The 144,179-nt window shown below is 41.0% G+C and overlaps 3 protein-coding genes across 3 annotated transcripts; 1 reads left to right on the top strand and 2 right to left on the bottom strand.

The window, feature by feature from the left end:
• Positions 1 to 5,206: 5,206 nt before the first annotated feature.
• Positions 5,207 to 8,315, bottom strand: mchr2b (melanin concentrating hormone receptor 2b). Its single transcript, XM_075480584.1, has 2 exons — positions 7,843 to 8,315; positions 5,207 to 5,846 (listed from the first exon to the last, which is right to left on the bottom strand). Exons 1-2 carry the CDS (start codon positions 8,244 to 8,246, stop codon positions 5,207 to 5,209), a joined length of 1,044 nt encoding a protein of 347 aa, XP_075336699.1. The 5' UTR covers positions 8,247 to 8,315.
• Positions 8,316 to 54,506: 46,191 nt separating this feature from the next.
• Positions 54,507 to 126,876, top strand: ctnna1 (catenin (cadherin-associated protein), alpha 1). The gene is made up of 18 exons (XM_075481076.1): positions 54,507 to 54,700; positions 58,157 to 58,274; positions 58,617 to 58,812; positions 64,485 to 64,651; positions 65,977 to 66,096; positions 67,243 to 67,512; positions 74,429 to 74,632; positions 98,605 to 98,685; positions 98,924 to 99,076; positions 103,319 to 103,411; positions 103,855 to 104,011; positions 104,744 to 104,944; positions 106,958 to 107,109; positions 110,211 to 110,321; positions 111,615 to 111,796; positions 115,609 to 115,714; positions 123,866 to 124,000; positions 125,033 to 126,876. Exons 2-18 carry the CDS (start codon positions 58,170 to 58,172, stop codon positions 125,318 to 125,320), a joined length of 2,721 nt encoding a protein of 906 aa, XP_075337191.1. The 5' UTR covers positions 54,507 to 54,700; positions 58,157 to 58,169; the 3' UTR covers positions 125,321 to 126,876.
• On the bottom strand, positions 88,779 to 94,668 carry lrrtm2 (leucine rich repeat transmembrane neuronal 2). Its single transcript, XM_075481075.1, has 2 exons — positions 93,991 to 94,668; positions 88,779 to 93,357 (listed from the first exon to the last, which is right to left on the bottom strand). The coding sequence occupies exons 1-2, from the start codon at positions 93,992 to 93,994 to the stop codon at positions 91,712 to 91,714; spliced, it is 1,650 nt and encodes a 549-aa protein (XP_075337190.1). The 5' UTR covers positions 93,995 to 94,668; the 3' UTR covers positions 88,779 to 91,711.
• Positions 126,877 to 144,179: the final 17,303 nt, after the last annotated feature.

The raw sequence follows: 144,179 nt of genomic DNA, 5'->3' as shown, positions 1-144,179 counted from the left end.
GAAATTTGAAGAAACTGGACAGGTTGAGAACAAAAGAAAAAAAGGCGGGCCTAAAAAAACAATATATCTACAGCAGATAAATAAAATCTGAAAATGATGTTGATAAGAAATGGAATATCCAGTAAAGACCTGACACGGGACCTGAGAGATGCAGTGGGACCATCAGCTTGTCGATCTGCTGATCACTGAAGCCTCATCAGAAATGGTCTCCATGGAAGGGCGGCTGTCAGAAGCCATTCTTAAGGAAGGGAAACAGGGAGAAAAGGCTGAGGTATGCCAAATGACACAAGAAGAGGACTGAAAATCAGTGGCAAGAGGTCTGATGGAGGGATGAATCCTCCCGTGAGCCCGGACAAAAAAAAAGGCAGCCAACACCTAAAGAAGAGCTTTGGAAGGTCCTTTAAGAAGCCTAGAGAACTATTCCTGAAGACAAGTAGAAGCTTGTCCAAGAGGGTTCAGGCTGTGTTGAAGAACAAGAGAACTCATCTCTAATATTGACTTACAAATTTGTCAGAATTGTACCAATTCTCTTTTTCTTTCGTTTGTTTTTCATTTACGTGTGCACGTTTCAACACCTATCTCCTTTTTCCTGGCAATATTCAAAGGCGACTTTTTCACAGTACTGTTTACATTCAAGGGAAATTCCTAAAATGATACACATACTATAAAGGTCAGTTCACTAGTCACGGTTACTTGGGCACTCTGAAAAGGACATTGCGGTCGTACAAAAAACACCCTCATGTGAAAGCATTAGAGTGGCTTATATAGGTTTCCAGAGATGTAATGTTGGCACAAACTTATAAATCCTATACAGAGAGAGAGTCAGGGAACATTTATGAATATAAAAAGACAGGAACTTTAAAGACTTTTATCTATTAGACTTTTATTCTTTTATCGGTGACTGCAGTTGTTCCTCGGTCTTAAGCAGGTAGATTTTATTGTGGTCACAATAACGAGGGTCCCCGGTTAATTCTATAGTTGGGGTTTTAATTAAAACATTTTCTCTTCCTTTTGAAGTTTGTTCGGTGCAGGAACCTAACCAAACATGATAAAGCTTACCATTTTTTGTCATTCACAGCTCTAATAAGGCTCAGAGAATTGTCTTTGCTGATTGTGGCGACAGTTTCTTTTTAATTATTCTTCATATATAAACAGTGAAAGGGTGTATTTTAAGCCAAACTATTAACTTTTATGACACTGACCAAGCGGCTTTGTTGCCTAAACCTGTCCACACAGTGAGTGAGGGTGAAAACAAATGGTCTCACACAGGATTCACATGGGATTTGAATGTCCATCAAAAAGACACCATTGGTTAAACAATGGATGATGGGAGATTCATGAACTCGCATGTTAACTAGTTTAGAAAACTAGAAAAGAAGACAAAATGACTAAATCAAAAGTCGAGAGCAGGTCAAATTACCATAGCAACTTGAGCACCCTAACGAATTCAGAAAATATCCATAAGTGATGAGAGGTAACAAACAAATCTGAATGTGATTACATTTTTGAAAAGTAATTTTGACAGAACATATGGTCCTGGGCTCCTGTTGCCAGGTTCGCCCAACTGGTAATTCAACCTTGATCAAAGCAGGCAGCACAGAAATGAACTGTGCATGTCAGTGCGATGCACCTCTGCGTGAACATGAAGAAAGGTGATCTACATCACTATCAGTGGTGTCAAAAGTACACACATTTGTTACTTAAGTAGAAGTACTGCAGTTTAAAAACACTCTGGTAAAAGTTGAAGTATCAACTTGACCTCTTTACTCAAGTAAAAGTGAAAAAGTATGTGCTCCAAAACCTACTTAAAGTATAAAAGTATAAAGTAACCTTTAAATTAAAAAAAATAAAACTTTTTTTTTTTTAAAACCCACACAAAAAGGTAGATGCCACTATATGAATTGCAAGCTTAATTTGAAAACTGATTAGTTCTACATGTGGGTCTTGGGTGTGCAGAGTTTGCATTGCATTTTCCACGAGTCATTTTTGCACCCGACTATTTCGAAAAATTCTTTGAGATAGGGCCAAGGATGAGGAAGGTCTTGTTGGTCTCCATCTGCATCTCCCGATACGCTCTTGCCTGTGTCCGACCTTTCAGACATTTCACCATCTTTTTCTGAATCCGACATTGTGGCGTGGCACACACTTCGCGCAGCTTCGCGTTTGCAGTTTGTAGAACACCTGCCTGCTTCTGACGAATGACGATTTCCTTGTGTCTCAGCACAAATTTGACGAATAGCCTAACCGATGAGTGTTTGCGTTATATGATTCATCCAATTACACTCGTTCTCACTAGGTGTGGATGGCGCCACTGATCTGAATTGGATGGCGCACATGACGTGAAATACATAAACATTAAACTGAAGCCAAGAGTTAAAAAAATAAAATAAACTGAAGCCAAGAGTAACGAGGCTGTTTGTTTTGAAAATGTAAGGAATAGAAAGTACAGATACTTGTGTGAAAATGTAATGAGTAGAAGTCAGAAGTAGGCAGAAAAATAAGTAATGGAGTAAAGTACAGATACCTAAAAAGTGTACTTAAGTATAGCAACGAAGTATTTGTACTTCGTTACTTGACACCTCTGATCACTATACAACACTTAGTGCCACTGTAGACATTGTGACGCTTTATAGGACAGTACACAAACATCTGATCGATGACAGAGAGACGACTTAGGGAGGAAACAAGAACGGGAAGCTGATTAATTTACTGCAAAACAAGTGTTTTTGTTTTTAAATGTATTTCCTATATTTTTGTAACTTTATATAACATATAATTCTATGTAGTTAAATCCATTTTATATCATTTTTTGTATCTTCTTTTGCATACTTATTTGTTCTTTACTGATTGTGGCATATTGGGCCTTTCCCCCTACAATAATTATCTGCAATAATTGCACAACAGACCCCTCTCTGTTCTTTAGTAATTCAGCTGACCCTGACCCTGACCCTGTTTCCATCATGGGAGAAGAAGTGGAGGTGGTTGAAGAATATAAATACCTTGGTGTTCATGTGGACAACAGACTGGACTGGAGACGCAACAGTGAAGCCATCTACAAGAAAGGACAGAGCAGACTGTACTTCTTGAGGAGGCTAAGGTCCTTCAAGGTTTGCAACATGATGTTGCAGATCTTCTACAAGTCTGTTGTTGAGAGCGTCATTTCCTCTGGCGTCATCTGTTGGGGCAGCAGCATCAGAACCAGGGACCTAAAAAGACTCAACAACCTGATAAGGAAGGCTGGTTCTGTTCTGGGGACGACTGTGGAACCTCTGGAGACAATAATGCAAAGAAGGATTTTGCATAAAATCAAGAGAATTATGGACAACCCTGAACATCCTCTCCATGAGACTGTTATCGGAAAACAGAGTCTCTTCAGTCAAAGGCTTCTTTAGTTTGGATGCAAAACGGACCACTACAGGAAATCTTTCCTGCCCACAGCCATCAGCATCTATAATAACTCCTTGATTTAATTGAGCTACATCAACATTTAATTTCCCTCTGGGATAAATAAAGTATTTTTGAATTGAATTTGAATTGAATTTGAGCTCCCACATAGTTCTCATTGCAGAGTTATTCCGATACTGACGATTCATTAATTATCAGGTCATTACTGATTCATCCCTCCTTGCCTGTTTCTACATTTCCTTTCATTCAAATGATAGTGCATATTTAATTGTCCGGTGCATTTTCTCTTACATTTTATTATGCAAATGACAAGACACTGATAAGAACGCATTACCCGTGCTTCACGCAGTCTCTTTTTCGTCTCGGCAATATCAGAATTTGTCTTCACAAAAATACACATTAGAGCAAAAAAATCTGAGGGAGATATCAAATACATGCTACAAAGAACGATGGAGTAACACCGGAAATCAAGAAAACAATCATCTGTTGCATCAATACACAATATTCATTATGTAGATATCTATATGGATCTGACATCTGCCATGCGTGTATGTCCGTTTATGTGCGTTTTCATGCCTCTCGAGATGCGTTGCTCCATTTGTAGATACAGCAGCTCGTGAGGCTGGGATAAATGAACAACAATGGAATCATGTTGTAACAAAACCAAAACAGCTCCCAATCTGAGTGAGTGCCGCTTGTCCAGGTTTCGATTAGACTCTGTGTGAAAAAGCTGTCCCTGAGGGTTTTATGCCGTACTGTCCAATGACTCCAGTTAGAAACACACAGAAGTCATAGATAAACAGTAAATCTTTTAAAATGCAACATTTTTAACAAATATGTTCCAAAAAACAGTGAGAATCTGTTCACTTAGTACTTACGGGCACATTCCAGTCAAAAGCAAACGCTACAGATACAGTACTTTGTACAAAAGTCTGCAGTTTGTCATTATAGTTGCAACTGCTTTTAAATGTGGTAAGGTTTAAAAGTTGTAACTAATGCTTTATAAATGGTTATTATGCTTTACTTGTACTTTATACACAATAGAAAGATCACTTGTGGTCAAAGAGAGGAAAACTTTGTCTCACTGGTTTGGCAGACAGGCCGGTCAAAGACGATTTGACCATTACAGTCACAAACTTTAAAACTAATATTTTTGAAAACTACATACTTGTTTGCTGATTTAAAAAGAGAAAAAAAGCTATAAACCATAACACGTAGGTTAAACACATTTACAGCTGCTTTTAAAAAGAACAAACAAACAAAAAAAAACAGAACAGCTCCCAACTTATCTACTTCACATCAGTGAAATAACCATTATTCAGGCCAGTGGTTACAAATCCTAAGCCCTTGTAATAAGTTCTTCATTAGATTTCTGATGATCGTCTCGCTGCAGATCACATCTGTTCAGACAGGCGACGCCACGATGTGCACTGGTAAAACAACCCATTAAACGAATAAGACATCTACACAGTGGAATTAATTCCATCATGCACTGAGCGTGCAAATGTTTGTCCATAACATATCTGCACGTCAGCATTGTCACTGACCAGCATGACACTGGATGTAGCCCATGGTTTATAAAGGTTGATTAAAGGACCACACCTTCAACAAAGGTGGATTTTGATGATCCTGTTTCAGGCTCTTTCTCTGTGTGTGTGTGTGTGTGTAGCATAAGTTTCTGACTCACTTAGATGAATAAAGCTGGAGAACCTGACTTCACAGGCGTCCACTCGAGCAACCTCGATTTGAGGAAAGCAGCAGAATATTTACGTGAGCACTGTACATATGAAAAGATATCTGATCAGATGACGGTAATACGACAGCTGGGGTCATTTGCTGTGCTGGAGCCGTCAGTTTTGACCACCGTGACCTTTGATGAGTGCTGGGAGCTGTGCAGAGCGTTGCGGCGGCAAAGGCGCTCGCGGTAATTCTGGGCGAAGATGAGCAACATGAGTGGGTTGATGCAGCTGTGGGAGTAGCTGAGGCAGATGCTGATGTTGTAGACGTAGACAAAGGCAATCGTTGGTGTGTTGTTGCTCAGGTTGACCACCTGAATGACGTGGTAGGGCGACCAGCAAACCAGGAACAAAGCGATGACCATTAGGACCATCTTGGTGGCTCTCTTAGCCCACACCGACTGCTTTCGTTTGACCCGACGGATGGAGCTGAACACGTGATAGAGGGTGAGTGTGTAGAAGGTGCTGATGATGATGAGAGGGATGATGAAGCCAATGATAGACTGGTAGAGAGTGTACCAGTACATGTCCTCAGGCCCGTCCAAGTACATCATGCACACCTCTAAATGCTGCCTGCGAGCAACCTTGGCATACATCATAACGGGTATGGTGAGGAGGAAGCTGCCAAGCCACACCAGCATGTTGATGATGATGGTCCACTGCACTGTTCTCTTCTCCGAGCTGGGATGCACAATGGCTATGTACCTAAGAGGAAAAATAGATATTTTTACAGCTTGACAGCAGTCTGTAACAGAAATGACAAAAGCAGCTTTCTCCAAAAGCGTGTTAAAAAACATTAGTTTTACTTAAGAGGCCATTTTATCCCAGACAAGCTCAGGGAATCAAATCAGGACAGGGGGGTGGTGATGAAACCAGATATGGTATTAGCTTCTCAGAAAAAACTGATGAAGGAGAAATTTTAATCATTCAGACAGAGTGCGTGAGCACATTTGCATTCAGTTTCCATTTGGTTTCAGCGTGAGGAGCCAGAACACGTTCACTTTGCCATTACTTTCACCCCAAGTGACATTTAAGCGGAGCGAATTACATATTTCCTGTTGCCGTTTACATTTTCGTGTTATTGAGTCTGCTGAGATTTTTCATGCCAAAACTACCCCCCCCAAGACAGTCTGCTAATTTTGAATGATCTTAACGATAACATTCTGCTCACTTACAACAGTAGCTTTAGTGAGGTCACTTTAACTCTAATGACTGAATCAGAAAGTGCAGATCCAGCCTCTGAAGAGCTGATGTGTAGCCTCAGATCAGCCAAATAAAATATTGGTAATAACAAAAAAAAACCTCAGTAAGACACATATTTTATGACCCTCACACACGACTGAATGTATAATTGTCCATCTTTGTTTATTCCTCTATAACCATTATTTTTTTATACAGTGGAAGAATGAGAATGTGGGGGGCGGACAAGATCTTCCTGTGGTGTGATGAAAAGCAGCATTATAGCATCTTCAGTATTTTTTTATCCAGTTATTTTTTTCTGAGCACTTATTAGACATATCAAACAACCCACAGCATATGGATGCATTGAAGATTCCCTTCAGCTGATGTTTTGACACAGAATCATGTTAATGTCCACAAAACTACCATGAAATGACATTATACTGCAGCTACCCTGAGATTAGGTCGTGGATGAAAAAATAAGATTTCTTTTGTTGAGTACAGCAGTTTCTTTGTCCGCGGGATCAGCTGAAAACAGAGAGAAAACACTAAAACATCAGATTAGGATTGACCTACGAACCGATCGGGAACATATATACATCTTTGGGCAGATGTGCATTTTTGAAAGGAAGAACTTAATAGAATTTAAACAGGAAATTCACTTAAACGAAGTGACTTAATTCCGGGCTCCTCAACTCAAACAAACAACTGCAAGGAAATGCAATTTTGACTTTATAGGACTCGTGGCTTACATCGAAAAGTCTAATGACAATAGCTTAATCCAATTTAGATGGTAAATGCCATTTTAACCCAGCCATGTGAGAGGTGTTACACTCTTTCACTCCCTAAAACACTTATTGTGCTCTTTTGAATTAAGGGGACACATACTTTTTGTTTGTTGTTGGTCATGATTATACTTCTCTCCTTTGAATACGAGACTACAGGCTGTTCTCAAAGTGATGGAGTCTACAACATTGTACCTTTTAAAGCTGCTCTAATGACCCTATAGAAATGTACTATAGATGGCATTATAGCTTTGAGGGAAGCTGTTGCCCCAGATGTTCTCCTCAAATGGAAATGCTTATCAGTTCAAATTGCTGCAAGGACTCATTTAATAGTCCTTAATGTGTGCAGATCATTAACATAATAACACGCACATAATTTATGCTAGGAACATTGCGTCCTCATGGGATGTTACATAGATGATTACACCACACAGTGTCATTTATATAATATATATATATATATTTATTTTTTATTTTTATTGACTCCTTTAAAAGAATGGCGCCATTACAAACATCCAGTGAAGATTTATGTTTGCAAACTATAACTTTAAAAAGCCAGCATTTAAAAGAAAAAAAAAATCCATTAAGAAGCTTTATCAACAAGAGAAAATAAGAAGTTCACCATATTTATTAGGTTGTTGTTCATGTTATTACCGTCATGCAGATGTTTTTTTGTTTGTTTGTTTGTTTGTTTTACATTTTTTTCAAAAACTGACAGCAAATCCGTCAACACTTACCGATCAATGCACAGCACCGTCACAATCCCCACCGTGGTGAACTGGTTGCTGACATCCACCACCACAACCGCCTTACACATAAAGTTTCCGAACACCCACTGCCTGTCTCTGACCAGCTGGTGAATGTTGAAGGGCATCACCAGCAAGAACAGCATGTCGGCTATCGCCAGGTTCAGCACGTAGATGTCCGAGACCATTTTCTTCTTGCATGCCGCCACCGCGTAGATCACCAGTCCATTGGCTATAACTCCAACGCAACACAAGATTCCGTAAATTGAGGGGAATATATGCATGAAAGTGGTGATGTCGATGGGACTGTAAGGTGGAGGGGTTGAGATCTGACATAGCCCCTCGGTAAAGTTGTACGTTTGGTTGTCTTTGCAAAATATTCCCGTGTCATTCATCTTTGGACGCTCTTGAAAGTCGCCCCGATTTGGTTGGGATCAGGGCGCGCGCCGATGCGCTCTCTAGCCGGCGTCTGGTCTTCAAACTAGGGGGGAAAAAACTTGTTCTTTCCCTAACAGTGCATATCCACAGGTCCTACTTGGACCAGGCGTGAGTTTTTCAGACACAGAGTATATATATGTATATATATATATATATACGGAAAGCAAATAAACAAAAAAAGGCTGTCTACATAAGCAATAAAGCCGCACGGACCATGATAATCTCAGCAAACTATTTACAGTGCGCATCTGCTGTGGCTCTACCAGACACTCGGCACACACTATTCCCTCCCTTCAAAGATCATTCGTTGAGTTGCGTAACAGGGTAAGCAAATGAGAAGAAGGCTCTTTGACCTGTCATCAAGTCTTGGCTTCAAATGCGCGGATTAAGGAGGACGGTAAACAAACATTTGGACATCCATCCTGAGTAAACTCTCAGTTTAAGTGAACTAAAAATGAATTTCTTGATCCTCGAAGCGAAGTTCATTCAGTTTTATGGAGAAAAAAGGATGACAAAGGCTTTCTTGTTGACTAACTGTTAGATTCATTAGGGCTAAAATGACTTCTCTCAGATTACTGACTTTGAATTGCCCTGTGTACACTTTGAATTGCCCTGTGTATGAATTGTGCTCTATAAATAAAATAGCCTTGCCTTGCCTTGCCTTGCCTTACTGTACATCCAGCCACTGAGCAGATGAATTGGACACTGATCAAAGGGACCCTGAGCTTTTGGCCCTTTTGTTTCAGTTCATTTTGGAAGAAAATATTTGTTGTAACCTACAACACTCTAGGATTTTAGGACTCTATTAAGTGTCCTTCCAGCTTTGATCAAATAAACTACATCTGCTGTGATACCAAAGCTCATTATAAATCATCTTTTTAAACAGCCCTCTCAGATTTATAATTTATCATCTCGAGCTGCCACCCTTCATTTCTCCAGGGATTGCAAGAATTTTAATGGGCGTCCTCAGGAATGACAAAAAAAAACATGCAGACAAAGAAAACCAGTGCCCTTCACTGGAAGTCACTTGCTCCCTGAGACGATCAAATAACTAATTTGCGTCTTGTATTTAGAGGTTCAGAGTGGCATAATAGTGTCCACAGCTTTGGGAAACACTTTCTTAAAACCTTCTGCGGAAGATGAATTCATATTTCTCTGGCTTCTTCTCGTAGTGTATTGTGTCAAATTCTTTCATAACTTTAAGATTTACTTCATATCTTTTAGTCACAATCATGTTTCCCTAATGATGGATTCTACACACTTTTATGATCCATATTTTCTTTGGTCTACCTCTATGAAAATGTAAAACCTTAGGCTGATTTATCATCAGATCAAAAATCATGGTCATCTCACTGGAGTGGCTGATTGAGTGCAGATACTGATGCTATTGAGGCAAATTTATTTATGTAGCATAATTCGACAACTAGCTGAATCAAAGTGCTTTACATACAGCGTAAAAAAAATTCTATTTACAGTTTAAAAATTAAAGTAAAACATTAATCAGTCAATCAAGTGAAGCTGTAAACAGGGAAGTCTCCAGGTTTGATTTAAAAGAGGCAAAAGAAAAGTTATCTGGGAGTTTGTTCCACGTATTGTATGTGGTCCATAAAAAGTGGAAGCAGCGTCTCCGTATTTAGTTCTAACTCTCTGAGGTTCATAAAGCACCTGAGATGTTCTTTGAGTCCTAAACCATTGAAAGCTTTATAAGCCATTAGCAGCATCTTGAAATCAACTCTTTGAAGGACAAGAAGCCAGTGTTGAAACGTCACGTCTGGAGGAATATGATCCTCTTTTCTGTTCTTAGTGACTAAAGCAGCAGTGTTCTGAATCACTCTGACACATTTCTCCTCTGAACTTTCAAATTTCCAGGCGATAGTGGACTGACGTCAGAACTGACTGAAAATGACGCTCGAAGTTCAGGTCCCAGTCCATGTTGACACACCCAGGTTTCTGGCCTGGTTTGTGGTTTTTAACATTTCGGACTGTTAAGTTCAGATTTTTAACTGTTCCTCCTTGCCTCCAAAGACCATAGTCTGTTTTTTTAACGAAATTCTGGATCATCCGGTTTGACTATTTGTCGTTAATTTCAGAACATGTGGAAAAACACCTGATAGGAGAGACTTATTGGCAACGTTTAGCAACTGGAAACATTTTTTTTATAAAAAGATTGTAGGTAAAAATGTCCAGAAAGCAAGTTAAAGGTCTCATGTGCTTTGATTTGTTTTCAAGGTGGAGTAGAGAAATAATGGTAAAGGATATTAATACATAACTCCACTATGAAGGAACTTGTCGGGTTGCAAAAACATGAATGTTGCACTCCACGGACAGCAGATTCAACCTTCGCTTGTGAACATTAAGCCTTTGCTGTCAGATTCCCACACAGTAAAGACTTGCATGCTTCAAAAAATGTGTCGGAATTATTGAGTCGGAGAGGAAAGTCAGTATGAACCCAAGTGCTCCTTTTCTGCAAAAGCTGAAGGTACTGAAGCAAACTAAGAATAATGATTCATCAACAGTTCTTCTTCTTGTTACAGATGCTCTTTGGACCCGTTATCAATGAATTCACTGTCTTCTTTTTGAAGACATACATAATTAATTTAAAAAACGATTGCACAAAAAGTAATAAATGTCATGCGCTAGTCTGCAGTAGGAAGACACAAAAAAACTGAAGAAAATGTTGGTTCTGTTGGCATCATTATAAACTGCTGTGGGCTGAAGTTACTGTAAGAACTTGTGGCTGCTGTAATTCTGCAAAACTGAGCTGAGCTCGTTTCGCTTCGACAACAGCTGCCTCTGTGTCATTGATGCGAAACAGGGTTCTTTGGGTCTCACCTCCCTGTCTTAATGTGAAGAAGTGCACAACTGGAAAGCATCCAGCATCAGTGCTCAATAAAACTCAAAACATGGCTCTAAAGGAGAAATGGGATGACCCCAAAGACAGATCTTGATAGAAGAATTGTTCAAATTAAAGATGTCTTTGTGAAAGGTTTCAAAGAAACAAAATTAAAAAAAAACCTTCAGAGCAGATCGTTGCTGCCATTTACAACAAAATATTAGCAATAGTGCCAATAACTGTTACAGGTCAGTACTATGCAAAGTCCTCCAATCGAAATGACCACACAGGTTGTTTGTTCACACCCTTAAATGGGACTCATAAAGGTGTCCTGTAAAGTACCGCCCGTGTGAGTGACAGGTGGGGAATCCCATCTATAATCGGAGCAGAGTGTGTTCCTTCAACAAGCCACACGTTTCTCATAAGGAGGCAGGAAGGAGTGTTGGGTGGTGCTCTTTCAATCATTCACATGTACAAGACTTGAGTTTAAAACCAACAGATGACAACTGTTTCTCCACTTCTATGTTAGAGGTCGATATGACACAGATATGGCATTTTGGATTGGATGGACCAACAATCCGCAGCTTGTATTTTGGAGGGGGACAGTGTCATTAATTTGGAATGCCAGTTAAAAAATGTCGCCAATGTTGCACTGTTCCAGTTTCCAAAGAGATTAGTGTTGTGTTCACTTTAATATTTAGGATTCTGAGTTATCCCTATAATGAGACATGCGAAGACATCTCTAATGAGAACAACCAAAACATCGTCTCTCCATAATCCAGTCGATAGGAACTCTTAAACTCACGGTCATCCAGTGTTGGACTAATGCTTCTTAGGTTTTTTTCTTTTCAGTATTTTCTGCTCTGCTTAAGAAACTCCTCCATCTCAGTTAGAGCTCCCCCGACAGGACGTGATATTTCAAACTTATCTTTACTTGAATCTAGTCTTGACTTTAAGGTGCAATTTTTAGAAAACTTTCGATTCGTTCTCAGGCTTTCATAACTGGGGGCAACTCTTAATATTAGGAATAACTATGGCTATGCCCCTGGAAAGCACCTACAGTACTGTATGTTAGTTCTCATTAATGAGATAATGCTCACACATCACTGGCCTGAGGTGGATCATAAAAGCTGGAACAGATCAGATTAAGGTCACGATATGGTTGTATAATGAAAAAAAAGCAGACATAACACAACACAGTTGCATCAGTGAGCCCTTAAAGTGATCAGCCTGTGGAGACACGAAACTATCCTCACAACTAATCGGGTCAATTTTTACTGTTATAATTCAACTCCATGCAGTCCAAGTACTATGAAGTATCTTTAGGGTTACAAGCCATGGGACAAAGGGACTTAAATGTCTAAAGCCTGATTCTTACTCGGCGCAACAGCGCAACTGTTCTGGCTCGAGAACCATTAATGACGTCATCGAAAGGGCCAGCCCCTTCACAGTTCCTTCAGCTCATAAGCGCAGTTTGCGCCGAGTATGCGTCACATTTGCAGTTCTCTCCAGACCAGCGGGCGTCACTGTTGAGGAAACAAGCTGCAGAACCGGATGAAGAAAGCATACACAATGCCACCTGTGGTGTCACGTCAGCAGAGGCTGGCACATCTGATGCGGATGCGGAATGAATTTACTCTGGGTGTAGAACTGTATATGTATCTCAGAGCTAAGCGGCTGCGGCAAAAACAGAAGAGAAGGTGGAATGTTCGTCCTTTGCAACAAGACGAACTTTGTCAAACGTTGTCCCAGTGTAACTTCATAGACGTGTCGTACAGATGTTTGTAGAGGCGCATCCTCTCAGTCACTAGCTAGTAAGAGCGAGGTTGCGCCGAGTAAGAATCAGCCTTTACTAACTGGTCGCAAATGGCGCAAACGGTCACGTGACCCAAAATTCCGCCGCGCCCCCCGTCGCAAGCTAGAAAATCTTCGCGCGTCGCAAGGTCGCGCACACAACTTTTTTTCTGACTTCGCGCGCGCTCAACCGGAAACAGCTGACCAAGAAAAAGAAAAAATGAACACTGCAGAGACCGCGGTGACCGAGAGGGTGCGCCTCTACAAACATCTGTACGACACGTCTATGAAGTTACACTGGGACAACGTTTGACAAAGTTCGTCTTGTTGCAAAGGACGAACATTCCACCTTCTCTTCTGTTTTTGCCGCAGCCGCTTAGCTCTGAGATACATATACAGTTCTACACCCAGAGTAAATTCATTCCGCATCCGCATCAGATGTGCCAGCCTCTGCTGACGTGACACCACAGGTGGCATTGTGTATGCTTTCTTCGTATGCTTTTCAGCTTGTTTCCTCAACAGTGACGCCCGCTGGTCTGGAGAGAACTGCAAATGTGACGCATACTCGGCGCAAACTGCGCTTATGAGCTGAAGGAACTGTGAAGGGGCTGGCGCTTTCGATGACGTCATTAATGGTTCTCGAGCCAGAACAGTTGCGCGTTTGCGCCGAGTAAGAATCAGGCTTAAATCTTGCTTAGGTGAGTTACAGCTTTCACACAGCAGTTGATATGAACTGCCTCAACAATCATTGGATACTCTTCAGCTGTGCAGAGATGGTGTTGGAAACAATGTTATGCTGGGGTAGTAGTGGGAGCAGCGGTGTTCTTGTGGTCAGTAGTAGTTGTTCATTGTTCTGAGAATTGTCCGAAAAAGGCAAGTTAATTAAGAAGCTGCCATCAATGGTCAGGTGTCATCCTACAGAAAGATTATCACCGAAAACATTGGGAGAAAAAGATAGATGGTAAGTTGGGCTGATGGGGAAAAAATGGAAGTGGTCTCACATTTTTGACCGGTGGTGTATATCTGTATCTTTTGTTTATTAGACTTATCACTGCCTGATACTTAATGGACAAAGGATTCAAACAAATACATGTGTTCTTAAGCACACCTGATGTTTTCTTCCTTCACTGCGCAGATTTGTAGTGGAGGCCAAAAGGCTTCGCTTATCATTTACCTCATCTCTCATCTCTTTTTTCATCAGTCTAGACTGGAGCTCATGACAGCGAAGGGGATAATTGCCTGCATTAAATCCTATTTTACGGGAGCATCAAGGAGCCAGCACTGATTTCAAGTATGATCATCTTTCTGTCCTTTGAGAGACAGAACCAGGTTAAGAGGCAAAGGTGGTTTTGCTCGTGGGATTTGGTTTTTAGTTCCTTGTGTCTGAAAAGTCGATGTGAAAAAGAAGCGAAGAATACACACATCAAAGGATCACGTGAATTGTGCCTTGTACGTTATCAGCATGATTCCATACAATTTGATATACAAAATATATGAATAAAGTAACCCAGAAACCAGTTAGTACGAGTACACTGATTTGGTTTACAACCATATTTTGCTTGAAACATCTAACAAACTTACTGATGTGTCACAACAAGTCCTCCTCTATTACATCAATAGACTCTGACGTGAGAACATCCAGCACTTTATGGCTATGAGTACACTATGGACCGGAAACTGAAAAGAACGAATGCTTGCCATTGAGAGGTAAAACCTAACAAAATTCTTATACAATGTTTCTCAGAACATTTTTAATTCAATATGCTGGTATGTCCAATGTTTATAATTAAATTGCAAAGATGTGCAGTGACACAGACAAGTAGCTGCAGTTTCTGTATAAAACATAGGAGAGGGTCATTCAAAAAGACTTTCCAATTGATAAACTTCCAATTGAATTTTCTGCTGATCCCTGCTACCTGACAAGTTGGAATCTATTGTGGGAGTACAGGGATCTGTGGGTATAATTTCTTTGTGCCACTCATTCAACTGAGTGAGAGTAAAAGTGTCTGCTGTTGTCACAGCTGCAATCCAGTGGGACAGCACCAAGCAAGAAAAGCTAAACAGTAGCCTGCCCTGTCTGCTTCACAGCTAATCGCATCACATGCCTTATATTCATATGACTTTTATTTATTTTTTTGGTGTGTGTGTGTGTGTCGACAAGATGTACATCTCAATAAAACTATGGGCCTTTGATAAAGTTGTTTTTAATTTATCTTTTAATGAAGAGCGACAAGAATTGAGATGAAACAGAACCCCACACAGTGGAAGACGTGATAAGGTCAGCATGACAGAGCAAATGTTAGCCGCAAACAAAAATAATTTCATCGCACTTAAGTAGCGAGTGTTGCTTTACACTGGCTGTAAGTGGGAATGTAAAGTGTATAAAAGCAGCACTTCAGCTTTGTCTCATTTTGTCTGCAAGGATATGCGACTATGTAAAAGCTCCTCCTCAGTGTTGCAGCCATGGCTCTGGTTCCTTCCCCAGTCCTCTACATGTCATACTGTTTGTAGGCAAGACTGGTTCCCAATATGCTAATCAATATGCGATTTTTACAAAACAAAACACTGTGTATACAGTACATAATAAGAAACTCTGTATGTGTGTCTGTTTGTGATTTGGATGATGAAAACTTGTCAGGAAGCTGTAAATGCACTTCCTGTAATGTGAAATTGCTTGACTCAGTTTTGACTCAAAGATATTTGGTCTATGAGTGGAGCACAAGACACATGTACAAGCACTCGAAAGCGAAATGGAAAAGCCAAAGAAAAATGGAGACACTAAATTAAATTAGTGATACCCTTTCGTTAACAGCTTTTATGTCTTCTTTGTCAAGAAGAAAACTCACCCGTGGGCAAGTTTGGATTCGCTTTTCAAAAATTCATGCCGACCCCACTTGCTGCAGTGTTTGTGATGTGAAATGGAAAAGCTGGCGAAAGAAACATATCGAGTGCAAAGAAATACTAGGTCAAACAAAACATATTTTTTAGGGTGTGCAGACAGTTGTATTTCACTTAAAATTCAGTTTAAAGTGGTGTTCTAGTGGTGTAAACCCAGTACTGCTGTACTGCTTGGGTGGGGGATGGGAGAGTGGAGCCCACACTCCATGACAGGGCCCGACCAAAAGCATGTCACAGATATTTGTTTAGAACCAACACCCCCCCCTCCCTGCAGGCCACCAGATAGAGTGCAGATTGAACTTAAGTCACCTCAGCATTGGCTTCATTTTTTTTACACCAGTGGACGTGTCCCTTGTTATGGAAGCGCTAGGCGTAAAGTTGTGAGGGATTTTATTTTCTGTGGTGTGTAAAAGGCTCTTAAGAAATAAACTGTGTGTAAACTGAGCAAAGTGCTGTAGTTCCAAAAGCTCTAAAGTGATATCTTTATGTCATAGAGAGTATTGTACAAAGAGGTACCATTAGAGAGTGTTTCTAGTTTCAAGGTTCCTGTACTGCTGTACTCCTTTAAATATGTATTAGGCAGGAGATCGCTGTCTGAGCTGCATTTTTTTTGTTGCAGAAATGATGCTGAGGTGTTGCCTGTGTAGTGTCTACACAACACATTCTTTTTACAGCTTGGGAATGGCTGTTGATGTTCATGATGAATGTCTTCAGGTCGATATTGTTTCTCGATACTGAAATATTGACGATAGAATAGAAACCAATTTACAGGCAAGCTGAAAAGAGTCCAAAGCAGCAAAAGTTGTAAGCATGCACTTTGACTCCAGGCAAATTTTGTGGATAACCCGCTGTACATGAGTTCATCCTGTCATGATGCAGACTTTGTATTCAGGAGCTGGCAGAGTCATCTCTGCACAGTAAGACTTATTCATCCATTTGCTTTATGTCCTACAGCCTCCACAGATATTCTGGGGTCTTAAGGGCTGCAGTTCCTCTGTAAAAATAACTGAAAACTATGTGCGCTGGAATACCAAAGCCTTGAAACCATTTTTTGTATGCGTATGTATGTGATCCACAGCTTTTCTTTTTTCTTTTTTTGGCTTTTGCCTTTTGTTGCCCTGAAAGCACGCATTGGAAGAACCACACTTTTTTCTAATCTGTGTCGGTGCAGAAATCAGTTTTTCGCATCTTGTATGGTTGTTTTTTTTTCTTCAATGCATTTTCCAAATGTTTCGGGTTTTTGTGCTGTTTTTTGATAAAAATGTTTCTGCTTTCATCCCTTCATTGTGGTTCTTCACCCGCTCCCACACACCCTCTGAAATGTCTGCCTCACTGAAGGATGTGATGAACACAAAGGTAGAGGTCATACCATCCTCCAGCCTTCCATGTTGGTACGTAATTGTACCGCTGTCTCATTTGTGAATACCGAGAGCGTTTGGCTCTTCGTGTGTACGGTACGCTGCGCGCCCCAAGGGAGCTTGTTCAGACTTGATGGAAAATTCCCAACAATCTCACACACGCCTAAGAATAGGTCTAAATAAAAATAATTTGTATTCCCCAGCCCAATACCAGGCATACATGCAGAGATACATCATGGCCTTGATGTTTTTTCTCTTCTGTCATGATCACTTTCACCCTTTTTGCCCTCTTTCACATTCTGATTTCTGATGTACTCTGATTACACTGGGAAAAAATGCCCCTCCAAAAATAAGTTAAAAAAACAACAAATACAAGACGTTTTTGCTAGAAATAAGCAATAAAATCTGCCAATGGAACTCGTGAAAAGTGGCTTGTCAAGATTTCTTGAAATAAGATGTGATATTTAGAACTTTTGAGATAAAAAAGTGATCTTGAAATTAGTTTAAAAACCTCTTCAAATGTAAAAAAAAAGCTTGTTTCATATGACATGTGACTCAAAACAATTTGTTTTCAAGACTTATTCACTTAACAAGATATTCCAGATGTATTGTCTTCAAACAAGTCCCTATATCTGGCTGAAATAGCACTTGTTAGGCAGTTGTGTCTCATATTAAGTGTAATGAAATAGTTTGACTAGAAATGAGACAAATATACTTGGTAAGACTTTGATTTTTTCCAGTGTAAACAGTCAATCCCATTGGACTCACGCTTAACAAGCCAGTTCTGAAAATAATAAATAGGTCAACGGGATCCAAAATTTGTAACTTTATAATCAGACTGTTGTGCGACTGAAGCTCACCACAAATGTGTTTGAATGAAAGACAAATACACCACACACAGGTGTTTTTTCTGACTTCATTCAGACTGTAGCGTTCATCTTGCCATTTTGTGTTCAAATAGCTGCTGCATAGCACGGGCCTTGTGGAGGATCTTTGGACAATCATAATACTGCAAATCCTTCAGGGGACCTATTCAAGCTTCACATATGCGGTGAAACCATTTTTATTTTTTATAAAATGACCACACATTTATTTTGACACTACTTCGGAATCCCTTCGCCAGAGTCTCAAGAATAAACAGTCAAGCCAACATTATATAATCCAAACAGCTCTCGGCAAAACGTAGATGTAGGACCCTTTTATCTGCTGGTCCCAAAAAAATGAAATGGCATTTTAATGAAAAATTATGGAGAATGTAGACATAGTGGCAAAGGTGCAAATGCAAAAGGTGGGAAGCTTTTTCTTAAAATATTTCTTCAATATTTTGATTAATATTACTTTTAATTTAATTTGTGCCCCCTGCACGTTTTTGCCCCCCTTCAGCTTGTAAGCACTTCTTTTTAGAGCTCTGAGTTTATGTTTTTTTTTCTCCTTTTTCTCCACTTTTTCCTTCATAAGGCTTCTGATTCTGTGGGATATTTTCTTCTCTGTGCGCTGCTCATTTAAGTTCTATCCACAGGTACTGTGAGGGCCATGGCAAATCCTTCAGCTTGCACTTCTTGTAGCAGTCCATTGTGACCGCCGGGGTGTGAAATCATCATCTTGTCATAGAAGCCGTGGAATTTTTATCCCGGACCTTTCCTTACGGGTTCAGTTCACTGCTTCACTAAGGGAGACGTTTTCTTTTCAGAAAACTCTGCACCCTTTTTTTTCCTCCAACCATTCGTTAATTGAACTCCAAAAGTTCTTTTTCGTTTTCTTTTTATTTCATTACTCCAACTTTGTACACGTTAAACTTGTTGAAATGTCCACGAACAAACTATTTCATAAAAATGTATTCCTTCAGGTGTCACTTCACGGCAGCACAGTGTGCCACCAATCAAGAGTCCTCTGAAGAAAATCATCCTATTGTAGAACCCCGGAAAGTAAATAAATTCTGCCTGTGGAATATTTGCACCTGTAATCATGTTAAAATAATAGCAATTTTTTTTTTTTTTTTTTTTCAGTGCCAAATCTGGGCATAAACCTTCTTTCCACAACACTTTGCCACTACATATGCTACGTATCATTTGCTTATATGTCACAATACATAATGTCAGTTATCATGACTTACAACTGATCTTTTTCTTGATTAACGAAGTACAATTCAATTCATTTTAAGTCGATTCAACTCCTGGGTGACACTGTTCGACTGGCAGCAAACAGCCTGCATATATCACTATTTATGCCTTTGGGAATCTTTGTGTCAACGTCTCACTTACAGGTGAAATATGATTTTGGAGAAATACCTTCATATTAACCAGTATCGTCTCTTTTTCTCTTTTTTTTCGTCTCCCAGTTTTGTTTTTAGCGTGTTAATGCCATGACTGTATTTTTGCCAGTTGAAAAGTGGGTGAGAAAAAGGTCTTATGCTGTGCTATGTCACATTCCACAAGCTTCAATGCAAAAATATTTTTTTTTCTACTCACATTATGTTTCAAATTTTATTAGACTCCTTTTTGAACAGCTCATGGCCCTAAACATGATGTGCATATTGCCGCTGTATGGAAGGGAACATTCATAATAGCATGAATGATTCCATTTGCAGATTCTTAATCTGTGGACAAATAGTGATTATTAAGATGTGAAAGAGAAACAAACTCATATTGTGGCTTTTTGTGGAGCTGTGGCAGCTCCTTTGGTACAAAGGAGTGTGTGGAAGTGGAATCCGAGCCTGAAGAGGTGGGACTGAAACATTCAACAAGTTCCCCAACGCAGATTTCATTCAGGTTCGATTACATCTGCCAGCATTTCACTCTAAGACTCCCGCAGGAAGCTTCCTCAGAGCCTTTGGACATTATAATGAAAGCTAGGCTACCCTGGGGCAGATAGGAAATATAATTGAGGGGAAGCAAGTTCACTGAGTTGTTTTGCCATCAGAAAAACTGCCCAGCTCACCGGAGACACTGGTTCCTCCTCACCCAAATCTACAGAGCTATAAAGCTCCTCTTCAGCTGGGTTAATCCACTAGAACACAGTTGAGCTCAGTGTGAAAAGTGCCGGTGAGCTGACTTCAAAAGCTTATTAGGTTCATGTGCTGAGCTCCATTAAAGATAGCTTTTAAGTTGCCTTTAAAAGATGGTCATTACATTCCGCCATTGTGTGCGCCAAACTATTTACATGCAAACCAATGCTTGCCGAGGCCCCATCAAAGAAGTCATCCATGTCTGCGATGACTTTATTAGAATTACACATAAACGAAGGAATTACTTCGTCTGACATTTCAGATTGAGTTTGCATTTTTAAGAAAATTCCAGCTTTTTCTGACTCGCCGTGCATTTAAACGTGGCCTGGTTTCAAACTGAAAAATATCAGGGATCATGTGAGCTGTAAGGTTTACACTATTATAAAAAAAAAAAAAAATCAGATAAGGGTCATACGGGAAAAATAAAAATCCAAATTGGGTCACTTTTGACAGGAATGTGAAAATTGCCACAGATGTCCAGACAGTATATCAATCAACCGTCTTCTGCTCTGGGGGCATAATTTGATTTAATATCTTAGACATCTGCCTAAAATGGCTCATGACTGCTGATTATTGGAACAATGGGCCTCATGCAAGAAACGTTCGTACGCACAGATTTGTTCTTAAATCGTCCGTACGAGTGATTTAAGAGAATTTGCGCATTCACCAATCTTTTCGTATTTTACGTTTTCTTTCAGGTACGAACAGAATTTACGAGTGATCCAGAGCTGTCGTAAGAGTTTCGTAAAATAGTCCGCTGTTATTCAAATCACTTTTGCTTGACTAATGGATTGTATATTTAATTACTTTGAAGAAAACATAAATAAATATATACATTATACCCAACAATGATGCTGACATTATTCTGTTTTACTTAAAATATGCACTAATCGAAGGTTAATTTGAATCTGTATATAACGGGAAGCGTAACCAGCGGCTGACTTGAGCGTGTGGAGACAGACGAATGGCTGAGATCGCGATTTAGATTGCCAAGGACTGTGCTGCTGCAAATATGCAGCTTAATTCCACGACTCCAGAGAGAAACACGCCGATCAAACCCAATTCCACCACACGTACAGGTCCTCACCACCCTTGGATTTTTGGCCACTGGAACCTTTCAGAAGGAGATTGGAGACAGATCGGGGGTGTCCCAGTCCTCTGTGAGGCGTGCGCTCCCCTTGGTCATCAAAGCTCTCATCAGTTTATCACCCATGGTACATCAAATTCCCATAAACCGCTGTCCAACAAGTACAAATTAAGAGGGACTTTCATGCCGTGGCTGGACTGCCAATCATAATTGGAGCACGAGACACAAATAGGCATCAAAACACCCGTGCGCACTGCTGAAGGCCAGGTGGGTGTGACTCGATACAGTGGGGGGCAAAATAGCCCAGATAAGGCATGCCAGATTTGCGCAATATTGCCATGAACGAGGGTCTCCCACTACCTGAACAGACCAGAAGGTGTTGTGCCAGAAGACCCTCATGGACCACCCCATCAAAGAGCCATCATGATGAGGCAACAACTGATTTCACGGCTTTATGCAGTCATCGATCGCCTGGCTATGGTGAGACGTTTTTATTAAGCCATTTTCATATCAAACCATTTATTTTTTTATTTCGGTGACATGGTATTAACAGCACTCGTAATTGCTTCCCATTTCTTCACTTTAGCAGGTCCCGTAATTCCACTGCTGACACTGCTAAAAATTACAGATTTTCCTTTTCGGATCTCTGAAAGCAGAACTTTAATCTCAGAGCCCGTATTCTCATGACTCAACACTTCCTGGCACAGCAGCGAGGAAGCACAGCCTTATATGGTTTCATTTAGGGCGTGCAGTATGCAAATCTACTATCCTCGTGCACGTGAACTTAAGATACGCACAGGTGTGATTCATCATTTACGCAGGTCGTTTCCACACTTTTTCCGAAGTTAAGAGCGTTTGTTGAATCTGACGTGGCGTGTTCGTACGAGACCTTCTTACGAAAAAAGTGAGAGAAATTTAGAATAAAAATACGAAAATGTTCTTGCATGAGGCCCATTGTTTGACAAACCTTTGACATTTGTATCAGCTGTCCTCTCTCACAATGACTGTGACTGCCCTATATGCCTAAGAAGCTAGTTTTGGTGTGAGACCTCTGGTTCAAATTGATCTGAGGGCTCAAATCTCCTGGACCACTAAAACCTTTACCTGGAGTTCCTTACATTTTTTTTCCTCCTGTTAAGACGAGAACAAATCTTCCCCTCCAACCTCAAGTTTTTGGAGATTGTTTAACCTTCTCCTCTCATAACTTTTGAAGATGATTGATTTCTTGCATGCCTTTGTTTGCATTCTTATCATCCTGATGGCGCACAGATCCGACAGCAGTCTGATGCAATCCTTGTTTGATATGTAATGCCATCCAAAACACGGCTTTAGGCAGATGAAAGCACAGGTTTTTCTGTGAGGCCTGTCTAATCATAGGCTTGATTATGAAAGATGGCAGCCAGTAGCAGGCTGCCAATTACCTTCAATTTTTTGGGGAAAACATGACCATAACAAAACATGGCATGAAGTCTTTTAACAATAGGAGGTTATAAGATGAAGGCACTGCAAAGGAAAAACAATCCACCTTCAACTGACACTGTGAGTCGAGCTAAGAAGAAACAGTAGTTTATTTGAAGAGAAAAAAGGAAAGCAGTGACAATTTCTATATGGAGTTTAGAGGTTTAAATATGGCTATGAATAACTTAATAATTAAATGTCTTTTAGGTGATGAAAATATGCAGAATTTTCAGTTTTTTTTCTTTTTTTCTCCACAGTAAATCGCATGAGCTTAGGCACATTTGCACTCTGCCTCAGAAATCACACCGAGTTGCATTTTGCAGCAGAAATAATCCCAGCTTTCCATTATGTGTGTGCAATGAATCCACCCCACACACACACAAACACACACACACTGAACCTGAGCTGTTTTCGACTCTTTATCTGTGACATATAAGATGATTTATGCTCTTTCTTTGATTTGTTTGGAGAACGTCATCAGAGAGCTTTATCAGATGAATGCTTGCTATTGATCGAAGCGACAAATGGTGATGGGAAAACAAAGCTCTGCAACTCTTTCTGCAGCTATTTCTGTACTAACCCTGAATCTCACTCTTGGAGCATGAGAAGTGTGTTCAGTGCTTTCTTTTGACGCCTTGTGTTGTGTGCTTAAAGCTCAGTAAGTCATTGTTCCATATTGTATTTAAGACTGCTGATGGGATCATTTCTAACCTTCAAGAGGCACAGAAAACAAAAGAAGCCTAAATTACTATAAAGTACAACAAAGCAGTAGAAACTGGCATCAAATTGTATCGTGTCTTTTATCAAATATGTATAGAAAAGTTTGGACAACCCTATGCATTCAAAATGAGTAGCTTGGCATCCAAAAGTGCTTATTATTCTTCTTATCTCGTTTTTTTTTTTTTTTTTTGGATGCCTTTCTTTAAACCCTGATGTGACACGTTGCTCATCAGCTTCCACCTCCCTGGATCCACTCTGCCTTTAAAGCTTTTGAAGATCAAAAGAACTCGAGTGCATGCAATTCTTAGTCATTTTTTTACATCAATTTTTCATTTGGACCTTTGTTTTAAATTGGTAAAAGGAAAGTTTACAATTTTTCCTGGTAGAACAGTAGTCCATCATTGCTGTGCCATGGCACAGTTTCCTAATCTAATTACTAATAAATATTTATATATAAAACTCCTAACTGATTGACTTTGAATGATCAAGCAGTATCAATAGCACATCATAAGGACATTTTAGAGCAAACTTGAATCACAAAGGCACTAAGGCAGTACCCCAGTACTACTGGACACTCATTTGTGTTTTCTTTCTTTGTACTTTGGATTAAAAATAGGGCTGGGCGAGTTAACTCGTTATTATCGCGTCTGATAAATATTTTATCGCACATTAACGCGTTTTTTTAAAAACTATTTTTTGGGGCTTTTGTGCCTTTAATGGATAGGAAAGTTCAGAGAGACAGGAAGCAGAGAGAGGGGGAACGACACATAACACAGGGCTGTCCGATGTGGGACTCGAACTCTTGTATAGCCTCTGTACATGGGACGCCTGCTCAACCCACTACGCCACGGACCACCCGTGTTTTATAATTTATTTTATTATTGTAAAAGTCTGTTGCTCACATGCTTTTATTTTGTACAAGTCTGTTGCTGTCTGCTGCGGAACCAGAAAAGAAAGTAATTGGCGGATCCACCAAACATGGAGAAGGGTACGGAACTTTTACTCGGCCATTTTCATTTTAAAGTTCTCTGTAAACACTGCCAAGTTGAATTGTCTTATCTCCGTAGCAGTTCCAATCTAAAATATCACTTAAAGGCAAAACACACAATTGATACCAGTAAGTCATTCAAGGAAACAGACAGTGGAGCGAGGCTTCTACATAAAAACTACATAAAAATGCTGATGTTAAAAGTGCGTTTGCACAACAAATGTTATGGCACTTTCATTCATATGGCAGCACATTTAAAATAAAACTAAATGCTAAAAGCTATACAATACTTTTGAATTAATTTTTGGATTTTGCGTACAAATGCGATTAATCGTGATTTATCAGGGAAATCATGTGATTAATTAGATTAAAAATTGCAATCGTTGCCCAGACCTAATCAAAAACAAACCTGAAATGAGGCAAAAGACTGGGGCGCTGTGTATATTGATAAAAATTGAGGTCAGTGGAATGGAAGCAGGTTCAGTGAACAAATGATACAAGGTTAGAGCTTTTGACGTTTCAAACAGTTTATTTTCTGTTGATGTGATCTCCTTTGGGATTGGTCAAGTGGCCTTCAGTCCTAGAATCTGAAAGCACTGCTCACCAATAAGAGTCAGTTGTGCTGCTTCTTCCAAGCTAATGTAAGAATGATCGAAGGGACAGAATAAACCTGAAAAAGTTCTGTTCCGGTCCATCTGTGCCACTGTTCTGCCAGATTACGTCTCAAATTCATTAGTCTCACAGATTTGTGTGACAGTGTTCCAAAACTTAATCTATCACTTGGTGTCCTTGACAAATATCCTTTTCTTCTCTTGCACGAGGACACTTAAAATAACTACATTAAGGACAACAGTCTCATTGTATTTCCCAAAACTAAAGAAAATAGACAGAAGGGTTTAATACTGGATTTACGTACATGGCTGCCAATCATCCAACCTTTTACGTTTTCCTTAATTTGAAACGTAATTTATGTTTTGTTGGCAGTTATTGTGTATTCATCCACTTTCAGCTCCTTCTTGGTTGGGTACTAGCATTAAAAGCTACCTGCCTAGGGTTAGGACAGCATGTTGGATTGCATTAAAACAGACAGTCACATGATGTACCACAAATAAATCTCCTTTTTCAGCTTTGATAGCCAACATGTCCCACTTTCTGTGCAAAACAACAAGAAATGTGATTAGTACTCGTGCGAAACTACATACCAACGTAGATGATTTGAGATTTGTGACGGATGTTTAGAAAGAAATGCAGTTTTCATTTATGGCAGTAGTGCAAGTTCTTACCAGGTTGGATTCATGTGCAATACAATCCACAAAATTGCAAAATGTCATTTTTTCTTCTTTGTTTCTTTTTGCAAAACATTGTAGTGAACATGATTCAAACTGTACTGTCAACTCGAAGATAGACCAGTTATTTGGCCATCTTTTAAGTAGATGGAGCCCAAGTACAAAGCTTAAAAGGATGATTGTTGTCACATGCGGGTTTGTGGGGTTTCGTCATGTTCACACGTAAGGTAGATTGTTTTATTTTTTTTCCCCATAAACTTCAGTTACCTGATTCAGTTACTGCTTTGGATTTTGTGGTATTCTCTTGTGCAGTCAACACTAGTGTCTTTGTTTTGTCTTGGTGTTGTGTTTTGGCTCAGTTCTGGAATAATATTGGAGCATTATTCTCTGCGTATTCTCATTTAGTTTTCTGTTGGAAGAATTTGTATTCTGTTTGTGTACTGTTTAGCTTCTAGCTTTCATTTCTGTTCCCTAGCTTAGTGTCATTCTGTCTTTAATTTTGTACCCGCGCTCGTGTTCATGTTTCTCTTCACTTTGTATTGCTTGAGTGTTCTGTTTAGTGTCTCGATGCTTTTAGTCTTTGGTTGTTTTCCCTGTTTTCCGCCATTGTCTCCAGATGCCGTCAGTTGTCTTGATCTGGTCCCTATTCACACCTGTTTTCTGTTAATCACTCACCTGCTGTCATTCTACTCGTCAACCCTCTTAGTATATATAGCTCTCCGGTTCTCTTTGTGTTTGCTAGTTTGTTGTTGTCTCTACCCCATGGGTTTCAAATTCTTGTGTAAGCTTTTTTTTTTGTTTGTTTGGAGTTTTTTTTTTGTGTGTTTTTTATTAGTTTTTGCATTCTCTATCCTATGGCAACCTTGCTTTGATTAATAAAGACTTCTTTGGTTCATTGTTAGTTTGTGCCTGGCCTGTCTGCATTTGGGTTCACCATAATCTCCTCTACCATGCATTCAACTGAGAAGTGCTGTGCATATATATCTGCACACTGAATGGAAACACTTAATTAAGATCTATTGCTGCCAGTTTCCTTCAGAAGTCACATAATTGCTTCACTTAAGTCCATGTGTCTGCAGTGTCACATAATCGCACTACATAAACAGTTATAGTAGAAGGCATTAGTGGCTGCAACACCACTGAGGAAGCAGGGCAATAACCAAGATGCTGTCGGCACAGGTCAAACACAAAGCGCCGGAGAAGAAAGATAAGAGCTGAGTTATTGAAAATATAAACTCTGAATATCCTTCAGAGATCCATTAAAGCCATCATTAAAAAAGTTGAGAGAATATGACACCACAACAAAGCACCGCAGCTTTGGCAGACCACCAAAACTCACAGACTACGAAGGAAAGGCATTCATCAAAGTTGTCGCAAAGAGGCCAACGGTAACCCTGAAGGAGCTGCAAAGCTCTACAGCAGTGGCCAGAGAGAGAGGCCAGTTTGGAGATAGGCCAATAGGAATTTGGGAGACTCCTCAAACAAGTTGAAGTGACCCTGACCAGATGAGACTAAAGTTGAACTTCTTGTGCCCCCATGACTTTAAATTTTAGGTATTCATACAGTGTTGTTTTAGTACTTTTGTTTCCACTGCTGACAAATTATAAGATCTACCTGACTGACTGACAGTGCATTGATCTTTGGCTTTGCTTCAAAACCAGGGAAAAAAAGGCCAGCAGATAACAGCAAATCAAATGTATTGAGCTGTAAAGCAATCATACCAGAGGGCTCGTCTCATTGTACAGTTAATACTGTCAGTACATCTGAACAACGTGCAACAGATATAGACGTGACAGAACCTCTTTATCTGCTCAAAACTGATAACCTTAGCACAGATGTTATTTGAGCCAGCTGGAGACTGACTGAAGCATCCTTCTGTAACCCTCATGAACAAAGGTTTTTTTAAGTCCATCTGAACTGAAACTGAAATACTGAAGTATCTCATTATTTATTTATTGGAATGCAGATGACACTCATTTCTTTATCTCTGTTTCATTGCCTCTGAAGCTAAACACAATGCAAAACCTCCACTGTGAATTAGAATACATTTTATTTGAATTAAACCATGGCCACTGCTACCCAGTGTTTGCCCACAGGGAGTTTTTTTGGGTTCTGCCTATGTGTAGTGCTATTAGATTCCACTTTGTTGTGAACTGGGGCAATATAAATAAAACTGAATTATACATTTTCATTTTTAGTTTGGACCTGATTTAATACTGCACAGTTACTCAAGTGTAAGAGGCCCCTTTCCCTAAGATATTGCATATTATGTCAAAAAAACGCATTGATTGGTTCTAACATGGCAAACAAAACAACCCTTCTTCCAGCCTTAATACTGGAAAAGAATTCACCATGTTTTTAACAACTGGTTCCTTCTCCTCAGCAAATCATCTAAAATCAATTTTGCTTTTACTGACATAGCACCAAATCACAACAAATGCCCTCTTAAGCTACCCGGGCTCCGCCCTCGCAGTGACACAACACCTTCGGCTCTGCTACAAATCTCGAAGAGATTTGAAAGTCTATGTTAATCAGGCTACTCTTAAGGCACTTTACAGGTACAGTCCAATTCAAACCAATTATTAACTCAAATTAATTTAAATGAAAATGAGTCTAATTCATAAAATGCAGATTCAAACAATTTACCTCGTTAAGAGAAACCAACAGATTGCACTGAATATTATCTTCCGTTCAATCCGTCGTCCTTAGCATGCATGAGGCGACAGTGGAGAGAAAAACGCCCTTTTAACAGGAAGAGCATATAGGTACTAATCATTTATCCTTTATCCATTGGGTTGGACTCATTTTAAGAGCAGGTACAGGAACAGGTTGTTTTATGATCACGTAACACTGATTATACAGCACTTGCTCCTGTTGTTCCCCAGCATTGGAAAAGCTTTCAATAGTTTTGCTGTCATGCCGCCATTCCGACACCCCATCATTCCAACGTGGGCCTCAAATTGTTGGAATGGCGACACTTAATTTTCTATCAAACGTCCTGTCATTCCGACACTTTTTTCCTCCTATTGTCGGAATGGCGGTATGTTTTATTCTTATAAACATCCCACCATTAGCCTATTTTTTTTTCCAGATGAACTCTACAACCTTGCAAACAAATTATTATCAAAATCTCCAGAAATGTCAAATATCAAAATACAGGTATTAATGTAAATCGGGCGAGTCTGAAACATGTTAGATTAAGCAGAAATACAGTGTCAGTGACCTGTCACAGCAGCCAGCTGGAGCGGAGCTCTCCACAGAGCCTCTTTTGCACGCTGCCATCATGCAACATTAATAATTGCAACTACAGACATCAATGACAGCTCACCTGTGTCGGACGTCCCGCTGCTGCAAATAAAACCAATTTCATATATTAGGCTACCCAAAACTTTAAAAAAATGTTTTTATTACTTTATTAGTTTTAAATCAATAAGTGAACAGCGTTTGTCTATGTTTGTCGCTCCCTTTTATGTAACAAACAATTTGAATATCATTAATTTGCTTTTGGAGTGCGTTTTGAAAATCACCATGGACTCGTGACATTGTCAGGATCTGACGGTATCTGAGTAACAGCTGTTACACTCACACACCAGATTTATAGTGAAATAGTAACAACACAGCCCTTATGGATGGATCCTGAGTGCCATCATCTTTTATTTTTATCTTTTAATCTTCCAAAATAAGCTCACATCCACCTGATCGTCCCCTCTGACTGTTGATTTGACCCTTAAATCATCATTCAGTATCAATTTAATATCATTCAAACATCACAAGCATTGAAAAATAACAGGCAGAGAGAGAGAGGGGGAGAGGCTTTAATTACGCTTTTAAAGACTGTATCACATCTGTACATATGTCTTAAGATATGTAAAATGCATGAACAGAAAGAAGGGACTGTTATCTGTTGAGTAACGCACATTTCCTTATATGGAAAGCCTTGTCGGAATGGTGGAACGTTTGCATGGAGACAGAATCAACCAGTCAGGTGTGTAACAGATAGAGGTGAAACGTTCTATGATCCAGCTCTCACATACTGTAGTCTGTACATTTATTAAAGAATTGAAAGATGTTTCCTTTAAAAAAATTTTTCCTTTTGATGGTCCTTTTATTTTTGCACTTTAGTATTTATTGAGCATATCGTTAGATAAGTAACTGATGGCATTGCTTAACTACAGTTCACAAATCTTTGCAGAGAGAGAAATTGAAGTAGAAATAAAGAGTCTAAAATAGAACAGAACAATCCAGGTCATACATGTATTCATTATCAAGTCCAGTTGCTTAAAGTTTCTTAATCCATGAGTTTAATTTCCACCGTGGCATTTTCCACCAATTTCTTCATGACAACATATTCTCTCAATCTGAGCAAGTGGGTCATTTTTCCCACAACATAGAAATCTCCTATCTTTGCCTCATCATCCCCAAATCCTCCTCAGCATGAACGTTGTACCAGTTTGTTTAGTCTCTATTTTAGGTGTTAAAAGTAGGTTCATTTTTTTCTAGGCATATTGAATTTGTTGTTGTATATTAGGATTCACACATGCTAAACCACTCATCTATTGTAGTTTGCATGTCCGTTTCCTTTCTATTTGTTTTTTTCCGTTTTATATGGTTTAAATGTACATAGTGGAGAAAGGCCTGCGGTCTCGTATTCAGGTGGGGAATGGAGACTGCTTTTAGCCTCTTTCTGCTGGCACCTGAATAACATCATTAGGTACTACATTTCTGTTTTTTGTATTTGGTATTTCCTTGAAGGAAATAACCCCTTATCTGGACATATCTAACGAAGCCCTCTTTGTGAAATTCGTATTTTCTTTTCGTGTCCTGAAAACGCATATTTCCTTTTTTCTGGTAATGCACACATCGCAGTGATCCGTTTTCTTTCCCAGAATCATATGTGTTGATTGGTCAGCCTTCCATCATCAAAAGTACACCAACTCGGCAATTTCCCTTTCTTTTCTAACTTTAATTTCCTCAAACCAAATACCGAGTGTGTGGGAGTTTATTTTGTCGGCTGAGTTTTGTGGTGCCTTAGACGGCTTGATGTTGCCAACAGGGAATTGGATTGGAATGAAGGCCACCTTAATTTGAACTCAAAACATCTTTCACAAACACCCAAGTTGTTTTCATCCCTAAAGCATACCGAACCTTAACCTCTGAGTTGCCACATCGTAAATTAGTTGCAACAGTTATTTGTAGGAAAGAGGTCAAGATGTCCCTCTAAACTAATGTCATCTTACGTCCTCTTGTGCCCTCTTCTGCTCCCGACAGCTGGTTGAACCATTATCACTTGAATCTATGCAGCTTAAATGACTGATTTCTATGTTTTTCTTGGAAGGGAAGTCTGTATTTACAGATTCTTTTTTACAGCTTTACAAATCTGAGTACACAAATAAGAGTTTGAGAAATAGGCTCATTACTCTCCTCAAGTAAAAGCAGATAGATTGTGCTGCTCCTGTCACCACATAAGCTGTGGCACAAAATGTCCCGAATCACAAAGAACTAGAAGAATATGATAAAAGCACCAGTGACACTTCCACTGCTTCTCTCATCCTCTTACGTAAGCAAGTCAAATACAAAAGAGAAGAAATAAGTCGGTTAAAAAAACAAGTCTATTGCTTGTTGTACAAACATAATGTTCCAAAAGTCTTTGCAAATACGTTCACTGTCGCAGTCATTTAAAGGTCAAAGTGAATATTTAAAATCTGTTCTAAATAAGACAAAGCTGTTTACAGAATCATAAAGATGCGCCGTTTTGTTTGGAACAACAATATCAGTTTGTGTCAAAGTTGGCAAAATCCCATACTCCAAATGCTTCTTTAGTTATGGCACAGTCATATAGTGCATTTCAAACACTCGCATTACTTAGAAGTCACATTCATCTATTCTAACACACACGCTCTTAAAACAATGTTATTCTATACTTAGAGCGTATTTCTCTATTACATACACACACACAGCAAGGAGCATATTGGGGCACAGTCGGGGCTTCGGTGTCTTCTATAAGAGACATTCTGATGCCAGCTGGGGATCAAAGTAATAATAATAATAATAATAATAATAAACTTTATTTATAATGCACTTTTAATCAGGGATCTCAGAATGCTAAAAGGTAAAAGCAAATAATGAAATACATAGATCATAGTCATGTCAACAGTCAAGGGCCTTTTTGAATAAAATGTTTTTTAGGCCAGCTTTGAAAGAGTCCAGCCTCTGTGCAGCCCTCAGCTGGATAGGGAGACTGTTTCATAGGCGAGGTGCCGGCTCGGTCTCCCATGGTGGAGAGCTTGGTGCTGGGAGCTCGGAGGAGGAGGCTGCCTGCAGATCTGAGGGTGCGGGTGGAGGATTGTGAAATGATGAGTTCGTAAATAAGGAGGTGTGTGTTTATTGAGGCATTTGTGGGTGAGCGGCAGAATTTTATAGTTGATCCGGAATGCGACAGGGAGCCAGTGCAGTGAGTAGAGGATGGGGGTTATGTGCTCATATTTTCGGACTCTCATCAGGACCCTGGCAGCGCTGTTTTGAATGTATTGCTGGTTCTGGAGGTACTTGCCAGGAATCCCGATGAAGAGTCTGTTGCAGCAGTCCAGTCTTGAGGAGATAAAGGCATGGACAAGCTTCTCAGCATCTGGCAAGGTTAAAGTGGGGCGAAAGAAGGCAGTCCTAGAAACCTGTTTTATATGTGCGTGAAATGATTGATTCTGGTCAAAAATAACTCCAAGGTTCCTCACTGTAGTAGTAGAAGCCAAGGAAATGCCATCTATAGTAACTATATAGCTAGACAATTTCTCTCTCAAGCGCTCAGGTCAAAAGGCAATGACTTCAGTTTTGTCTGAATTTAGAAGCAGACCGTTCTGAGTCATCCAAGTCTTGATGTCTTTAAGACTTGTCTGTAGTCTGACCAACCTATTGGTTTCATTTGGCTTCATAGATAGGTACAGCTGAGTATCATCAGCATAGCAATAGAAATGTATGCCATGCTGTCTTATAATTACTAATGGAAGCATATATAGAGTGAAAAGAATCGGTCCAAGCACAGAACCCTGTGGAACTCCATAACTTACTCCGGTGTGCGAGGAAGATTCTTCATTTACAAGAACAAACTGGAATCTATCAGATAAATATGACTTAAACCAGCCTAATGCAGTTCCTTTAATCCCAATATCATGTTCAAGTCTCTGTAATAGAATGTAATCTGACTGATTACCTACCTTTTCAGAGGGGCAACATTGTCCATTGTTGTACGCATTGAAACTAGTGCTCTCAACAAGAGAGTCAAATTTTACTGGAGTAAAATGTAATACTAAATTGTAATATAAAATGTAGTATCTGTAATATTTACACAGCAGTGAAGAAAAGGATGATGGAATTAACTCTTTAAATCTGGTTACAGTATTCTCTGATAGACACCTTCTATATGTAAGTTTCTTCTCCGAAGCTTTGTAGTCAAGTAAGGATAACTCAAAAGTTATCAAAAAATGGTCAGACAAGACAGGGTTATGAGGGAACACTGTTAACTGTTCACTCTCAATGCCATAAGTCAGCACAAGATCGAGGGTGTGATGAGTAGGTCTGTGAACACTTTGAGAAAATCCAAGGGAATCTAATGTAGAATTAAACTTAATATTTAGGCCGTCACATCTACATGAATATTAAAGTCACCCACTACAATGATTTTATCTGTACTCAGCACTAACTGGGATAAAAACTGAAAATTCAGACAGAATCTCAGGTCAGGTGGACGATACACGACAACAAATTGAAGAGGTTTTTGTGATTTCCACTTTGGGTGGGAAAAACTGAGAGTCAAAAGAGCTAAAACTACTCTTGTGTCTTGATATTAACAACAGATCATTTACTACCCCAACAATGAATCTTTATCATGGAGACATTAAAAAAAAAAAAACCTTCATGTCAATATTTTATAAAAAATAATATCTTTCAGTTTCTATGTACCTGCAAAAATATGAACATTTACAGATATTTTGAGAGAAATAATCTGCAGCTATAAATTACAGCTAGTTTAAAATAGACCACATCATTTATTTATTTTTTTAAAGTAAATGATTATATCAAACCAGCTTTGTCAGAACATTTCTGTCAGTGGACTCCCAAAGACCTTCCAATGTCACACGTAGACAGATTGCCATTCAAAAGTTTACAAGACTATGTTTTTGCAGCTAGAATCAAAGAGGGAAACAACATTATGAGCTGAGTTTCTAATGACATAATTATCTTCTTTGTCAGGCATTGAGATTTTTTACCTTTCAGCCATCACAGGTTTTTTTTTACAGGATGCCTCCACATGCTTTATTCTTAGAGGTGCTTCTTCTAATTGTGAGAAGAAAGAATGTGAGCGCACATCAGTCAGCATCCCTGACATAAACCAAAATCCAACAGCTTATTTTCCCCTCCAGATGGTGAAAAACAATCAGTGTGGCGTATTGATCCTGCTGGGCCCTGTGGGCTTTTTGAATTAGCGCTCACAGTCTCCACAATGAGCGCTCTCACCTCTCTGTTGCATCTGAAGAGTCGCACACTGTTTGTGGGGTTTCAGCATTATCAGCATGCGGCACACATTCCTGCAGGTCTGCAAATAACACTGTGCCACACACCCTCCACCCACTCACTCCACCTCTTTGTTGATCTATACTTTATTGCTATATTTATGAGTAATAGACAAGATTTAATGCAGTCGTTCCGATCAGCCTGGGGTTGTGCAGAATTTTTCCCCACGGGCTGTAAAGTTTAGTGAATAATTTGAGTAGGTGCCGATGCAGAGCTGGTGGTCAAGTGGGTTTATTTGACTTGCTTTAAAAAATAATGTGCCGAAGTAACACGCAACAAACTTGTCAGGCATGATGTAATTCAAGATGAGTCAATGACCTTGAGGTGAATTTATATAAGCAGAAACTATAGCCTCAGTGCAAAAAAACTTAAAGTTACCCTGGAATTCACTCGGTCCTCTTGTAAAGCACTGCTCTAATAGAGAAGAAGAAATCGATAATGGATTTCTTTTACACCACGAATAGTTGCATTTGATCAGCCACATTAAAAAGTAACACAATTCTTTTCTTTTCTGCCGTTCATGCTTTAGAAATAAATTCAAGTTTTGCCATGGAATTAATTAATTCTTTTTGCCAGTGTTCTGCTCTTTGCTAAAAAAATAAGAGTTGGCAACCTGCAGATGTGTCCGTGTCCTCTACGTGTCATCATCTGAGTTTATACATTGGAAAAAAAAAAACATTTTTGAAATTAGATTTGATTCAGATGAAAAATGTGCCAGCTAAATAACACGAATAGGAATGTGGAGAACATCTAGTTTACAAGTATAAAGTAGCTGCTTGCCTGAAGACCTGACAGCTTCTTCTTGGGTGCTGGCTCTGCAGTAGATGTGCTTTGGCACTGACTCAGTCACTCAATATGCATGTATTTCCACCTACTGGTGGAGAAACATCACTGCACACCATCATCCTCCTTTTCTTTTTCAGCCCCTGATACAAATCTAAATTACTGCGGCAAGATGGAGACTCGGGGAGATAGTGGGCAAGCATGTAAAATTTGAGCATATTTATGTAATGAATTGCAGTTAGTGGAGCGTATCACAGACTGCCTCCAGGGTTTATAGAGGTTATAAAAACAGGCTGTTTCAGGCCTGAGTTGATTTGTGTCTCTGTTCTCAGGTGTTTCTGCATGTAATTCGTCCAGGACATCTACTTTTGATCTGCACTGCAAATTTCCTCTCAAACAGGATGACGCAGCATGCCAGCCATTCTTGCGGTGCCTTTTGAATTAAGCCTGTCACCTGCTTTGATGTTAAGCTGTTGGGAATAAAGCAGGTGGTGCCTCCCCCTCTTGTGGTTTGATGTAATATTACATTGGTTTGCAGTTATAAAGATCTAATGACTGTGCCCCAACCGTACTGAACCTAAAAAAGAGCTGAAGCTGTCGGTCAGAATCTGCATTTCATGAGAAAAACACAAGTCCACGAACAGCATTGATGTTTCACCCCCGGCAAATGATCATAGACACTCTCCTCAGTGAGGGTAGTGTAGAGTTATGTGACTGACTGTGATCATGAGGACAAGGAAAGTAAAAGAAATCAATGTCAGGATGAAAGTGGCTGCCTTATTTCCTTTGGAGTGTAGTGTATTGCTGATTGAGCGTTCAAATCCATTCAGAACCAAGATTGCCTCTCGTCTTTATAGGCATTCCCAGCTTGGATTGACTCTCGGGCTCGTGATTCTGGTAAAAATAGCTTTATTCTCTACAGGATAGATCTCATTTAGCAGGCCTGTGTCTCCATAGTGGCAGATGATAGGGGAAAGTGTATTCACATAAGATGAGCAGAGAGATGATACATTCAGTAAACTGCAAGTTGTGCCATCGCTGTAGCAGAAAACAGCACAGGAGCAAACATGCAGCTTTGCATTTGTGTGCTTGTCAACAGTTTTCTCTCAGTTTACATGCTGTTGAGTATGAGTTTTCTTTCCACGGTGGAGACGAGTGTTCTGAGCAGCAAATGTTTCCCCATGCATTCAGAATTTTCTTCTTTAATCTCCTCCAGGGAAGCTCTGGGGCTTGGCTGCAAAGCATGGGTGCCTGCGTGAGTTATGGCATGCCAGCTCTGGAGAATGGGTGAAAGAAAAGATTTTACCCAGGAACACACTAATAAAGGAAACTTATGATATTGCTGTGCAGAGCAAGACTCTCCCCAGATGTTCACCTGATTTTAAAAGGCTGTAATGTAGTACAGATAGTGTCACGCACAGGGAAGGATAAGTCCCAGGGGTTAGCAGTAAAAAAAAATTTTCTGTAATGAATATACGTGCAAGAATGCCTGGGTTCATATTTTCCTACAGGCACTGAATCATTGCATTCACATAATAGTGCTCTCTACCTCCTGGTCTGTGTTTGTGTGCATGCGGGGTGCTGGTGCCCCAGTGGGTGGAAGTTATGTTAAATTGGATTTATCAGGCAATGCAGCATTTGTAATGATGAAAACTTTTAGTGGGAATTCCAAGCCTGACAATTTGCAGGCTCCATACAGAGTCGTTAGTTTTCTGCTGCTTTTTAATAAAAAATTCTCCCCACCTATTTTGGTTCAAGGAGTGTCGATAAAAGGTTAACCCTTCACCGCTGATACTGTCTGCTGAATTGGCCAATACACTGGGTGGGCTGCGAGGATTAGAGTCATCCAAAGGTTGTTTAGCGCGCTGAGAATATGACCAGGCATCTAGCTATCTGTCGTCTTTGCCCCGGGAGACAGATTCTCCATAATCATTTCGTGTTTGTTCCATCCAGTTTCCATTTGGACACTGATTGACTCAGTGCCTCCCCTTCCACCATGATCAACAAATAATTTACCTCGCTGTTATCAAGAGGCAGATAATGGAAAAGAAAATAAATCCCAATCTAAGTTTTGTTAGACCAGAACATTACAATCAAGTGCTGTAGCTGTTTGTCAGGAAATAAGAAGAAAATACTCTGTATGTATCACTTATGTGGTAATTACTTTTGTGGTTTCTTACCAGTGTTCTATTTCTTTCAGTCTAAATGGCTTTGGGTATGCATGGCAAGTCATTTATTTACAAGAACCCAGCACATTACTGTAATTAGCGTGACTGATGCAAACTGTTATGTCCTCTGTTATTTACAGAATGATCACAGCTCATCACCTATGCAGTTATAACTTCCAGGGAGAGAACTGTATACAATCGATCAGCGTAAATGGACCACAGCAAGGACATTTAATGAGTTTGCACAAAAGCCTGATGTTGGATGATGATGGATGATTTAACAAGAATCTAAATATTTTTGTATGAGATCGTAATTGTGGCTGTTTGTGTCCTGCATTTTTTACTCTACTCAACTTTGTTTGCATGGCACTTTTCAAACAATGCAGCTAAAAGTGCTCCACAGAGCCAAAGCAAGCATGGATGTAAAAAGATGGCAAACAATTAAAGGCATAAAAGAATGTGATCTAAAATAGCTGTAAGATAGTTTGATAAATAGCAGTCAATGTAAAAAAAAGTCGAAAGAAAAGGGTTGAAAGTATATGAAAGAGAGCAACTGGTGCAAAACAGATCAAGGAAATGAAATACAAGCTTTTTCAAAGCGGCAAGTCTTAAAAGCAGAAAAGGTGTCTGCATTCTGTATCCAGACCTGCAGCTGGTTCCACAAATTATGAGTCTTATAGCTGAAAACCCTTAGACTGAAGATTCCAGACCTTGAACCCCTGGGAACCACAAGTAGGCCTGCCGTCTGAGAGAAAAGAGCTCTGGTGGAACAGAGGTGAACAATGAGCTCTTTCAAATAAGACGATGCTTGGCCTTTCAGGGTTTATAATGTGATAAAGATTTTAAAATCTATTCTGAATTTCACAGGGAAACTACTTAAAGGGATAGTTCGCCTCTTTTGACATGCTAGCAATATCGTTTATGAACATTGACTTACCCCCCTACTGTGTCCTGTGAGCCTCGTTTTGGTGTTGACGAAGGTAGTCCGGCTAGTTGGTTGGGGCCACAAAAATAAAGCGTTTTGCTTCTCAAAACAATATGTGTCAAAATGCATCACAAAATCGTTGTCCAGGAAAAAGTCAGACCTCACAATTGCTTGGCGCTAATTTCTCTCCCGGGCGGCAGCACGCAGTGATACGAAGGGAGAGAAAATTTTTGTGCCCCCAGCCAACTAGCCGGACTATCTTCGTCAACACCAAAACGAGGCTGGAAGACGGCTCACAGGACGCAGCGGGGGGTAAGTCAATGTTCATTGCACGATATTGCTAGTATGGGATGTCATACAGCTTCATGTCAAAAGAGGCGAACTATCCCTTTAAGAGGGTTGTTTTGGAACCCAGCTAAAATGGCACTGTTATAATCCGACCAAAATGTGATGAATACACAGGCCAGTTTTCCAGTGTTTGATTGTGACAGCATGCTCTTGATTTCAGCAATATTTCTCATATGAAAGAGGGTCGTTCTAGTAGTTTCTTCAAAATGTAATTGAAAGATGGATACTGGTCAAAAATTACACCAAGATTCACCAAGAGAAGTTGGGTGTCGTCAGCATAAAAGGGGAGATGTAAGTCATATTTCCTAATGATATTGCCCAAAGTAACCATGTGTGGGGAAAACAGAGTAAGTCTCCATCTGGAACCCTGTTGAACATCATAATCAACTCTGGTATGTGTTGAGGATACCTCATGTACAGTATATGTACAAAATGAAATCTATCAGACAAGTATGGCTTAAAGAAGCCTAGAGCAGAACCCTTGATCCTGATGATATGTTCAAGTCTTTTCAATGAGACTTGGCAAGAAGCTTGATTTAAAAAAAAAAAAAAAAAAGTATAAAAGTGTCTCACTGAAACATGCGAGTAAAGTACCAGTAGCAGAGACGCTGGGATTTCACTGTTCTTATAGTGCGCATACTGTCACTTGCAGGTTGAGTTTAGGTAGTATCTTCACTTAGTTGGAGTCGGACAACAAAACTTCTTGGGTTAGGTCATAAAATGATCATGTTTAGGTCTAAAATACACCCTCATGTGCATCAATTTTGCAGTTCAACTGCAGTTGCTCTCACAACCACTAAGGGCTGCTTATTCCTGGAAAATGATTGAAATTCTTATTGCCCTGCATGAAACACCCCCCTATGAGCACATTTTGGATAGGATGACAGTCTCTCTATTTTTCTGCTACAATCTAAAAGATTATCTAAATACACGAGCAAAAACACGTTACACACACCATCCGTTGAAATCACTAACTTCTTTAACCCACTCGCACCTCTGGCTGTAATATTTGAATCCTGGTCCCCTGCTATACAACATTTATGTCCACTCTGACTTGAACAAATTTGCATTTCAGCGCAGTACAGAGAGGAGAGTCAGAATCTATTTAAAAGACGTTACTTTGGCTCCTCATACTCATTATTCATTGATTTGATGCAGTCATGTTATCAGTGTCAGAAAGTCAGTCGGTAATATGCAGAAATCTTATCTGAACTGACAAAATATGGCTTAAATTTAAAGAATGAAATACAATGCAAATCTTACTTCTCAAATGTATCTTTTAGAATATCAGAATATATATATGAAAATATTCCAGGGCTTATCTAAAGCCTAAATGGTTCTTTGCCCAGTTTACACAATCATTACAATAAGAATTATTAATCATTATTGTTTCCATTTAGAAAACAGGCCCTGTTAAAAGCTCCACACAATAATTAATTCATGGCAAGTTCGTGGACAACCAAGCAGAGAAAGAGGGTGCATTAAGCCCGATGCCTCACTCTCATTTGCTCTATCAGATATGTATAACCCAAATTTTAATCAACAGAAACTCACCAAACTGGAGAGCAGAAAAGGGAAAATCAATTCCAATCTGCAGGAACGTGACCTAATGCTAACTACGGGGCACTGAGGCTCTTGGGCTAACTGTGTCTGTCCTGACTCTGACCACATTACAGAGGAATTAAACAACAGTTTCTGCGCGGCTTTAAAGTCAGTCTCAACAAAAGACTCCATCCAGTGAGAGGGAGTATCATTAGAGTAAGGTCTGCTACCCGGTGGCTTTGATTGAGAGCAATCACCATTCATAGCAGAGAATGGCTTTAAACTGTCTCTGATTAATATAACATGTCATGAGATGAGCTGCATGTTCTAATCACTTATCAGCATGGATTGAACATGACGGGTCTGTGGACTGTGATATAAACACTGAGATTTTGTATAAAAAGAACTAGGACATATACTGAAACTTGTCTGAGACCCTCTTTTCGACAGATGCTAACGCTAGCGAACATCTGGCTATGAGAAAATCGGGAATGTCAATTTGTCTATGTGTATCTGTATGTATCATAAAAATTCAACTGTCTCTCCAGAGAATCAAGCGGAGCGCAAAGGACTAAATTTTTACACCCAGTGCTACATTAGACACGAAGCTGTCATGCATGTAGGTCTTACCGCTCAGTCCTCAGTTAACAGTTACACCATTAACGCTGTCTTCTTTTATAACCTGAAATTGGCTTCATTACTATATATGAATGTTAATATATGTGACTGTGGTGTGTTTCCATCGTGTGAAAGAACTTGACCTTATTGTGCATGCCAGTAGAAAAGGTGCTCTTTAAATAAAGTTTAGGCTAAAGTCCCTTATTGAGGGACATGTCATTGAACTCCACAAGAAAAAGGTGTTCTTTGTTTAAAGATGTGTGGCTTTACCCTCCGTTTTTTTTTCGAAAATACAATCAAATCTCATATCTATCGTTTGTTGTTTGGTTTGGAATTTAATTCAATTATCAGTGTCTTCACTGACCAACTTACCTGGAGTTGAAAATGTTATCTATCTATTCTTTCAGACTGAAAACACAAAAAAAATGGAAAATTCATGTTTATGAACACCAATATAGAGGTCATATTGTGTGTAAATGTCACAATGTTCTGTTAAACTGGACCAAAAAAGAAAGAAAAAACTGAATGAAAAACATTTCTCAGGAACTCAGGAAACATGACGAATAGTCACAACACTGAGTCAGTCCTTGTGTGATGCCGTTGCCTTAATTTGTGAGGTGTATGAGAACCATGTGATCAATAAGAGGCTCGAATCACCTGATGGTCAACTTGGCCTTGCCAAAAACTCTGATCAAGTGAACAAATTATAATAATGATGACGATTACAATCTGCTGGGACCCAGATTATTGTTGTTTGCTACGTTGGTGAGAATATAAAAGTTGCACAACCAGCAGTGAACTCTCATTTATATTCAACAACCCATTCAACTGTTAAAGAAGAGATGAATTTACTTTCAGTCTTGGAGCATTTCTGATATTTTGTTGAGTGCGAAAGCTGAGAAAGCGTGGGAGGTCACTGTTAGTGAGATAATTGAATGACCTGAGAATCTCTTGACAGTCAAATATTATGAAATCATCTATCTATGTAAAGCTATAGTTGCAGAGGACTGCAGAGTATTTCTTATCAAGAAAAAAAAAAGAAGATGACTCACACCATTAGCTCATACACACACACTTATATTACAAGTGTTGTCACTGGAGCGGGCAATATTGTTTAAACACTAATCGATTGAATGTTGTTTGTATAATCAATCTTCATGTCATATGGAATATTATATGATATGTGACATGTGTGATGTGTGATGTGATAATAGAAAAATGGTATGTGAGTTAGCAACCAGCAAATTAAACGATGGAGACTTTCATGCCTCAGTGCCGTCAGTTATTTTAAGCGCCACGTGCTGGCTTTTGCCTGATAGAGGGCAAAAAGTCACAGTAAGTAACTGGGAGTTGATACATAACCTTACTTTTCATAGCAGACACACACACACCGCTCTCCTATGTCCTCCTCGTGCTGTCAAAAGATCCCTGACCAGTCAGGGCATGGACAAACAACATCTGAGCGTGTCCTTGAGTATCTGAAAGCTGTAAATTGTGGAGTGGGGTCTTTTTGGATCGGGCTTGCTTCCCCACAGATTCCATCAGATTGGTATCTGAAGAAATTTGGATGTTGGGTCACAGCTTAGTAAATGATTTTATATAATTTTTTATACAACCCAAACAAATCATTTGAAACGACTGCCTCATGATGTATATTGTTTTATAGGAATTTCCGCTATGTTTCTGTTTATTTGACAAGTTATGATTTTAAGTGTTTGCTTCTTTACAACCAATGAACGAATCATGTAATAAACCTAAACTCCATGCATGTATGTTATACATGCGTTTTTCCGTTTAGTCGATAGAATATGCGCCTTTTTGGCTTTTCTTTCCCTTTTTTTTTCATCAGTAGTTGGTGTCAAAGTGATATCCAAGTGAAAACCAGGTTGCAGGTTTCCCATCAGGGAGAAAAAAAAATTTCACCAGCAGGAAATTTCAAGAGAAATACCAACACTCACAGAATGGTATTTTAAGCTGGATATTTGTATAATTCCAGTCGAGTTTATTATTTTTCAGCGAACAGAAGGAACTTCTACATCATACCTTCCACAAATGGAGGTAGCTGTAGCTCAGGATGTGGAGTGATTGTTCTGCAGTCAGAGTTGTTTGTTTGATGCCCAACTTCCCCAGTTTACATGTTCTATATTGCTTTCAAATGTGCTCAACATTTCTAAGCCTTTTTGTTTAAAAGCATCTGCTAAACTAATGTAACCCCTTTTGATAAGTCCATGTGCATTTCAGCTTTGCAATGTGTCTTTCAAGGTTCAACTGGAAGTCCTGCGTAACTTTGTTTATTTCAAATGTTCTATTTTGTTTCCAGCTTTTCGAGCCGCTTCCTCTGAAAAAGTACGAGTCCCTCTTTGTTAATGAGCTATCATAAACACAGAGGCTGGCCACAATGTGGTTTTATTCCCTAAAGAATAATAACACTCTCTTCTGAGAGTCCTACCCTCAGTTTCAACCCCTTAGCCTAATGTGTGTTGTAAAAATTTTAGTGAAATGTTAAGTACCCTGAGAGCTCTTATATGATCATATATATGATTATCTAACACTTACAGGCTTCTTGATGTAACAAGCATCTTTTCTCAGTCTACAACGGTGGCAGTAGCCATGAGCACCGACAGGGCTTTTGATCAGAGAGAATGAGGGCTTGTCTTTTTATTCTCTTTCTACATTTGGCTTTGAACCTATCTTTATTTCCCTGGTTAAATTATCATGTGAGGGCCCCTAGCATTTATTTAAACTAGTGAGGTGCAGTCTTGTTATCTTCCTCTGTACAAATGACACAGCAATGTCTCCTGTCCCTAATGTGGTGGTGCAACAGTCAGGGTGCATTCATTTATTTTCTTTAATCAGCACCCACACCCAAACTGTCACGAGAGCTTACGGACCAAACCTGCAAAAATATTCATTTATTCATCATCAGTAACCGTAGTTGTGACAGCTCTAATTACACAATGTCATCCTATCCGGCTCAATTCATTTCATTTTCCACAACATCATTCCACAACAAAAGTAATCTTTTTTTCATTTTCATTTCACTTTCCAGAGAAATTAAACAAGTGTAATTAAAGTCCAGCTGAATGCAGTCCAAATCAGTATCATATCTTCAATGCCCGTTTGTCAAAGATGCCCAGCGTGGCTTTGACTCTTCAGTTCAATTCTTGCTCCTTAACATGCACGGGGTGGTGGGCAGCACTGGAAAGGAAAAACTCCCTTTTGACAGGAAGAGACCTACAGCCCGACTAGACTCAGGGAGGACTGCCATCTGCCTCGGCCGGCTGTGGGGTGAGAGGACAGAACAGAGGCACAAAAAAACCACACGAGCACTTGGCCAGGGATACCTGCTGTGAAAGAAAAACACTATAATGAAATAAAAAGAAACACTGATGAATTGCTGTGTGCGAGACGAGACTTGGAGTAATGACAATGGTCTTGATCAGGTTTTAAATTTGTTTCACCAGCAACACAACGACTTCATGACGTGGACTCGATGGACTCATACGTGTAAATTGAGCATTTTGTGTCCGCGGCCATTATTGCTGTGGCTGGTGCATTAAGGCATCTGCAGAGGCCTAACATGGCAACATTTCACACGTGCCTCTTACTTTGCAAGGCAGCTGGATTCTCAGAAGATTTTCGACATTACCATCTGCTCAGGCGAGAAGCCATCCATTTGGGGCCACTTGTCTTATACTGAGAGCAATGGGTGTGACAACGGTCATTGTTGGTGGCTCTTATTCACTGACAGACTCCATTTGGAGTACTTTGTTGATCTGATTAGTTGAGGTTTGCTTGTGACAATTATAGGTGTTCCTCCAATCACCTGCCAAGTATATTTCTAAACCGCCTGCCCCTTTCCAGATGGCTCTGTGTAACAAACCATCTTGCACTTCACCGTTGTGATATCTATTATCTCTGACTGTGATTTTAGGTTTTGTCTAGCTTGTTAACCCCCAAAACAGTCCATGCTCTGCTTTATGGTAAAAAAAAAAAAAAAAAGACATACTTTGTAATAGGATCGTTGATGACTTTGATGCCATCTCCTAGTCTGAGTAAACCTTATGCTGTTTAATGCAACATGATACAAGGCAGCATTTGAAGAATTTCAGTTTCAAGCTTCACAATCAATAATCTATTGGCTGTAATTAGTTTTACATGGCAGGGGAGGGAGACCTAGACATCTGCTGTAATACATTTTTTATAAGGGAGCCTTACCCCCTGTGAAACATTTACAACAATAAGTGAAATGAGGTTGAGAAATCATGAAAAAATTAGAGTAAATTGCGGTCTCATTTGGGAGGAAAGCTTTTGAACATACATTACATGCAGTGGGAGACCTGATGCTGCAGATTTCATGCATTCTTCTGTGTTTTCAAAAGGGCCTCCTATTAACTAGGCCTATTATTCATCTTAATGAATAATAGGCCTCCTTACAAGATTCTTTACAAACACAGCTGGGTCATTCTTGGCATTACACTTGTTAGTCTCATCTCTCTTCATGCTTCATGCTTAACGGCCTCATTATACTTAAGAGATGGCACTGTTTTTGGATAAGCTTCACTGTATATGTCACAGGCATCTTGCATTTTTTTTTTTCAGGCTTGTCTTCCTGTCACTAGATAACCTTGGTGTGTTAAATGGAGCAGCTATAGTTATTTTTCCAGAACAAACTGCACTGTGACAGTGTCTTTCATTATCTCACTTGTCTTTGTCTGTCTTCAAAGACATGTCATTGCAATAATCAAGAGTGGTTTAACCCTGGGATTAGGCTTCACCGCTGCGTACTTTATCAGAATGTTTATATGCAGTTGATATGAGTGTGTGTCAGCTCTGTGTAAAGTGAGACCTTTTTCTTCTTTTCTGGACAAAATTTTTTTTCAGTTTGGATGTCTGCACTCGTTAAAGCATAAAGATTTTTCAGTCCGGTTGACAAAATGAATCAAACCTCTTAACAAGACAAGTAATTACAGGTTAGTCAAATAAATTGCAGAAATTGTTGGAACGGCCCGATCTCGTGTCAGAATGTGTGTGTACCTATGTTGGTTTACGATGCAGCATTGTTTGACAATAAAGGTCCAAAACTGGTAACATTATGACACTTTCAGAAGCTTGTCTTTTAAAATGTTTCCATGCCTACCGTCAGTCTGCATATAGCTAGTGAAACCACTCACCCACTCAATTCATTATTCGTACTGCAATTCTTTTGTGTTCTCGACCTTTACAGCTCCGGATTAACTTGCACGATCGCGCTGGAACATTATGGGTTAAGAAACCATCGATAAAAGCTGCACACGATGACGATTTGTATGCGCTTGTGTTCGAGGTATACTCTACAGATTTGTGAGAGAGTACATACAGTTATCTGCAAAACATCCACCTGGCTCATCATTATTCCACAAATTTTGAAAGAGAGAATTTCTACAGAGTGCATCTAGATAACAGGAGCATCTTGGCCAACTTTCCTTGAACAAAAACCTCAGCATGATAGCTCCACACAAACCAAACAAAGCAGGATATTTGGACTGTTTTTGAGACTCTGTAGCTGTGAGCAGTGAAGCTCAAAATCCAGATAATCCAGAGCAGCAAGTTACAAATATTAGGCATTAAGGAGAGGCCTATAACCTGCATCGGTGGCTTATATGTCTGTACCTTTTTCAGGTGATGGTTAAAGTCCTAAGTCTCCAACTTTTGCAGCTTAAAGAGGCAGTTGATGATTTTCACTCATATTTTGACGTATTAGAGAGTTGTTTCTGGACCCTCTTTGACTCCATAACTGATATCCTAATGGCTAAAAAGTCGAATAAGAGAGGACAAATGTCCATTTATGTATGTTGAAAACGCTGATCTGCTGCTTAAAGTCAATTAAATGGTTTCTGAGACATCTGTTGATTCATGTTGTGCTACAACAGAGGCTCTCTCCTCACGTGAAAAAATATTATGACAATTTCCGTGATAGACACCTGGGATTGCCTGTTATTGGCAGCATTTATGTGTCAGAATAGAAATCCATAAACTTCTCTTGACAGTGCATAAAAGTGGACACTTTCTTGTGATTGATTGGACGTGCACCTGACAGATCCCCACTGATTGTTTACCGAGTTGGACCCTTGCAACCACTGGGTGTTTATTGCTGTCTGGCCCAGCAGTATTTCAGCATTGTATCTCACTCCTCAGGGGCTTCAGCAAGCAGATTCACAGCAGCCACACACCTCCAAGAGAGCAGCATTTGAACTGCAGAGCTACGGCGGTGCAGCATGCGGCCCCTGTTTTTACCTGAGCCGCCACTTTCTCAAACTTGTGTTTCACTCGCAGGTATGTTGCACTTACAGAGAGAGAGTGAGGACTGCCACTCTGGATGATTTATGGGTAATTATCCATTCTCAGTTTGATGATCACCGTGCTCAGTGAACTCCCTTCAGGCTCGTAAGTACTCTTGGAGGAATAAAAACTGCCGTTTACTATCTATGTCAGTACATTCAGTGCATAATCACCTCAGCCGCATTTGGGGTTTGTGTATTTTTTATTTTGTACAGGATTTATGCATATCAGTGGCTCAGCTCTTCATCGGTGTTGTAGTCATTATTTAAAAACACTCGAAGGGAGGAAGGTGCTACTAAAAACTTTTCACTCCCTTTCAGTCGATATCTATTGAAATCACAGTTAAGAGGGAGTGACTGGCAACAACTCGGGATGGAAAACACAAATAAACAACGATGCAGGTGACATCCACCCACCAGGGCTCCTCACTTCGAAAAGAATCAATGCCAGACCCGCGGAGTAACGCGTTTAGTCACTGCATTTTCTGCGACGTGTGAGAATTTCTCGCTTCCATTTGAACCGTGCTTTGTAATGTAGCAAAAAACAAGGCTCGGCCGAGTAAACAAGAAGAGCAACATTTCTCCCCTCTTTTTATTACTCAAATACATCCTTGTTAATCTGTGGGGGCAGTTGCATTTGGAATTGGAGGAAATTTGATATTGCAGTACAATGTGTAATACTCTCTCTGAGCTGGCCAGTGGAAAAAAATGAAGATTTTAGGGATATCAATTCTGCTTTGCTTGAGCTGGAAACAAGAGTAAAATAACTGCATTCTAACTTGACATCATTTGACATATTATGAGCTGTGTGGAAAGTGGTAGGAAGTGCTGAGTGAATTTCAAGGCTTCTGTCACTACACTGAGCAAAGAGTGACTCAAGCTGGGAGCACAGCAGTTGGCTTGATAGATTTTTATTAAATATGGTGTGAATGGGTGGGCTGGTTTTCTCACACGTGCGCATCTGATCAGTTCCTTTTGATCTCATGGACCCAGCGAGGTTCTAATGATGTCACGTCCCTCTGCGTCATTAATATTAAAAGTTCCTTTTCCCCGTGTCTATCACATGCTGGATTCAATTTCCAATGTACTAGACCCTGGTTTCTTATGTATCTCCGGAAAGACACCAGTGTTGAAATAATAGCATAAGCGTGATAGAATAGAATATGAATGATCCTTTTTCAAAAACACTGACTTACTGCTTGACTTGATATTTCTTGTGGAAGTAACATGATGCGTCCCTTCAGCTTTTTTGGCTCACAAAAAAAAGTCATCTTCTTTTACTTTATCTGTGGTGCTATTTTCATTACTGTGATTAAACCTTTCAAACCTCTTACTCTCTGTTTAGGCAAATCTATCTTTGCGTTCAATATTTTTTCACCTCCATGTCAGATTCCCCTAAAAATGCAAGCGGCAATATGACGTAACGAAACAAACTCTGAAAAAAAAAACCTCAAAAATGTTATTTATTTTTCTGCACTTCACATCCATTCACTGTGTTTGCCCGACCTTTCAAAGTCACATATTAAATCTTGAAAAGTAGGTTTCCAGAAGATTTCATTAAAGGTTTTTTTTTTTTTTCTCCCATTATCCTTGCATCATTCACTTCAGCTCTGGTAATGTTGTGACCATATACGCTATGCTTAAATAAATCACTGTCTGCACCGCACAGTGATTTCATCAACTTTCCATTATTTTTTCATTATCCTTTCATAATTTATTTCAGCACCAAGAACGCCGTGATCATACACGTGTTTCTGCTTACGTAAATCTACGTCTGCGTATACATATACATGTATTTATTGTATTTTGAAGCTCACAGATACGTTTGGTTCGAACACATTGGAGATTCTCTGAGACTGTGACTCATTATAGCTTTGAAATGCATTATGTTTCATTATGTGGCTGCCTCCACAGTCTTTACCTTCCTTTTAGCCTGAATCCCACTTCGAGAGCTGGAAATTAGGGCAGCGCATCCCAAGACACTTTTGGAATAAAACAAGGTTTATGGAATAGTACAGCGTATTGTAAATGACAAGTGTGGTTTTTGGGTTTTTTTTTGTGGTTGGCTGGTATCACTATTGTAAAAATGATAATGAACACATTATTTTCTCCTAATCTGTGGAACATATGTGGAAGTAAAGGCGATATAAGTAAAAAAAGACTGAGAGGATAGATGTAAAGCTTAAGATTGGTATTTGTAGACCGACATGGTAAGCAGACCATTTGATTCAACTTCTGACAAATCTATCAAAGTACCAAAGGTTTCCTAATCGTCCAGCAACAGGTAAAAGCCTCATTCTCTTCAATGACTGACGACAGGTTCCACACAGACAGAGTACTTCACCAGAACAGAAGGCAACAGTCTGATATTGTGGCCTAAACCAGCAGGTGGAGCTCAAAAGACTGCCAACAATGGTTGGGAATCAACTGAGTCATGCAACTGTGACCTTTTCAATGCTCCAATCAGACTGCAAGCCTCCCATTCGATATCATGTCATCACCATCCCAACACCTAACTGTAAACATGTCTGATAAGTCCTCCCGAGGGAGTTTTTGTTCAACAACAGCGAAAACCTTTATTTCCTTCCACCGCAGCAGGGAAGTCGCAGTAAATGGCTGCTGTCAAGGATTACCATTATTGTTACTAGGCTTTTGTTGACTTTTCTCATTCCCCCTTGAGAATTTCTGTGGATGAGTGACACCTGCACGACTCAACGCACTCACTCCTAATCACATGGGTCAAAATTCTGACTGAAGCAGGGAAAGACTGCAGAGGAACATCACGCAGCTCCATGGACAGCCGTCATGATGAGTCAGGTGGATGTGGGCAGACTGAAAGTTGCCGTGTTCCCTTATGTCAGGCACCGAATTCCTCCTGCAGAGAGGCGGATTCCAATCCAGTCAATGTCAGAGTATGAGTAACTGCATTGACAGGAAGCCAAAACACACAGTAACTTCCATGTCTGCAAAACAATAGATGATAACACTATTGTGAAAGATGCTCAAGTATGGCTAATCATGACTGTTTCTCTTATCAGCATCCGGCAGTGGCAGGACTGCAATTCGATAAGATGCTTTGTTCCTTGAATAGAAATGTAAAACTAATCTATAGAAAGGAAGCTCAGAGAAAGCTAATTTTTAGTCACCTTTACTGTGTTTTTTTGGGAAACAAACCCCACAACAAGTGCAAAAACACTATATATTCACATCATTTCCCATTTTTCTAGTGGCACACACCAGAGATTTGCATGTCCCCAATTATACATTCAGCGTGTGACAAACATGTGCACTTCCTCATAATGAGTAGGAATTATTTATAGCATGCTGTGCTCTTATCATTTGTCAGGCCCAACAGGTACAAAAAGATGAAGTTCAAGGACTCCCAAACTTGTCCTCCCAACAAGCTGTTACTTAGGCAAACATTCATCATTCAAGCACACAATTACACCACACCTAATCAGTCTTCTCTGCAGAGTATTAATTGGATAAACAATTCTTTGTTACACTCTGTATAAGCCAGTCCCCTCTGTTCTTCACTGAAATTAATGACACACAAAAGAGTCGACTGAAATATCTCTCCAAATATTTAATGTGCCAACTGAACGCACAACCCTTAAGTTTTGGCACGGTTAAAACTCAAAGGAGAAAATGGTTACCGCACAAAATAAAACACCACTCAAAAAAAAAAAAAACAGGAGTGTCTTTGTTGGAGATGATTGCAGACCGTGGCTTTCATTAAGAGCAATGTTTGTTAGCCCATTCTCTTCAGGTTTGTAATTCATGCTGCACTGGTGGAGCTTCTTAATTAACACCTACTCAAGCCAACAAATAGAAGTGTGTTTGTTGCACTTGCCAGCATAACAAAACACCATTGTTGCTCATATTGTTGTCTGTGTCCACTGCTCTGAATAGCTGATGACCTCTCCTCTCACACCATTTCTCCTACTAAGTACAATTAGGATTATGACATAACCGCTTCCTCTGCATCGCTTTATTTGTTTATGGATTGCTTTTGTCCGTCGACACGAACGACAGTGACTTAACACACAGAACAGCAGAGGGATAATTGCTTTTGAAAATTTCATTACAAAATTACCAGCCGCGCCAGCAGCGGCTCGTGTTGTTTTACAATTCTAGGGGTGCCACCAAGCTTGCAGGGTCCGACAGCTTTTACAGCTCAAAACATAGAATCTGGCTGCATCTCAGACTCTACAGACCTCAGCTAGCATGTTCAGATTCAAGGTTCACAGCAGTACAACTGGAAAATGACTGAACACATTTGGTTTGTTTGGAAGGGGTTCTCTTGGAAGAAAACATTCAAGACGTTTTTGCTGCTTCTAACTTTCTCTGTTGAGGTTCACCATACTGGTGAGTAAGTAAGTAAGCAAGTAAGTTGAAAGAAAATTCACCCCACAGATGCCGTCTTTAAGTTACTTAAATCTTAATTTTGTCTGATTATAAAATCAGTATTTTATTAGAGCAGAGCGACCGTCTAGAAAATGCATGTCAACTTGCAATTGGCACGTAGTGCATGGGCTGATGTCACAGTTTTTGAAGTATATCGTCACCCGATACCTGAAAAGAAGCAGAAAAACATGTGAAATGGAGCAGCTTTATTGAGTTTAGCAGAATTAGTATACCGTTTTTACAAAAACATGCAAAAAGCGATTACATGCGGAGTGATTTGATCCTAAACCGCGTTGCTTGGATGCGTTAGTCTCGGTTTGAGAAGCTGGATTCCAAATTATTTCGGTTGAACTAACATGTTTTCAGAGTCTGGTTTTGGCTCAAATACTACAGATTTGTTGTTTACATGCTTACTGAGTCAAACATCTACTCCTCTGTGCACCAAATGAAGTCAAACGTGAGGCCATTTGTCTGACAGCTGAAGCTTAGCCCAAACGGACCCAAGTCATGCAACAGAACAAAACAAACCAGGACATCTAAGACGGAATATCTGAAAAAGCAAAAAAGACCCAGTCGAAGTTCAGATCTCAGCCTGATTGAAATTCTTTGGCTGGAACTTAAGAGAGCTTTGCATAAACAAATGCCGACGGACCTCAATGAACTGACACGACAGTGAAAAGAAGAGAGCGTGGAAATTCATCCACAAAGATGTTGAGATTGATAATGTCAAGTAGAAAATTGTTACGTCAAGTTGTTGCTGCAAATGGTGTTTCTACAACCCATTGAATCATTAGTTTTTCACACAGTATTTCTGAGCTTTGGTTTGTTAAATGAATAATGAAACAGCGTGACAGGTCATGTATTATTGCTAATTTGTTACATTTATCTAAATCGAAGAGCTGGTAAAGACCTGATAATTTGTGTTTGTTCAGACAGGCAAAATGTTGGAAATGAAAGAGGGTGTGCTCTTATTTTCACACAAACACGCGTGTGTGAGCGTGCCTGTTTTGTAGTTGCGTGTCAACTGAAAACGTGAGGTGGAGAGGGTGGCCCCCTCGCCTCTTTAGATAATCTATTTATGTCTGTCATACTTCATTAAGCCCAAACCAAAATACTCGGCTCCTGAATATGTTTATTAGAAGGTCTCACTGTTATCAGTCACAACTCCAGCGAAAAGTGCGACCGCGGCATGCAGATAATGGCTCATATAGTTCGCCTTGACCTTGAAGTCATAAAATTTCTGACAAGTAGAAGCTATTTCTAGTTATCTCAATTAAAATCCTGATCTGAAATGTCAGCAGTGGTGTAATGGGATCTTTTAGTAATCGGTGTATGAATAAAATGTGAGAGGCTCGAGCATTCGGGTTGTATACGCGCCGGATGCGGCATCGGTGGAGAACTCTCGCTCTCTGGGGGCTTCTATTACTTGAGCTACTCGATTTAAAAACAGAAGCAAACAAAGAAGTGGATGATAGCAAAATGTATTTCTGTGAAACACTGTAACCGAGCAGGATTAACCGAGCACCGTTAGAGAGCTGGTTTCTATTTATATAGACCGTGCTCGAGAGAGAAAATAATATGTGCTGGAAACAAGTTTTAATGATTACAGTTGCATATGATTTAAAGTTATTCAGAGGACAATGATGGAAGTTTTTTCCACATTGCTTGAAAATGACCTCCTTAAAGGGGAAGTTCGTTTTTTTTTTTTAAACCTGGACCTTATTTCTGGCATAAAATACGTTCATCTACTCACCGATAACAGTTTGGTGAAAATCGGCGTCCTTTGGACGCTATTTAGATCACTTGAGATCCGTGTATATCCCTGTAATGGGAGTGAACGGGGCATAGACAATACAGCCTCTACACCACTGCAGCACAGCTCAGTCACTCCGTGCTCTGTGACGCTCGGCTATCTTTACATGGAGTGCTTTACATGCTACTGCTAGTTTTGTGCAACATGGCAATTTGGAAATATGCAATAACGAACCATGTTACCAGCAGCAGTAGCAAATTCCGTGTAAAGATGCTGCTGCGGCGGCGCGTGTCGATGACATCATCCCAGTAGATGCGTGTGTAGAAAGCCCCCGATAGCCCCCAATAACAACAACACGGCACCTCTGAGCTAACAGTGCAATAGTACACGTTCATTAATTCATTCGTCTTAAAGTATTGGTGAAATAAAGACAGATGAAGCCTTATTTAGAGGCTGTATTGTCTCTGCCGCATTCACCCCCGTTATATGGATATACACGGATCTCGAGTCATCTAAATAGCATCCGAAGAATGCCGACTTTCACCAAACTGTTATTGGTGAGTAGATGAATGTAGAAATAAGGTCCAGGTTTAAAAAAAAAAAAAAAAACTAACTTCCTTTAACTTGACTCACTTTTATGAATAATATTCATTTTCATAGTTCCAAAACCACTTCTTTTTTCAATTTTAGTTGGAAATTTAGACATGCGGTGGACAGAAAGAAAATAATAGTTTGATTAACCCCCCCCCCCCAGAACATGAAAGAGTGAAATTCCCTTTACAGTAGAATGGTTTTCAGATTTCACCTTTTAAAAAATAGCTTAAAGTTAGATGTAGATCTGTCACAAGAGGTGTATGAGATTTCTAAGTGGTAACCATGCACAATCTATAATGGTAAAACCAAGACAGAGAAAAAAAAAAAGTCCCAGTTTTCAGGATGAACAATAGGCCATATTCACATTTGTCATTCATTTCTGTCAACATTGTTGGGTGCAGCTTCTATCTTTCACTCCTTATGAAATTATTCCATGAAAATCAGTTCACTGCTGCTTCTGTAAAACCAGCATTCCTTGTATAACAGTTTCAGCGGTCCTGGCCTTCAGTTTGCCATTTCAAGTATAAAACGTCCCCCTTCAGCCTCCACGGTGAGATGATATAACTGATATCTCGCTGCTTGGCCTTATCCTAGATTGGTTTTACGTAAACCATAATTACTCCATATATGGACACATGAAGTAAATGCCACGCCTAAAACACCTCCTTGTTTTTCGGGCTTGCTGTGGCCTGTGGTCGCCCTGCTCCGCTGCCAGGAAGTTCAGGAACTCGGTCACCGCCCCGGCCCCGGCCCCCCTCCCGCTCCTCCTCCTCCTCTGCCTCATCCATTGTTGGGCAATAGTCTGCCTCATCGAAACAGACTTAACCGAAACTCTTCAGTTGCAAAGTGCTGGAGACTCCTTTAACGTTTCTTTTGTATTAACTTCTGGTCATACATTTCGAGAGGAAGAAAGGCAACTTTACTGTCGGCAGTGAAAAACGCTACTGAACGGAGCTTGAGAGGTAAGGAAAAGGGAGGAAAACTTTTGAGGCAAGGAATTCCATACTTCTCATTCCACCATTTTGAACTTTTAAACTCCAGTTTATCCAGCGGCTTGTAGTCGGTGAGTTTACAATATGTCGTCTCTGTGTCTTTCACGGTGAGTGTCTGAATCGGTATTATGTGGATTTGTTAATTGGTAATCTTATTGACACAACGGATTAAGTTTTTTTTCCCCCCGCAGTGTTATAGCGAGCTAACAGCTAACGTAGGTGTTTGTTGTTTTGTCGGCTAGCATTAGCGGGGGCAAGACGGTATGTTCGCAACACTGTACGTGAAATGGTAGCAGGTAACAACATACGTCAGTCTAAGTTGAATGGAATTAGGAAGTACCTATTTGGAACGAGTTGACTTTTCTTTCATAGTTTTAAGGACACATCGGTGTTGAAATACTTTCCATTGATACTGCTTTATCTGAGCAAAACCGACGATTGTTTTAAGGTTGTTGGCGACAACAGGTGTGACTTAAGCTACTTAAAGTAAAGGTTAGCTGCTAACATTAGCAGCTTCAGCTGCCAAGGTGTTTGACCCGCCCTGTAACACCTGTACTTACAATTAAAGTTAGCAAAAACATTGAGTTAAATTTGAGACGTTTTTTATTTTCTTCTCCCACTTTTTCTTTTGCAGTCTCTATAAAATGTATTTGTTGACCTCTCACAGTAGTTTAAAACGTTATTGCACCATCGCACCCTGATCAGTATACTATCTGCCAGACGCGCTTTGGTTTCATTTGTACAGATTTAGAGATATCTGATTTCGGAGTTCAAAAGCCACACCCATACTGACGAAAAGCACGGAGTTTATCATGAGAGTTCCTGAATAATTCACCCTCCCTTTGAAAAGCGTCTGTTTCTCTGAAGAAAGGCAACATTATGATCTGCAACCCTGTCGACCTCTTTAAATTTATTTGTACCGTATTAATTTTTGGCACTCCCCCCCCCCCCCCCCCCCCCAAAAAGCAACTGTAACAATCCTCAGTGAGTAGTTGGAAAGTACCTAACAATAAAAGTCTTTTACAGCTATTCTGCAAAGTCCAAATTCTTCTATACAAGATGGCGTTTCTATTCCAAGTTAACAAGGACCATGTCTCCCATATATGAACTGATGAAATAGGCTAAACCTTTAGAAGTACATCACCCAGTATGATTTTATGTAGAAATATGGTAGATGTATAAACCTAATTTAATTTCTTTTAGTTTATTTTTTGCTTCTTTGTCAGCAATGTGGGTCAGTGTCTAGCTGACATTGTTTTCATATTACAGCTGACCAGCTTTTCAATTGGAGCCCCTCAGGGCCAGCTGATTATCCTTGCCTGCTCCGTGTTTGATAGCTAATCAATGGAGTCGCAGTCACTGCCTGCAAAGAGAAATAAAAAAAAAAAATTGGGCCACAGTGTTACTATGCACTCATTCTCAGAGGGAAGGGTCCGTTGGCTCCGACAAGGACCTTGATATTTGGAACATGCTCTAAAACTGTTGGAGGCTGATCTGAAAGTCTTCAAGGACGCTCTATTTAGAAAGCAAAAGCCCTTTTTTAATGCCGTTTTTAATTTTTTATATTGATCTCATTACAACTTTTCACAAGCATTATCTCTGTGACGTATAATGGCTATTTTCATTCATGCCTCAGGTGGGCTTATTGTGAGTGTCGGTGACCTTTTTTTTTTGTAATTATTATTATTTTTTTTTATTCGTTTATTTTTTATATATATAAAACAAAGCGTTAAAACTGCCACAAGTATAAATGAAAAGCACAATGTTCGGTTTAACTGCAAGCGGTGTCTCTTCGGCTTGGATGAAACGGGAAGAGAACGATAAACCGCCGTTCAAAACTGCGATTCGTTGCCACCTATAACGTAGCGAGGCGAATCTGATGCGGCTCGACTCGAGATGGTAAAACTGAGATTCCCTTGGTGCTGGCTTCAGGGTGAAGTGTTGAGGCTAAACAGAACTAATGCACTTAACCCATTGAGGCCGGGAAAGCGTTGCCGCATTTCTACCTTTAAAGCCGGGGGCGCTGTTGCGTTATTTTACCTTTAAGGCCGGGAAAGCGTACATGTCTTTTTTCATGTATAAGGTTGTTTTGCACCAATTATTGACCTCTGCGCCAATTAAATGCATTATAATAGACACGTGAGAGTGTCGTCATGTTCCTCGTGTCATTGTTTTGAAGTTAAGTTACATCGAACAAGCGTGGAGGACTTTCAGTGGGAAGACATTTCAGACGGTAGCGATTGTGAGGAGTTTCTTGGCTTTGATGATGCTGATGAACGTGCTGACCCAATTGATCGAGATTTATGGCTAGCACATATGTTTGAAGATGATGATAACGACGAGGATGATTTTGAAGGGTCTGAATGTGAGTCTGACAAGACTGACAATTACCACCGTAATCGACGGAGAGATTTCAACCGCACACCAGGGGTGAAAGTCGATTTACTTGCAGATGCCACACTGTTGCAGGCATTTAATCATATTTTTACTGAGGAGCTTTGGGCGCATCTCGTTTCCGAGACGAATAGATACAGTGACCAGGTACTTCAGACTCCAGCTCGAGCAAAGATGGCAAGGTGGTCACACGTAACTGTGCCGGAGATGAAAACGTTTATTGGAATGTGTATGGGCATGGGACTCCTTGTGCTGCCAGTACGAAGAGACTGGCGATAAAATAAATATATAAATAAATCATTTAAATATAAAATTAAATTTTATTTTATTACTGTTTTCTTATTGAAAATAGCGCTGTTCCTGCACTTTACTTTTTATTTTATTTTATTACTGTTTTTTTTTTTATTGAAAATAGTGCTGTTCCTGCACTTTACCTTTTACATTTTCTATTTTCGTGAAGGTGTATGTAAATAAACTCAATTTCCAAAGAAAGCCACAGGTGTAAGCTCTCAAATACTTTTTGAATTTTGTTTCTATCTGCTACAGAGGCTGAGAAATCAATCATTTAGTAGGCGTTGACACAATTGCTGAGTTTCCAGAAAAACTTCAGGTTTTAGGGGGTCTTTCTGAAATCGCCCATAGGTTTTACAGGCATTCTTTTCCAGGCGTCTTAGGCCTAAATGGGTTAAGGAGGCCCATTCGGCTTCAGCCTCGTGTTAGATGGAGCGGCTGTGGATGAGAGGAGAGTTGACTGCTAAAGGTCAACGATGCGGTGCTTTTTATTATGTAATTTATCTATTTTTTTATGTTTGTCAGAAAGGGTTTTAAGAATTTCCTATTAACTATATTGGAAAAGAATGTTTTAATTGCTCTGTTTTTTTATGGCTTTGGCCCTGATGATATTTCTCTGGCACTTGCTAAAACCTCTTGGAGGGTCTGGCTGAAATTCCTCTCTGCTGCAAAAGCTTGGGTGCAAGCTCTTATGTCATCACTTGTTGTCACCTTTTCTTTTTCATATTTTTTCACCCTTAGAAATCAAGGCAAAATGACGACCATCAACACAGCTAACATCAACTTTAAATGGGACCCAAAGAGTCTCGAGATCCGTACTCTGGCGGTGGAGAGACTACTGGAACCCCTCGTCACCCAGGTAAAGCCAGAAGGATGTATTTGTTTTTCTTTTTTGGCCTCAGGGCATTTGTTGCAAAATGTTTTTTGGGGGGTGTGCCGCAAGATGTAAATGCAATTGATTATTATTAAAAGTGCTGGTCACTTTATTTTCTAAAATGGCAAATGGCTAATATGGCAGCTTTTAAACACATACTCTTATTCTGTGTAGAACAGAAATGAACATTGTTAGCTGCAAAGCAGAAACGGCGGTGACAAAGATTTTACGCTGAAAGAGCTGTTTACATAACTATTGTGCCGAACACATCAAGGATCCCAAAACGGACGTTTTTTCTTCTCGAAATGCTTTGTGTTCCCACCACAGGTCACGACCTTGGTAAATTCCAGCAACAAAGGGCCGTCTAACAAGAAGAAGGGCCGCTCTAAGAAGGCACACGTTTTGGCTGCGTCGGTGGAGACTGCTACCCAGAACTTTCTGGAGAAGGGAGAAAAGATTGCAAAGGAAAGTCAGTTCCTTAAGGACGAGCTGACTGCTGCAGTGGAGGATGTTCGCAAGCAAGGTATATTGGGTAGACATTTCTCCGCAGTGTGGCTTCGAGATCGTACAGAGTGCTTCTTATGATAAGATGGATGATGCATAAATCATTAGCTACATACGTACCATCTCCCCAAGTAAAATACCCTGAAATAGTGATGCTCCGATCAGCATTTTTTGGACCGATCACCGATCACCAAAATCATGATCTGCCGATTGCCGATCACTGCCGATCATGGAAGGAATCGGACATTTCCATGCCTTTCATCTAGCAGAGAGTGCACCATTTATAGAAATTAAACTGCCAGAGGTAGCTGGGGACATGTAGAACAAGAATCTGGTGGAGTTTGCAGAAAACAATTGTTTTTTTTACTTTCTATTATTATTTTAATCTGCCCATATACATCATCCACTGGGTATGATTTCAGCATCAGATTATTAAACAATGATGCAGTGAAATAACTTGAAAATCTCCAAAGAGGTAGCTGGGGACATGTAGAACAAGAATCTGGTGGAGTCGGCAGAGAACATTTTGATTTGGTTTTAAGGAAGTTTTCAAATCTGACTATGCAGAAATGAGTTTGATTCTGAATATGCTTCAATAATTTTGTTCTATCATTTTGTTTTAATCATTAAAAAGAATGTAGTAAAAAAAACAACCAAGTAATGACAGGTGTATGTATTCCAACAAATGAAAATCAACTTCGATATAGATTACTGAGTTTACGGGGTGCACTTGAATGCACCATAAATCCGCTCACACGCTTTACCGTATGAAGCGATGTAAACGGGCACTCGATTTTCAAGTGTAGCTAGCGCGAAGCGCAGATGGCGTGACCGCAGTAAGTTTCACATCTTTCTGACACACTTTGAAGAAATTCCAGACAGGAGAGGTCATGTTGTCGAGAAGCACTGTAGAGGTTTTGCCTGTTCGGTTCTGTACACACGTCCCGTACCACATTAGAAAGTGGTTGCTAGTAATTTACGTCAAAAAAAAAAAAAAAAAAGCTTGTAATTACGTCACGTGATCGGCTTTTTGATCGGCATATTTTTCCGATCGCCGATCAGGCTATTTTTGGGCATTATCGGCCGATCATGATCGGCAGCCGATCGATCGGAGCATCACTACCCTGAAATAAGAATATGCTTTGCGTGAGATTTGTTTTTGCTATGAAGGTTTTAGGGAAAGACCTTTCATCAAACCGAACAGATGGTTTCATGGTACCAAAAAGATAGACGCCTTGTTCTTTTCGAAACCTTGAATCCTCCACTGTGTTCATTCGAGCTCTGTCAGACTTTTGGGAGACTGCTGTCATGAGCATATGTCAGTTTGATTTCCCTGAGTTATCCTGCTTTGTCAACTTTAACAAAAACTGTGTGGATGATGATGACTGAGTCAAAATTGTATCATCATACACTCTGAAGCTTGTGCTGTCTATGGAGATGGATTGCAGAGGTGTGATTGCCCGCCCATCTGTGTAAAAGGCCATCCACTGGCTTGTGGAGTGGAGTACCAACTCATTTTGTGGCAGAAGTGACGCACAAGCCATCCTCCACTGTTTTTTCTTTTTTTTTCTTTAATCTAGATTCTTCCCTTTTTAGCTGTTGCCACAGAGATCAGAGCTGTGCAGAGCATGAAGTGATGAAGGAAAAATAGTTTGCAGCTGTCCCTGATGATGAATTTATTTAAATGGTTATATCCACCTACCTTTTGGGAGGCTGCTGCCCCCACACACTTTTTACTTTCCATTCAGTTTCATCACATCACCAGCCAATGAAATTAAGATTTGTTAGATTTGATAGCATGCTCCATCATCAAACCCTACTCACACACACACAAACACACAGTCTCATTTACTCTTTTCTGCACTGTGTATTTGCCATCTTTTGACACACTCGCTGACCATCGACACCAGGGAGGGGGCTGTTATCACCCTTCGAAGTGGCATCTGTGTCGCTGTGTTTTTTTTCCTTTTCTCCCCAGATGCCCAGTGAGTTAGATGTCCTCTGCTGTGAGGAGTCGGGATGTATAATACATGTCGGTAGATAACATGAGCATTGCTCAGTCCCCAGGAATGTTCTTGTCGTTAGGGTGAGCTGTCACTGGGCTGAAATTCAGTGACTGTTGTTAGCTGGTGCCCATGTCTGGCTGTCAGCTATGCCATGCTGCTCAGTGGAGCGCGCCTAGACTGATAATACGGCCATTGACCGGGGTAACACCCCCACCACCGTCCTTCAGGAAGCCTTTTCCACCCAGATGTGGCTTACCAGCTGTTTTAAAATGGGAAGGGTGTTAACATGACATCATAACGGATGCTTATATTAATTGAGCAAGAGTTTTTTTTTTTTTTTTTTAGTTTTAATTTTTTTTTTTAACTTTTCTCTCTGCAACACTCTTATGAACATTTTTCGAATCTGTATAAAGATGAATCACAAACTTCAGTAGCGTTTCCCACTGTGTCCGACCTTTTCTCTGCGCAGCTGTTTCCGCCTGCTCTTGTCCTTGCTCTCCCCGTCTTGCCCTTCCCACCTGTCTGTTTGTTGTCCTGCCGCTTGGAAGGCCCATTGTGTGATATACATTTTAATCATCTCATCATGCACACAGAGGGCTGCTGGTGAGTGTTAGATAGATGGAAGTTTATTAAAGGAGCGCTGATCACGATCAACCCTCCCTCCCTGAAAATGGCCTTATTGATTTTCTTCACAGGGGGAATAACAGCCTGAGGGCGCTGACTCTGTTTGAGGTCTGTGTTGTTGATCATTTGCACAGACTGCTTTAGCTGTCAGAGTAAAGTGGGTGAATCTGCATCAGATGGTAGTTTTTTCGGCTTTGATTCAACGCTTTTGTCCTCAAAGTAGCATTGCTTGAATGAAATTCACTTAAATCCACAAAATAGACCTTTACTGTCTGACAAGGGGATATTCCAAAGCTCCAAACATGTATTTGTAGTTTCTTTAACAGAGTTGAGATCAAACAATCAGCAAAATTATCTTTTTTTTTTTTTTAATGATTTTTAATTTTTTAATTTTTTGTGTATATTTTATTTATTAAACTGACTACTCTGCTTTTTGGTCGAGGTTAGACCTAATGTTCAGTAAAATATTAGGTGCTTGGCAGAAGTTTTTTTTTTTTTTTTTTTTTTTAACTTATTGATAAGTTTAACCGTGCAATAAAAGTGGTAATCGTTCATAGTTAAATATTGTTAGTTATAGACCAAACTAGTTAAGAAAACATGCTTTTATCAGCAGGAGCCATATTCTTCTGATCTAAACTGTGAGGAACCATTAATTAGAATGTATCTCATGAGTTAAAATGGCTACATTGGTCTTTTAATAAAATGGTTTGTTGAAGATGTGTTGGTGAGGGACATTTCCAGGCTGAAGTTTTCTTGTGCTTGAACACGATAGAATGACAGTTGCTGCTGAGATGGTTGCTGCTAACCACAGTTCATCCTCAGACTTAGTTTAACACCATTGTTGGCCTGACAAAAGTGACGCCTTCCGTTTTGAATTGACATACATTTTGTAGTCCTCACGCCAGCTTGCAGTGCAAATATTTAGCTTGGTCTACCTTTTTTGAGGTTGTAAAAGAACGACATCATTACTATAATGATAGGGTTGATTTTCATAATTGGGTGTACATGCACACAAAGTACGTGTAATGACTTCCAGTGTTGTTTGGTTGCAAGTTAGTCTGTATGTGATCTTGGTTTTTGGAAAAAGTGACAGCTTTTTGTACTGTTTAGTTTCAGTTCAGGTGATGAGGCTCCCCATGCGTTTATAACATGCAGCCTCTCCAGAAAACTTAAAGGTGACAACTCTTTCTTATCGGCAGCTGCTGTAGAAGGATGGACGGCGTTGGTAAGCTTTTATAGGTCTATAACTTGCTGTCCAGTAAGATGATTTTCCTTTCACTCCTCTGCACAACAAAGGAGCTACAACACCAAGTCACTGTGCAGGCCTACGATAGGCTGTGATGAAATGAGTGCATATAGAACAGGAACATAATAGGATGAACACATAAAAAGAGCGAGATGTCCCAAATGCAACTGGTTATGTGAATGGACATATTTGGCATTCGTTGTTTTTCTCCTTAGGCCTTGTAGTGCTGTGGTTGGCCTGGCAGCCTGCCGGGCTTCTGCAGTTGCAGGTGAGAAACTGTGTCTCAGTTTAAAAATGTCTGTCGTGGTGAGAGTGAGTCTGAGGTTTTTGACTCTGTGAGTGTACAGAGATGGGAACGGAGTGATCCTCAAATTAAGAGTTCATAATTATTTTGGGATTCAGATTGTTAAAGCTGTCAAACACGGATGTGCCTATCACCTGGTTATTTGGGGATCTTGTTAAAAGTTAGTGGCAAGAGCCTACTTGAAAAACATTCCAGAAGTTTAAGCCAAGAAGTGACTTCACTTTGCTTCTAAATTCAGCCAGCTCCTTATCTCAGGCTGAGAGTACACCGACTCCAGAGCATTCTGCTCTCATGCACCAAGCCGACGCCGGGAACAAGTGTCGACAGCAGACACCCCTGCAGTGCCTGTGCGTGTTCGCAGCGTCGGGTAGAAAATTGCTCATAAACACACTGAAAACGGCCGCCTCCAACTGCCAGCCTCGATGTACGTGTTCACAAGAAGCAGGAGTTTTAAAAATGCAGCGAGTTCAAAAGGTGAACAAGAGGTTTGCAGAAAGCCGGGCGATTGTTTGTAAAAGTGCTCGAACTTGTCTACATAATAAAACGAGTATTTGATGTATTCAGACTCAAAAACCCAAACCTGCGTTTCACTTTAAACTAATGTAACATTTTTAATTTTTTTGTAAAAGTATGCTTTTATTGAGCAGTTAAACTTCATTGGAAAATGAACACCTAATGTCACGTTAACATATGACGGAGTTCCTTCTCTACACCCACCTGTCAATCAGAATGATCTCCGTCACCCATCGACCTTCAAGCGAATCTGATTCGGGGAGCATGTAAAGAGTACAGGTGGTCAGGTTGCTTAAAAGAAAAGCAAAGGGCTGCTTTTTCTTCCCCTCGCTGCAGCCTCTGTGCTGCCGTGTCATGTTATAGGAACAGAAACGAGATAAGCATTTGTCCTATTGGTTTTTAGAATGTAGCAAAGTTGTTTTAAGTCCCTTTTTCCCCCCAGTTTTTTAAAATCTGGCTATTGTCTCTTCAGAACAAAACTTAAGATTTACTGTCTTGTTCATGATTTGGGAGTACAAAAGCAATTTGTGTGCTAGGTCAACTGTGCAGACCCGTCCGCCATAAGACAAAGCATCGTGCTAAGCACATCAGACAGTGAGCCTTTTGTTGTGTTTTTGTGGGCATGTTCGCCCCAGCCGGGCTGGGTAAACGTATCTGACTGCAGACTCTCCGGCACACTCCTGCAAATCGCAAATAATGATTTCTGACAATGTAAGCTTGCGGGAAATCAACTGACTGATTTTAGACCTGTCGTCTCCTGGAAATTAGCGTCACTACAACTACTAGGCAGCAGTATTACCTATAGTTATACTACATCGGCTTCAGTGCGGAACGCATAAAAGACCTTTTTGTGTACACTTAAACTATTTGCCATGTTTCTGAAATATTGATCCCCCCCATACTTCAACCTTGATGCGTCATGTTTATGCCTAGTCTTTTGGTTTTCAGTTAAATCAGTGAAGTTGGATCATGTGTGCTGCTTTGTCTTTCATCCTCAGGTGAGTCGATGCGTCTGGCCTCCGGAGAGTTTGCAGAAGATCCCTGCTCCTCTGTGAAGAGGGGCAACATGGTTCGAGCTGCCAGGGCCCTCCTTTCGGCCGTCACACATCTGTTGGTGCTGGCAGATATGTCTGACGTCTACAAACTTCTTCTGCAGCTTAAGCTGGTGAGCTGATTAAATTCCTCTGCACATTATTGATTCTTAAAACAAGCTTAATTACAAGGAAATTAAATTATTACCCTGAGCAAAAAACCGAGGATGTTGTTCTCCGGTGCAAATGTGAAATTTATTTGCAGAGGACGTTTTGAAAATCATATAACCAAATAACAAATCAACTACCTCCTTAGCGAGTCCCTCGTAGGAGAAAAATTAGATCAGTTTATTGGAGGACCAGATGGTCTCTGCGTTCTGCTTCGCAGCCTCTGTGAGCTCGGAGTAGAGCCTGTGAAGCAGCGCTACACCTGATGGAGTTAAAATCTGTAGTGGCACTTGAAGAGAGCAGAACAAGGACTATTGTTTTTGGCTGCAGTCCAAGAGGGTAGCATACTGTTTCCTGTTAGCGGGATGCATCAGAGAGGCAGCTGAGTACAGAAGAACTGCTACAGCATCACCCTGAAGACCAACTGACTGCAGACAGCTAAACTTTCACAATAAAATACAATGGTGACACAACACAAAATATATTTATTATAAGTCGGTGAATAAGTGTCTGTGGCCCGCCCAAATAAAATCTGTGGGAAATCCTGTGGTAATGTATGTTGTGGGCTTGTTAGTTGGTTGTGGAAACTGCAGTATGAATAATGAACGTTCTAACCTAAGGGGTGCAGATTTTTGGAATACCTCTGTGTCTTTGTGCCAGAGCTGCAGGCTAACCTTTTCTGCTAGAAGCACAGGTGCTAATAACTGAAAATTTGATGTATCTTGCTGATAACTGATCTGGTTATAAACAGACAATTTACAGAGGTCATGAAACGGCAGGTTTTTTTTTGTTTCTGTAAGCTAAATTGTCTGCTAGCCACCCTGCTGGCTCAAGTTAATTGGTTGTTTTTTTTTTTCCCAAATAATTAAATGCAACCTATGCATGCTGTAAATGATGGCTCTTCCTTTCCAATGTGGTGGGATGCACCGACTTTTAATGTCCTTCCAGTTCCTTCTACTGAGCTGATCCTGCCTTTGAAATGCACCTGCAGTTCCATCAAACGCATTGCTTTCATATCATTGCAATATCTTTATCCCGTAGGTCTCTACCTTTCTCAAACCACGATCACCTGCTGATCCAACATCTAATCACAGTCTGAAATGCTGGGAGATGTCTGGATGATCTTTCCTTTTGAAAAATGTATTTAGCTGCAGTAAGCTGCTTATTGAGGGTAGATCGCAACCTGCACTGCTTTGCAATGGTGTGAATGTGCTTGTGTGTGTTGAATATCTGTATGTCAAGTTTTTACTTGAGAGTATTTCGCTTTACTTACTTCGCGTCCCTTGCTCAGGTGGAGGACAGCCTGGTCAAAGTGCGCAATGCTGGTACGGAACAGGATCTGGGAATCCAATATAAGGCCTTGAAACCAGAGGTGGATAAGCTCAACATCATGGCTGCCAAGAGACAGCAGGTAATATTTGCAGACAAAAGAGAGTGGGACGAGGTAAATTGATTTTTGTTGCTGTTAGATCTACAACCATCAATAAAAAATTATAATTAAAACAGTGAGGTAGAATAAACAAGAACAGCGCCATGTGCTTTGGCTCGGCAGTTAGATTCACCGGGCATGAATAACCTTTTTATTACTGGTTCCATTACAGCAGGCTGGGAGAAAGCGCTATAAAAACTTAACCGTTACACCATAACGATGGAGGTGCTGTTTCTAAAATATCTCACCAAAGAAATGTGTTTAGAGTTAACGGTGAAGTGCCAGAGAAGGAACCCTTTTTGCCTCTTTATTGTATTCAGTTTAAAGGTGGGGTATGAGATCTTGGAAAAACGGTTCCTGCAAGCTATATTTTTGAAAATACACAACCTTGCCTCTCCCTTCAGCCCACCCCTCGAAACCACGCCTTCAAAACACATGAACAAGTCACGAGTCTGTGAACGCGGAGGGGGGAGGGGGGCTGACGGTTGATTGGCATGTCAGAATCCAATAGAAATAACTCTCATCATTACTTCTATTGGTCAGACATTTCATCTTGCTACACCCTCTACAATGGACTAAAATATAAATTTTTTTCCAAACATTCTATTTTAGTGGGTGCGATGGGGTCGTGAGGAGGTTTTCAGACAATATGATAAAAAATGCTCCAGAAAACATCTCATACCACACCTTTAATTGATCATTCTGTTTTTAACATTTAGTTGTAGTGAATAAAGCATTTTTCATCCAACTTATTGGAATTTAATGCACCTATTTCCCCACATCTGCCCATAATCCTGTTTGTTATTCATGCTGCCCCTAATCTTAAAAAAAAACCAAAATATCACAAGGCTAAGTTTTGTACATTTGTCAGAGATTGAGTGAATTTGTAGGAATGTCTGTGTTTAATACAATGCATTAAATTGCAAAGGCGTTTTATAACAGCCTGATTATGTCTGTGTCTTGTTACCGCGGGGACAGAAATAAATCTGGGTCATCCATAACAAACTCTTACCATCTCAATATGGGAAACGACGGGTACATTTTGAATCGAAAGTACATGACCTCTTTTAAGTCTTCCATCTCTCCGTTTTAGCACGTTCTCCCCTCCTTGTCACTTTATCCTGCTAGGAGCTAAAGGATGTCCATCATAAGGACCAAATGGCTGCTGCGCGCGGGGTGCTGCAAAGGAACATCCCCATGCTGTACACAGCGTCCCGTGCCTGCCTGCAGCATCCTGATGTGGCCGCCTACAAGGCTAACCGTGACCTGATCTACAAGCAGCTGCAGCATGCCGTCTCTGGAATCTCCAACGCCGCCCAGGCCACGTCCACTGAAGACCCAGCACTCAGTCATCCAGCGGGAGGTGGAGAGCTCGCCTATGCCCTCAACAATTTTGATGTAAGTCAAATGAATGATTTACAAGTAACGGCCTATTTGTGTTTTTATTTTTTTTATTGCATCCAACTTAATATTGAAGTATCTGTCTTAATGTGATGTCATGTTTTCCTTTCCGAAATCTCCCTTGAAGGTACTTTGAAACTATTATGATTCGAGGGGGGTTGAATTAAAGAACTAATGTAGCTGAATCGTAAAGTGACCACAAAGCATGAACTGAAAATTGGGACAACATATTTGGACAATGTGGAACATGGCTCTGGGCTACATTGAGTACGCTCTTGAGTCACTACTATTCCATCCCTTAATTTGCTTGTTTCAAACAACCGTAGTACTCTAACGTTTCCTTTTCTTTTCATAGTCCCAGTTTTTGAGCCCTCTATTTGTTCATAGCACTGAATTTAAATAAGTTATTTAATATACGAATATAGACAAATTCAGTGGGAAATTAATTTATGGAGGGAAAAACGACCAAGGTGTGTGAAACATGTGACATACACGACTCCTAATGTTGACATGAAATTAAATGTCACAATCAACAATGGATGACTTAGACATGGAGCCAATCATCCTAATGCTGCCTGGGGCGATAAAAGCGAGGATGATTAGATGATTTTCTTTCCTCCTTAGCTGTCATTAACATCTGTGCGACACGAACTGCAGCTTTATTATTTTGTTCATGTTCAGACTCGAGAGACAGCGGGTCCATTGTGACAAATTGAACTCGATGGCAACACAGGTTTTCATTGTGTTCTTGTGCTAAATACATTCCTCGCTGTTTAATCAATTAACAAATCTTATTTTCTAACACGTGCTGTTTCTATTTTGCCCCCACTTAGGGGCAGATGGTTTACCCCGTCTGTTTAGCCGGTCGTACCAATGCTGTTTCACTTTAAAGAAGGCATCAGCATTTAGCCTCTGTGTTTAAAGTGCTACTTTACTCTTAACATTTTTCCTTGAAAATAGAACCAATTCTGTAATTTATGTAATACAGTAAAGATGAACATATGAAAGCATTACATTAAACACAGTGAACGATGGCGAGCGAGAGAGAAAGACTGTTGTTGGAGTTGGAGCTAATTTATTTTGAAATGCAAATGATTTTGACCAAATGTTAACCGGCACAGTAAACTCTTTCAAAAATGGCGGTGTGCTGCTCTGAGAGGAAGGCGCTAAACCAGGAAAGTGATTCTGGAAATTATGTAAAATTAGCCGACCAATCGTAACCCTTGCGGTCTCCGTTGCCTCGACGGATAGATAGAAATTTTGGCCGACGCACGCAAGCTACGGAGAGCTTCTCCGGGAGGGTCTCCGTTGACGGAGAGGGCTCTCCGTAGGCGACCATAAATCAGCCTTTAGTTTAACTGATTTGACTGCGTCGTTAGTCGACCACTCCTGCCAAGTGTTGGGGAAAACAGAGTCACAACACGATGCTGACCTTACCCACTCAAGAGAAAAGGGACATGAACACAGTTGCTTTTGGGACAGGCTGCAGTTCCTAAAAGGGAAGCACTCAAAGGGGAACATGAGACTTTCTTCCTCTTAAATGGTTGAGCACTCTTGACAACAGACTGCCAGAGAATAGCTTATTGTAGAGGTGCACCGAATATTCGGCAACCGAAAATATTCGGCCGAAAACGCAAAAAAAAACACATTCGGCTTTCGGCCGAAAGCCAAATGAGTGGCCGAATCGGAGGCCGAATAGTGGTGACGCAAAATTATCCACAGACAGTGGAGTCGACAGAACCAAACTCATCTGTAAACTCTGCCAATATGCCGCTCATTGATTGGATGCGAGACTCCGGTTCTTCTCACAGATGTTTATTAACGCCACATCAACACCGTAGAACTAAATGTTCGAGTAAACAAAATAAAAGACAACATTAGTTGTTGTAATCATTAAAGAAATAGCATTCTTAGCAGGTCGCTGGTACCAATAAATAATCAAAGTAATACTGGCCACTTTAGCTGCTTCTCAACCAACGGCAGAGTCATTCCCCAGAGGCAATCTGCAGGGTCAGAACTAGGATTCTTTAACTTCCACTTCTCCTCTGCATCACATTCACACAGTTACAGCAAACACCACAAAGTATGGAGTGATGAAATAAAAATAAACTAGCAGGTAACATCACGCTACAGGTGCTCCTCGGTCTCTGTGTGAAGCTAACGGAGCTAACCGGCGCTACTTCCTGTTTTACTTGTTTCAACATAAAAGCATGTATTTCAAAATACATTTTTAAAAAACTCCTGCATTTACAGCCAAGTTGAATTGTCTTCTCACCGTAGTAGTTTCAGTCTAAAATATCACTAAAAGGCAAAACACACAAACTACAAAAAATGCTGCCACTGTTCCTGAAGGAGCAGGCTACCTAGACTCTATGCCAAAAAGGACACTCAGATAATTTGTTATATTGCATGTTTTTACATTTTTGTGTTGGAACGCGTTTATAATATGTTGTATTTTTTGTTGTTGTATGAAATGAATGAAAAAAACCCCAGAATGAATTGAAAATGGGAATTAATTAAACTTATCTCTAGTTATTAGTAATAACTTTTGAAGATTTCAAATAAACATTTATTTTCTTTGAAAAACATGTCTAAACATTTATTGTAAGGCGCAGATTTAAGCAATATTTAAAAATGGTGAAAAATCTAACTTTTGTTAACTTAACTGAACTGTAATATTCGGTTTCGGTTTCGGTATTCGGCCAAGTGATTAATTATTATTCGGTTTCGGTTTCGGCCACAAATTTTCATTTCGGTGCACCTCTAGCTTATTGCTTTTTGCTTTTATTAATGTGTATTGTTGCCTTATCAACAATGACGGCATAAAATGCTTTAATCCTAAAACTATAAAAGTCATCAGCGTGAAAAGAGAGAGTGACTTTAAAAAAAAAATAAAATAAAATAAAAACATAATTACCCAGGAAGACTCCCTGATTTAAGATGATAGGGAGTGAACTGCTTTTTAGGCAAATCCCACAGAATTAAATGAGGAATAATGGAGAACTAACACAATATGGGTGATAGTCCCAACACTTTACAACTAGCATGAAAAATGGCTATCTGTCTCTGCAAACCGGAGTTTGCCGAAGCAATTCTTTACCCCCCTGTGCCATCTTTTGTTTACACAATAACCTTCAGCATGTGTAATGGTGTTGATTGTGTCACCATCAGTCACATTTTCTTAGCTGGACAGCTCTGAGAAGCAGACCCTTTCGCGAAGTTCAAGTCACCTTTGTTAAGACCTTCACATCCCCACATGTATATTAGGATGTTTATGTAAAAAGGTATAGAAGAGACCCAAAAAATGCATGCAGTGCAAGTTGTCAGGAGTAATCTGTCGCTAGGCAACAGTGTTGCCAAGCACTAAATCAATAATGTTGGTATGCGCTGCCTATCAAACACTACTGCCCTGATATCACTTAATTTGTCACATTTTGTCTTCATTGGTTACATGTTGGCAAAACTTTATTATTGTAAAAGCAAAATATGACACTCGTTTGGGAAGGCTCACGCAGCCTGGGCCTGTCTGTCGTCTGCAGTGAGCTTAAAATACAACGAGACGCTCAAACGTGGAGCCCTCTCACTGAATTTGAACAATCGGCAGGAGGAAAAAGAGCAGCGTCTTTGTCACAAACGTACGTGTTGTGTTGTCGCTGTGCTGCCAAAGAACGCGCCTGATCCAAACATTGAAAATCAAAGCAGAAACGTAGACGCACATTTCGAGCAGACTCTGGGTTTGGCAGGGAAAAGTTTTTTTTTTTTTGTGTGTGTGTGTGTGTGTGTTCCCAATTATAGAGGTGATGGTCTGAAAGTGATGTAACACAAAGAGAATTTCAGCTGTGATAGTTTGCATCCCAGTAGAGTCTGTAGCGCATTGCTGCCTTTGATTTAAAATTGCTGAAGATTAGATGATTAGAAGACTGCAGATTTTTCTGTATTGAGCTTGAATCTGAGCAGGAAGTATCTTGTAATCCATTAAACCCCCCCCCCATTTCTTTTCTTCCAAAAAGAAAAGCATGGCCTCGTTGGCCAGAGTGAAATACTCTGCTTCTGCTTAGGCTAACATGTAGATATTTCTGAAAAATTTACTCTGACCAACTTTTAGTATGTAAACCCCCCCCCCCCCAAAAAAAAAACAAAACAAAACAGGCTGTTGATGCCTCCAGCAGATTTTAGGATAACAAGCATGGCTGCCACCTAGCCTAGAAATCTAGACGCCCCTAGCGGCCGCAAATGGAATTTGCTCCGGGGCCAGTCTAGTCACTTGCGGTCGTTTTGCAACGTTCCAAATCAAAAGTTGATCGAGCCAATCAAATCGTGAGGAGCGGGGTCTGAGGCCGAGCTAGCTCTCTTTAGCTTTATAGGGAAACGAAGTAAACTTACATCTGAGAGCAATCCCCAGTCAATTGCGAGCATGATGTACCGAAGACAGCGGGCCGATCTTCGTCTCAGAGCTGACAAAACTCTCCGGTAAGGCATTTGAACGGTCAAATTCCGTTAACGGGACGAGAGTAGTCAAAACGGCTAAACCGGAAGTGCGTTGCTCACTGCGGCTAGCTTTAGCAGCGCCGAATTCGTGGCAACAAAATTGTAAATAGCCGGTATTTTGTCAGATTTTCAACACCTTGGGGATCTAAACGACTACTTTCTCGCTTGAAAATGTTTCAAATGTTGCTAAAGTTTACAGAGTTTAGAGCTTAAGAGAAATCAGCTTTTCAGGCCATAGACTACAAACCACAATGTAAATTCCGTCGCGTTGACTACGTAAAACTTCTTCATCGCTCTGATTGGTTGTTGCGCCATCCTATTGCGTGGCGTTGAACTTGACAGACAGCCGTTTATCCCGCCCACACTGCTATCCATCTTCACTAGACCCATGTACAACTTTTTGCTGTACGGGTCTGGCTTGCTAGGCTGGCTGCCACCAGCTTCTAGGCCAAGAATCTGTGAACATACAGTTGTTATCACTCAATTGATTATTATTATTTTTTATTATTTTTTATTTTTTTTCTTGTATTCCAAAATGAACTGATGACTGGCCCTTGGGACCTTTTAAATGTACATTGAACTATAATGATGTATGAAACCTAAAAACTGAAATGGGTCCCTTCCAGTATACCACCTCTCTGATTCACACTTTTAAGTGCTTGGCAAAATTAGCAAATGAGTCAAACACCACTGCTCTCTCTCTCTCTCTCTCCCTCTCTCCGTTTCCTCTGCCATGTCTTTCTTGTGTGCCTGTTGCCATGGTGATATGACACGCAAGCAGAGGAGGTCAGATGAGACGGAGTAGAGGGGCTGGAGGTGGTCATAACGGAGGGCGGGTTGCCTGATAAGCCGCAACTCTTAACAGCTGAATTTTAAAATACTATGTTGCCTATCTGCTCCTCGGTAGATGTGAAAAAATGAATTTGTCATCTGGGAAGTCGGCCTTCTTTCTTTCGCTGCTTAGGCTTTCATCATGTTTACACGTTCGCACTCTGCAGTGCTTCACCAGCATGACAACTAGTTGCCTCTCAGCAGGCTCGCCCAAGTGAATTGAGATGTTTAAGTACTCTGTCTTGTCCTGAAGATGTGTGGGGAGGGGTTTGCGCACCTTCCCTTATTATACATCATTATTTATTATTACTACTAGACTAATAGTGATGGATGGATTCATCGCTTTTTACCTAATGAAACTCTAACATGTAAAAACTTATGGTGGCTTCAGTGTGTTGACACATTTCCTGTCAGCTGATGTTGTTTCAGGACTTCTGTGTCTCTCATACTGATGGATTACTGCAAGTGATGATATTATTTTAGGTTGTCTTGCATACCCATCATTTTTAAAATCCTCTCCAAAGAGTTTTTTTTTTACATTTTTTTTTAATTATTATTTCAATGTCAGAGGACTAGGAGGGCTTAAATCACGCCACTTTTACCATCTTTTTACAAGCTACCACACTTAGGATCTTTAAGGTTTTATTAATGTCTTCATCCTTATTTGTCAAGGCTTTACTCGATAGTTCAAAGAAGCATAACCTGTGGACTTGTCTCAGGTCTTTTGACAAGAACCTGCTGGATGTGTTTAAGGTTTAAAACATGAGATGACTGCATCTTTTTATTTGTCCCATTTAGGACAATTAGCTTGAGAATGTCTCTTCATTTTGTAAAATGCATTTTCACTTAATATACCCCTTTTCCTCATTTGATTAACTCGGGAACAGATGCTCGAAAAACACGATTGCATCCTTTTACCTTTCGCCCATGCTGGTGTGTGTTTGTGTTAACTTTTACTTCTTTCTGGGGGGGGGGCTGAAAGTGAGTTGCCACCTGTCTTGCAAATTGGTGAAATCTGTTTTATTGTTGTTGTTGTTTTATCTATTTTTTTCGAGTTGTTGCAGTCTGGTTTAACCCCCCCCACCCCCCCCCCCCCCCCCACCCCCGGTCAGACGCCACAGTGAGGCTGTGCCCTCTCTTGCAGAAAATTAGCATGTGCATTCAGATGCCGTGTTCTCATCAATGCCGGTCAGAGCCAGGCTGGATTAATACCCTCAACCACTGCAGACATTTGATGCCGGACTGAATGCCAAATAAAGCTTTTCCCATTGGACTCAGAAGGCACATACAAGGATTCTTTGACCAGTGTTTTCTTGCAATTATTATTTTTGTGTGTGTTTATTTACTTGTTAAGTGTAAAGCTCTTAATGAGTTTACAGTGATACGTTTTTTGAAAGTCTAAACGAGAAAATAAAGATGACAAGTACCATTACAACTATCGGGGGCTTAGCAGACTTCCCCGGCAGTTTATTTTCATCTCCTTTCTGGTCAGTTTTCTCTATTTGGGATCAAAGAGGAACCTATCAATGTGTCATGGTAACTTTTCTTTTGAAAAACTCCTCTTTTAATGTCCCTTCTCATCCTTTCCTTACAGAAACAAATAATTGTGGATCCCCTGGCCTTCAGTGAGGAGCGCTTCCGTCCTTCCCTGGAGGAGCGCCTGGAAAGCATCATCAGCGGTGCCGCCCTTATGGCCGACTCTTCGTGCACACGCGATGACCGCAGGGAGCGCATCGTGGCCGAGTGCAATTCTGTGCGCCAGGCTCTTCAGGACCTTCTGTCCGAGTATATGGGCAATGTAAGTGTCTTCATTTAAAACTTCCCTTACCACCATCTTCTGCTCTGCTGGCAGGAAGTTTTGCAAGTTTGAGTTCACAACTAGAGTTTGAAGCTAACGGATTACCTTTCTGTTTGTTGTTTATTGGTCCAAGTGAATCTTAGCCTTTCTTCCCAAAGCACAGTAGATTAGGTTTCGGTTGTCTTACTTTGCTCGAAGTTTTAAATGTTAAGAGCATTACGTTCCAAATAAAGTTTCTATGAAAAACCGCTACACTTTTCTCAGGTGAACCAGAACATTTAGGAGAAGGCCTTTATTTTTCCAAATAAAATCTTGAGACCGTGGTGGAAGACGGGTGCCCTCAGTGTACCCCTCTATTTTCTTCTGTAACGATCTGCCTTCTGTAAACTGGTACCTGCCTTTATTTGGCTTTGGGATTTAAAGATGATGCGTTGCTGCTTTTTCTGAAACTGTTTGGCGGGTGTCAGCGTTGCTGTGGCAGATGTACGTGTTTAGTTGACATTCAGTTGGATACTCTCATATTCTTCTTCTAAATTTGTCATTGTTGATCAGTGTTTCCAGCTTCTGCCTGGTGTCGTCTTCACTTTAATTGATGTCAGTGGATTTGAGTTTAGCCAACCATTCACCGGAGACATGCATCTAAATTTAACGTCAACACAGCTGCACGGCGGAGATGAGAATGGTAAAGGCAGGTTGCCGTTGAATGGTTGTGCAAAGAGGGGAAAGAAAAAGCGAGCAGTGTCCATTTTAGTTTGACAATAAGTGGCGACCCTGTTAGTCGTGCCCCTCGGTGCTGTAGAGTACCGTCAGCTGGATTTGGTCCAGGGTGTTAAGAAAAGTCACACAGCCTAAATCTACTGACTAAGTTCACTGCTGTGAGGGACGTCAGGCTCTCCAGGTGAGAGGATACGTAGTCACACATTTAGACAGAGAAAAAAACAAACTGAATGCCATGATGCAAACATTACAACCTGATTATCTACAAAGGACTGTGTGAATAGTAAATACCCGGAGCGACTTTGATGTCCTCTGCTCTTTGTTTTTGTAAGTATTTGGCAGCAGCTGGCAGTGCAGAAATGCCATCAGAACTGTGACACTGGGCATGCTGCTCTTGCTCCCCCTGAATACTTTTGAATCTGAGCTTTTTAAAAAATGTTCGAGTATCTCCCCCTTGAGATGAGGAATGTGAAAACACCGTTTTTGCACAGATGTTAGGAGTAGGAGTTCAGTTTGTTCTTGCCACTCAGACTTATTTAATTCCTGTGGCCATTAAGCAGCTGAGTTGCTCTTTTAATTTGAGATGTTAAAAAGTAAACGGTGTAATTTGCTTATAATGGATTGTGGCGTTAAGTGCAGATTTCATCCCTTCACACAGCTGCTGCTAGTGAGCACGTTTATCTCGACAATGCAAATACTATAAACTGGTTCATCCATTTCTTTTAGGGCCCAATGTAATATTTTGAGACTGTAGATCCAGGTGTGAACACAGGCATTTTGGACTGTGGTCCTTTGCATGGCTGCTGAAATTGGATCATTTGTACAGAATGCAACTGAGCCCTAAGACTGTCTGTCATGCTTCACGCGTGTGAATTCTGTTAAGTAGCTTTTGAAGGATTTTGTGAAAGTACAGGACCAAAAGCATAACTTCACCTCCAGACATGGCTACATATCAAGTTACTATAGCAAGGCCAAACAAAATTTTCCCCAAGTTTCTTAATTGTCCTGCATCAAGTTTGACTCCAGCAGGTTCCAAACCCAAAAATGGATTTTGTAGACTTGCCGTTCTGCTGTAAAAGTAGCAGAGAGGAGGAACTAGAAATGATCACTTTAGCGAAGTTTCCCACATGAACACTGGAGATTTTCAGGGCAATGTGCAGACAGTTAGCTCTGTACTTTTTCAGCAGTTGCCGTTCACACTAGCACATCACAGCGGGAGGCTTTCCGCTGCAGAAGTGCTCTCACGGCTGGAGGTGTGAGGGAGGGCTCGCAGGAGAAAGAAGTTTAGAGTGCACAGAAGGCAGCACGTGATGCAGAAATGACACTTTGAAGAGTTCTACGTTTTCTTTGCATGTTGAGAATAACTCCTGAGGCTGAAGTGCTGCATGTATCTGTACGTTACCGCGGCATACAGGTCAGCGCTTATCATCACACACACTCGCACAGCAGCAGCAAATGCTCTGATACTGTACGATGTGTCCACACAGCATCTCGCCCACTGATGTTTCGGAGGTTCTACTTGAACGCTCGGTGGAAAATCTATGCTTGTTGCAGACATTTAATTTTCTCATGTGCCACCACTCATGAACTTTTGTATAATTTATATTTTCAGCTATCGTTATTAGATCAGGAGCAGTAGAATACCATTGCTTTCCTATTTCATTCACTTCCTTGCCAGCTCGCACATGATAGTTATGTAATGTGCCGTTATAAAGTCCTCCTCTCGGCTTAAAACACACGTGGACGTGGTTGATTATTTTTCTCTTTAGATTTCAACAAATCGCTCCCAGGCTGAACGATCTTTACTACGCCCCGTTGCAGTTATTATTCTTGGTGTGTACTTCAGTTCACATAAAACGATCTCTCGAGCCTTATCGTGTCTGTGATCAGGCATCACCGCGTTGGTTTTCTGTCCTGGCCCACTCAGAACCCAGCCGGTTTATTTTAAGCTTCAGGCCATTCATGCGAAAAACTCCAGTTTACTTCAAAACAAGTTTTCCACTTCACCGGTCCTCTGCGTGGCACTCATGCCTCCTGTATTATTTCAGAACCTCCCTTTCCAGAACAACACATCTCATCAGCGCAGTGATGAGTGGACATGACGAAAATATAACGACTCGTTTGGCCAGATGAAGAAAACGGATGAGAAGCATTATGTCATTGTCTGTCCTGCTCGTTTAATGGCCCGATATAGCCTCTGAGAGCTTTGACACATGATATGTACTTAGCATAGTGAAAGAGGTGCTATCTCGACCTGGTACCTTATGTGACAGGTAACCCCACCGCGCCTGTTATTAATGTTGACAGACTTCACAAACATCACTTCCTCTTGATGATGTTGTGTGTGCTGATATTCTTGGGCAGAGTAGGAGAAGTACAGTGATATTTATGTTTCATGCCATTAAGAAAATGTTAATTCTACACCCTACAGCCATGTCTAACCCTTGTACTGTTGTCCATCCAGATTTTCATAGTGGGAGATTCTGTGTCAAAGGCATTCTAAAAATTGGAAACGCTCTGTAGTTGTGCCTGGGTCGAGTGTGCAGGAAGCAGAACGATGATGCGAAATTTATGCTGTAGAAATTGCATCATTTTGTACGTGGCAGAGCAACAACGGTGGGTGAGAGTTCCTACCCATCTGAAGGGAAGGTTTATGCTTGACATATCAATATATGTAGTGAAAATATACGGCAGCTGAAAATACTCAAAAAGATGTGGGCAGGAATCAAATCATGAAATTTGTAGTCTTGCTGTATGTACTTGAACCCTGGAAAAACACTTCAGTGAATAGTTAATTTTTTTTTTAGAAGTTCAAGAAGGCGCACCACAGTTGGTACAAACTGAAACGGACTTTTAAAAGAAAGAGCTTCTGAAATATCCGACAAAGAAATGGCTTCAATGGCGCTACACACAGTGTGGTGTATGCAGATAAAAGTAACTGGGAGGATGGCCACTAAGCTCTGTTTCAGTTTGATACAATGTGGGACCTTTTCCCATTAGGTTTCAGAGCCAAGATGGAATGGTTTTTATCCCATATAACTGTTTGACCCTCACGGGCTTTAGTTATTCTCGAGTGCTTTTAGGTTCTTCTTTTGAACGTTTCAACCTATCCGTTACACGGTCCACAGTCGATGGACTCTGTGTGTTAGTGCAAACGTAGTTGTTGAAGCAGAAGTGGGACATGAGAGTTCCTGTAAAGATCTTTATATAGGCCCCTGGTACACGAGGCACAGTGAGCAGCATCGCTGGATGAACGGTGTATACCTGTTCTGACCATTTTCATGAGATCAGTGAGAACTTCAAAGCGTGCTGATTTAATAAAGCTTTCACCCACACTCTGCTTTTATTCTGAAAAGGAATGCTGACTTAGTAAGTTTGCACACAGAAATCTGGCCAACGTTGTAATGTATAGAACATGTGCTTTTGTTGAACTACTGGGATAAGGCCAATAGTTGTCCCCCCTCTTTCGTTCCTGGAGTGGAAATTGTACAATGTCGATGATGATCATTTAACAAGACTGGAGCTTGTCTACTCAGCTAGTGAAGTGGAAAGGTAGGTGGGGGGTGGGTAATGTTGCATCAGGACTGCCACACAGTATAACCTCAATTATTCTATATTGTCATGACAGTTTGGCATGGCACGTGTTCAGTGTAACACTTTCTGCCACTTTTTATTAATAATGCATCCCTTGTTCCTAGCTTCTGTCAGGGTTTTGTCTCGCATCGCGGAGTGATGCTCGGTTGCTTTGACATCTACAGCTACTGACGTTTAAATTTCTCCAGCTTGAAACGATACGCGATCATTTTCACCTGCCTGAAAAGGACATACCTGGCAGGTGTTGTTGGACCCCAGGTCTCCTTACTTCCCTTTTTTTCCAGTGCGATCTTACTGCTTGGCACTCCTTAACATTTCTCGTGCACTTTGTCTTCTTGCTGAATCCCATTTCGTCCTTTGCCATCCCCGTCTCCCTGTTCGTCCCTTTCTCTGTTGATAGCTCACTCTTCTCCTGACGCTCATTTTCTTTTTGCCTAGGGCATCTAATGTGAGTAGCTGAATTTTCTTGGCTCTATGCAGTTGTCTTTGTGCCTGCGCTGTAACGTCTCTTTAAAAATACATTCTCAAAGGCTTTATATAACCAGTAGCCGAAATGTGTATTTTAATTATACACTTTGTTGTTGCCTTTTTATCGTTGTATTTTATCTTCATGATGTTCACGTTTGAAGGGAATAAGAGGTCATGTGCACATCTGTCAGTGTGTTAATGAGGTAGCTCCGGTGTGGCTCTCTGCATGCTGCCGTTTAACTGAGTGTGGTCAGTAAGTACCCTACACTCACTCTTGTTTGTCACTTTGAAGTATTGGTAAGCCAAAAAAGGGACTCGGCGCATCGTTAGGGCTGTTCTCAGTGTGATCGGGGACGCATTGTCAGACTCGAGCAAGCTTTAAACACCGAACACGTGTTAAAGCAGAACCCAGCGAAGCACAAGCTGAGCCGACACACCCCAGTGTGAGTGTGTCAGCCCACAGAAGTAGAAGACGAGGGTCGAGGGATCCGTCTGCTGATGGCACTAAGATTGCAGTAAAGTTCAAAACGGTCTACTTCATCAAGTCGCATTAAATTGTCTTTATGAAAAAAACTGAAAAACACCCCCCCCCCTCCAAAATCACACGTAGAGAAATGCCAAAGCACGAGAGAGGGGTTCGTTTATAGTGACGCTGTGTCGGCCCCCCAGACTGAAGTCCTCATGCAACACTGCAAATTGGTATTTTTCCCATTTTGATTGCAGTGCTGATAAATGCTCTGAAGTGTACGATTTAACTATGCTGGTTTATTTCAAAAGGGGGAACGATTAATGCGGCTTTCTGTTTGAGGTTTAGTTTTTTTCTTCTTTGGATTCTCTGGCGTGCCTCCACACTCCAGAAACAGGTGCAATCCCCACCACACCATATGTAGAATGGTGGCCCTCCAAAAAACTGTATGTTTTCATTGGAGAGCAATGTTTTAGCCAGTCGTCTAAAATCTCAGTGGTCGGTCAGTTGGATCACTCAGAGTGGCCGCTGGGCGTAGAGAACAAACTCGGTCAGTTAATGTTGCTTTAACTGTTGCTTATGCTTAATAAAAGCATACATGTTGACTAAAAATAAAAGTTTTAGTTTAAATTGAAGCGGCCTAGAAATGAGTTAGATCTGTGTTGGATAGTAAAAACTGAGTTCTGATCACCTGACTTTATACAAACATAGTTTTGAGTCATTTAGGCTACGTTCAGACTGCAGGCCTTGATGCTCAATTCCGATTATTTTTTTTTTTTTTTTTGTGAGGTCGTTCACATTGCAATTAAATGCGACCTGTGTAAAGACACGTTTGGGTGCGTCGTCGTAGCCAGGACTGGTGGGACTGTGATGTGAGCGGCTTTTCAGACGCGGACTTCATTCAAAATTTTTGGATGACAAGGAGGTCTTTCATTTATCTCTGAGCGCCTTTCTTTAGCGCTATCACGACAAGACACACACCTCAGACGGTCCATATCGGTGAGCAAACGCGTTGCGGTTGGACTGTACTGGCTGGCAACAGGTGCTTGCTACCGTACGATTGCTAACCTCTTTGGAACAGGAAAGTCTAATGTCTGCCCAAAAAAAATCGGATTTAGGTCACTTCAGTGTGCTGTCTGAACGTAGCCTTAGACTCCTGCTCCCGTCTCCACTGCAAAGTCGGCAGTTGCAGGTTGTCTTTGCAATGTGTTAAAGTGCAAATTTATTCCTCAGCGCTGCTGATGTGAGGAGACACCGCAGGGGGTCTGCTGTTGCAGCCTTTTCTTGGCATCGGTTTGGTGTAGAAGCGCCCCGAGTCTGGCGCCCTGGTCTCGTACCATCTATCGCGCTCACTCAACTTTGGGACCAACGTAGTCGTGTTTTTTTTTTTTTTTTTTTTTTTTTCCCGTTTCTTAATGCCATTCTGTTAATAACGCAGAAAGTTTCAAAGATGTGAGAACTACCACACGACCAGTGTCAAAGCAGCAGTTCAGTTTATCTATTTGTAATCGCATCTAAATTCTCTAAATGATTAATTAAAACAAATTACACACCACATAGTGTAATGGGACAAGATTTAGTGTCCCACAGCTTTCCATATATTTACAGCTACCATAAAACACGGGTCTGCCAGTAACTGCTTTTCAGGCAGCGTTTCTCAGACATGGCCCTTGATCTTTTGCTGGTGAGCTCTGGGCTTCTTGATTGGCTTTGCCAGCAAGTAGACGAGCCCAATGCAGCTATGCTTGTTGTTTATTAGCTCTCCTTCACCCCTCTGTGTTGAATGATTTCATTGGCACTATGACAGTTTTTCTGGCAAGGCATTGTTATATGCACACTCCCCTCCGACTGTCATTTATTTTTTGACAGACTTTTCTCAGTTTTCCCCGCCTAATTTTCCACTTGGATCGTCACCGTTTTGTCTGCCTGAAGACGGGGAAATCAGTCAAGAGAGAAAGCGATAATAAGATGATATGCCAATATCACGATGGCGATGACCTTTTCTATTAACCTCGTCTGTTATCAACACTCTGTTTATCGGACGCGAGGAGAGCAGTTTCTGTAAGTTACCAAAGCAAAGTATTTACCCTGCGACACGGGATTTTTACTGGCTCAAAGCTCTGGGCCTCTTTTATCTTCACTCTTTGGCTACAAAGCCGTGCGGTCAGAATTAAGCCACCAGTCATTATGTGTCATTACTATGTCACCATATGCTGCCACAAAGCCTCATATTGTACATCCTTAATGAGGCCTTCATAGATGTGTCTGGGAAATGTGGAGACCTTACAGATGACCACTCTGGCTTCTGAGTTGGCACCCCTCTCTGATCAGTGTCAGTCTGTGGCCCAGTGGTTGGTAACCCCCCCCCCCTTTTTTTTTAAATTGTTACTAAATTTATTTTATTTATTTTTTCAGAATCTAACAGAACTGCAGTTACATTTATCAGAAAATCATCATTTAAATGCCCCGTTAGTGCTAAGCCAGAAAATGAGAAGGCTTAAGGTAGTAAGCTAGACTTATTAAAAGCGAATTCAGTGTGTCATTTTCACACCACGTTAATCCTCGTTATGACATAACTGAGCTTTTTTGAAGACCTATTCAGCAATATACAGTGTTCACTGTGGACGAGTCACCCCTCTGTCACAAGGCTAACACGCGTGTGCACAGTTTCACACCTGCGTTAGCACCTGCAGGCTGCAGTTGTTTCCGGTTCATTGGACGTGCACATCTTGGAGCCAAAGTAGAACTGAGGCACTGGAGAAAACCCAAGCATACAAGGGGAGATGTAGATTTTACACACAAAGCATCAATCTGGATTTTAATAAAAAAAAAAGAAAAAAAAAGAAAGACCTTTTAGCACTTACAAATGTAAGCTAACTTGACTGGTGTTTGTACTCAGTTATTATGGACAGAAAACATTCCCTGTTTCTGATTTATCAGACGACTTATAACAATCCCTGTTATATTGCCACAGATATATCTGTGGAGCTATTTCTAGTTATATTTAACTGGCGCTTGGTGGTAATGCAGTACGACCACGCTACTTAGGTGGCAGAAAATAATGTTGAAAGTAGAAAAATTAAGGAAATGGTTGAAATTGAGTAATTCCCCAGTGATTTTATTATTTTTTAAAATGGTATTTTCACTTAAAATGCACATCCCTCATTTCCAACATATCAATTGAATGCATGTGAATACGGTAGCGATGCGCAGGTTGTGAAATTCTGGACTAATGCTGATGTTAAAAATAACAATTAGGCAGAAAGCCACTTGCGATTCTTTTTGACATTTATTTTCCCTTTAATGCCGTGGCAACCGTAAACGAATGTCAGCTTCATGACAAAATCAATATGACACAGCCGGACACACCACTTAAAAACCAGCCACTGCCTTTGGTTGATGCTCTCCTGATTTCCAACGAACCGATGGTCATCAAAAAACTGAATTTCTCCTAATGCCAACGTATGAGTCCATATCGTTTGGGTTCTTCAAGAATTTTGCTTTTAAGGGGTATGTTTTTATAGATGGACGGATAACTCTGTTTTATCAGCTGTTGATGAACACACAGTCTCTACAGGATACAGTCTTGGCTTGAGATGCTCAGGAGGGAGCCGTAGCTGTACAGATGGATAAAGATATGGCTGCTGTTTTCTTAAAACTAGTGTTGCACCGATACCATTTTTTGGCCCCGATACCTGGCTGTGCAGTATCGGCCGATACCGATACCACTCTGTTTGAAAAAAAAAAAATAATAATATATATATATATATATATATAAACAATTTTTTTTTTTTTTTTCAAACAGAGTGGTATCGGTATATATATATATATATATATATGAAGAGCTGCATACTACTTGGATGTAAAATGTTAAATCTTTATTAGTTTACAAGTTCATAAAACACACGGGGTGGGGGGCTCCGATCTAATGGAGAGAGAGAAGGATTGGGAACGCAGGCTTCCTTGGTTGCGACACACACAACAGACTAACCCTTAACACAGCACACGGAATGAAAACCCACTACAAGTCAGGCTAGCTTCACTAGCTTTAAGACACGCTTTAAACACAGCACACGGAATGAAACCCCACTACAAGTCAGGCTAGCTTCACTAGCTTTAAGGCACGCTTTAAACAGCACACAGAGTCAACACACCACAAAACACGCGGCTAACCTGCAGCATATGGCGCCCGTTTAACCACAGACCCGTCACTGCTCCCCACGCAACCCCACTAATCAATACCACATAACAATAGGCCGACCTATACATAAACACTAAAACACAAAGTTAAAAGGAGAGGAATACTTAACTCGCCCACTTGGCGAGACCCTCCCCCGGGGTCTGAGCTTGTGCCGCCGTCCAACTCCCCGGGGTAACGGCTTTGCTGGACGGCGAAGACGGTAACTGGCTGTCGGCTGGTAGTGCGCTGTCACGACCGCACAGGGAGTGATGGCGGTCCAGCACTCTCTATCGTGGACCCTGTTTTGACTACAGGAGGCACCCAGCCTCCCCTCCTCACACTCGCGCTGCAAACTCCCCCTGGCTAGCTGTCTTCGTCGCCGGCAGCTCTAGGTGACTGCGAACGGCACCCTCCCCAGCTGACAGAGTGCCGTGTCGCCAGACGTCTTGCTCCTCACACATAGAAAAAGCTGCCCCGGCATTGGTTAAGAGCGGCTATTGGCCCGCTCTCATTGGTTTGGAGCAGGCCAATAGCGATAGCTGCACAGTGATCACAACACAGTGTAGTGAGTGTCGTGAGACGTTCAAGTGTCATACAAGTATCGGAAATGGTATCGGCGCCCTATTTGTTGGTACTCACCGATACCGCCATTTTAGTGCCGATCAGGGCCCCGCCCGATACTGGTATCGGTATCGGTGCAACACTACTTAAAACACCCGGTGGAAGCCAGTGAGACACTCCTGTGCCAGAAAATCATAATGATCTCTAAATACAAATTTAATTTCTAAAGACTAATTATGGCTGCAGTTATTTATAGGACCCACAATTACTGTAAACATGAGTATATTGGGAAAATTGCTATGAAAAATAGGATTGGGTGGGGGACACTTCCACGCTGTGCGAGCTCTGTGAAATTGTCCATTTTTGTTTCTTGGGATGGATTATGTTGCCTTTTTCTCCGTCTCCACCTCATATCAGGGCTATATTGCTTTAAAAAACAAAACAAAAAAAAAAACGAAACAGAAACCGTTGAAACGGAGATGGTGGTTAATTGTCCGAGGTAGTCGGCGCTGAAATGATCAGAAGGCACGTAAACGGGGGAACTAAGGGTGTTCTACTCGAATAGTCAAAACACTTAATAATTAATGAGGAAAAGAAGCAACCAAATTCCCTGACTTAACCAAACTGAAATACAGCAGCGAGTTGCAACTCTAAACCTAGTGTTTCTAAACAAAAAAAACCCCAAAACGTAAGGTGTAAGTGCATATGTAAAATATCAAATCTGAGACCTGGCACAGCGCCCAACTAGCAACAGTGCCTCCAGGTGAGGCTACACAAATCTACTCACAGGGCGACTCGAGTTGAAGCAAGTGATCAACAATTTTGACTTGAACAGAAGACCCCAGCCTACACACTCGCACACACACATTCACACACCCACTAACAACCACAAAAAGAGGTCATGACGGAACACCTGCAGCTACTCGGCCACCCGGATTGACGGTCCGACAGAGGCTTTAAACAGGAGGTTTGGGAGCTGTACGGAGGGGCGGGACATTGAGCGATAAGTCTCGGCGCAAGGGTAGAGTGTGTACCGTGAACTGCTATGGCCAGGGGCCGAGCCCAGACGGATGTTGAACCTATAACTTTGCATACAAAGAAGAAAAACAAAACCCTGTCGGACCACAGGCACCCTCCGTGAACATTTTGAGCTCCATGACTGTTCCTAATCAGATACAAGAAATACACCAACAGCACTTTATTTTTGTTGTTGCGAGAGCAAAGACGCCTGCTGCTTTCGGGGTGTTGGACGGATAACTAAAAAAGTTAGCCCTTTTATGTACTATTACATCTAAGATTGCCTTACGGTTGTTCAAGGATTGGCAATAATGTGTTTGCTGGTGTCGGATCTATTTGAAACATTTTTGTTCCTATCAATCATTTAGACCCCAGAAGCAATAAAGCTGGTCTAGAAAATGCCTGAATTTTCCATTAAGAACATTTCTTTCTGGGGTAGAGGCAGCAAAGGCCGTCTCAGCATCTGGAGTGCTGGGATTTTTTTCTAAATGGCAGGACTTGAAGAACGGGGGAAACAAAAGTTCCTTTCACAGACGCAGTGCATCCCATCAATCTGGCGGCGGCTGAATGTGTCCGTGTCGCGTGTGAATAACTCCCCTGGTGCTAACATTTTAAAATGTGACATGGTTGGACATAGTAAACACATACATATCACCTTCAACACAGTGCCAGTGTGATCTGCTCGCAGTCTCATTAATGGACAGACATGCTCAGCAGCTGAGGGTTAACTTGACATATGATCAGCTGTTCAAGGGAATCCGCCATGTTGCGTTGATGAATAAGCAGCAGTGCTCTTCCATGGTGTGATTTTTATCTCCAGTAATTGGGGGCAGTTATTGCAGAAATAAATATCCTGGTCTTGACTTTATAACGGCTGCGTTGTTAATGTAGTACAATTAAAGAGTCACGAGTATCACATTGCCTGCTCAGAAAGCCTAAACGTGTAGAACAGTGATAATTACAGCTGCTTCCATCCACTGCTGCTGTTTTACACAACCACTCTGTCTACACTCAACCATATCACTCTGTATGGTGATATGAATTGTTATGGCAACATGACATGTACAAAAACTGTAAACTTATATTATAGCCATGGCCTGTTCACTTACCTCCCATTAAGCACAGTGTTACTGGCAGTCTTCTGGCCAACTACAAAGAGTTGGGCTTCCGAAGTCTTGGTAGTATTGTCGTCTCCCAGAATCATCAACTCCTCAAAAACTGCCTTTACCACCTGTAGTGTTTTTCTTTTATCCCAACAGTGTAAAACCACTCAAATGTAAATATAGTTTGATAAATGGACGACAGATATAAGGATGAAGCTTCATGATTCTAAGTGTGTTTCTGTCATGCTCATGTGAATAAACTGCATTGAGCAAACAATTTCCTCTCGACTCGTGACGACCTTGTATTACAATGCATAGCAGTTTATTCTGGCTAGACTGTGTGACGCGACAACAAACGGTGTGGAGGTCGAGCACACCGCGGCTCTTACTCTGCAGGTTGTGCGTTACGCCTGTTTAACGAGCATTACTGTAGCTGCTTCATGTCAAAACACCTTCTGTTGAAACTGATTTATGGTTTATTGCATTTTCCAATCGTAGCAGCATCTTTCTCTCTCCAAATGATTGGAATGAGTAGAGTATTTAACATCCTCTAGTTTAGCTTTAAGCAGCATTTTCCTTTCCAAGTGGAACTTGGTTAAAACCCAAACCCGTCCTTCTGTAAGATAAAACATCAGTGCTGTGGGTTAAAAATGTCAGAAACATTCATTCTGTTGGTAAAACGTATCGACTACAAAGTATTTTATTAAAGCCTTTTTTGCCTCGGTGAAGCAGACACAACCTTATTAAAACTGCTCCCAAACACAAGCTTTGTAATGAAAAGGAAAGTGATTCACTTATTTGAGAAGAAGAAATACTTTTCATTTAAGTGTAGCACAAAGCCCTTTTCCCACATGTTACCTTGGGGAGATGCGCCAGTTTCTTTTTTAGTTTTTGACTAAATAGAAGAAGAAACGAGTAAAAATGCCCAAAACTTGTATACATCTTTGTAAAAAAAAAAGAGGCTAAAACTAACTTCATATCAGGTCCCAGAGTAAATGCGAAGCAAGTTCTTCCTGCTTTACTCGTATTTTCAATTTCTTGCACCTCACAGTGACCTGATCAGAGCTGCTCTTTTTAAAAACAAGTAATAACAAAATTACGTTTTAACTTATTTTTTTATTTTCATTTTTTATCGCGCACCCAAAATGTCTCATTCCAGTGACCGCTATAGCTCAGGTTCCACGGAGCAGCACACGAGCTGCTCCTGTTTCCATAAAATGTCTGCGACTCGTCTCCTGAACAGGAAAAAGTGGAAGAGTTGCTTTGATTCATCAGCTTGAATGAAGATGTTGCTCCTCTTCTCCCACAGCTCTATTTAAACATTAGGCGTTTGGAAAGAGGGCTTCAGACCTGACGGCGTAATAAACATTTCACATCAGATGTTCTACAATGAAATCCACACTTTGCTTAAAACTGATGTAATATCCACGGTCAGGCTGTTCGGGCTCCGCTTAAAACAGCTGGCATTTTAAAATTTCATGTTGTCACAGCAGTCGTGACGGTAATTAAATCAAGTTCACCCGCTTTAAATCATTCAATTTTGCCATAAAAAGGAAACGGTTGGTGAGCCGTTCAATTTTAGATTGTACAGTTGATAATGAAACCTTTATGGCAGTTAAATGTTTGACATTCATCCTAATTCTTTTACAAGGTAGGTCCTACAGTTTTGGTGGTTTCATTTAAAACAAAGCTCTTTATTTGCTGCCTCCATCTTGTTGAATATGATTTGGATAGAAATCCTATCATCACTGAATCCTAACTGTTTTCGAAGGAGAAACTGTCACTTGTGAAAAAATTTTCAAGCTTTCAAACTTCTGATTCCGAAACCTTATTTTTGTGTCTTATGACAAGTAGATTTCACAATTAAATCATTCTGTACACGTGGAGCTGAATCGGCATTTTCGCCATGGCCTTAAGAAAGTAACCTTAAACCGTACGATATTACGTTTCCTTTAGTGCGTCGGAGTATATTTATCAGCTGATAAACGTACACACTGAAGCAAAATGAAATGAAAGACCACACCAAGTTGTCAGCGTACATCAGTTTGCAAACACTTTGTAAATTATAACCATTTTATTTAAAAAATATATGTTTTGAGGGGACAATGTTTGTTTTTTTTTCCTTTGTTTTTTGTTGTTTTTTTTCAGTTTGGCACATCTTATCCACTATACAGATATGAAATTGTACATATTACAATACAAAAGGAATATGGGAAGAGAAAAGCATTCATTTTGCACAAAGAGGTCGGGTAAGAGAGTAGGGATTGGTTCATTTGTGTGTTTTGGGTTTTTTTTTTTTCTTTTTTTTTCATCTTTTTTAGGCAGGGTTGGGATAAAGGCTAGAGGATGACAAGAGGAAACAAAAACAGTTTACAAATAGCCAAAGTGCAAAGGGATGCATAAGTCTACAAATTGTGGATTTCCAGTCACTTGGTACAGCTGTAGTCTTTAACAGTGAAATGTCAAATGATTGACAGAACTCTCTTGGAATCCCATATACATCCCTCATTTTTTCTTCTTCTTCTGAAATCAAAATGAGGTCTCTCCTTAATGCTAGCTGAATGACAATAAGAAATATTCAACTCAATTTAGAATTTTGAACATGCAAGACAGATTAGGAGGGCAGTAGTAAAAGCAGTGCGTAGCTGGAGGAGGTTTGAAATCAGGAAGTGGCGACGCTGGAAACATGATCAGTGTATGCAATGTTTTTCACTGAATTCAAACATGGGAGTGTTAACAATTTTTGGTTTACATTTGCACTTTGATTTTTGGAGGCATCATATGAGCACTTGCTGAGACACTGACACACAAGCTTTTTATGTAGGAGTTTGAAGCCAAAATTTGACACACTTGATAAGAGAGGAGACCACAAATGGAAATGCATTCCCATCCCTTACAATGATGTATTTCACTCAAACAAACTCTGCTGCCAAAAACGTCTTGTAATCCTAATTGCTGACTTTGATGGACATAACCAAAAAGGGGTGTTAGATATGTTAAATACAATAGATTTTCCTGATTTCCATGAAGAATTTGATCGTTTTTCAGTGTGCAGACATTGGCAAGCTGAAATCGTCCCTAATGTGTAGTCAGTGTTCATTTAAAGCCCAAGGTACCGTCGTTAATGGATTCCATTCTCTGTCTTTACACGGCCGGGGGGGGGGGGGGTTGCTCATTGTTTTAAGTTATTACGCCATAGTTTTACCCTTTCAACCATCTTATCAATTTCTCTCAATCCCTCTCACTTTCACCCTGCCCCCACAACCAAAATCCAGCACAAAGAAGTGCGAAGCTGCAGCAGCAGCCTCAGTCTGATGCTAATGCACATCCACTCCCTCCTGCATACAAATGTGTCTTGACCCAAGCTTACTGTTTGCTTATCATTGGATCTCCATTTGCTCTCGGGGTATTGACCGCAGTTTAGCTTGACACTTGTTCGTTCAAACCCAGGAACAAATGGGATATTTATTATTCACTATGAATGCATTTTTCAGGCTGTAAATGACACCCCATAAAGAACTGGGTCTGAAAATTAGAGGCTTTAGAGGTGTTTCTGTGTAGTGTGGAGGAGGATTACTCTAGAAACTATTTTCGTGTGATGGAGAAGCTAAATGTTGCTGGATCACTGGTGTGGGTGACAGAATATTAGATTCTTTTTGCCTTGCCTTAATTGGTTCAATCTTGAGCCTGTCAGTCCTGATTAGTGTGGAAGTGGTAAAGAGCATGGGGTACTGGGAAAGGGTTTTTATTTTTAGAATAAAGTGTCACACTGTTTGGCATTTCCACCGTTCCTTTCTTTCCTGCTACAACACAATAGTGTGTTTATATATCCGTCCTGGTGTGGGAAATTAGAGAAATGATATATGTTTAACTCTGTTAAGCTGATAGAAATATGGTCACAGTTGGCATGGCATCTGGGAAATGTGCAATCCATATAGAGATCTTTGTACATTAAAGTTTCCTATGATTTTTGTTCTGCGTGTCAGATGTGAGTTGTGACATCCATGAGTTTTCACGCAACAGTGTAAACTGGAGATTAAGCACAGATGAACACTGCTTGGTGTGTTCCACAGGTTAACAATTTATTAGTCATCGTTGGCTCTTGTGAGCAATCGCTCAAACATCCAATACCTTGTGTCAGCTGCAAATCAGCATTGTGTCTACGGTCTAACGTCTGATTAAGAGGGTCTTGTTCCCAAATTAATATAGTTCAATATAAATTTTTCTTTTCCTTTTTTGGGGTCAATATACTGATAAACACAGTATAATGACCTGGTGGATGCTTGTTAATTTAATTGACATACGTATTTGGTATAAATAGTGTCTTGAGTGTATTCTTCATTCTCCAGGAATAGTTGTACAAATTACCTTTTTATTTTGCATTTAAAATGTAGAGCTTGGGTGTTTAGTCTTTGTACCCTTTTGATGTATGTTTATCCCCAAAACAAATACTGACTACAAAATGGAACACTTTGATGGTTAATCGAGTTCAGTTGCCCCCGTGTTCGAGTAACTGTCTTCCTGTGCCTCTGATTCAGTTACAAATAAGTTTTCAAATATTCACCTTTCTAAGAAGAAAAATGGCATAAATCATATCTCCCCACTTACTGTATTCTGTTAGCAGAGGGCCATTTTGGCAAAGTAGTTTAGCTGTGCTGCAGAATATAGACAATGTAGAGACAAATCTCACAGTTTACAATTTTCCTCTTTAAAATGATTGCCCCTGGCTGATATGAACAACCTTGCATTCATAGAAAAATAAATTTGTGACTTTCTCTCTAATTCGTCCCTTAGTTGTCAACCTCTAACTTTGTAGCATTCAAGAGTTATCACATGTTCTTAAATCTCACTTGTAGAAATTATGCTTTTTTTTTTTCTTTTATACATAAATTGGAAAAAAAGCAAAAAAGCAAACCCTGTATCATCTGAAATGGTCAAATGACAAACCATATGGTCTAGGAATAAATAAGAGTTCATACTTCACACTCTTTGTAAGGCAGTTGCTGACACTTGCACTGCCCATAACCATTGATGATCACGAGGGCCCCCTCTTCGTGGCTGGGCTCGTACTCATTATAGGGTACCTGCGTGGCTAGATCTGCCATCGGCTGTCGCTGCTGGGTCCTCATCTGTCTGCGGTTCTGAATAGCCGAACAGTGGCGTATCCGCCGCAGGGTGGGAGGGCAGCACTTCCGTGAGATATACGCAACGAAAATGATGAAAAAGAATGAAAACAGAAGGGCCATAGTTCCAATGATAACCTTCTGAGTCATGACTGTGTTGTCTGTAGCTGAGAAGTCATCCGTGACAGCTGCCTCTTCCAACAAAGCAGTAGTTGCTTGAGCAGTGCGTGGTGTTTGTGTTGTGGTGGTGGTGGTGGTGGTGGTGACGGCTGTGGTAAAGCTCCCAAAATCCTCTGCATAGTCCTGTGTGGGGGTTGGCTGCATAATTCCAAACAAGGAGCTTGTGATCTCTGCAGCTGTAGTAGCGTCTGTGGTTGTACTAACGGTCTGAATTACTGGTGCTGAAAAGTTCTGGCAAAGCTGGAACCCATAAACGGCATCGAGTATCTCCTCACCTTGGGCGTACTCTGGACTGTGGCAGAGAATAGAATGTTCCCACCTTCCCTTAAAAGTGCTTAGCCACGTGGCCAGAGGGCAAATCCTTTTGGTACATTCCCAAAGGTTGCTTGACAGCCCAATTGTACCCAAAGACTGCCACATATTCAAGACTTGGGCATCCAGGCTGCTCAGTTTGTTGTTATCCAGCAGCAAAATTTTTAAATTTGGCAGCGTTTGAAATACATCAGATGTCAGGACACGTATTTCATTTCCTGTTAGGTCCAGCTTCTCTAAAGTAGTCCAGGTCCATTCCATGCCACATGTTAGGTTGCTGATCTTATTCCATTGGAGAAACAGAAACTGGAGGGCAACAAGGCGAGGGAAATGGGCCAAGTTAATCTTGGTCAGCTGATTGTGCTCCAAGTGGAGCTCTTTAAGCTTAATGAGCCCAGCAAATCCATTCCGGGCCAGGCTCCGTAGACGATTGCTGCTTAGGCCCAGATATTCCAGGCTACGGCAGTCCCAGAATGCCCGAACGGGTGTCGTACGAAGCTGATTGGAGCGAAGGTGAAGTATCTGGAGCTTCCTCAGTCCGTGGAACAGCTCTGGTTCCAATGACGTCATCTGATTGAAGGACAGGTCCAATATCTGAAGATTAATGAGGTGGATGAAGGTTGTGTTGGGCAACTTGGTGATACGATTGGAGCTCAGATTAAGGTCTTTCAGTTTGTAGAGCCCTTGAAAGGCGTCCTCTTGTACTGTAGTGATCTGGTTGTGGTCTAGATGTAGCCACGTGAGCTGGCTAAAACCATAGAATTGATCAGGGCTGAGCTCGGTAATGCTATTGTGGCGTAGTGACAACCCCAGGGCGCCTTTGTCCACACCGTCTGGCGGTGCTGTAAGCCCCTGGGTGTCGCAGTAGAACTGCAGGTCCTCACAGCGGCATTTTTGAGGGCAGGTTGTGCATGATGTAGGAGACAGCAGGCACGCTAGGAGCATGCTGATCACACTCAGAGCCACTGGTGCAGGTCCCACCAATGGCCACCTTGAATGGAAACCTGGGTGGGTTCAAAGACAAGAAAATGAACTGTGGGGCGGGAAAGGTAATCTCTGCAGAGCACTTATTACTAATTCATCGCAGCGTTTGTGCTGTTTGTGTATGCTCTCCATCTTCCCCAAACGTATAACAGACAACACATTTCACACTGGCAACTTTCACAAGTAGAGAGCATGTCTCTTGGATAATTGTTTTAAAGAAATGTCATTTAATTAGACAATTAGTGGTCGATGACCTGGACTTTATTACTTCTCTTTTAAGCACATTTTGATCCCATTTTGTGCTACGTAGTTAGGCTTGAATGCAAACTCCCTCTTCCTTACTGTCATAAATTTGTCATTTATTTGTGGATTTTTTTTATTTTTTTTTATTCTATTATTAATTTTTGATCATCACCCATCATCCTTCGAATTAGAAAATAAATGCACTTTCTAGATTTTTGTACAGCTCCTCTGTGAAATACAGATGGATTTTAAAAATCTGTGTCATCCTAACTGGTGTCTGTGAAGAAAAGTAAATGAAGCACCGCCGCAGTAGACAGACAAGGCAGATGAGCTTTTAGTCCCCAACCTCCCTCACTATTACTTATTTTCCCTATTCATGTCCAGACCCACAATATAAAGGGCTAACTTACCCATTCTTTTGTGCACATCGGAGGCTGCATTCAACTGTCCTTTTCTGCAGACTCTTGGAGCAACCAGATGGAAGAGAAATCCAAAGGGAAAAAGCCCTTTTGAGTGAGCACAAAAGGAATCGACCTCTTTGGAAATAAAGCAATTGTGAACCCACCCAATTGAAACAAAATGTGAAATTCCATGTCCCAAGATGACAGTTATTCCTTTGATTTTGCTTGAGCCACTTAAAATCCAAGCTTAAAGAAGTGATTGAATTTTCCTCTTTCATTCAAGGAATCCTTGAAATAAATATTTACATATTTTCTTAAGTTGATCAGTTGCATCCAGAGCGACTCCTGCGAACAGAACTCCCCCCCCCCCTCCCCTTCTCTCCCTTTTTCTTCTTCTTCTTTTTTTTACCCTTTTTTCTCTCCTTCCACCGCAGTGATGTTTCCTCAGACGCTTAATTGGCGATCAAGTGTTTCTCTTTCATGGTTGTGGTCGTCCAGCCCTAACTTGTTGATGGCAACCAGAGATTCTGCCTCCGACGCCGGCTCCGTCTCAGCATAACCTCTGCAGAGCTGTGAGCGAAGCCCTCGTCTGATAGCTGAGACGCAGGGAGAGGAAAAAAAAAAGCAGAGCAGGGAGTCAGGGATGTTATTCTGAGCTTTTTTGTTGCAGCCACTCACTGCTACAGAGTGGTGGCAGCCTGGCGTCGATCATCACCACTGTTTCTCTCTCTCTCTCCTTTTCTCTCCCACACACACACACACTCACACACGCCGCTAGCCTCTCACTCTCTTGCTCTCTGCCTCATGCACGGCTCTCGTGCACCTTAGTCTTCCTCCACCTCCCTCATGCATCCCGCTTCCCTCCCACCGGCTCGTCACCGTCAGAATATTGATATCTCGAACGTGTTGCGGCAGCTTGCTGTTCAAACTGACCACAGCTGTAAATCTCCGGCTCGCTGTTGTCCTGCAGGCACTACGAATGAATGTGTAGTGAAGACATGAACAAGAGTCCAAAAAAAAAAAAACAACCATACAAAATATAGCTTGTAACTTGTGGCTCTACACAAACACAAAGTGTGCTGCATTTCCTCATCTCATTACAGGAGACCATGGCTAATATTCAGAAGAGCCAAGTTTTGAATGCAGCGCTTCCATTTTTTTTTTAGCTTGACTTTGTAATGTAGGTCCAGCTGCTTTGTGGACCCAGCTTTACTATTTTACACTTGGTGCCTTTCTTTTTCATTTCCATGGATTTTTATTCATTTATGTTTGCGTTGTCCAGTGAAGTTGTGGTTTTGATGGAAAGAATGTTCTCTAATTCCTCCTTAAAGGGGAAGTTAGTTTTTTTTTTTTGTTTGTTTGTTTTTTAAACCTTGACTTTATTTCTGGCATAAAATACCCGCGTATACCCATATAATGGGAGAGAACAGGGCATAGACAATATAGCCTCTAAATAAGGCATTATCCGTCTTTATTTCAACAATACTTATAAGACGAATGAATGAATGAACGCACACGTACTTTTGCACTGTTAGCTCAGAGCTGCCGCTGAAAGCGTCGCGCGTCGATGAAGTCATCCCGTCAGACGCGTGTGTAGAAAGCTTCCTATAAGCCCCCCGATGGCCCCGGATAACAACAACACGGCAACTACGAGCTAACAGTGCAATAGTACGCGTTCAGTCATTCATTCTGCTTAAAGTGTTGGTGAAATAAAGACAGATAAGGCCTTATTTAAAGGCTGTATTCTCTACGCCCTGTTCACTCCCGTTATATGGATGTACGCGGATCTCATCATCTAAATATCTTCTGAAGGACGCTGACTTTCACCAAACTGAATAGATGAACATATTTCATGCCAGAAATCAGGTCCAGGTTTAAAAAAAAAAAAAAAAATAAAAATAAAAACTTCTCCTTTAAGGAGGTGGATAGAGACTCACCTCAGTGTTGTCAAAGACGCTGCAGAGAAATGGCTTCTATAATGAGCACCTGAAGAAGTGCTTCAGAGCCCTCTTGCTTGGAAATTAAATATAGGCTTGGCATGGATGAAATGGGATTGAAAGAGCAGGCTAAAACCCCGCCATAGCGCTGCATCCTGCCAAAATGAAATCACAGGGGATTTGTGCTGTTAGTGCTCCCTGGCCCCTAACTATGTGCATAACCCCCGGCTGGGCAGAGGGTAGTGGGGGATGGGGCAGGTCAATGCCACCATCATCCATGGTGTTACGCTGCAGTTGATTTAAGCGTTATAAGACAGATGAGCAGCCCGAAATGCAGCAGGTTCTTTGCCCTTTCCTCTGCTGCCCTCCATGTTCATCTGATTTTAATCTGATTTAACGATTTTTCCAACATCAGCGCACCTCTCGCTCTGTCCTTTTTTCTCCTGCGCGATCTTTCCACCTTTTCTCAAAGTTTTACATGTCCTGGTTATGCTCGAGCAGTTCAAAGAATGCGGCAGCATTTCTGTGCTCAGTGGGTTGCTGTGGTCAGGGCTTTCACTGCTGTGCTGAGCTTAGTGGTGTAACTGCTTTGTGTCAGTGTTACTGTACCTAATTTATACAAGAAACCATTTGTACCTAACTCTTACTTTTTATTCAACACTTCTCCTCTTCGAAAGCGGCACAAACTATATATGCGGAAAAGAAATCCAAATATCTTAAAGGGATAGTTCGCCTCTTTTGACATGAAGCTGTATGACATCCCATATTAGCAATATCGTTTATGAACATTGCCTTGCCCCCCGCTGCGTCCTGTGAGCCGAGTTCCAGCCTAGTTTTGACGTTGACGAAAGTAGTCCGGCTAGTTGGTTGGGGTTTAAAAAAATAAAGCGTTTTGCTTCTCAAAACAGTATGCGTTCAAAAGAGTAATACATTTGCATCACAAAATCGTTGTACAAAATCATACAGCTTCATGTCAAAAGAGGCGAACTATCCCTTTAAGTCATGCTTTTCACCAGGGATCAGTTGTAGTTGCAAGCTCCTTACAGCTGCTTTTTCATGTATGATAAAATAACGGACCATCTCTGTAGAGATGTGGACACATTCAATTAGTTCCCTTTTTGTTTTGACCTGAAATGGGGATCTATAAAAACCCCCTAATGTGTTACAGGGAGAGCCCATTATTTTGAAAATGCGGCTGTGATCATCAGCCTGTCTGGCTCTCCCAAACATTGGCTAACTTGCTTTTGCTTAGCAACAGTGCTACAGAGTCACCTCTGTCACAGCCCCTTTCAGACATGCGCTGCTTCCATTTATCGGACGTCATGTCAGAGTGAGCACCCCGATGCCTTTTGTGTAAAGGTTCTATACACCGAGCCCATGTCAAGTACCAGCAGCAACAAAAGGCCCCCTGCTGCGTCTCCTCACTCTGCCAGCATCACGACGAAAGGGGGAAAAAACTCTCACTGCAAAGACCACGTCCAGCTCCCAGCTTGGCCGAAGGAGTTGCCCCCTGTATAACTTTGCAGTGCAGAAGGGAGTCGTAGTCTGTACGTTGTTCAATAATGGAAACCAGAAGATGGATTATATTAAAAAAGAAAAACAATACGGTTAAGGAAGCTGTGTTTACATAGTCACTTCATTATTAGCTCTGTGTCCTTTTTTTTGCGATGCAGTATAGTTCTAGCTCAGCTGGTAGTGTAACATATTCAGGCTTCTCAAAGACCTCGGTTTCATCTGGGTGGGTGTTTTTGTTTTTTTTACATTTAATGCTATAGAGCATTTGAGCTCCATGCTTTGTAAAGTACATAATGTCACACAAACGCATTTAGTTAATTCCCTATATTTAACAGCCAATCAGATTTCTCCCACCGACGGATCCAACCCTGATTCCACTTGAATCGGCTGAAAAAAGAAAAAAAGAAAAAAAAATCCTCAACGGCCTCATAAATGGCAGACAGTGCGTTACACACAAAAATATGACAGACACCCACCGTTTTTTACACGAGCTCTCAAAGTGTTTGAAATATTTGGGACATCGTTGCATTACATAGGTGCAGGATGAGTCATCAACTTTTTTCTTTCTTTTGTTTAATCATCTTTGAGTAATTCAAAGATGATAATTCCTTAACGAAACTCCTGACAGAAAGGTGGCATCTAGTGCAAGACTTATTCAAACTCCAACATTAAATATCACAAGCCTGATAGCAACTGCTTTGTGCTCCAGGAATCACTTGTTAACGTTGTGGGTTCGGCGATAATTTCAGTGTTTATTTGAGGGCAACGGGGGCGCTGGTCCAAGTAGGCTACAAGGGTTTGCAATAAATAAAAGGATGAAGAATGGGATTACGCTGGGTATCTGCCAAACACAGGCTACACTTAAAAAAGACTGATCATTTTCATTCTCACCAGAACGTTTTCCATATAAGTGTGTGTGAGAGAGTCATGTCATCTGCATGATCTGCCTCCCAGGACTAAAAACCTTCATCAGCAAAAAGAATCTTAAAATTCTGACATTTACTTCAGATGATGTGATGCATCTTACAGCATGATATGTGGATAAAAAGAGGGATTGGTGGTTGGGTTGTTAGGATTATTAATGTGTGCTTTTTGAGCATACCTGATGAATGAGTCATTGTTGTTACTGCACTGTAGCACTCACCTGTTCCCATCTCTCTTTCCGTTTCAGGCGGGAAGGAAAGATCGGAGCGATGCTCTGAACACCGCCATCGACCGGATGACAAAGAAGACGAGAGACCTCCGCAGACAGGTTTGTTTGGCTTTTTTTTGCGAGCATTATTTATTCATACCCCCCACCCCTTGTGTCTTCACCATGCTCATCACCTCAATGTTTACACAAACGGAAATGTTTCTGTCGAAGCTTTTAACCCAAACAAATATTGTATAGCATCTGCAGTTCATGTAATGTGTTTGAGATATTCGACCGTGTGCGCAGGGAGTGTATTATTTCAACAGTCCGTTTTCTTCTTTCGATTCTCACGTCTCAGCTGCGCAAAGCAGTGATGGACCACGTCTCCGACTCTTTCCTGGAGACCAACGTTCCCCTCCTGGTTCTGATTGAAGCTGCCAAGAATGGCAACGAGAAAGAAGTAAAGGAATACGCACAGGTGTTCCGTGAGCACGCCAACAAGTTGATTGAGGTAATGTATCATTTTCAAGGAGCAAACATAAACTTCCAGTTGTGTTAAAATCTTAATGTGTAGTCATCAAATGCGTGCCGTCAACCAAAAATGTCTGACCCCGTTTGTTGATGCCTTTCACGTAAATCGTACCATCCTTCTCCCTATTGAGGCGCTGGTCGGTTTAACGGTCTTCTTCCATTTGTGCCTCCAACAATGAAACATTTTTCAGTCATTTAGGTCTTCTGATCATCACGATGCAAACTGTAATCGACCGGGCCGGCTCAACAACTCACTTCCATAGATTTCTTTTTCTTGCTCAGCCACCTTTAAGCAACTTCGGTTTCTCCGTTCTTTCTCTGCGACTCTGTTCAACACAGCAAACAGAGATTTCCATCAAACGAAAACCAAGCCAAAACGTAAGATATTTGGTTCGGCCACTCTTCGTATATCCTCTCATGCCTGAGATGGAGCATCATTTGCTGACATTTCTAAGTGACCGGTTTCCTGTCGGGGCTGCGCAGCATACTCATTCACCAGGGGAAATGGCCTACACTGGGGATTAGACCCTGAAGGCAGCTCCTGAAGGTCCGAGTGTCAGATGAGGCATTGGCGCATGGCATTGGTGGACTTTGCTAATGCTTGTGCACCACTTCTGCAGGCAGATTTAGGTGAACTACTCACACTATAGAATGCCTAGCTTTGGTTAGTAAGCATTGTTATGTAGATGAAAGGAATTACACAAATATATTCTTTCCAGACAGTCGCTGCTAAAGTTAGCTTTCACTGTCACAGTCGGTAATTTAATGAACAGGGAGCTGCGAAAACTTAAGAAAATACAACCAGCTCCGTCCTTAGTGAGGGGAGGAAGGAGCAGGACTTCACTAGTTTGATATGCACAAGTTCCAGCGGCTCACATCATCTGCCAGCTGTCAGATAACATGGAGTTGAACAGGTTTGTGAAGCTGACCAACACACACTGCACCACATTCCCTGTAAATCCTGAACAGACAGCGGGAGGAGAAGGGAAAAGACTTGGGGCCCGTTTCATCTAAGAGGATCTACAAACATACGAGGGAGTTGATGGTGAAGGTTTTAATTTCTTCTACATTTGAACACGGCTGTGTAAAAGCAGAGCCGTGGAAGGCTTTCTTTAAAGACTTTCCTTGCTAAAGAACAGCTGCACATCGCTTCCAAAGTTACTGCAGATGCTGCAGCACATGAGGTAAAAGTCTCACAAAGAAGCCCTCCGTGTGTATGTTTAGCTTTCAATTCAAGATAGCTTGGGAAATGACATCATTTTTCCCCCTAACATGTCACTTCAGTATTATATAGGCAGCATGTCTTCTACTCCGTAGCGAGAGCAGCAAAGATGCAGCAACTTTAGGCTCTGTGTGACATCATGGGTTGTGTGGGCCGCCCAGAGGCGAATGGCCTATTAGTTCACACACATTTGAGAGCCACATTATGACTGACCCATATTCAGAGAATGAAGGGGAAAAAAAGAAATAGATTCAATCTGACATGTACCGAGCTTTGAGGCTCTCAAATAAGCAACGTGATGGTCGCGAGATTAGATGGCAGGTTAGTTAATGTACTTTAGAGCAACGGTTTCCTTTGAGTGCACATTGTGGTGTTTTTATTTTAAAGCTCATAATCAAAAACACAAACTCGGAGACGTGTAACAAGAGAAGTGAGGATGCAGAAACGCTTCCACGGACCACCAATCCAGTGTAATGGTACACGGTCCGTGGTGCAAAATGATTGAATTTAATAGCTACCTTTTTTCTCCTTTTTTAGTTTGTTGCCGACCTAAATCTTATTTATTTATTTAATCATTTCAGTTTTTTTGGCACACGCATCCAAACATTGCAAAAATAAAGCGTTTCCTGCAGTAATGACATCACGTCCACAGTTTGTCTTTTCAGAATAAGAATGATTTCGAACCAGTTTCAAAGGCAGCGTTTTATCACGTTTACTGAGAGAACAACTAAAAAAGAAATACTGCTCCGTTTTTTTTCTCTCCCCGTTTAGTTTATACAGTGATGACACTGCATTTTCTTGGCTATGAAAACATACTCTCATCTTTTCTCCTCCCTTTTTTGACCCCCACACACACACACTCTCTGAGGAGAAATATTAACAATGTGGGATCACAGCTGCACTTCCTTTAGCTTCGTGCCTTCATCTTCGAAGCGTTTAGATGTTTGCATGTGAGGAGGCATACGAAATTATTTTTGAATGTGAGAAACAACGCAGTTTATTGAACTTGCATAGCTTTGGAATTACGAAGTGCTTGCAGTGGGCGTTTATGGTCATATTCTGTCTTATCATTTTAGTGTCTACATGATATCCTTCGCTTTAGTTTTAGACTGGCAGAGAGGGCATTTCTGCCGAGCCCGTGCGCTCTGTTTGTTAAAGGTGGGGGAAAAAAAGGTGACAGTGAGAAAGAAGAGGTGTGTGTGTGTGCTCGCTTAGCGTATTGTGCGTAGACTCACTAAAGACTTTGACATTTGAAGTTGTGTGTCACAGCGCTGCAAGAAGAGCTTTGTCAGTCAACCCGAAGGAAGAATTTTCCTCGTTTGGCTTCTTCCACCGTCCCCCCTTTCGTGCTGGAATAGCTGCTCACCCAGTGGCTTTCAGTGAGAGTTGGTAAAAGCTTATGTGAAAGATTATGGAGAGTCCTGTGTCCATATTTTCATAAAGTGCCAGTTTTTTCCCTTATGTAATCACTTTCTTACCCCTCCTCATGGATTACTGAGTGTCCTGCCCGTGGCCTCTGAATGCGTTTGAATAGTGATGTAGGGTATGTTTATATTAATGTTTTAGTACTTCACCCATGCAGCCCAAGAAGTGCTTCTCAACAGAAAAGAATTACTACGAAATTTGATGTGGGGGCATGCATTTTCTAGAAGTGGGGAGACCAAGGGAGCAGAAGATCTTTCAATAATCAGATTCAGTCCACCACTCGCACACCCACTGAGGCTTTCCAGCACCAGCATTTAAATGGATGAATTCATCTTTTTCTTAAATGGATGATTTTCATTTCATTTTTTTTCTTTCATAGAGGTATTTTATTCACTAGTTTGGATCTTTCCATCCAGGGCCCAGTATAGTTGAGTGGGCCATGAAGGATCATGATATCTGAATATCACACGGAATATAACCTAAAAATAAGTTAAGGTGAATGTTTTGGCTGTCAGATTATTATCATTTTTGTTCTTACATGCAGCTTCTCCTGCTTTGCTTTTGTTCAGTCTCAGTTCTTGAATGTCACCTCGTCTGTGCGATGACACTATGCAGCTTTTAATGTTGGGCTATTAAGATAAAAACGAGGGTTTACCTTTAAACGTTTGTGATAGTCTCTCACGCCTCGTGTTTTCTTTGTGATCCAAACAGTAGAAAATAAGTTTAGAAATGCTTCCTGCTACAGCAGAGTCTCTTTATTAGGTTTTTTGCTGTTGAAAATGATCGTGTTTCAACACATTTTCTGTCTGTTGGATAATCCCATTTTTGGCACAGTTCCTCATATCCTAGGCATCCCGTTGCAGCATTGTTGCAAGCAAATCACCGACAAATGGGAGACTCGCTGACCTATATTCACATGAAAATTGCTGGATGCATAATGTTACTCTGGAGAATGCAAGAACATTTAGAAATAATAGCCGGGGAAGCTTGATTTGTTGGATAGTAAAGATGCTCTTTAATGTTGAATGGAGGCAGGTGCGAGCAGGACCTGCTTAGCTCAGCTCTGCAGCTCCCAGTTTGCTGCTCAGTTCTGAAAGCGTCAGGAACGTTTTCCTCCTCAGGAGTGTGATGGCAGTGTGGCAGCTCGGTGATTTAGTCACTGAGAATAACCACATACTTCAGTTCACACTCGCAGCCTACATTTGCATTTGGTGAAAGTTTTTTTTTTTTTCTCTTTTTGGATTGGGGATACACATACACAAGTCTTATCTATTCATTTAACAGATGAGCCTTTGTTTAGCTTCTACTTTTCTGGACTCTCCTTTTGCGCCATCATATTGTATGATTCCAGCAGCTTCATGTGGTGCTCTTTCAGCAGTGGGCTTGTTTTCCACAGGGATTAGTTGGGTGGCAGCGCTGCTCCACTTGCGATCATGAAGAATCACTCAACCAGACCACCTTGATGAACTTCAGTTGAATTATTTATCTGTTCATTGCTTTTTCTCCCCAATTAACTCCCTTTGCCACAATCACTGTCTTTTGCTCAGTTTCGATTTGTGCGTGTTCTCCTTTCAGGTGGCCAACCTGGCATGTTCCATTTCCAACAACGAGGAGGGAGTGAAGCTGGTCCGCATGGCAGCATCTCAACTGGAAACTCTGTGCCCCCAGGTGCCTTATTTTTGTACTCCGGTGTAGTGATTCTGCTCATATGTGAGCGCTTGATAATAATCGAGCAGAAAGTGTTTAAAAAATATTTCTATTCAAGAAAGAAATCAAAAAGAAAATAGATCATAGTCTATCACAATATACACCCCCCGCATCTTCCATCCATTACGAATCCCGATCTCCCTCATTTAAAAGTAAAATAACATAATTATGTACATATAGCAGACTAATTGGGCTGAGGACTCCACAGCCCCCCCCAAAAAGTCCATTATGTTTTTTTTCTCCATTCTGCCCTTCAAAACTCTGATCACTCTTAACTGATGAATTGCCGTCCTGATATAATGTGAACACGGAGGTGGGGGCTTTGTGCACTCAGCCTGTGCTAATGTTGTGGCCGAGGGCTGTGCTGTAATTGAGCTTTAATGGTTGTAATTTGGCGATTACAGGTGATTAATGCAGCACTGGCCCTTGCTGCCAAGCCCAACAGTAAGGTGGCCCAGGACAATATGGATTTGTTCAAGGATCAGTGGGAGAAGCAGGTCCGCGTTCTCACCGATGCTGTTGATGACATAACATCAATTGACGACTTCCTTTGTGTGTCTGGTAAGTGGCGTTAATTTGCAAGTCATATCCATACAAGAGAAAAATGCCTCGTGCCACTGGAATAATCCGGGCTTTTGATGTCATAAACGGTTTAGATGGATTACTTGAATAATTACACAAGATTATGTTAGACCTCGTAGATTATGACATAGATTATTTCAGACAGCCACTGGTCAGTATTAATGTTAAATGGCTCCAGAGGATCTGCGTTATTAGTCTTTTCTGACAAGAGTCATATGTACTAAAGCTGATTGGGCTCAACAGAAGAAAGTACCACAGCATCAGTCGAACTACGTCTGAAAAATTGACAACCCGTCATGTGTGTCCAAGCACACAAATGGCCAGTCAGGCATGCCCTTAGTTCTCATTAAGCATTGAGTGGAGTGACTTTGCTCACCTCCAGCCAAGGACTGACTGTAATTTACACAGTGGGCATTTGCATTTTACAGGCTTCCTATTAATGAGCACAGAATTTGACTTCATCCCTTAACACAGAGCTTCCCAGTGGCCCTTTTAAATTCACAGCTATTCAAACACAGAACAGAGATAATAACCCTTCAATCTATTTTCTTGTTGCTCATATAAATATGTTCCAACCTTGATGTAAGCATATTATGATGAGGAAAAAAAAAAATGAAAGTAGTGTTTCACCGTCCTGATGTAAATGTCCAACAACACCTTTGACTGATTAAAAGTATCCGCTGCTAATTGCATGTTGTTTTATGTGTTCAGAGAACCACATCCTGGAGGATGTGAACAAGTGTGTCATCGCTCTGCAAGAGAAGGACGTCGATGGTTTGGACCGCACCGCCGGAGCTATCCGAGGCCGCGCTGCCAGGGTCGTCCACGTGGTCACATCTGAAATGGACAATTACGAGCCCGGTGTTTACACTGAGAAGGTGTTGGAGGCCACCAAGCTCCTCACTAATACAGGTATCACAGAAACTCAAACAAATACTCGACCAAAGAATTGGGACTACAGAATAATTCAAACCAGCCACATTTTGGAACGATTGGTTCCGAAATGATTTCATGCGATGCAGTTGTTTAAGTTGGACAGAGCCGCACGCTGAGTTCCTAAACTTGTCAATTAATGTAACATGTTTGCTTTAGAAGTGCACGGGGGGCCCTCAAAGGGGATAATCTAAAGCTTTCATATTCAATTGCTTATGCTCTTGTTTTAATTATGCCCCATAAAACTAGAAGGTGGCCAGCCCTCTGGGGATACCATGTTGTTGCTGAGTGCGATGAGCAACGGCGTCAAATTTCCCTTTCATCGTGGCGGGCTTGAACTTTATCTTTTTTTGTTAATCGTTGAATGCTCAGGCTGAACGTAGTTTCCATGCATGGGTCAAACAACCCTGCGAGAGGATCATTGGAACACTTTCTGTCGTAGCCTATCGGTTCTCTCTCAACAGATCGGTTGGGCATTAAATCCACATTTTCATAGAATTTTAACAACATGGATGATCACCTGAAAACATCCTGATGAATAAAAGCTGAACTTTTTTTTTTTTTTTACATTGTGAGATCCATCCTCTGACTCCTCTGACATCATCGGCGTCGCAGTCACTCATCACTTGTCAGATGGAATTGAGAATCTTAACCCAACATGCATCGCAGAAGTAATTTTCTCCAAATAATGTAGTATATCATTAGCCACCCAGCATGTATGAGCTGTTTTAGCTTCCATCACTAGCAAGCTAACATGACAGAACGATTTTTCGGTTGTCAGATTTGGAAGTGGCTCGGCCCCCTTGAGAGTGCACCCATTAGCAGTCAGGAAATGCAGGCTGATTGTTACCTGAGGACTCCAGCTGAGGCTGAGAGAGTTGGTTCAGGTGTTCTGATGTCCTATTCAAGATAAAGATTGACGGGATTCAAGGTCAATTAGTTTATTAAATCCTTTTGAATGTCATCCCTCTGATGTTTTAATAAGTTTGAAGGCTCTATATTGCATACACGACATTAGCAACAACCCCAAAATATTAATCACAGCGAGAGAGAGAAAAGATTGATTTCTCCGCATAATTGCAAAACATTACATGATTATATATTTGTTCTGTAATGTATTTAGTAGATTTTTTACCACCCAGTGTGCGCTTAAAAAAAAAAAAAGAACAATATGTGCAACTTAATGTTTGTTTTGGTTGCAATCAGAAGTCATCGGCTCTGTATTTTATCGGGGTACCCGTGCGTTTTCCAGCTGTTTGACTTTTTTAATTAATGTGACTTGATTTGCTGGACTAAATTTTACTCAGTTGAGGAAGTAATCACTGTAAAAATGTTAATTTTTGCCAGTCTGTCGCAGTTCTTAACATTCAGAAGCCTGCAGGTGATAAACAGTTGTTGAGCTGTAAAGCTGATGCCGCTCCCTCACTCTCTCTCTACATTTGCATCCTGACATCCATACGTCGGCGCCTCTCGCGAAGATGCAGCTAAATCTCTAAAAACTGGGTTTGAAATATTACTAATGCAAATGTGAGCCTCCAGAGTAGTTATTAAATTGTTACTGGGTCAGACACATGCCCACTGGGACAGCTTTATGAAGCTTTCTGTTGGAAAAACTCTTTATGCTAAATCAGATCTGTTCCCTTAAGCATTAGTTCCGTATTTTATGTGCAGTCATTTAAAGCCAAAAGTGTAAAATTCAGTCCCATCATAGTGTGATCTCATCACTTTAAAGTTTTTAATGAATGATTTAGAGTTGATCGTTTTTCAGTTGCAGTTTCTTCTAGCTGTATTTTTTTTTTTTTTTTTTTTTTTTAGGCGGTTGTTGACAGAAAGATCACACCTCGATAACATTTAGTCTCTGTTCTGTTTGTGTGGTAGAGGTGATGCGGCAACTTTTTGTCTTTCAAATATTGATGAGGTACAATGTTTCCTCTGCCTGTAATGTTTTTAAGGTGGATTTTCATTGGGTTTTGTTTTCTCTCCCTTTCTCAGTCATGCCTCGGTTCACAGAGCAGGTGGAGTCGGCAGTCGAGGCTTTGAGTGCTCATCCCTCCCAACCTGTGGATGAGAATGAGTTTATCGACGCCTCCCGTCTGGTATACGACGGCATTCGTGACATACGCAAGGCTGTCCTAATGATTAGAGTAAGTTTGACAGATATTTTAATTTCTTCCCATTCCAAATAAAAGGCTGTAACCTCTGAAAGCGATACAGGCCCCTACCAGAAGCTCCAGGTGTTTCCTGTGCATTCACAGCATGATGCGTGGCTTTGTGCTATTTTTCGTAGCAACAAACTTTCTCTGCACCGTTTTAGAAGCCAGTGATTAACTTGTCTCAGGCAAGAGCTGACCTAATTGACCAGACATGCAATCTAGTGTAACAACTGCCTTGGTTGTCTGTGGGTTAATGGCTTTTGCATGAGTAGAACCATAACTGAGACAGATGGTAGTAGCGAGCCATTGAAGCATTACTGACTGACAATAAGCCGACACCAAAACCCACTGCAGCTGTGAAGAGAGAAATGGCTCGTCGTAAAGTCTTTATAGTATAACTAGTTCAATGTGACTACTTGAAACTGCCAACTTGATTTCTCATACAAAGCTCGACTGCTTTCCATGTGCAAACTGATTATGTAGTTAATACTTTGCGTTACATTGTGCCGGTTTGCAGCGCTCTCCATTATTTTCAACACTTTAATCCTTTTAATTGGAATCATCAGCTCTGGTCGCATGTTTTGTGTTGACAGTTGTGCTCCAAAACTGTTACTCGGCCTTCATTATAATGCTCCCCGGACACGGACAAAAAAAAAAAAAAAAAACAACCCATGAAAGATGAATCATTATTTATTTTTGCATTATAATAAGCAGCTGATTTAAGATGGAGTTTTTAATTAGCATTCTTTAGTTGTACTGCAAGCCGGAGAACGACATTCAATTTCCATTTGCCCCAGCTCTGCTTTTGTCATCCAGATTAAGCTATTAACACTGGGCCTGTGGGGTTGGCTGAACACTACATGAAGGATGAGTGAGTGTGTCTATGTGCGTGTGCGTTGACACCAACTGAGGATTAGTGGAAAACCTTGCTTACTCATAATTTCTCCATCAGATTCATTCTGTCACTACCTGCCAAGTGGAGAGAGTGATGAGACCAAACTCAAACTTCATCCATTTTCGAAAGGAAAAAAACAACTGATCCACTTCTCATGAATGAGCCAGGATTTTGCAATCGGAGTGAGGGGTGATCTTCACGGCTTTTAGCTGTGATTATTCAGCAGGGAAATGGCTTAACTTTTTTTTATCCCTGTTGTTATCACATTTCCAGAAGCATCTTAACAATGGCGTCCTTGACTTTCTCTCAAATTGCTGTTTTTTAAGAGGCTAGAAGGGAATTTAAAACCTTCATTTCTATCTAGAGGAGCCCTTCACTTGCTCGGCTGTTGTTAAAGGTCACAGTTTAGTTGTGAAACAAGAAGTGCTGCGCTTCGTCCAGAGAAATACGAAATGATCCGAATCCTCTTGGTTGAGATGGCTGTGAGACAACATGCCCACTCACTTGCACACATATAAACTCTTTCTATAAACCTACACATGCATTCACAGCATCATGGTCTAGCCTTAAAGAAAATCAAACAAGTATGTGGTGTTTTTTTTGTTAGTTTTTTGTTAACGTAGACGGGTCTTTAACCTCTAAGTGGTGCACAGACAGTCTGGGTTACGGACATCCCTTGGATATTTGACAGGCGGAGAGAACCCGCTTCCCACCTACAGTGACATCAGAGAATATGCCTCACAGACATGAAACCGACTCTAAGTGAGGAAGCTGCTGACAGTTGGATACAGGGGGCAGCTGTCATTACCTTATGATTCGTGCAGTGTATCACAGCCCAAGGTGATATGCTGGCTCTGTCTTTAGAGGGGAAAAAAAGGGAAAAATAATCAGCCCGACTCTCTGACTGACACAAAAATAATAATAAAACTGTCCATATTATACTTACACATACACAGCCATTTGAGCTCTCTCTGCCTTCTCTTAATGATTTCACTTCATGTACCATCTGGCCATGAATGCCTCACAGGTAATTGACACAGGTAAAATAGAGTCCCTCTGCCTCGGATGCACAGTGGGGATGCAGACCTTGTATTAAATGTGATGAGTATATTTTTGCTGTTACGTAAAAACTAATATTACATTTAAATTCACTGAAACGGCATCCATTTCCCAGTGCTTTTGTATTATTATCAAACAGCAGGTCATTATTGCTACTTTGTTGCCGTTTCCCATGGGATACCCACCGTGAGCTGTCATTTCTTAGCCTCCCATATTCGCAGGTTATCTGTTCCACAGACCACAGCAGGTGATATTTCTGCCCCACCGGGCAGTATTGTCTGGGTTGAAAGACATGACTGTGAGTCACTCCAGCTTTGTATCTGCAACCAAACTCCCATTCCCTTGAGAACAAGAGCATCTCCCACATTTCATAAAGCTGCATTATGTTGTTCAGAGACCCTCAGCTATTTTTAGATGCAAGGGCTCCAAATCCATTACAGTATGGAGGAATTGAGACCGTTGGATAAGCACAAGTAGGGGCACAAGCGTGATAATTCACCTTTATCTATCCACATAATCTCCCCCGTGCCTATATCTCATACATTTTCCTGTCCCATAGTTATATTTTGCCGTAAGCACGACCTTATGAGATCAAATTTCCTTTGAATATTATCTATGGATTGTTTATTATTTATTTATTTATTACATCGTATCCAAGGTAAAGGATCAGAGATGAAGGATCCAAATTCCAGAACAACACAATTCACGTCTCCGTCCTCAGATAACCGTGACAGATGGGCGTCTGAAGGGTTTTGCTCCCTATGTTTCATACCAGCACGTACCTTCATTTTCCCTCTCAAAATGCACAGCCAGCACATTACACTTGATTTACAAATTCATTAGGAGTTTACAGTTTCTGTACCAAGCTAGGGTGAAGAAGACATTTATCTGATGCTGCCCAGGCTGGCAGTACCGGGGCATTTCTCATAGATAGTGAGCAGGTTTATTATTTTAACAGTGCTCACAGACCTGGTGAATGGCAGTGTTTTGTTTTTTTTTTGTTTTTTTTTTTCCCCATGTCCTCCACTTAATTAAAAAACGTCTCTTTCTAACTGTATTCTGCTTTATAAACTGTATCTTATCCCGCTGGGTTTTGTGCGCGTCTTTGATCTCCATTATTCCACCTGCCCCATTACAGACTCCAGAAGAATTGGATGACTCTGACTTTGAGACTGACGAATTCGATGTGCGCAGCAGGACAAGTGTACAGACGGAGGATGACCAGCTTATCGCCGGCCAGAGTGCACGTGTAAGTTGTCTCTACCTTTTTTTTGTTTGTTTGTTTGTTTGTTTGTTTTTATATTCCTTCAATAAAATAAAATACACGAGTAGGAAAAACAATAATTTCGTTTTTTAAACAGAATTCAGTCCTTTGCAGCAGTGTTGATGCTGTCTCAGCCGTTATTCTGTCAAACACTCCACCCCCATACTTACTGTGGATGGGTTATGCACAGTTGGCTTGGCAACATAATCACTAATGTGACCCAAGTATTCTTAAAAACTCTGTTCCTCGTGCAGTTCTTGCAAGCACGCATACGTTCTATACATATTCCTGTAACTCAGAAGGTTAATATTGTGTGAATTAAAGCTCCCAGTCTTCCAATGAAGCAGTCAATTTATCTTTTATAAGCTGAAAAACCAGATAAGGCTCTTGGCAGATAATAAGTCAGGCATTTCTTACCCTGTTAATAGAGGAGGTGAGAAAGATTGGATCACTGCTCAGAGTGTCCTTTTGTCTTGAGTAATTATTTCTTACAATAGTCAACTAGATGAGCCGATGTTGCCATTGTGTATGTGCTTGCTCTGAAATCCGCTTTTATTCATTTTAAGTAAAAACTTAATAGTAAATTCAGAGGCTAACTGCATTAATAATTTAAAGAATACAGAATAATAACTTAATCTCAGAAATCCCTCATGGCAGAATCATCCATCAGTACATTTCTGAGCAATTTATTTTGATCAACAAAGATTATCTGTTTTGTTTGGAGGGGCCTTTTTTTCTTTCTTTTTTTTTTCTCATCGCTGCACGCCTAAACAGCTTTATTCAAGCTTAGGTGACTCTAGAGAGACGGTCCTATTTACCAGTAATGGAATGAACACCCTGGCGATGATATTCGATTTCCTTCTGTTAAGTGTCTGCCCCCCCACAGCCCGACAAGCTCATTCACTTGAATGTCTGATTGGCTTTTTAGAAGCTGCCCTTTAACTGTCCAGTTCAAGAGGATCTACACACATGGTGTTTAACACAAAGCACTAATAAACATATGCCCTTATAATGATCTTCTCCAGAGAGAACTAATGGGCATAACTTTTGGTATTTAAAGGATGAAATAAAAACTGAAATAGATCTGGCATTTAAAAAGCACTGCAGTTCATACAAGAACTCGTAAGTTTGGGTTTTCTTCTTTTCTTTTTCAGTTCAACATGCTTTTTGTATAGTTTGATGACTTTGATAAAGAAAATGTAAAGGACAAGCCACATTATTATAATATGTCAAGGTCTCGTTCGCTAACAGCCTTCATTTCCCATAATTCCCTTGTAGGCTATCATGGCCCAGTTGCCCCAGGAACAGAAGGCAAAGATTGCTGAACAGGTGGCGAGCTTCCAGGAAGAGAAGAGCAAGCTGGATGCAGAGGTGTCCAAGTGGGATGACAGCGGCAATGACATCATTGTGTTGGCTAAACAGATGTGCATGATCATGATGGAGATGACAGACTTCACCAGGTGAGTGTTCTTTTTGGCTCACATCAGTTTTCTTTCTCCTTCTCTCCAAAATACCATCCTTTTTTTAAAAGTTATTCACATCTTTCTGGCTTCAGATGGTAACCATTACATGAACCGAAATGTCAGTGTGCATTTTAGATAATCTGTGATCAGTCCAAGTCCAGGTTTGGCTGTGAGTCTCTGTAGTGCTTTCTTCATTTACAGGGCAGCGATGCAGAGTTCGTCGAGACGAATGAGTAGGCGTGTCCAAACTTTCCACCGCCGTTGTAAAAATGTTATCCTCCAGTTCCCTTAAAAATATTTCCAAGAAAATATCTCCGTGACAGAATGCGCAGGCTTGGATTAGCAGGCCTTTGTCAAACGCGATCAGTATTCCTAACATCCACCCATATTCGCACCATTCTTTGCATGGACTTGGACACCACTGTTCATGCGTCAGAGCTCCTCATTTAACTTAAGCAGCAGGGTAGGAAGGATTTTCTCTTTATTGTTTCTCCATCCTCCCATAATCTTAATATGCATAACCATAAGCAGAGCATCAAATCTCCTCCCCTGGTAGGTGAATAGGCTTTGTGTGCATTGGAAAAATTTTAATGGACTGTCTCTCTCAGCAGAGCTGCTTTAGGTCATATTCTCACCCGTGAGTGGATTTCTTAGGCAATAAAGGTGGTTTTGTTGGATCCAACTAATCAAATATTTATTCATTTGGTAGGTACTTGGATTTCAGGTTTGAAATCATATCATATCATATTTCGATGAGTGCTCTGCAGGCAGCAATTGCCTGGAATTTTCTGTCTATAGATGTCATCAAACAATGGGTTTGCTTCTCTGTTCTGTTTCACCGGGCTTTTATGGCATTCAGTCTTTAGTTGAAATGCAGCCGAATCTGATGTTTCAGGCAATGAGGAACAACCTGCCACTTTAAAAAAAAAAAAAAAAAAAATCTTGGGTTGTTCTTAGAGTGTGTTTTAGGTCATTGTCCATCTGTACTGTGAGCTGTCCAATCAGCTTTGTTACATTTGGCTGAATCTGAATCTCCTCAGGATTCATCCAGCTGCTTCTGTCACACAATCAATAACACAAGTGACTCAATGCTTTAGGGATTCCCATGCCATCACTCTGAAGCAACTACTTCTACAAAATAGGTGGAGGCAGACTTTGAGCCGTTCCAAGCCTTCTCCTTCCCACTTTCTTCCCCTCACTTTTGGAAAGGTTGATCTTTTAGTCTATCCAAAGAGTGCTCTCTCGGAGCCGGTCTGGCTTTTTAAGATATGTGGTTCATGGTTTTTATCCTTTCATGTAGCAGCTCTGTAATACCACTGTGTTGATAGAAAAGCCTGATGAATTTTGACCTGTGTATAATATGCAAATGCTGCCACCTTATTAATCAGACAGTTCACTGAACATATATGCTTCTGAGTTTCGGGAGTCGTTGTCATAACGTGTTTGATTTTCTGTATTATATTGGGATCTAGTAACGCGGAAGGAATGCCATCCAATTTCTGTCAAGCCCATATGGTTTATAGAAGAGGATGTTGTGACTGTTTTAATGAATCACTCCAGACTTTTTGTTGCTTCATATGAGTCACATCCATAATGACAAAAGAGTTTGAAATAGGAACGCAGCCACTGATATGACTGAGACTGCATAGAACCCAGCGGTATTTATTTGCTTATTAGTAAATCTCTACCTTTGACTGAATAACTGAGGGACGCTTGGCTGAATGAAAGGAGGTTATTGGTAGCGGTGACATCTTCACATTATATAAAGGCTGCCTCACCCACAGTTTTAACCTGCAAAGCCAGACCGAAGAACGTCTCTAATGAAGACATTGGATTGAGTTTCTTTTCACCACTGTTACTAGCTATTTTTTGCTCTTCCTCAAATAGATGCAGAAGTGACTTGAGCTCATTTGCAGTGATGTTATTTTTCTTGAGATGCTCTCCTTTATTAAACTGCACAACGTTTAATTTATTCTGGGGTAGAAAAAGTACACACTTCTTTTTTTGCTCTTAATGAAGGCAGAGAGTTTTGTCATAATGTACGCGTCACCCAGTCATAAATGCTTCTTACAGATCCTAATACATGTGTAATATGCTCGAAATTTGTTTAGTGCAGTTTAAAAGAGAAAAGAGAGCATTTTATGCTTGTTTTCCATTCGGAGTCTACTTTTGTTTCTTTGCGTGCGACCGGGGAAATACATGGACATGGACATGTTGGCCGGCATGAATATCTGTACATCATGCCTTCACCCTCACGCGCGGTGATGGAACACGGAAGGTCGGTCGCTGGCTAATTCATCCTGCGCCCAAATGATTGGCCCCTCAACCTTGAACAGGAATAAAGATCAGCCAAGGTTAATGCTGCATTAGGTAATTGATTTGGACATGTCCTGACAGAGAGTGAGAGTGACTCTTGTTGACTCCTGTATTGCTCATGGCTGTATGGCAGCTCTCATTAATAAGACATGACCAGCTTGGACACATGCAACATATTTGGAAGCCACCTGCCACCGTTTCTATACAGTGCGGTGCATTGCAGACACACATCTGGAGGTCTACAGCTGTCACGGGGCCTTGAATGCTTAACCAATCCTCTCAGAAAAATCTGTCTTATTGTGAGAAGTTCAGTTGTCCTGTCATCTATGTGACCTGTGTTTAAAATGAGCCTTTGTCTATGCTAAAAAAGAGAAATAATAAAGGAGTCTTAATTGGTCACATTGCTATATTTGTTTCTTGTAGGGTTTATTTTTAGAGGAAATTGTAGCATAATGCTGTCAGCTGCCTTTTTCTTTTTTTTTTTTTAAGCCATCACAACGCCTTTAGCACAGTCTCCTGGGGTTGACTTATCCCAGTAGAACTTCCAGTATGTACGATGACGCATGGCCTTGTCCTCTGAGACCCTGGCTTGCTTTACATCAGAGTGGCAGAGGGGGAGAGCAGGAGATGGGAAAGGGTTAGAGATGAGATGAGATTGGAGGGGAGGGAAGAGAAGAGGAAGCAAGAGAACAGAACAGAACACAAAATTCCATCTGTTCTGGGTTGGATGGCTCATTTTTTAGCCTGGAGAGAGCAGCTTTGAATCCAATTTGTGCCTTGTGCCAACTGTGTCTTAGAGTCCCTGGAGGGGGCTGAAAAATGGCAAATAGCAGACAAGCTTTACTGTGGGTCAGGTTAGTGCTGGACTGACCTGTGTAGCTCGACAGGTCAGGGATTGAAATGTAATATCGGGTCGGTTACCCATAGAGTTTAGATTTATTTTGACCTAATTTAGCTCCCTTCAGTTGTGTTTTTCTTCAGCTCTCCTATGGACCAGGCCTGGACTAAAAGTGGCCGGTCAGATAGTGTTTGTTCCATTGGTAGAAAATGTTCTATGAATGACTGTCTTTAGAGTCAAAGTACTGCCAGTTTTAGTTTTCAATATCAACATTATCGTCCTGCTGAAATACTACAAATGATTGTATCGCCCTATATCATAAGAGGGATGACGATGCCACAAAAAAACATGTCTCCCCCTCTGCATTTAGTGGATATAAAACATTCTCATTTCATCTCGTCTCATCTCTCGCCAATATTATGCCAGAGTGTTGTAGTGTTTTATGTGGAGAATCATCTGTGCGCCAGCATCTACTGTTATTTTCTCTGGTGTTCTCCCGAACTATTCCCACGGTTCTCCACACGTTCCCGCTTCTGACCGAAAAACAACCTCCCACACCAAACAGGCGCTCCGTGGCTGGGATTTTGCTCCTGCATATTGAATGAGTCTGCAGCGGGGGAAAGCTGTGACTGATCTTTTCATGTTTTCTCTCCAGGGGTAAAGGGCCACTGAAGAATACATCTGATGTTATCAGCGCTGCCAAGAAAATCGCAGAGGCAGGATCTAGAATGGACAAGCTGGGCCGCACCATTGCCGACAATGTAAGTCCTAACGAGCCTCTTTCCCCTAGGAGTGATGCGAAGTTCAACTTTGTGCTATACATGCTATATATGCTCAGTCTTCCATATCCCCAACTCCCTGTTTCATCCTCTCTCCGTATCTATAACTTATGCCAGAGACTATGGTCCTCGACATAAGGAAACACACATTCAATTATCCATGGCCTCATATTTCACTTAAATACTTGCACTGTACCAGACCGTTGGGAGACACTGCACATGATTTATCTTCCAACGTATTCATGTGCCTTCTCTCAGACAGAGACTTATTGCCTCTGTGTCTGCAATATGTGCACACTTAGTTTTTTAGGTGTAGCTGTGATGTTTGCATCAGAACATGATTGTCACATCCTTCTCCTGTAAACACGTTGTTCTCTGCTACGGTTGAGATGTAGCAGCTCTGCGTTCCGCGCACTCATTTTGAAGAACACAGTCGCCCAAGGGAGCACTCTTGACTTTTCAGGGTTGCCTACAGCACCCAGATTTCGATGCTTGGCGTCGACTGTAATTGAAACCTTTTGTCAGGTTTCTGGATTGTAAATGAAAGCTTTACGAAAATCGCAACTTTTCCGCCAGAATAAACGCGTTTAACGGTTGATTTAAGACTGATGTGGTGTCAGTGAGTAGCTTCTTCCACGTGCATTAATGCTGGTGATAAAGGTGCTTATTAACCATGTAAAAAACCAAAATGCCATTTTAAAGAATCTTTTTTTTTTTTTTTACCCCAGATTCAGAAGGGAAGATGTATCAGTTGCTTTTTTACCAGTTTTCATCTGGAAACATCTGAATTTAGCTTTCGACAGAGCTCTTTTTTCCTTCATCGTCTGACATAATGAGCTGCTGGCCGACCAGAGGCCCTGCATGTTCGATATTTTATTCAAGGCGCCCTCAGAGCCATAATATTACAGGCGTAAGGCCATCACAAAGTAAAATTCTTACCTATACTGACCTAATTGCATTTGAATAATCGGAATAAGGGATAAACTGCCCTGGATAGTCACTTTTATATGCCTCGCTGCAGCTTTTGAAGATGCATATTCGCTTTAATGAAAACCGTGTTATCCCCGAAGAAAACAGATGGGCAACTGTGCAGGTGTGTGCGTGTGCATATCTCTCTGTGCACGCCTGCATACGAACGTCTGTTGACTTGTTTAGGCTCTCTGTGGGCACATGTGTACGGATGTTGGAGGCAGTTTTACCCCTGATCCTCAGCGATTTAGAGGTCCATGTTTTATTATCCTTTTGTGTGCGTGTATTCGCACAAGTACTAAAAGAGGGTTTCGGGGTTTGAGGCACTCAAAATATAAATAAATCAAGCGCTTTGGCTGTTGAAACAGACGTTCCTAGCCAAGAATGAGAGCCCCTTCAGCCTCTGAACCCATCCAGCTGTCCCTCTTAGCCTTCCTTTCTCAACACAGACCAAAACGCGAGCGGAGCAGGCAACACTCGGCCCAAACACATCAACGAGAACTCCTAGAGAATGGGCTCGGGGTAGAGCGGAGGAGAACGATGGAGAGATGGGAGAGGTAGAAAGAGTGGGCAGTACATATGTGTGGACAGGTGTATATCTCTCCTGAGAGATGAATCCATTAAGAGTGCTCGCCTTTTAATTAGCGGCATAATTGCCAAGTGGCTGGTTTTTTTTGTTTTTTTTTCTTCTTTCTTTTTTTTTTTTTTGTACATACATATGTGTATATTTCCATTCATGCTTACAGCCTATATTTAGGGCCAAACCTCAGAAACACTCACAGCAAAGCACGGCATGTTGGAAGGGTCTACATTGTCTGGCAGCAGTAGTTAAGTGAATCACTACCAGGATGCAAACATACTGACAGAGTCAGAGGAGCAAAGGCAATGCTGGGACTGCTCATTAACCTAGGCATATTAATCACTTGCGCTCTGTGCCACTGGCCCGCAGGGCCGATGAGGGTTTGCTCCTGGTATAAAACACATTGGCAGATGGTCCCAGACTGATAGCACAGCATCTTACCCCACATTTTTATTTGTAAGACAGCCACATGGTGTTTTGTGTTCCGAGAATATAGTGCTCACCCGAAACGTGCAGGTGGACATGTTCTAGTTGGGCATTTCTGTAAAACGGTTAAATATGTGTAACAGAAACTTATTAAAATTTAAAGAAATGAGTGTATTGCAGGGATGAGCTGCAGGATTTAGGTCATTGCCATACAAAGGTCTGCACTGCAGTTTATTAAGAATTTATGACCCTTTACTGCAGGGCACCTTATGAGAATTCTATCAGTGGGCTGGTAAACAAATAATGCTATGTAATTGAGATTTATAATGCAAATGTGTTAGCCACTGTGTAGCCCATAAATTCCTGCTGTTTGCGTCCTCACCTCATAAACACTTGCACGGATGCAAACAAACAGAAGCACATAACAGGATAGCATGTTTAGAGAATGGACGCAAGCTTTATTCTCATGATGTATACTTACCAAACATAGTGCAGTTTTCTAATTTGCATTTAATTAGTAGTGCTTTTTGGTGATCTGTGGGCTCTTTTGCTGGTCACAGTCTAATCCCAGGTCTGGTTGGAGATGCTCCACAGCAGACGGCTGTGAAATCAGTCGGTCCACAGACGCTCAGCCCAGCAGTTCAAGGGTCAGCCCTCAGTTAACTGCAGCTCACCCAAAGCAAGTGAAGGCTTCCCTTTTCACCTAATTGAGTTTCATCAGTCTCAGTTGATTGTTTTGAAAGGCACGTGTTTTGTTTTGGGTTTTTTCTGTTAATCCTTGGTTTGTATAATCCAAGAGCAAAGCACTTGACTTGATATTGAGAGACGTTTTAAGTTCCTCGTTTGTGGACAGTTTTAATACTTCAGGAAAGAAAAAAAAAATATTTCTTGATGTTTGTTTGTTTGTTTTTTTTCACTTCCTGTGTGGAAAAAAAAAAGTGTCACGAGTCTCCCCGTCCAATGTGGAGCATCTTTCTTTTTCTTTTTTAGCAGATTCAGTTTGAAAGAAGTTTTGATTTGTATTGTTAGTCCACGGCAGATTCTTCTTTAGCTCTGGATGATAAAAGTGAGTAAATGGAGTTATCAGTATATTAACTTTAAAGCCCGTTTATCAGGTTATACCCAGGAAGCACCAGCATTCTTATCTTCATCAGACGTCTGCTTTACTCAGGATTTCGTGTAAATGGTAAATCTACAATTTTCTTAGTGCTCGCTTTTACTTCTAGAGTCACTTCTATCATTGCTTTGAAAGCTCCTCTTCTTTCATCCGTTTCTTATCGTCATATCCTCTGCCACTGTTTTCACAGCTTTTAAACCCCAGCTATGTCGTGAACGTTTTTCATGTAACTGTGCGTTTATCCTGGAGGTTCCAAAGTTCACAGTTTGGGATTGATAATTTCCTGTTCCTGTTGAGCCATATCTCGTATTGTACCTTTACCTCAGGAAACACAGTGCTTTCCAGCGCCTCCTTTCCTCTGTGTCCTCCGAACTTTGCCAGTGATCTCAAACTATTTTTCCCAGTGGCACAGAGCACACTCCAGTCCCCGAATCTCTGCCTTCCTGTAGCCCCTCGACAGTTTCTTAGTTTTTACTTATTGGCAAAACATATTTTCCAAAAAATGACATTCTGTGATGTGTCTTCACGGGTGACAGCAGTGGCTTTTTGCTGCGTCCATTCCATTCACATCATGGAGTAAATCCCTGGAGAGCCTGGAGGGAAGATCTTTAAATATGGCAGGAACATTCTAATTGGTGGTGGTCACAGACCAGTGATGACACTTCATGTTCAGAACGCCAAAGGTCAACTTCACAGTGATGAAATAATGTTTAAAATGAAATGATGTAGACATTATACAATAGAACCCAATGCCACAGGCCAGAGTCTGGAGTCTAGACCATAAACCACAGCTTGTGCCTGGTTGGCAAAGACGGAACTGAACATTTTTCATATCCGTTTGCTGCAATAGATCTGTTTATTTCTCTTCTATTCAAACATCAACAAACCCAGTAAGACTGCCTGGACCTTATTATATGTTTGTCACAGTAATAACATTACATGGGGTCTGAGGTTTGGATCTTTTTCTTCTTCAGTTTAGAGCTTTTTCGACGATCCACAACACCTCAAAGTCAAGCTCCCCTTCATAAAGGTTCAGTTATAATCAGAAGCGGTTCAACAGGTTGACATTTAGCTTTTGCATTCGTATCCGTTGAGACCTCAGGGACCCTCTTAACGTTGGCAGAGATCCCTTCATCTTATATCAGATATTTATGTGTTCAAGTCGTAGAAATATGCATTGAGGAATAACTGTAATAAAGAGGCTGAAACTGCACGACTGCCGCAGAATAAAGCCACTGTTCCCTCTGATAAATACAGTATGCAGAAAAACGCTCTTCTCACTTAGATCTGATGACAGGAGTTCAAATTTCATAAAAGGAATTGATGAACAAACATGAGGAAACACTTCTCTGGCCCCTCTGACTGTGGCGCTGCCCGACAGGTTGCTGGTGGCAGCACATTAGGATGCTGCCTTGTCAGTAAATATTGGAAATTGGCATTTCCTCTGGGTGATGAGTCCGGAAAGGTCAGCGCTGGCTGGCAGCAGCTCAGGGGCTCTGCCTGTGCTCTGTGTAATGGAATTCAGTGAAACTGCACGACATTTGCAATGAGACCTGACCATCCTGTTCATCATTCATTACATAGATTGTTACTTTACACTCAGCGCGGCGAGATAGTTTGGTCAATCTACTGCTCTGCTTCTTTGTTGTGGGCTGTGGATGAATATTTATAGATTTATTTTTATTATTTTTTGCTTCTGTTTGTGCGATGCTCTGAGCCTCTGCTGCTCATGCTTTACTCCATGCCCTCATAAGTGTGGAGTATACAAAAGTCACGTGGGGCGTTGTTATTTTAAAGATTAATTTAGCAAATCCGTATTTTCACCTTTCTTATTTCCAGAAAGGTACTTAAAGTGCAGCGAGGGGCCAAGAACAGCCCAGCCGCACAAGAATCATTGATATTTCTGGCTGCACCGCCGGCTCCTTTTTGGAGAGATGGTGACTCACCTTTTCTATTAGTTTGCCTTGAAACGCATTGCGAGATGAAGTCTCCGGCGCACTTCTTTCTGCTTGGCCATTGCTCTCGGTAACTGGCCACACAGAGCGAGGCCTGAAGGACACTTTTCAGTTTCGCTCAGAAAAGCCCCCCCAAAAAATAAAAAATGAAGGCAATATTTACCAGTTGTTTCCCACTCCATATGTATTTTTCTCACACACGCTTGCTTCAACTTGGCTGATTCGATGGTGGGTCTACACCTGACTGCCAAGTTATGGTGTTTACACAACCTGTGGGTGAATTATCAAACAGGTTGAGCAAAAACCGCCTAATCATGTCACTTGTCTCATTAATTATTTATGCAGTTAAAAGCAGGAACTGGAATTTCTTTTCCTCATAAAATGTGAATTTTGTTCTTATCTGGTTTCTGGAAACACAAGTTGACGCGAGTAGTTGTTGAGGTGCCAAATTATGACCAGCACTGTATTAATAATGCACGCAGTTTTCGTTTTCTTCCCCAAAACAATGGAAGGTGTTCTCGTCTCCCCTCTCTGTGCAGCTTATGTATTCACATGTCACGGTCTGAGCAGTCTTGCAGAGTTTCCTGAGTACTGAGGGAAGCCAGCAGCTGAGCGGTGTATGAGCACAAGTGATGCTTTCACAGTGCCCTGCTCTCAGCCGTCTGAATGCTTCCCCAAGCCTTCATTAGCATGGCTGCTGCATTCAGCCTCATCCCAGGTCTTTGCAGTTGCGTGTGTGCCTCTGTGCACGCACTCTTTCGTGCACTCGCAGTCTCACTCTGACTTAAACGCCCCTCCCAACTTTGGTTGAATCCTTTCGTCTGCGTTCTTTTTTCCCCAGTTGGATTTCTTCCTTATTTACTCCTCCACACTGTTCTCCCTCCAGCTCTCTCTTCATCCTTGTCCTTTGTGCTGATTTTTTTTTTTTTTTTTTTTTAAATTTATTTTCCCCCTCTGCTTCGTTCCTGTTCTTTTTTAACCTTCCTGCCTCTCCCATTTTCACCCGTCCAGCAGCCATGTATTAGCCCTTTGCTGTAAGATGATCGCCCCCTCCAGCTCTCTTTCCCCTCATCTCCTCTCTCACACCTTTCTGTCAACTCTTGCATCTCTCCCCTCACTTCTTAACCTCTCAATGTATCAGTTGCTTCTGGACACATAAAGATAAAGAAGATAAATTTACTTAAATAGTCATGTGATATCTGTAGAATTATCAGTGAGTTTAATTTTGGGATTTGCATGTGTAGATGGAGGCTCTCTTTCAGAGTGTTGAAATAAAGTGACGGCTGTATGTTTTGCCCTTCCTCTCCTACAGTGTCCCATCACTGCTGCACGCTGTGTGTGAATGAGCACAGTTGTGCTGGCAGGGTAAATGCATGCATAGCTGTATATCTGGGAGTGAGTGCACTATATTCAGTGGAGCACTCTGTGCTCCCACCAGGGATACTGATGTGCTCAGCAGGATTAGATACATCATAAGTCGTGGCGTGTTTGAAGTGTCGAAAAATCATGAAATCACGACGCCCGTGAGGCTCTCTCTCCCCTGAGAAAAGAAAATGGCTTTTTTTTTTTCCTCCTGTAAACTGAAGTAGTTGTAAAGACTGTTATTGATAAGTGGAAAATGCTATTTCACTGACTCTGTCTCATGTGCTCACTTGTAGCCAAAAAGAATGCTGCTTTGTTTTATCTGGGGACATGCAAACACTCTCTTATGGTTAGATTGCACAGCACTGATTCCCCCAGCTTCTCTCTTGTGGAGAATCCATCAATTAAAAGATTGGCTTCTCCTAAGCCCCCCTTCACCTTCCCTTCCCTGCACTCACAATTAACAGCTCCCTGCTAAAGCAGGTGTTTTAGTCGGTACTTTCCCCTGGCTTGCTCACCCTTATTGACACCCCGTCTCTTTTTGTACACATATTGTGGGTTTCGGGAGGGATGTGAAAAGCTGCCAACCTCTTATCTGTAGCAAAGTCAGTCTGTTGATCATTGCTAATAAATCATTTGTGACTTAGGTCACTCTGCTGATCGGATGCAGAGCATTGGGGCCCCCATCAAAGTGTTTACATCCTTCACTTGATGAGCTGCTAAGAAGTGTACTGTGGCCTAATTACTGTGCTGGCAGGAGGCTTGTTTAGCAAACCAGGAAAGGAATTGGAAATTTTGTTCCAAGGTAGAGCCCAAGTCTAATTATGATGAGATGAAATGATTCAGAAATGAGAGATTGCCAATGCTTAAATGAGATGCATGTGTGGGGTTGTTCACATGCTGCCACTTTCAAGTGGATTTTATAATGTATTTGCTTTCTTGAAATTAATGGGACACCCCCCCCCCCTCCAAAAAAAAAAAAATTTGATGTGATTTATTGCTGTATTTTGACAACAACGTGTCTTGATGCGGTATTAAAAGGCCTTTTTAAATGTGATTTTTTTTCAACCTAGCATGTGAAAAATTATTGCCAGACATTTTGAGCTCTCTGTCAGAAATAAATGTATTCATGAGTCCTTTTCACACAAAAGTACAATTATTCATTACTCACCCGCCGCCGACCAAACAGAGGTGGCACCATCCCAGTGTGTGTACTTGCAAATATCCCGTCTTCATTGTTGAAGCAGAGTTCTGACAGCAGCATCCGATCCAGTGCAGTGTTATCAGCCAAGCTGGCCGTCACTGCGGCTCTGTGACTTTCTCTGCTTCTGGCTCAGAGGTGAAGACCCCTGTGTTTCCCCTGTTTCATCTCAGAAACGCATCGCTCAAGTTTTTTTTTTTTTCTCTCTCTTTAAATAAGAACACGGATCACAGATGTGAAGATCATGTTTTTGTTTTTTTTGATGCCAGAAACACTTGGCATTAGGTTGTTCCCACCACCAGTTGATTGACAGGAGTTTTTGCTTTCTAGTAGAATTTGCCTCATGTGTGCCATGCTCACACTTCGAGCCTGTGAAGATGAGAGAAGTGGTTGTGGGTGTGGGTTTCTCGCTTTGACTCGGAGCACGTCCCTTATGTGGGCGTCTGCATGAGCCGCAGCAATCTTTGTGCCACCTGAAAATAGGTAGAATTCTAAGCCCATTTGTTTTGTGTCTCCCTTACAGTGCCCAGACTCCACCTGTAAGCAGGACCTGCACGCCTACCTGCAGCGCATCGCCTTGTATTGCCACCAGCTCAACATCTGCAGCAAAGTCAAGGCTGAGGTTCAGAACCTGGGAGGAGAGCTGGTTGTCTCTGGGGTAAGTCGTGCTTCTTTTTAGCCCCGCACACACTTGTCTTCAGTTCAGTCCGTATCACATTAGATCCAACAGCAACTAAAGAGCTGATATATTTAGAATAAGCTCAGCTATTTGCAGTCTAACTGTCAGTTATGCAGTTTGAAAGGTAACTGAGGGCAAATAAGAGGAGAGCAGGAAGGCTGAAAACTGATGCAAACATTGCGAGTGTCACAAAGAGGCAGAAAATTCGGTCTTTTTTTCTTCTTCGGAAGCTTTGTGCGTATACGGATTGTACTTTGGAGAGAAAACAATCGATGCAAACAGTGATTTCCAGTGAAATCTCAACAGGATACCTTGAATTTTCTGGTGAAGATGAAATCAATAGAATGCATTGGCCACTTTTAAAAGTTTTGTTATTTATTGTTGCCAAATAAATAAAAGATCCATTTAAAATACCAAGACTTGATGACGCTGGATGTTGGCTGTGATAAACAATGTTTTTCTGCACTGTGATTTGTAGGTTTTGAATGGAATAAAAAGACCAATAGAATGGATATTTTTCTCTCAGCCAGTGTTGTTCACGTGTTTCCCAACCTTTTTATTACCAAAAAGCCCCGTTCAAGCTAAGTGCTCACAGACCCCTTTAAGCATTGATTAACCACTTATATGCCAGTGTAAAATAATTAAAATGCGTTGCTTCAATGTGCAGAAAATAATGAATTTGCCCCTCCTTTCTGAAGGGCTAAAACGCTGCTTCCAACTCTTCCACTCAAGTGTCACTTGTGTCTCTGGGGCTATTAAAGTGAGCAGATTAAATTAGTGTGACCTTTTTACATATTCTAAAATTCGCCACACACGTTTGTCTGCCTGACAAGGAAATGGTCGTTAATGCTCAAAAAAAAAAAACTGCAGCACAGAACCAGAAAGACATCAGAGGAATGGGTGCTTTTTTACTTTGCACTCGCCTTGAATTAAAAATCGAGCTAATTTAACCAAAACTTGCTCTCTTTTCTCTGTTTGACCTCTTCTCTCACCCCTCTTTCATGTTTTCAGCTGGACAGCGCCATGTCCCTCATTCAGGCTGCGAAGAACTTGATGAACGCCGTGGTGTCCACCGTTAAGGCCTCTTATGTTGCCTCCACGAAGTACCAAAAGAACAAAGGCATGGAGGCTCTGAATATGCCCGCCGTCTCCTGGAGAATGAAAGCCCCAGAGAAGAAGCCTCTGGTGAAGAGGGAGAAGCAGGACGACGGGCAGGCCAGAGTCAAGAGATCCTCCCACAAGAAGCACGTGAACCCTGTGCAGGCTCTGAGCGAATTCAAAGCCATGGATAGCATCTAGACGCAGCCCGGCGCTAATTCAAGAGGGCACACGTTTGTGACCAATGAGTTTAGAATAGAGCTTGCCATTTTATCAAAGAGAAGGCCCGTTGTCTGTCTGTCCATAGACGGCATGTCTGTTTAAAGCGTTATATTCCCACAATGCCTCATTCCAAGTCCACTAATTCAGATTCGCTCTAACTGTTAGCGTTGACTCTCTCTTAGTCAGAGGGAGGTCGACTGGACACGGCTTTTTGTTTTTCTTTGCTTTGGGAGGATACAGAGTGCATTTGTTAGATGTGAGAACTAATTCCAAGAGGCTTTTGATCTTTTTGTGTTCCAACCAGTTTTAAAGTGAAACTGCCGGGGGTCGATTGGTTTTCCAACTATTTTCTGTACTGCAAAATATCCACTATGCAAAATTTCAATTGACTTGTTTTTTATCTTGAGAAATTAACTATTATTATTCTGGATATGCTGGGCTAACTGGTGAGATTTAGACATGTTTTGGCTCCTTGTAACAAATTGTTGTGTAGCTGTTTTCATGTGTGCCTGCGTTTTTAAAACTCAATACACGCTTTGTACTTTAGGACTTTAAGCCACTGTTATCGCCTCGGATGAATTGAAATGGACCTTAATGTTATTTTCACTTCTGTGTGACTAAAATGTTCCCCATTTACATTTAGGCTGCTTAATGTTTGTTTCTTTCTGAATTAATCATTTCAAATTATATCTGTTTGACCAAAGCTGACAAATTGTTCTTCCTTCTGTGTTGCTCCATAGTTTGGTACATTTCCTTGATCCTACACTTGAGGCACAGACGCCCACCCACTTTAGTCCCACTGTGTAAATTAGCCCAAGCTCCCCGTGTGTCTGCGAGAACCCAGCGGGCTACGGAATGAGCGGACTCCAGTCGTTATGTCCAAAGCCGACAAGCTTCATTAACATCAATGAAACCAAGCATCTCCACATTCTGAATGCGTCCAATTTAGAGGATCAATACGTTTTCTCAGAGTTCGGCGAAGCAATTTAACTGCCTTTAAACTCGGCTTCTTGTTTGTATTCCTTGCGCTTCGGCCACGATCGAGGTTTCGTGTCAATCGTAATCTTTATTTAAAAGAATAAAAACAATTTCCAGATGTTGGAGTTTTAGAATAAAAGGAAAATGTTTAGTTTTTTTTTTTGTTGTTGTTGTGGTTTACTTCAAGTAAAATCAGTGGGATGGTGTCGGTCTTTAACGAGGCTTTGAAATCTGCTGCTTTGGTCTTGAAGATTAAACTTTATTTTCCTCGTATAACACCTGTGAACTCTAACAAGATGGGTATGTTTGTTTATGTGATAAGTGGATTCTCTCCGAGCATCCGAGTGTCTTTGAGTAGGGTTTGTGCCCCCCCCCCTTCACTCTTCCACCTTTTGCTGTATTATTTGGATTTGAATCCTGAGTGACAACAAACTATTTTGCTGTGGATTTCTTTTTTTTTTATTATTATTATTATTATTGAGAGCTGACTTATTAGTGCACACATTTCTTATATTAATGTGCCCGATTTATATCTTAAATAAACAAAGTAAAACCAGTTCACGTGTCTGTTTTTTGTTCTCTCCCATCTGTTGGACCCCGTGCTTTTGTGACATTGTTTTGCCGTGACACCGCCTTCATGTTGGAGCAGCACGGTTTTATTATGTGGAAAATAAAAGCCCTCGGAGAACATTTTAGCACACAGCTAATTACGCTGCAGTGCACAGTGATTTATTGTGCGTGCTTAACTCCACGTAGTCTATTGAGACTGACACAATGTGCTGTTGTAACGTGTGATTGTGTCGCTCAAATACTGTGGTTTATTTTCTTATTTTGTAGAAAATCCAAAACTGCAGCTTAAAATGCCAAACTTTTTTTTTTTTTTTTTTTGCCAGTCTCATGGTGATGCTTCTTAAACAACAGCCCCCGAGGAAATTTCACAGAGACTCTGAGTGCTCTGTGCAGCGACATAATGTCGGGAACAAAGTGGCTTTTTGTGTGCTGCGGTAATCACACATTAGTCCGAGTGCTCGCCGAGATGACAATCTGCCTTTCCATACTTTACACACGCGCGATTGTTTCAGTGAAGTGTTCTGATTGTTGTTTGCTGTGCTAGTTCAACGGATCCAGCATTCTTCCTCCTCCACGTAAGACTTGATTAAGCCATTTCTAAGGATGTTTGTGACAAATCTATCTAAAGAAAACCTCATCCAAAACGGAGCACAAGGTGAAAAGAAACCGTGAATGCAAGCTGTGTTTTATTAAAGACCATACAGTCAGTTGAAAATCTGGAATGATAAAATGCATGAATAAAAAAGACCAAATCTTGTCCTAATCAGGTGAAATTAGGTAAATATGAATTCAGAAGACCAATGCATGACACATTACGTTGTGTGTGTGTGTATTTAACACAGTGGAGACTTTGGTCAAAGTTTTGGAGACTGAACAAACGCCTCATACTGTCAAGCACGGTGGTGGAGGGCTGATGGTTTGGGCTTGTGTTGTTTGGGGCTCCTCTGTATACCAATGACGACCAAATCTTGGCCCAATTTGGGTCACAAACTTCAGTGCACTGACGCAACATTTAGAGAAGTGTGCCAAGGAAACCGTATCAAAATTTTATCCACAATGTCAGACTGATAATGTTATGCAGAAAATGATGACTTCGAATGTGCAGCAACAGTTGAGCTGATGATTGCCATCTCCTCTGACGTCAACCCCATATTGTCCAAATGTGCTTGTTTTCTTCTGGCAGTCGTCTTTATGTTTCATGTGGACCTGCACCAAACGAGGTTCCAGCATCAGCTCCTTGTCCTATGCAGATTGGGGATCCGTCACAGAATATCAGTTTCATCCAATCAGCCCATGTTTCCTTCTGTTAAGCTGTTTGTGAGGGTTTACGTTTGGCGTTTCTGGATGAAAATCTCATTTCCTACAAAAAAACATCAATTCCCTTTTCTGTCCATTTGTTCCTCTTTTTTTTTTTTTTTTTTAACATACAAATGTTCAGTGATTTTGCATCTTGACGCCTTCCTTGATCAACCCATATGTTTCTTTTTCACGACTATTTTGTTTAAACTTGCTCTAAACTGCAGACGCAGCTGACAGGGACCGTTTCCATTGTTTGAGTAGACTGCTCTTTTGTTGGAGCCATGTTTCCTGCCACTCACTCAGGTGCAACAGGTCATTAAGCTTTCCGATATAGAGCACTGTCTTTTACCAATGTTAACAGTGAAATGAAACAGTTTTGGGTCATATGTGTGATTAGTTTTTTTTGTTTTGTTTTGTTTTCAAAAGCAAATAAAAAAAAATAAATAAACATCCTTCAGGAGCTGTAATTCCATCATTTTTGCTCAGGGTCATCCAAGCCACTGATGTTCATCTGAGGTTGTCTTTACGTAAATCCTGATATGTGAACCCTTAGTTTTACCTCCTTACTTTCTCACATGACTGTGTGTAACTCACTGGGCACCGTTGACTGGTTTGACCCCTTAGTCCACGTGGTTTGGAAACAATTAAGGTCTCTTGGGCAAATGTTACAAAACCCCCGGGGCAGATTATAGGTCATAACAGTCAGAAAACAGTAACACGATATAAAGCTAGCAATCCAGGAGCTCCCAGCTAAATGAGTCATTACTCCATGAATTTGAGCATGCCTCTATTGCCCCCATGCAGACCCTTTGACCTCAAAACGGGAAAGAAAATAATAACATCAAAGAAAGCTGCGTTCCAGAAAGTAGTAAGTCAGGTTAGTGTGTGAGCAAGAAAACAAACATAGGCTGGAAAATGTAACTTAACTTAAAACACCCACTAAAACGTTCCTGTAGACCAAACACACGAGGAAAAAACACTTCCTGACAGAACTCAATTGAATCAAATTGAATTGAATTATAATTGATTGATTCCTCAATGAAATTGTAGTGGGCAGGAATGACTCCTTGTACCCTTTTTGGTCACAGCAAAGCTGAGAAAGCCTCTGGCTGAACATACTCTGTTGTTTCAACACTAAGTTATGTAGAGGGTGGACAGTATTTTCCATTGTGTTCATTCACTTGTATAGCATTTTTCTTCAAGCAATCAGCTCCATAGGGCTCCAGAGCAGTTCCCGGCCTTCTTCATCAGTTTGTTCAGGTTATTTCAGTCACTGGCTCTGGTGTCGCTGCCCCAATGGATGCTGCAAAGCCGACTGCGCTCTCCACCACAGACTTATAGAAGATATACAATGTCTTGCTGCAAATGTTGACTACCCTACGCTTTCTCAAGAAGTTGAGTCTGTTCTGTCCCTTCTTGTGGACGGCCTCAGAGTGGAGCAGCAACCATCAGCAGGGCAATGCAACACACCACACCGGCCTCCAAACCTCATACCAATTTAAGAAAGTCAGAAACAGAGAAGCCCCAGCCACAAGCAGATTCTCAGTCTGACCTGAGGTGTGTTTACTCCTGTATGGATCAACACATCCATATTTGATTTGATCAATCTGTCTTTCATGACAGGATATGTACCTCAGACTTTTAAGGTTGCTGTAATTAAACCTTTATTTAAAAAACCTACTCTTGATTCAGAAGTTTTAGCTAATTATCGACCTATATCCAATCTCCCTTTTTTGTCTAAAGTTCTTGAAAATAACTCAACTTTGTGATCATTTACACTGAAACAATCTCTTTGAAGAGTTTCAATCTCAGAGTGCATCATAGCACAGAAACAGCACTGGTGAAAGTTACCAATGATCTCCTCTTAGCCTCTGATAGCGGACTTGTGTCTGTGCTTGTCCTGTTGGATCTCAGTGCTGCATTTGATACGATCGATCACGGCATTCTATTACAGAGACTTGAACATGTTATTGGGATTAAAAGAACTGCATTAGGCTGCTTTAAGTCATATTTATCTGATAGATTTCAGTTTGTTCTTGTAAATGAAGAATCTTCCTCACACACCAGAGTAAGTCTTGGAGTTCCTCAGAGTTCTGTTCTTGGACCAATTTGTTTCACTTTATACATGCTTCCATTAGGTAACATTATTAGACAGCATGGCATACATTTAATTTCTATTGCTATGATGATGATACTCAGCTGTACCTATCTATGAAGCCAGATGAAACCAATAGGTTGGTCAGACTACAAGCATGCCTTAAAGACATAAAGACCTGGATGAAGTCGTTATCTTTGGACCTGAGCGCTTCAGGGAGAAATTGTCTAGCTATATTGTTACTCTTGATGGCATTTTCTTTGCTTTTAATACTACAGTGAGGAACCTTGGAGTTATTTTTGATCAGAATTTATCATTTGACGCCCAAAAAAAACAGGTTTCTAGAACTGCCTTCTTTCACCTTCGTAATATTGTTAAAATCAGGAACATCTTGTCTCAGAGTGATGCAGAAAAACTGCTCCATGCATTTGTTACTTCAAGATTGGACTACTGTAATTCTTTATTATTGGGCTGTCCCACATATTCTCTGAAAAGCCTCCAGCTGATCCAAAATGCTGCAGCCAGAGTTCTGATGAGAACTAACGGGAGAGATCATATTTCTCCAGTTTTAGCTTCTCTTCATTGGCTCCCTGTTAAATTCAGAATAGAATTTAAGATTCTTCTCCTTACATATAAAGCTCTTAATGACCGAGCTCCATCATATCTTAAAGATCTCATAGTTGGATATTTTCCCAACAGAGCACTTCGTACTTCGAGTTTCTAAAAGTAGAATGGGAGGCAGAGCCTTCAGTTATCAGGCCCCTCTCTTGTGGAACCAGCTGCCAGTATACATCTGGAAGGCAGACACCCTTTCCACTTTTAAGACTAGGCTTAAAACTTTCAATTTTGATAAAGCTTATAGTTAGGGATGGCCATAGTTAAGCTGCTATAGCCCTAGACTGCTGGAGGGCCTCTTATGTCACATCTTTCATCACTTTGCTCTCATTTTCCCACTTTTATTTCCTCGTAAAACATCATGAACATTTGGCGTTATTGTGGTCATTAACTTGTGTTTTCATGTCTCTGCAGGTATCCTTTGAATGGTGTTACGGTGTTTGTTGTCCCCTCTTTTCTGTCCTCTCAAACCCCAGCTGGTCGAGGCGGATGGCCACCCTTCCTGAGTCTGGTTCTGCCAGAGGTTTCTTCCTGTTAAAAGGGAGTCGTTTCTCTTCAAAGTCGCCTCATGCACGCTCAGGACGGGAGATTGGACCGAAGAGATGTTTCAGTGCAATCTGTTGGTTTCCTTAGCCAGGAAATTGTTTTGGAATTGGCTCTATATTGGACTAATTTTGAATTGAATTAATTGGTTTTGATTGGATTATGATAACAATGAATTAGACTCTAATTGGCTCAAATTGGACTGTATCATTGAAGTGCCTTGAGATGACATTTGTTGTGATTTGGCGTGATATAAATAAACCTGAACCTGAACGGGTTCTTAATGCATCTGAGTCCAGTGTGCTTGTGTTTGGTCATCAGGCATATTCTACAACTGTAGTACTCCATATTATGATCAACTAAGAAAAGATGAGAGGGTATGGGATGAGATCATTACCTCGTGAAAGTGGTTCAGAATAATGCGATTATTTTTTGAAAAAACAAGTTCACAAATGCTCATCCTCTATTAGGATGAATAAACAGATAAATCTGAGGCATACTGTTACTTTAGACTGAAACAGGGGCTTCCTCTTTGCCCAGCTGTGATTTACTTGACTCAGTTTGCTCAAACCTAAAATCTGACCCCCCTCTTATAAAATCTTCGAGAACACAAAATAGGCAACCCAAGGTTTGAGCTGTACATAACATTTTAGACGTACTGAATGACCATCGTGCTGTATGTGTTTGTCTTCAAACACCCTAGGTGTATCTTTATGGTGGTCACAACTGACATCTTAACAACAGGCAGGCCGGGCTCCCGCTGGTCTATGCTGCCCTCTGAAGCGACCCAGGACATGAACGGAAATGAAAGGTTTCCGACATTCAAGATAGAAAACAGACACACAGCAATAAAACTGGTCTGATAAAAATGTAATTTTTGTAAACTGAATCCTATTGTCTACTACCTAACTAATAAAATCCGGGATGTTCTTTTTAAATCCAGTTATATGCTTGTTGCAGAGTAACGCCTTTTGAACGTTTGACCATGTGTGTGTTTTTAAACTATACTGAATTTTCCCAGTCTTTAGTTGCTCCTGTCCCGACTTTATAACAAAAAATGCATTCATGAAAACGGTTGACTTTTTTTTTTTTTTTTAAACGGATTTGCAGGAGTGGACCTCCATTTAGATCCATTTGGTACTATTCATGTTTTCTCAAAATATAAGCCTTCCACTTCATCTCAAAGTGAGCCCTTGCTGCCTGCTATGCAAAGTCAGTGCTCCCCACATTGTTTATATATCTAGGCTGATCTGAATTAGTCTGCCTGTGGGAAGAAGCTTTAATGTTTGAAGCTGTTACAGATTCCCGTGTCAGTTAACAGTAATAATGTCTCTTATGTGCATTTTAGTAACTCCTGTGCATATGTAGTCTTTGGCACCAGCTGACAAAGTTACAGTGTCTGAAGATAAAAAAGTAAAGAATAAAAAGCATCCAGGAAAACCCAAGGCAGTCTGGTAGGACCAAAAGAAATTCACATCTGAGAAGCACATAATGTTGTGTTGTGCTCCACCAGTGTCTGCCTTTTCTCTCCAGTATTTCTATACAAATTAAAGCGTGAAGAAGGATCATAGCAGGAGAAGCACAGGTGAAGCCAATGTCTTCAACAATGGCTGAGCTCTGTTATGTGTCCCAGTAAGTCCTTCCACTCAGATCAGCTCCTTGAAGCAGCACACCAGATGGAAAATGATTGTTTTTAAACAGTGTTAGTCATTCTGGTCCATAGTAAACCCCAGTTTGCCTCAAGTGGAGCTGTCCAGTCCCATGTGGTGCTGATTACTACCCAGGCAGAATAGCTTACGTTCATTTCTCCACGTCAGCATCAGTCACGATCACTTGATTGAAAATAGCTCAACAACTTATAATCAGTGAAGCCTTAAAGCCATTTTTTAAAGAAAGACTGACATTAATCCAGATCAAATTAAACTGTTTTTGACTGTCCCAAGTGAAATGTTCAATGACAGCTTTTATGTAAATGTTTACCAAGTGATACACATTTTGCTACCATAAGAGTATACTGCTTGAGTCATGGTGGTTCCCCATTTACTAACTGAAAGGCACCAGTATATGTCAGTATTGGATTTCTCTGTGAACTGTGTCACACTCAATTTACTGGAGTAGTCACAAACTGACATTGCTGTGTGATATTTTTGTCCTCTTTCTTATTTTATTGTCCATAAACTTTACTGTGTTGCTGAATATCCTGATTGAATTATACAGCCGCAGTCAGTTGACCTCACCATGCACATCATAGCGAATCTTTGGATAGGAAAAAAACAAACAAGGCATTTCACTTTACTGATGCCATCTAGTAAATCATACAGTCTAAAAAATAAAAAGACAAATAAATAAATGTTTAATAGCTTCTTTGACTCACAGCACAAAATGGGATAGCTGCAGAGTAAAGGTTGTAACATTTTGACATGGTCATATTTTATTCTATGTTTTCTGTTGGTTTTTCTTTGCAGATAGAAATACTCGTGAAATGTGCCTCCTTTAGGAAACTGGAGAGGTAGTGGAGACGAAAGTCATCAGACCTTGGACAACCTTTGGAAGTTCAAGTTCTGTTTGGAAATGTAATTTTAACTTTTGTTTGCTGAGTCTGCTGAAGATTACCAAGAAAGGCTGATTAGGCAGCATTAGGGTATTTTTTAATTAGAGTTACAGGTGAATCAATAACTAAAGGTGGTGCATGTTTGGGGGGGGGTGGGGTGGGGGGCAGATTCAGTGGGAATCAATGCGAAGCACAGTTCATACCCTGAAAGACCACCCACTGGGGTGTCCTCTAAACTACCAGCCCTATATGCAGAAGGAGGGAAATGTTACTCATATGAGAGTTCCCAAATGGAGCAGGCATAATTTTTCATTCAGCACCAATATATGACAGCTGTTTTTCCTCTTCTTGGGTTAGGTTCAGTTAGTAACACAGCAATACATTACAGAAACCGTTTGGTCATTTCCTTTAGGAAAAAACAATTCTTGGTTGGCGGGTTGAAAATAGAAACAAGGTAGAAAACGATGGTGGTTAGGGTTATAGAAGTTTTTTTTTTCAGAAAGTCACCTTCACCTTGATGTAACTTATAGATTATTATTGCCTGCATGAAAAAAAACAACCCATAGGCTCAGTTTTGGGATGGGGACGGAACCGAGGAATAAAAAAGGCGCAAAAATAACCGACAAATGAGAAATAGAAAAGAAAACTGGGAAAAGAAAATCGGGAAATAGGACATAGGTGAAATTTAGGAAGTCAGAGCTGATAAAACACAAGAAAAAAAAGGATAGGAAGTAAAACAAGGAAGGGCACACAGGATAAAAACTCTTAAGCGGAAAGAGAAACACAGACAGCACAGATAAACACATGAAGGGACAGAAGACATGGGGGGAGTTTAAGAGAGACACAAAAGGGATGAACATGTTTAACAGGGACTAACTTAGGTACAGAAAACCCCAACACATCTCCACATATTTTCAGCAGTGGTTTAGTTCTCTTTTTAGTGTGCAAGCATTCATTTTTAGTATCAGTTTCAAAGTTATTGACATTTCAGCCTCGAGAAAAACCTGTAAAAATCTAAACTAAGCAGCTAAACTGTCTGGTTAGGTTTAGGAAAAGATCATAGTTGAGTTTCAAGTGGAATCGTTTACATTGTTCTCCACCTATCACTAAACTCCATTTTTAATCCTCCAGTATTGTCAAGGTGACAAGTATTTCGTATGATTTGATATAAGAGTTCAGCAGGGCTTGGAGCACAAACAAGATCTGGTGAGAAAGTCAGTTATTGACCAATTTTGTTTACATAGCACACATTGTCAGGTTAGTGAGTAAAAGTTTGTGATATATCTTGATATACATGATATATCCTTACATCTAAACCTGGTTTGAAGCCAAGATCCACCACAGGTGTCCTCAGGCCCATACTTCTCTGTAAATAAGGCTGTCCAGGGGAGACTACAAGTGCTGACAGATAATAAGAGGATGGATTCCCCTCTGAAATGAATGAAACAGGGGACCTAAATCCGTCAAGGCCGTGTTGAGCAAAACAACACCATGTGCTTGTAGGGGGCTTTTGAATGTAGGTGTGATGCTCAGGTGACAACGCAGAGCAGCTCCTGATGTCACAAACCCAGCTGCATGCCCCCCCGGACTCTATTTGTGTTCTGCTGTATCACTCAAACGGCTGTCATCGTCTGACATTTTTGAATGAAGCTTTATCAATCACACTGGTTAGGTATGACAGTTTAATCAATGAGCTTTCCCAGAGATGCACGTTATTTTAAAACTGGAGGAGGGCTGGAGAAAGGAGGGAGTGGAGAGTGGTTTTTAGGGAAGGGAAGGGTTGAGCAACTAGCTGCCAAGTGATGTTGTACATAATCAGAGGAATAGATGGACCTCTGAAGTATTAGCCCTGAACCAAGAGGGAGAGAACTGGCAGTAAAGACAGGCTGCCGGAGTGTCAGACTGTCAGCGGAAGTTTCAGATTCAGCTCTGTTATCTGGAGTGATTAAATGTGCAATATGACTGGTTGAAAGGACCTGTGAACTAAGCCATACAGATGTTGGAGGGCAGTCATGTCAAATGAATTCCGTGCTTGCTAAAATTTCAGTAACTCCATGCAGGATCTATGAGTGCAAAGAGTGCAGGAGGATGACATAGTGGGAACAGTTAATCATTCTGGACTTCTGATGTTTCCCAGCGACTACAAACACAAAGAGTGTCTCTTTTATTTTATTTCGTGCCTGGCTTTTTAGTGAAGTCATTAAACATGAGAAGGTTTCACATGCAGAATATCCAACCATGGATCCTACAGTCTATTTATTCAAAGAAGTCATTTAATAGTCAGAGCCCAGATGATAAAAGGTTACAGAGGAAAGTCAAAACTTTGAAGTTAATGGGATTTATTTAATAGTTTCAAGGTCTTCCATCAGTTGTCCTGAGCTCATGAGTTTAACCTTTATAGGATGTCATTAATAATGATAAGCTCACATTAATAACAATTTTGGTCTGGAGAAACACTGTTCCAGACGTCCTCTGGAGCCGCAGCCACAGGCTGAGAGGTGGGGATTTGGGAGAACATCTATTATCTGAGGGCCAGAAGTAGAAAGAGTAGCAGTTGTAAGTTACTGAATTGTGTATTGGCCTGCCATGTCAGGTTTGTACTAGCACAGTAACCCACTTATCATGTGTAATGTAAGAACTCTCCTTTGGGGGATTTCATTTTGCCTTTGTTCGTCAAAGCGTAATTAGCGATGTAGCGCGGGGCTCAGTCTCCTCAGCATTTATCTAATAGATATTCTTATCGTGAGTGCTGAGTGACTGCAAATGGTGAACCATGTCAGCCAAAGACAAGGAGAGGTTCAGCATCACAGACAGTGCCCCCACTCAGCCCTGTCAGGGCTCCTGAAAAACGGCAAAAACTGTGGCTGAACTCTGCAATGTGAATATTCTTTTTATTTTTAGACTTTTAATATTGCCTCGGAAAGTTGATATCTGCAATGACAATACAAATCCAACTTTGACTTCAACTTCACAGTTACTGGTAAGCTTTTTTTTATACACTGAAATATCTGAACTGTGAAATCTGCCTCCGTCCTCCTTATAAAGATCTCGCAAAACACAATTTCATACCTTCACTTTTTTTTGTTTCTTACGCTGCTTCCAGAACTACATCCATAAAACATAGCTACCCTGGAATCACCTCTGCAATGTGAGTGCGGCTCAGGGTATTTATTCTCCTGGCTGCGCGTCTGAACACGCCGCAGAGCTGCATGCTGTGTAATCCAGTGAAATGTTGGCAGCATTAGAAAAAGCACTATATTTTTATTTGAAGTCACTTTTATAATCAACTCCCGAGGAATGACAAAAAGGCAGAAACGAAGTAATAGAATCAGCAGTGGCACAGACATGGGTAATTATGTTAAAAACTCCTTTCACAATGAAGAGCTTGGGATAGAAAAAAAAACTGCTTAATACTGTGAGCTGAGCAGTGAAGATTGCTGTCAGTGTGTCGCAAATAAATGGCTGTGGTGAACATGTGTGTGCTGTCTGGGACGATTTGTGTGGTGTAATTAGATGTAAAACGTTTTTTTTTTTTTTGCTGTCTCTTTAATTGACTTTGAGGTGGAGTGATTTGTGCCTATCAGGCTCTCCGTCATGGCGCGGTGTTGTCTCCAGTCAAGGCCAGTGGATTATTTGCAAACACCTAAATCCAGTGCCTTGAGCCGCACTTCGATCAGCTTCCCAGCTCGCTCCTGTGCGGGAGTCATTTCTATAACCAGCTTTAAACTGCTTTAAACATGCATTCCTTACATTAGGTGTAAACGCTCCTTGAGTGATTCCCCTTACCTAAAATACATCCAGACAGCTATTTAAACAGACCCCCAATATTTAACATTCAGTCGAACACCTTTGCATAAGGTAATCTAGTCGTGTCATACAGCATTGCTGACTACCAATCATCTCATATGTATTCTGGGTGCTCGCTTGAGCCAGCCCTGTATTTTAATGGCTGACATCTCAGGGCTGCAATTCAAGTGTGATTTATATCTGCTCAAGTCATCAGTTACAGTCAGATCCAAGGATCTGACTTTGTGCTCGCCGGACAGGCAAAGCTGAAGAGGAAGGGAAGAAAGGAGAGGGAGAGAGCTGTGTCACATTGTGAAATTTGAATCAAAGGTGCCGCAGCAGGGGTGAAGAGGGTTAGACAGAGAGACGGGCTCTCTGCATTGGTACGCAAGCCCCGCGTCTCATCCTTAAACCAATTTCCTTCCTCAATACTCTGGGGAGTGGTCTGATTTGCACCGTTTCCTTTCTCTGAGTAAGTGTTTATCCTGCCTCTACAATTAGATCTCGCTCCCAGCTGTGGCATTAATCAAATAGCCAGACATAGACTGAGGTAAAAGATTCCTACATGTCTTCCCCTGTGCTAAAAAGACTGTAAAGCAGCTCAGCTATCTGCGCAGTAAGCGTCTCACAAAAACTGCACGCAGATTTGAGCGGTCAAGAGGATCTGCGCGCTTCGAAACGGATCTGGGCTGAGTGTTACTTGGATTTATTGCGTGGGGAAAATGTACTCGTGACCTATTGATTATACTAATATTGTTTGCATTTCATTTTGCTGTGTGCCACTGCTGAGAAAGTGTAAAATGTTGCCTCCAGATGGTTCAGAAACATGTTCAAATATGATGTAGAAATGTAATTTTTGAAGAGCAGAACAGAGGTTTGAGTAACGTCCGGTTTTTAAAGTTGAAATGCTTTACTGGACCTTGAAACGTTGAAAGGATGGCAGAACTACTTTGCTGCTTTTTTAGAAGCACAGAGCCACATAAGCAAAGAAATCCTAGTTCATGGTTGCGGGATTGTCTGCATGTGTGTGTGTGTGTGTGTGTGTGTGTGTGTGTGTGCATTCCTCTGTCTTCATAATGTCGATAGAAACCCACTACAATCACTTAATGTACCCTGCTGCCTCACTCTACATATGGACTTTAAATGCTTAAGTCGAAGACCTGCTAACTTTTATTGCTGTTCTTTATAGGTGAGGTTAAGTGATGATTTTCAAATGCACTCTGTGATTTGTGGCTAATTAGGTCGAGAGTTAGTTTGACCACAAAAATGTGTGTTTGCTAAGAGGCAGCGAGTTGCCTGATGGCGAGACAAAGGCCACTCAGCAGGGCTTCCCACTCTGTCTGCTTTCAGCTTTCATACCATCTAATACAGAACACAGCAAAGATAAAAAAAAAAAAAGACCAGCATGCAGTGTAGTTATTACTATACCCAAGGGGATAGCAGCATTGTGATCTCCCTTAGAAAGAGATGATTTACCAGTCGAGCAGCTGCCTCTGTCACCATGGTTACCTGGGAAAGTTGTGACATTCAACCAGGAATATGCGTGACGTCCAATTCATTAGCCAAGAGCTATTTTGATGGACTTTGATGGACTCAGGCTTAAGAGTAATATGGTGGGACATCAAGATATAAGTCACTAATCGGTCTGTTCCCTCCCTATGATGCTGTTTTATTGTTGGTGTTTCATGTTCAGTAATCATAAGGTAACACCTGCAAAAGCCAGCTTGGTATAGCAGTGAAACACACAGCTCTTTTTTCAGCTATTAATCCCCACCAGCTCTCAGATTTATTTGCGATTAAACCTGTCCCTTTACACCTGCGGAGTTGGTTTTTTTCGTTCTGATTTTTCCCACCGAGGGAGCTCTCTAGCTGACTATATAAGCAGCTGTTTTGCTGTGTTGGGCTAAATTATATGCATACAAATGCAAGTAGCTAATAGCAGCCCTCAGGTGGGGAGTCAATATATAATGTGCACTGCAATATTTAATGAACTAAATGCCAATGTTACCAACATAGTCAGAAACTCTGATGTGTTGAGAGCAGATAACGTTCCACTAATGCAGTCCACTTCACATTTTGGACAAGGAATTTTCCCCTGTGAGCCAAGTGAGCGTACAAGTCAGCGCTCACAAACAGGCGACTGGAACAACTGTCTTCGATCAAAGAGCAATTGATTGTATTTGAAATGTTTTCCCTTCATTTTGTCAAAGTACAGAGTTCAGAGACTTTTTTCGGCACTTTTTAACTCTATATTCGAAAAATGACTGCGACAGTTTTAACAAGCAAATCATACATTCATCATTTTTGTACAGTTATTTCTAAATTCATACACTTCATAAAAGTGTAACCTTACAGCAGACATTGTCCCTTGTGTCAATGTGTATGTGCACAGGCACAGCAATGTTCCATTATTACCCAGATGAAGACCTTACCTACTCATGTAAACATTTTCTGATCCCCTCACTCCAAATACGGTCATATTGAGGATGAGTAATAATTAGGTCTGGGCAACGATTAAAAAATTTAATCTAATTAATCACATGATTTCCCTGATTAATCTCGATTAATCACATTTGTACGCAAAATCCAAAAATGAATTCAAAAGTAGTGAATAGCTTTTAGCATTTAGTTTTATTTTAAATGTGCTGCCATATGAATGAAAGTGCCATAACATTTGTTGTGCAAACACACTTTTAACATCAGCATTTTTATGTAGTTTTTATGTAGAAGCCTCGCTCCACTGTCTGTTTCCTTGAATGACTTGCTGCTATCAGTTGTGTGTTTTGCCTTTAAGTGATATTTCAGACTGGAACTACTACGGTGATAAGACAATTCAACTTGGCAGTGTTTACAGATGACTTTGGTTCTGTTGACTCCGCCGTCTGGAAGAACTTTAAAATGAAAATGGCCGAGTAAAAGTTCCGTACCCTTCTCCATGTTTGGTGGATCCGCCAATTACTTTCTTTTCCGGTTCCGCAGCAGACAGCAACAGACTTTGACAAAATAAAAGCCTGTGAGCAACAGAGTTTTACAATAATAAAATAAGTACCCATAGTGGGTAGAGCAGGCGTCCCATGTACAAGAGGCTATAGTCCTCACTGCAGCTGGCCCCAGTTCGAGTCCCACATCAGACGTCCCAGTGCTGCATGTTGTTCCCCCTCTCTCTGCCCCTTGCTTTGTATCTCTGAACTTTCCTATCAATCAAAGGCACAAGAGCCCCCCCCCAAAAAAACAAAAAAACTGCATTAATGTGCGATAAAATATTTATCGGCGTTAAATAACTAACGAGTTAACGCGATAATAACGAGTTAACTCGCCCAGCCTTAGTAATAATCAAATTGAGCTACGTTTTAGTAAATCTCTGCCATATCATGCAGACATGTATACTTTTTAGTTGTGCTATTACTTGTGTTTTTGTCCCAACATTCTGTTGCTTCCCTACAAATGTCCTAAGCTCTTTCTGTCAGTGCATAACAGGAAGTTTGTGGCAAAAAAAACGATGACTGTGTTTTGACTCATATGGTTAAAAGTGAAGGCTATGGATGGTTGTAAACCTCACAGAGGCTGAGTGAAAGGTTATGTAGGTGTGAATCATTAATCAGACTGTGCTCTTTTACATGTAATAGGAAATATGAATGGAGTACCCCATTTACAACTCATGCAAACATTATAAGCGGAAAATTGCTGCACTAGTAAACACAGCCGCTGAAGCATTTAGCATACTTTAGAATAGAGTTCTTTTGTGTAGGAAATGGTCCTTTTTGTCAGTGGGACATTTGGCAACCACGATCATCACATTCAAATGTATGCAAAATGTCAAACCTCCCATTTAACAAAAGTGAAAGATGGGTTTGGTAAGTCTTAAATAAGTGAGAAAAGAGAAATATGTCAGCTCGCGGTACGTAAAATTGTTATGGTACAAGCTGGCAGTTGGACCCAGGCTGTGAAGCTGAATAGAAAATCCTACACTGATTCTTATTTCAAACAAAAACTTTCTTGTTTTAGACTGTAACTGCACTGCAGGTCCTTTCATGCAGGGAAAAGTTTCTCACTTGTTGTGCACTGAGTACGCGTCATACTTATTTAATAACGTCTCTGAGGGTCGGGCTGGTCCATTAAGAATGAATTAATTCTATGAAGGACAGTTTTAACCTTCAGGAGAAATATGTGCATGCACAAGACGCCTGTGCTGCTTTTACTTACTATCTCTTTAGAGGTCATTTAGACTAATGCATCTCAAAGAAGCAGTGCCATTCTTTTCCTGCTGTCAGTTCCCATATTACTGCTGTCATGTATGTTGTAATGTTTGTGGGCCTGCAGTGACAACGCTGAGCGTGGTGGGTAAGCTTGATTGGAGACAAGCATAAAACTCCACTGAACTGCGCTGAGCTTGAAATACACTGAGTAAATCAACCTTCCATTGTAATGAGCTGCTCTGTCGGCTGACTTAATTAAAAGTGATGTTAAATAATTTCTCTGTGGTGATGGTGCCATGAACTCAGCTCAGCCTCTCAGCCCAACCTGGTACTCTTCTCCACGCCTGATTTCAGTCATCATGCACACTTGAGCGGCTGCATTTATTAGAAAGAGATGTTTCCTAAGAAAAACAGCTCTAACAATGAATTTGGAGTTGACAGTTTTACCCCTCTCAGTAACCATGTGCCGGATAAATCAGGGGAAATGTATGTATATCTGGTGATCCGGGGCATAGAGCAGCTCAAAAATGAGGCTCAGCTTTGGAACAGTGCCCCAGGAGTGTCTGCCTCCCAGCCTTGATTGCTGCATGCTTCTGGAAGCCTCTGTAATATGGACTGCAGTTCAATATGAAAGTAGGAGAGCTTTTTAATTTGTCTGTGGGTTGAGCAAACTTATCAAGGCACTGTGCAGACAGAGACAGAAAGTCCTATCCTGTTTTTCTTTGAACTGACTTCATCCCACAGAAAAAAGCTGAGGATGAAGTCATACATTACAACATGACTCATCCTCATTAGAACAGCTTCATACTTGTTAATGGATGACGCTGCACACCTATCTTGAATTTAAAGGCAACCGGTATGGATTCTTAAGCTCAGTGTGATTCACATGATGATATTATGTCTGCCTGTCATGCTAAAGGATCAGTAAATTCGCAAAGGTCTTCCCTGACGGTATCTCACTCCTGCTGGAAAAATGGATTGTTTTCATTTAGCCCATCAACTGAAAAAAAACGCTTGAAAAAACATTTGATCTTTAGAGAATCTATAATTGCCATGTCAAATAAGAGAAGTTGTCTCTCGAGAATCATTAAAAATTAAGCAATATCCCCTTAATACGCTGCCTAATTCAAAATGTAATTATTGGTGGGAGTGTGTAATTCAATATTCTTTATCTTGTCATATCCTCAGTCAGCCAGCTCTCAATCAGCCCCCGGTCCCCCATCAGCCTGTAGAACAGCAGAATGCTGACAATGCAGCCGCCGTCACACTGCTTTTATAATGGCATACATCATGCCTTAAACGCTTTGGGGAAACACTCAAACGTCTGCGTGCGGGTTATTTTTGTTACCCTGTAGATCCTGCTCAGACAGAGTACAAAGTAATAGGTGTGCAGCAAAATAGGGAGTACAAGGCTTTTTGTTTAGAGACGGCAGTGATTTTTGGACTCTGTTTTTTCTTTTAGTGTGCATGTGGCCTCTGCAGAAGCCTCCTGCCTCGTCCCTTGCCTGAGGCTGTGTAGCGAAGTTGAAGTGCTCCGGCTTGGAGCATGCTTTACAAAAAGCCATAATGCAAGTGCTTCATAGCATTCTGAGTGGCCCTATGAATATATGATAAGGATACAGGTATTAATTTGACTTTATTATCACAAGAAGCAGCCATCTGCTTAAATGCAGAAATGTGATTTATTTCAGACACAAAATTACACCCTAACGATGGCAAACCTTTGCGCTATCTTTGGATACATTTACTTTTATGCCATCTGGTTTTATCTGTTTCAAATGATCTTGCAGTGAGGTGTGAGAGACTTTTTGGAAAAACATTATGTTTTGTAGCAGTCAGCCATGGCCAGTGGCCACCTGAACCGCACTGGTCTTCAGTGTGACAGCTGCAATGGCAGCCGTCACTGCACATCATAACTGATGTTGTGCAGAACTCAGTGTTCATGACTGCAAAAATCATGGCTTAATTGACCTGCAATAACTTTGGCCAGTGGCCCATCCTTGATTCCGTGTATGGTCGAAAAACACATTCTGAAAAACTGCCCTCCTTTATAGACAGACACGCAGTCTTTGTCATGATCTTTTTATCACACATGTTCTGCTTCCTGCAAAAAAAAATTCATTTAACATAATGTATCCCCGGAAGCTTGTAAATGGTGTCTAGAAAAATTAAATGAATCAGTTGTTTTGACTTCTGATGGCTAGC

The sequence above is a fragment of the Odontesthes bonariensis genome, chromosome 13 (genome assembly GCF_027942865.1).
Source record: "Odontesthes bonariensis isolate fOdoBon6 chromosome 13, fOdoBon6.hap1, whole genome shotgun sequence".
Classification (NCBI taxonomy): domain Eukaryota; kingdom Metazoa; phylum Chordata; class Actinopteri; order Atheriniformes; family Atherinopsidae; genus Odontesthes; species Odontesthes bonariensis.
This window is presented reverse-complemented; position numbering and strand designations above follow the sequence as displayed.

What these genes read in the sequence shown, in the direction of transcription:
- mchr2b (XM_075480584.1), bottom strand. Translation starts at nt 8,246, where the DNA reads ATGAATGACACGGGAATATTTTGCAAAGACAACCAAACGTACAACTTT. An exon ending in ACGGTGCTGTGCATTGATCG is followed by an intron (nt 5,847 to 7,842) that starts GTAAGTGTTGAC and finishes TTTTCCTCTTAG; the next exon opens with GTACATAGCCATTGTGCATC.
- ctnna1 (XM_075481076.1), top strand. Translation starts at nt 58,170, where the DNA reads ATGACGACCATCAACACAGCTAACATCAACTTTAAATGGGACCCAAAG. An exon ending in TTCTTCTGCAGCTTAAGCTG is followed by an intron (nt 64,652 to 65,976) that starts GTGAGCTGATTA and finishes TCCCTTGCTCAG; the next exon opens with GTGGAGGACAGCCTGGTCAA. An exon ending in CGAGAGACCTCCGCAGACAG is followed by an intron (nt 98,686 to 98,923) that starts GTTTGTTTGGCT and finishes CTCACGTCTCAG; the next exon opens with CTGCGCAAAGCAGTGATGGA.